At 43.2% G+C, this 144,179-nt stretch overlaps 1 protein-coding gene across 3 annotated transcripts; it reads right to left on the reverse strand.

Moving 5' to 3' along the window:
* Positions 1-37,255: 37,255 nt before the first annotated feature.
* Positions 37,256-121,066, reverse strand: rab6a (RAB6A, member RAS oncogene family). 3 transcript variants are annotated; one of them, XM_070892413.1, is made up of 8 exons: positions 120,752-121,066; positions 83,813-83,871; positions 73,724-73,777; positions 67,851-67,956; positions 55,392-55,503; positions 51,854-51,947; positions 41,417-41,483; positions 37,256-39,499 (listed from the first exon to the last, which is right to left on the reverse strand). In XM_070892413.1, exons 1-8 carry the CDS (start codon positions 120,819-120,821, stop codon positions 39,435-39,437), a joined length of 627 nt encoding a protein of 208 aa, XP_070748514.1. In that variant the 5' UTR covers positions 120,822-121,066; the 3' UTR covers positions 37,256-39,434. The 3 variants fall into 3 exon arrangements, with proteins under 3 accessions (XP_070748514.1, XP_070748515.1, XP_070748516.1); XM_070892414.1 differs by lacking the exon at positions 67,851-67,956 and adding an exon at positions 68,047-68,152; XM_070892415.1 differs by having other exon boundaries at positions 120,999-121,046.
* Between the last annotated feature and the right edge of the window lie 23,113 nt (positions 121,067-144,179).

Here is a 144,179-nt window from a genome sequence, read left to right on the forward strand (position 1 = left end):
CCACCAGTTAGCAGCTTGTATTTCATTTCAAGTCATCCAACAGATTGCATCCTGAACAATGAGAATACTGCTGGTTTTTATTTCATCATATTTTATTTCAAATTTGTCCTTTTTCCGCTTTATAAGGTTCCATGGCAATAAACTGTACCTCCGCTAAGAGGACCGATGTTGTTTCATCATTCTTCTGTTAATGTTGCTTTGTAATCAGCTGACTAGGGCCGATTGTCAATAATTTCCACTCCTCCCTGAGATTTACACTTTTAGCTTCCTCAGCCACACAGCTATGGTCAGGCACTCACGCTGCAGGAAGTTAAAGGTGCAAATGTGCTTCCTTCAACGCTGTACCACAATGAGTTGAAACTCCAACTTTAAAATATTAATGTTAAAAATATCCAGCTGTATACTAGAACGATTAGTTTAAAATAAGGAATATGTTATTGCAATAAAATGTCTCCAGTCAGAAACAAAAAAACGATTTTACCCCCCTCCCCCTCCCAGGTGCCCAATGAGAAGGCGGCGAGCATGGGGTTAAAACAGAGTCAGGGTTCTGCCCTTTGGCTTAGTGCCACACTCATGCAAGCCGCTTTTAACTGCCCAGAGTTGGGACAGCAGGCAGACGAGAGCCTCATTAAAATGCAGACGTTGGGGTCTGTTGACCTAACTCACACCCCCAATGCGATTTTAACACGAGGTCACGCGTTCGGCAACCGCTGCTGGCCTTGCCGGTAACACCAGACGCCAAGGCACAGTAGGCCCAGAGGAGGGCTGATGAGGTTTTCTTGTGGGCCAGGAGAAGCCTTCCTCTCCCTCCGTGAAAGCCTCCTATACTCCGCACCTCCCTCACCCCACCCAGACTTGCCTTTGCCCGGGACTGTTCCTGGGGTCCCAGCAGCGGCGTTCTGTTGATGATGATGATCTGTTGAACCCGCCCACTCCTGCCCACTGATTGACGGCAGGTTCAGGCAGGAGGCTTAACATACTTTAAATGGCCAGGGCCTCACATGGGCCTAACATTCACCCCTCATTTCCAGTTAAAATCAGCACTATTGAAATGATAGAAGTTGGTTTGCAGGCAATTTTGAGGTAGGGGTGCAGAAGCTCTTATTATATTCTCCATCCCCTCTGTTCCAGAACCAGAATCCCTTGTCCTCACCTTTCACCCCACCGGCCTCCACAGTCAATGGATCATCTTCCACAATTTCCGTTCCCTCCAGCGTGATCCCACCACCAAACACTTTAAGCATTCCGAAGGGATCACTCCCTCCACAACACCCTGGTCCACTCTTCTACCACTTTCCACGACACCTTCCCGTGCAAGCGTAGGAGATGCAACATCTGCTCTTACCTCCTCCCTTCCCACTCTCCTGAGATGAAACAGCAATTTATGTGTACGTTGTTCAATTAAGTATACTTTATTTGCTGCTAACGTCGCCTGTACATTGGAGAGACCAAATGCAGATTGGGTGGCCGCTTGGCGGAACACCTCCATTCAGTCCGCAAACATGACCCCACCCTTCCGGGCGCCTGTCACTTTAATTCTCCGCTCCACTCCCACTCTGACCTCAGTCCGCGGCCACTTGCCGAAGCTCAATGTAAGCTCGAGGAACAGTACCTCATCTTTCAATTAGGCACGTTAATCATCCTTTGTGACTGTGACAAAGGTAAACGATCCCTCCTAGACCTGTCTGCAGCCTTTGATGCAGTTGACCACTCCATCCTTCTCCTACGCCTCTCCACCAATGTCCAGCTAGATGGGACGACACTCGCCTGGTTCCATTAAGAACATAAGAAACAGGAGCAGAAGTACCACCTTGCCCCTCGGGCCTGCTCCATCATTTAATAAGATCATGGCTGATCTGATCATGGACTCAGCTCCACTTCCCTGCCTGCTCCCCAGAACCCTTTATTCCCTTATCACTCAAAAATCTGTCCATCTCCACCATAAATATGACCCAGCCACTACAGTTCTCTGTGGCATTCCATAGATTTAAAACTGAGATGAGGAGGAATTTCTTCTCTGAGGGTTGTAAATGGGTGGCCCCTTATTCTGAGACTATGTCTCCTAGTTTTAGTTTCCCTTATGAGTGGAAATATCCTCTCTGCATCCACCTTGTCGAGCCCCCTCATTATCTTATATGTTTCGATAATATCACCTCTCATTCTTCTGAACTCCAATGAGTATAGACCCAACCTACCTTCATAAGTCAACCCCCTCATCTCCAGAATCAACCGAGTGAACCTTCTCTGAACAGCCTCCAATGCAAGTTTATCCTTCCTTAAGTATGGAGACCAAAACTGTTATATATGTAAACTTGTATTTACTCTGTACAGCCACCAGAGGGCTTATCCCCTGGAGCACAGGTATTTAAGGAGGCCTCACAGGTTGGAGAGGCACTCTGGAGACCTGCAATAAAAGACTACGGTCACACTTTACTTTGAGCTCATAGTGTTCAGTCTGACTCTTTCTCCATACTTAACAACTGGTGACGAGATACAGATAAGCGAACCCAAAGATGCAGAGAACATAGAAACATATAAACATTGAAAATAGGTGCAGGAGTAGGCCATTCAGCCCTTCGAGCCTGCACCACCATTCAATAAGATCATGGCTGATCATTCACCTCAGTACCCTTTTCCTGCTTTCTCTCCATACCCCTTGATCCCTTTAGCATTAAGGGCCATATGTAACTCCCTCTTGAATATATCCAATGAACTGGCATTAACAACTCTCCATGGCAGGGAATTACACAGGTTAACAACTCTCTGAGTGAAGAAGTTTCTTCTCATCTCAGTCCTAAATGGCCTACCCCGTATCCTAAGACTGTGACCCCTGTTCCCAACATCGGGAACATTCTTCCCGCATCTAACCTGTCCCGTCCCGTCAGATTCGTATACGTTTCTATGAGATCCCCTTTCATCCTTCTAAACTCCAGTGTATAAAGTCCCAGTTGATCCAGTCTCTCCTCATATGTCAGTCCAGCCATCCATGGAATCAGTCTGGTGAACCTTCGCTGCACTCCCTCAATAGCAAGAACGTCCTTCCTCAGATTAGGAGACCAAAACTGAACACAATATTCCAGGTGAGGCCTCATCAAGGCCCTGTACAATTGCAGTAAGACCTCCCTGCTCCTGTACTCAAATCCCCTAGCTATGAAGGCCAACATGCCATTTGTCTTCTTCACCGCCTGCTGTACCTGCATGCCAACTTTCAATGACTGATGAACCATGACACCCAGGTCCCGTTGCACCTCCCCTTTTCCTAATCTGCCGCCATTCAGATAATATTTTGCCTTTGTGTTTTTGCCACCAAAGTGGATAACCTCACATTTATCCACATTATACTGCATCTGCCATGCATTTGCCCACTCACCTAACCTGTCCAAATCACCCTGCAGACTCTTAGCATCCTCCTCACAGCTCACACCACCACCCAGTTTAGTGTCATCTGCAAACTTGGAGATATTACACTCAATTCCTTCATCCAAATCATTAATGTATATTGTAAAGAGCTGGGGTTCCAGCACTGAGCCCTGCGGCACTCCACTAGTCACTGGCTCCCATTCCGAAAAGGACCCGTTTATCCCGACTCTTTGCTTCCTGTCTGCCTACCAATTCTCTATCCACGCCAGTACATTACCCCCAATACCATGTGCTTTGATTTTGCACACCAATCTCTTATGTGGGACCTTGTCAAAGGCCTTTTCAAAGTCAAAATACACCACATCCACTGGTTCTCCCTTGTCCACTCTACTAGTTACATCCTCAAAACATTCCAGAAGATTTGTCAAGCATGGACATCCTGGAGAAATGCTTGGAGGGAGATGATTGGGAAACTTTTGTGGAGCGACTCGACCAATACTAGATGGGGAAGAGAACGCTGTCAAATGAAGGGCGATCCTCCTCACCGTCTCTAGGGCACCAACGTATGGCCTTATGAAGAATCTGCTCACTCCAGCGAAACCCAGAGAGAGATCATACGATGATTTGTGCACACTGGTCTTTTTATTTATAATAGATGCCCGTTTGGAATTCGATCGGCGGCGGCGATATTCCAGAGAAACATGGAAAGCTTACTGAACTCGGTCCCGCACACCGTGGTTTTCCAGGACAACATCTTGGTCACAGGGCGGAACACAGCCGAGCATCTGGAGGAGGTGCTTAGTCGACTCAACCGCGTGGGGCTCAGGTTAAAATGCACCAAGTGCTTTTTCCTGGCGCCTGAAGTGGAGTTCTTGGGAAGGAGGATTGCGGCGGACGGCATCAGGCCACAGAACGTGACGGAGCTGCGGTCATTTCTGGGACACCTGAACTACTTTGGTAACTTCTTACTGGGTCTCAGCACACGGCTAGAACCACTACACGTCTTACTACAAAAAGGGGACGAATAACTTTGGGGCAAAAGCCAAGAAAATGCCTTTGTAAAAGCGAGAAAATTGTTATGCTCAAACAAATTGCTTGTGTTGTATGATCCATGTAAGCGTTTGGTACTAGCATGTGATGCATCGTCATATGGCGTCGGGTATGTATTGCAACAAGCTAATAATCGGGAAACTGCAACCGGTTGCTTATGCATCCAGGAGTCTGTCTAAGGCTGAGAGAGCCTACAGCATGATTGAGAAAGAACCGTTAGCATGTGTCTATGGGGTAAAGAAAATGCATCAATACCTGTTTGGGCTAAAATTCAAATTGGAAACTGACCATAAACCACTCATATCCTTGTTTTCCGAGAGTAAAGGAATAAATACAAACGCATCGGCCCACTTCCAGAGATGGGCGCTCACGTTGTCCGTTTACAACTACGCCATCCGCCACAGGCCAGGCACAGAAAACTGCGCCGATGCTCTCAGTAGGCTGCCACTGCCCACCATGGGGGTGGAAATGGCGCAGTCCACAGATTTAGCCATGGTTATGGAAGCATTTGAGAGTGAGCAATCACCCATCACTGCCCAGCAGATCAAAACCTGGATGAGCCAGGACCCCTTATTATCTCTAGTTAAAAGCTGTGTGCTTCATGGGAGCTGGTCCAGTGTCCCAGTGGAAATGCAGGAAGAGATAAAGCCGTTCCAGCGGCATAAAGATGAAATGTCCATACAGGCAGACTGCCTTCTGTGGGGCAATCTTGTAATAGTTCCAAAGAAGGGCAGAGACACCTTCATCAATGACCTCCACAGTACCCACCCCGGCATCGTAATGATGAAAGCGATAGCCAGATCTCACGTGTGGTGGCCCACTATCGATGCAGACTTAGAGTCCTGCGTTCACAGATGTAATACGTGCTCGCAGTTAAGCAATGTACCGAGGGAGGCGCGCTAAGTTTATGGTCTTGACTCTCCAAACCATGGTCTAGGGTACACGTCAACAATGCAGACCCGTTCTTGGGTAAAATGTTTCTAGTGGTTGTAGATGCGTACTCCAAGTGGATTGAATGTGAGATAAAGTCACCAAGCACGAACGCTGCCACTACTGAAAGCCTGCGGGCCATGTTTGCCACACATGGCCTACCCGATGTCCTGGTGAGCAACAATGGGCCATGTTATACCAGTGCTGAGTTCAAAGAATTCATGACCCGTAATAGGATCAAACATGTCACATCTGCCCCATTTAAACCAGCGTCCAATGGTCAGGCAGAGAGAGCAGTGCAAACCATCAAGCAAGGCTTGAAGAGGGTAACTAAAGGCTCACTGCAGACTCGCCTATCCCGAGTCCTGCTTAGCTGCCGCACGAGACCCCACTCACTCACTGGGATCCCACCTGCTGAACTGCTCATGAAAAGAGCACTTAAGACAAGGCTCTCGTTAGTTCATCCTGATCTACATGAACAGGTAGAGAGCAGGCGGCTTCAACAAAGTACATACCATGATAGCGCAAATGTGTCACGCGAGATTGAAATCAGTGATCCTGTATTTGTATTGAATTATGGACAAGGTCCCAAGTGGCTTCCCGGCACTGTCATGACCAAAGAGGGGAGCAGGATGTTTCGGGTCAAACTTTTAAATGGACTCATTCACTGGAAACACTTGGACCAAATCAAACTCAGATTCACGGACTATCCTGAGCAACCCACCTTGGACCCTACCTTTTTTGATCCCCCAACAGACACACCAGTGGCAATTGGCATCACGGTTCACTGCGAAGCAGAACCCATCATCCACAGCAGCCCAGCAGGACCCAACACACCAAGCAGCCCAGCAAAGCCAGCTGCACAGCAGCCCAGCGATTCAACAACACCAGCTTTCACACCGAGTCGATCAACCAGGGCAAGAAGGGCCCCAGATCGACTCACATTGTAAATAGTTACACTATTGACTTTGGGGGGGGGGGGGCGGCGGTGGAGAGGGAGGAGTGTTATATATGTAAACTTGTATTTACGCGGTACAGCCACCAGAGGGCTCATCCCTTGGAGCACACGTATTTAAGGAGGCCTCACAGGTTGGAGAGGCACTCTGGAGACCTGCAATAAAAGACTAAGGTCACACTTTACTTTGAGCTCAGTGTTCAGTCTGACTCTTTCTCCATACATAACAAAAACTGTACACAGTACTCCAGATGTGGCCTCACCAATACCCTGTAGAGTTGTAGCAGGACTTCTCTGCTTTTATACTCTATCCCCCTTGTAATAAAGGCCAACATTCCATTTGCCTTCCTGACTACTTGCTGTACCTGTGTACTCACTTTTTATGTTTCATGCACAAGGACCCCCAGGTATCGCTGTACTGCAGCACTTTGCAATTTTTCACCATTTAAATTAGAATTTGCTTTTCTATTTTTTTCTGCCAAAGTGGATAACCTCACATTTTCCCACATTATACTCCATCTGCCAAATTTTTGCCCACTCACTTAGCCTGTCTATATCCCTTTAAAGATTTTTTGTGTCATTCTCACAATTTGCTTTCCCACCCATCTTTGTATCGTTACATCCTCAAAGATCTCCAGCAAATTTGTCAAACATGATTTCCTTTTCATAAAACCATGCTGACTCTGCTTGATTGAATTATGCTTTTCCAAATGTCCCGGTACTGCTTCCTTAATAATGGACTCCAGCATTTTCCAAACGACAGATGTTAGGCTAACTGGTCTATAGTTTCCTGCTTTTTGTCTGCCTCCTTTCTTATCTATCTAATCGTAGCCAAAAAATCTCCTGCAATGGCTTCTCTTCCTAATCCTGCATCGTTACCTCTGATTCCCCAAGTATCAGTCCTTGATCCCCTCTTATTTCTCATCTCTGTGCTGCCCCTTGGTGATATCATCTGAAAACAGGAGTCAGTTTCCACATGTACGCAGACGACACCCAACTCTACCTCTCCACCACTTCTCACGACCCCTGCTTGGTATCTAAATTGTCAGATTGCTTGTCCGACATCCAGTACTGGATGAGCAGAAATTTTCTCCAATTAAATATTGGGAAGTCCGAAGACATCATCTTTGGTCCCCGCCACAAACTGCATTCCCTAACCACTGACTCTATCCTTCTCCCTAGCATCAATCTGAGGGTGAACAACACTGTTCACAATCTAGATGTCATATTTGACGCTGAAATTAGTTTCCAGCCACATATCCGCAGCATAACTAAAACCGCCTTTTTCCACCTTCATAACATTGCCTGCCTCCACCCCTGCCTCAGCTCTTCTGCTGCTGAAACCCTCATTCATGCCTTTTTTACCTCTACACTTGACCACTCCAACTCACTCCTGGCCAGCCTTCCACATTCCACACTACGTAAACTTGAAGTCATCTAAAACTCAGCAGCCTGTGTACTAACCCGCACTAAGTCAAGATCACCCATCATCCCTGTGCTTTCTGACTTACATTTGCTCCCAGTTAAACAACGCCTTGATTTCAAAATTCTCATCCTTGTTTACGCTCTATGGCCTTGTCCCTCCCTATCTCTAATCTTTTTCAGCCTCACAACCCCACAAGATGTCTGTGCTCCTCAAATTCTGGCCTCTTGAACACCCCTCATTATAACTGCTCAACCATTGATGAAAGTGCTTTCAACTGCCTGGGCCCTAAGCTCTGGAACTCCCTCCCTAAACCTCTACGCCTCTCTACCTCTCTTTCCTCCTTTAAGACGTTTCTTAAAGCCTACCTCTTTAAACAAGCTTTTGGTCATCTATATTAATTTCTTCTTCTGTGGCTCAATATCAAATTTATCTGTTTGTCTTCTAACACTGTTGCAAAGTGCCTTAGGACGTTTTACTACGTTAAAGGCGCTATATAAATAAAAGTTATTATTATAGCTTTCTGGATTCAACATGGAGTTCAAAAATTTCAGATCATAACCACTGCCCCATTCTTTTAGATGGCAGCTGTTGCTGATTCTGCCATTCCCATTTACACCTCTTCTGGACCCCATCTTTTGTTTCTTTACTTGTCTGATTACCATCTCCTTTTGCTTTGTACAATCATACCGTTTATCATTTAACCACGCCTGCATTCCACCCTATCACAGCCCTTCCCTTTAGTTCTTTCCTCTTGTTAAGTATGCAATAAAGGTTCAAAGTGAGTACTGTTTAACTAAGCCAGGTACAACCTGGGCTCTGCTTTATTTAGGTCCAAAGTGCCTGATTCTCAAAATGGCTGACCTTTTATACCTAAGCAGCACCATGTGCGTGCTGCTCAGTGGCCTCCAACAAAGATGCCATCTGGTGGCTACAAACAGAATGTACATACATGACAATACCTCCCTCTCAGATCTTATCACAGTCTTTCACAGGTTGAGACGGTCCGGTTTTGCGCTCCCGGGTTGACTGTCTCAGTTCGATTCCAGCCTTGGGGGAGTATGCGGGGGCTGTTGTGGCTTTTGGCTGGGTGACTGACTTGTTGGGGGTGGCAGTGGCCATGTCAGGAATTGCAAGTCCATTTTTATTGAACAGGTCCATGATGGAAATTCCAGAATCACTGATGATCTCGGAGTCCTCTGAAGACTGCTGGTAGGTAGGTTGGTTATCGATGATTTCTTCGTCCGACTGTTCTGGCTCATCTGTGTGTCTCAGTTTTGTTTGATCCATGCGTTTCCTGCAAGTTTGCCCATTCTTGAGCTTAATAACGAATATTCTGTTGCCCTCCTTGGCCATGACCGTACCAGCGATCCATTTGGGGCCCTGACGATAGTACAACACATATACAGGATCATTAACAAAAATCTCACGTGACACAGTTGCACAATCATGGTACCCTTGTTGACTTTGTTTTCTGTATTCAACGTGATAATTTAAATCCGGGTGCACCAGAGATAGCTTGGCCTTAAGACCTCTTTTCATTATGAGTTCAGCAGGCGAGACCCCTGTGAGTGTGTGGGGACTTGTCCTGTAACTCAGCAGTATGCAGGACAAGCAGGTCTGCAGTGACCCTTCGGTTACTCTTCTCATGCTTTGCTTGATCATTTTTACTGCATGTTCAACTTGTCCGTTGACGCAGGCTTGAACAGTGCTGACCTGACATGTTTTATGCTATTAAGTTTCACAAACTCCTGAAACTCCTGACTGGTGAAGCACGACCCATTACCACTAATGACAGGCAGATCATGTGTCATGAACATGACATTGAGATTCTCTATGGTTGCCGTAGATGTGCTGGATGACATGATTATGTGTTCTATCGACTTCGAATAAGCGTCCACCACCACTAAAAACATCTTGCCCAGGAAGGGACCTGCAAAATCTACATGGACCCTGGACCAAGGTCTGGATGGCCACGACCACAAACTCAGCAGCGATTCCGCTGGTGCTTTGCAGAGCTGCATGCAAGTGTTGCACTGATGCATGCATGCTTCCAGCTCAGAATCAATTCCTGGCCACCATACATGGGATCTGGTGATGACCTTCATAATCACTATACCAAGTTGTGTGCTGTGTAACTTACGCAAGTACTTCTCTCTCCCTTTCTTGGGCATTACAACGCAGTTGCCCCACAATATGCAATCTGCTTGAATAGACAGTTCGTCCTTACGATGAATGTATGGTTTGGCCTCCTCGCACATTTGCTTGGGTATGGCAGACTAATCTCCTTTGAGGATGCAACTCTTTGCCACCAATAAAATCGGGTCCTGGCTGGTCCAGGTCTTAACTTGTTGAGCCATGACGGGGTTCCCTCACTCTCAAAAGCACCCATGATTAACATTAGATACGCCGGTTGTGGCATTGCCACCTCCAGTGTGGGCAACGGCAACCGGCTCAAAGCATCAGCACAATTCTCTGTGCCACGTCTATGGCGAATGACATAATCATAGTCAGATAATGTCAGCGCCCACCTTTGAATGCGGGATGAAGCATTGGTATTGATACCTTTGCTCTCGGAAAACAATTAAATGAGCGGTGATCAGTCTCTAATTCGAAACTCCGACCGAACAGGTATTGATGCATCTTTTTAACACCGTACTTCACGCTAAATCTTCTTTTTCTACCATGCTGCAGGCTCTTTCTGCTTTAGACAAACTTTTGGATGCATACGCGACTGGTTGAAGTTTCCCCAACTCATTGGCTTGTTGGAGTATGCAACCAATTCCATATGACGATGCGTCACGGGCCAAAACTAAACATTTACATGGGTCATAATGTACCAGTAGCTTGTTCGAGCAAAGCAGATTGGTGGCTTTCTCAAAAGCCCTGTCTTGCAAAGCGACCCACAACCAGTTGTCGCCTTTTCGCAATAGCATGTGCAGTGGTTCTAGTAAGATGCTCAATTTAGGTAGGAAGTTACCAAAGTAGTTGAGTAGACCCAGGAACGAACGCAGTTCCGTCATCTTCTGTGGCTTGGGTGCATTCTTGATGGTTTGGTTTTCATGTCAGTAGGTCTGATGTCATCAGCGGCGATTTCCTCCCGAGGAATTCAACCTCCGGTGCCATGAAGACACACTTCAAATGTTTCAGTCGGAGTCCCACTTTATCCAAACTCTTCCAGGTTGTTCAGATGTTCCTTGGAGTCATGACCGGTGATCAGGATGTCATCTTGGAGCACGACCGTTCCGGGGACGGACTTCAGTAGACTTTCCATATTCCTCTGGAATACTGCTGCAGCTGAGCAAATTCCAAACGGGCCCCTGTGGTGAATAAACAGTCCTTTGTGCGTGTTAATGCACGTAAGTCTCTTCGACGTCTCGACCTACTCCTGCATATTGGCCGACGTCAAGTCCAGTTTTGTGCACGACTTCCCTCCTGCTAGCATCCAAACAAGTCATCAGCCTTCAGTAACGGGTACTGATCTTGTTTCGAAACCTTGTTGATCGCAGCCTTGTAGTCTCCACAGATTCTGATTGTGCCATCACTTTTCAGCACAGGAACAATGGAGCTGGCCCATTCATTAAATTCAACCGGTGATATGATCCCTTCACGCTGGAGTCTGTCCAGTTCAATTTTGACCTTCTCCCTCATCATATACGGAACTGCCCGAGCTTAAGAAAGCAAATGGCATGTTGGCCTTCATAGCGAGGGGATTTGAGTACAGGGGCAGGGAGGTGTTGCTACAGTTGTATAGGGCCTTGGTGAGGCCATACCTGGAGTATTGTGTACAGTTTTGGTCTCCTAACTTGAGGAAGGACGTTCTTGCTATTGAGGGAGTGCAGCGAAGATTCACCAGACTGATTCCCAGGATGGTGGGACTGACCTATCAAGAAAGACTGGATCAACTGGGCTTGTATTCACTGGAGTTCAGAAGAGTGAGAGGGGACCTCATAGAAACGTTTAAAATTCTGACGGGTTTGGACAGGTTAGATGCAGGAAGAATGTTCCCAATGTTGGGGAAGTCCAGAACCAGGGGTCACAGTCTAAGGATAAGGGGTAAGCCATTTAGGACCGAGATGAGGAGAAACTTCTTCACCCAGAGAGTGGTGAACCTGTGGAATTCTCTACCACAGAAAGTAGTTGAGGCCAATTCACTAAATATATTCAAAAGGGAGTGAGATGAAGTCCTTACTACTCGGGGGATCAAGGGGTATGGCGAGAAAGCAGGAAGGGGGTACTGAAGTTTCATGTTCAGCCATGAACTCATTGAATGGCGGTGCAGGCTGGAGGGGCTGAATGGCCTGCTCCTGCACCTATTTTCTATGTTTCTATGTTTATGATGGACGGGTCTTGCATCTGAGTCCACGTGGATCTGCACCTTGGCTCCCGTGAAGTTGCTGATACCCGGTTCGAACAGCGAGGGGAACTTGCTTAATACTCGGGTACATGTATCTTCCTCCGATGACAATGCCTTTATGTCGTTCCAGTCACATCTGATTTTCTCCAACCAGCTCCTGCCGAGCAGCATTGGGCCATTGCCTGGAACAATCCACAGCGGTAACTCATGAACCGCACCATTATGACACGTTAAAGGTGATTGGCAGTGCACAAATTATCTTTGTTGTAGGTGCGCAGCTTGGCATTAACAGGGCTCAGCCTGAGCCTCACAGTCTTAGTATCCCACAGCTTATTAAATGCCCTCTCATTCATGATCGATTGACTCGCCCCCGTGTCCAGTTCCATCGATATCACATATCCCGTTAAACTTCACATCAAAATTAGTTTACTCTTGGTTATGAAGGAATACAGTCCATATACTTCCTCCTCTGGCATCTCGGATTGCGTATCCGAATCGCGCTAGTCTGACTCTCATCCTCCACGTGATGTGTCGCAACTCGCTTGCTCATCTGCGGACACTTGCGCTGGGGATGCCCCACTCTCAGACAGCCTTTGCAACTATATTGCTTAAATCAGCACTGCTGGTGCCGATAATTTCCCCACAACGCCAACATGGAGAAGTCGGATACATTCCCGCTGGCAGACTTTGGGCAGCCACAGGTTTCGCGAACGCAGCCGGATAGGTCCTGCCATGTGCCACTCTGCCGAACCAATCGCATTTACAGTACTTGCCGAGGTTCGGTTCTTCACCGCTATTTGTTTTAGACTCCTGTCCGTCGTCATACATGATTGAGCGATCTGGATGGCCCTTTTTAAATCCAACTCCTCCACCGCCAGAAGTTTGCGCAGGGTCACCTCGTGGTTGATACCAATAAGAACACTGTCCCGAACTTGTACAGTCCCACTAGACATCTCAGGTCGGCAACAAATTCCACCGCACTCTGGCCCTCCGATCGAACGTGTGTATAAAACCTGGCTTGAGGTGCTCCCGTACCAATTTACAAAACTCCTCGTACGTTTTCTCTGTTGGATCATTAGGCATGAGTAGAATCTTTATCAGACCGTAGATCTTTGAACCGCACACAGTGAGGAACACGGCCCAGCACAGATCTGCATTGTTGACCCCTTTCATTTTGTTGGCTACAAAGTCTGCCCAATCGTTTCCCTCCACGAATCGCTCTAAAAATCCAATCGTGCTCATTTTGTAAAGGTTCTTCTATTCTCGTCACCAAATGTTAAGATGCAGTATAACGTGGATAAATGTGAGGTTATCCACTTTAGTGGCAAAAACACGAAGGCAGAATATTATCGGAATGGCGGCAGATGAGGAGAAGGGAAGGTGCAACGACACCTGGGTGTCTTGGTACATCAGTCATTGAAAGTCCAGCAGCTGGTGAAGAAGGCAAATGGTAAGTTGGCCTTCATAGCTAGGGGATTTGAGTATAGGAGCAGAGAGGTCTTACTGCAGTTGTACAGGGCCTTGGTGAGGCCTCACCTGGAATATTGTATTCAGTTTTGGTCTCCTAATCTGAGGAAGGACGTTTTTGCTATTGAGGGAGTGCAGCGAAGGTTCACCAGACTGATTCCCGGGATGGCAGGACTGACAGATGAGGAGAGACTGTATCAACTGGGCCTGTATTCACTGGAGTTTAGAAGGATGAGAGGGGAATCTCATAGAAACATTACATTCTGACGGGACTGGGCAGGTTAGATGCAGGAAGAATGTTCCCGATGTTGGGGAAGTCCAGAACCAGGGGACATAGTCTAAGGATAAGGGGTAGGCTATTTGGGACTGAGATGAGGAGAAACTTCTTCACTCAGAGAGTTGTTAACCTGTGGAATTCCCTACTGTAGAGAGTTGTTGATGCCATTTCATTGGATATATTCAAGAGGGAGTTAGATATGGCCCTTACGGCTAAAGGGATCAAGGGGAATGGAGAGAAAGCAGGAAAGGGGTACTGAGGTGAATGATCAGCCATGATCTTACTGAATGGTGGTGCAGGCTCGAAGGGCCGAATGGCCTACTCCTGCACCTATTTTCTATGTTTCTATGTATGCAATAAAGGTTCAAACTGAGTACTGTTTTAACTAAGCAAGGTACAACCTTGGTTCTGCTTTATTTAGGCTCAAAGTGCCTGACTCTCAAAATGGCTGGCCTTTTATACCTGAGCAGCACCATGTGCGTGCCGCTCAGTGGCCTCCAACAAAGACACCATCTGGTGGCTACAAACAGAATGTAGTTACATGACACCTCCCCTGCCCCCTTTTCCCTGTCTCTGTACTTGCTTAAAATATGTTATATTTCCAGCCTTTTACGGTTCTGATGAAAGATCATCGACCTGAAACGTTAACTGTTTCTCTCCACAGATGCTGCCTGACCCGGTGAGATTGCCAGCTTTTTCTGTTTTTATTTCAGATTCCAGCATCCGCAGTATTTTGCTTTTGAGAAAGAGGGAATGCTGGAGGGACAGTCAAAGCTTGGGCAAAACCCCAAACTGGCAGGGAGTGGGATCAGTGCCTGGAGTGCAGTCCCGCTTCAGAGTGGGCTATCGGGCCAATGCTGTTCTCTTCAAACATAATGAGGCCACAACAATTTGCTTTTATACAGCGCCGTTAACCTAGGAAAATATCCCAAAGCGCTTGAAAATTAACAGAGCCAAAGAAAGCGATAGTAGGTGGGATGAATAAAAGCTTGGTCAAAGAGATAGACTTTAAGGAGAGTCTTTAAAAAAAGAGGTGGAGGTTTACAGAGGGAATTCCAGAGCTTAGGGCCTAGATGACTGAAGGCACAATGAACAATGGTGGAGTGAAGGGAGTGGGAGATTTGCTAAGCCAGAATTGGAGGAGTGCATTGTTCTCAAAGGGTTGTAGGACTGAAGGAGGTTAGAGAAGGGCAAGGCCATGGATGGACTTTAACACAAGGATGAGAATTTTAATTTTGAGGTGTTGGTGGACCAGGAGCCAATGTAGGTCAGCGAGCAAAGGGATGATAGGTGAGTGAGACTTTGTGGGAGTTTGCCTGTACCTGTACAGACAGATCCTTGGTGTTGGAATGGGTAGCGAAGTCATTGCAGGAGATGGATAGGTAAGAGTGGAATCAGGCAAGGAAAGTCAACTAGACAACAGAGGAGGTGTTTGAGGAGGATGGCATGATCAACCATGTCAGAGGCTGCAGAGAGGTCAAGAGTGACGAGGAGGAATAGTGCACCAGGGTCAAAGTCACATAGGATGTCCCTTGTGATTTTGGTGAGGGCTGTTTCAGTACTGTGGAAGTGGCAGAAACCTAATTGGAGTAGTTCAAACATGGAGTTGCAGGAAAGATAGGAACAGATTTGAGAGACGACAACACATTCAAGGACTTTGGAGAGGAGTGGCAGTCTACAAGGACAAAGGGGTCAAGGATGTGTTTTTTTGGAGAGGGGTCTGATGGCAGCAGATTCGAGAGGCAGTGTGACAGTATCTGAGGAGAATGGTTTACAATGTCGGCTAGCACAGGGGCCAAGAAGGGAATGCAGGTGATCAGTGAGAGTGAGAGAAGGCAGAGGAGGAGTTGGCTCTTTGGGAGCAAATGAGCTCGGAGAGGGAATGAGGAGAGGTAGGAAAGTAAAGATGCACATTCAGGGCTAGGAGGCGGGGGTGGGGGGCAGGTAACTTGGGGGAAGTTTGACTTGGTGGGCAAAGTGAGGGATGAGGCAGCTGAACGGATGGTCTAAATGATAGTGAGAAAGATCAGTAAATCGTTGCTACTAGGTATATATATATATATTTTTTAAATACTCAATTTTACAGCAGCCAAAATGTGTTGGGGAATTTGATTCTGTATCATCTACCCATCAACACTGGATATCTATAGGATACAAGCTCCAATCCATTGAAGGGTTTGCAATTATTGGGAGTAGGATACCTTCTGCAGGTGAAGATTAAGAAGCAACTGGAGATTTACTATGGTTAACAAGACTTTGGCCCCAAGTTTCCACACGTGGCAAAACAGATGCCCCTCCGAGCTGGGCGCCCGTTTTTCACGCCGAAAACGGCACCTGAAAAAAAACGCACTATTCTCAAGCGCTTTGCAGCTCGATGTCTGCTTGGCGCGGCGCCCAGGGGACGTAGGAGGGAGCGGGTACAATTTAAATGAGTTTTTTCGTGCCGGCAACCCTGCGCGGTGCGTTGGAGCGTTCGCGCACGCACAGTGTGAAGGAAACATTGGCACTCGGCCATTTTAAAAAGTGCTGCAGAAAAAGTGAAAATTTGTTTATTGAACCCTTGCAAAGGCTTGCATTTTAATTTTCTTGATATTTCTGTGTGTGAGGGTGTGTATTCTGTAATTAAAGATAGACTGTGATAAACGGGACACATGCACTTGTTTGAGACTATTCAAATTCTTTGTAGCTGTTCAATTTTTAAAATTTTTTAATAAAACCACATTGCCCTTCCATGATCAGCACTGAGGCTTCTTGCAGCTTTCTCCCCCTGTCGTCTGTCGGGCCCAACGGCAAGCGGCTGCCTCAAGTAATGAGGCTTCCTGCAGCCTTCTCCCTGCCTCCCCCCCCCGCCGTCGGGAACGGCTGCCTGCCTGCCCCTCCCGTTGTCGGGACCGACGCCACACCGCTGAGTTGACTGAAATGCCTGCCTGAAGCACTTTCACACAGGTAGGAAGATGGTTTATTTAATCTTTTCTTTGCTTATAAATTTTTATTCAGGTTGGATTTATTTGTATAATATTTGTATAAGTACAACTAAGGATTTATTGTAGAATTTAATGACTTCCCCCCCCTCCCCCTCCCCCCCACACCTCGTTCCCGACGCCTAATTTGTAACCTGCGCCTGATTTTTTAATGTGTAGACAAGGTTTTTTCAAGCCTACAAAAATCTTCACTTGCTCCATTCTAAGTTAGTTTGGAGTACGTTTTCACTGTGGAAACTTTCAAATCAGGCGTCAGTGGCCGGACACGCCCCCTTTTGAAAAAAAAATTCAGTTCCAAAGTGAAACTGTTCTACCTGACTAGAACTGCAGAAAACTAAATGTGGAGAATTCCGATTTCTAAGATACTCCGTTCTACACCAGTTGCTCCTAAAAATCAGGAGCAAATCATGTGGAAACTTGGGGCCATGTTGGGGACATCTGTTTAAAGCTTTAACTGTGTTGCAAAGGCACAAGTGCAGTATAGATGGAATCAAAATCTGCAAATTGTATGCACCAACTAGGATTAACCCCACATACCTTGGAAGCTGATAATGGTACCAGAATTGATCAAATGGAAAATAATAACGACAAGCTTTAGGATTGCTATAAAATAAAAACATAAGCTCTTCATTTCCTCAATGTGTGCAGCATGGTGCCAGAAAACAACACATTTCACCAGCAGAGGGACTAGCACAGAAATGTCCTGGTTAAGTTTATTTGTATTAGACCTGGGATAAATCACAAGTGTCAGCAGTTGAACACCAGGAAATTTGACTGCCACAATGGTGTGACTATTTAAAAGCACTCCGTAGATTCCTGTCTTCAGCACATGACTACCAGGTAAGGTTGCAGCAAGTGTTTTCTCTCAGTTCTGCTCAAATCTCTCCATGTCATCTCTAACCCTCAGATTTATTCGATGTTGACAGCGGGTGGCACCTGTGCCCACTGAGCAACAACACACAAGGTGGGAGAAGGAGAACGGAAATCTCAGTTTTGAACATTTCAATTGACCCAACATTCATTCACAACCTTTTGAGGTTCCAGATAATTCCAGATTTCCATTACCTGTTTGTGCCAAATTGCTTCCTGATTTTACTCCACAACTCTCCTTTGCGGCAATATCTCGGAAGGTTTCTCTTCCTTGCAGGCAACAATGCAGCAAGTCAGATAGATCCCAAAAAACAACAGTATAATCACAGCATTTGCAGATTTCTCTAGGAATCCATGAGAGCATTAATATCATTGCATTCCGTCAATATGTTCCAGGCAATCTGTCACTTCATGTCGTCTAGTTTATGAAATAAAATTAGTTAGACCAGAACAGTTCTTTTAGGGGTGCTGTCAGGAAGAAAGTGTGCATTGTGCTCCTGGAAGAAAATAATTCTGACAAACCTCAGAACACAGTTCAGGGAACTGCTAATGTCTGCACGATTTGAATCTAGAGCAGATCTGCTCATTAGGAATCAGGCACATCTGGAGATTAGGCAACACTGTGGTTGTGGAGGATGGTTCTGATGTTTAGTTAGCTCACGTGCACTCCAGAGTAAGTTTACGGTTATAAATGTGTACTCGTCATCTTTTTCGATTGATTTTCTGTTACTTTACTTGTACTTTGAAAGAGATTTTTTAGGATGTTCTTAGAAGTAAGTATGATTTGTAAATTAAACCAAATTACAAAATGATTTTCTGCACAGCAAAGTATCAATTAGTAATTGGGGGAAATCATCCTAGGAATCATATTGTCAGTGATTAGTTTTTCATTTAATTGACAAATTGACTTAATTTGTGGTCTATTTTCCATTAGCCACCCAATAAGATGGCTTACTAGTGTAGGGCAACAGAAATCAGTTGAAGAAACTGGAATGAGTGAGGTTTGGAGAGTTTGCATTATTTTAATTACACTGCATTTAACTGTAACCATACGTATTTCCAGCCTGTTTCGACCATCACACAACCTGATTCCTCAATGCAGTTTAAAAAAGCTATACAGCATCTGCAATCAAGACGATAACACAGCACCATCTGCTGGCTTTTTATGTATCTTTTGGATAAAATTCATGACCATTTTCTCACTTTTACAGCTGGATTGTGAATTCCATGAAAAGATAATTGTAAAGGACATCAATATCGAGGCCAAAAATGATAGACACGTCATAAATGATACTGGTTAACTTATTGGCAACAGTAATATCTGGTTAATCTTTTTGCAACATTGTGCTGTCCAACCCCATTGTGTAACATTGAGTGGAAAAAGGTATTTGCAAGCTACACCAGAACTTTAAGGATCCAGTTTATGTCAAGGATTCTTTAACACCAGTTTATTTTTAAGTTTTGGCTGTAATTGTTGGTCATTCACTAGAAGCTTCCAAGCAATCGACACTTGCACACGTGTTTGTCCAGTTCTAATGCCAGTAGACTGACCGGCATCTACAATCCAGACTTCCAACCTTTACACTGCTAAATTTGGCTTGCTTCTCTCTGCAGTGGAATTAGAGACTCGCTAAGTTTACTAATGTGCCACTGGGGTTAATGGACACAGATGTAGCAATGCCTTGCAGACATCAATCCCCCACCCGAATCCATTTTAAGCAGTACTACTGTAAAAACACCCAAAGGAAATCTTCACAACACGGTACCACAATGCATCTGGAGACATTTGATTATAATTTAAGTGTCTGCAATTGTGGTCACCTGACCTAGAGAACATCAACGCATTAGAGAAAATTCAAAGACAAAATGGCTAAATTCTGGATCGACAGAGGGAGATTCTCAGAGCTATACTTGTTTTTACTGCAGAAAAGCTCAAGTAGATTCAATCCAAATTGATAAAATAGATGATGTTGACAGGTTATTTAACAGCCTGCTATTATATAGCTATAGAGCCACATGGCAGCCACTCTTTCCCCTCTGAATTCAACCTCTTCTCTCCATCCCTCAGTTCATGCCAACACTTTTCATACCACCCCCTGGCCTAGTTGACGCCGACACTCTTTTCCAATCTTTCCCTTGGCTCACACTGGCATCCTTTGTGTGGGGTACAGTAGTGCATTGATTATGGTAGTGGACTAGCAATGGAAAGTCGTGGGGTCAAATCTCACCATGGTAAGTTGCAAAACTGAATTCAATAAACCTGGAAAGCATCACAAAAATGACCAAAAAAGCTGTCATTTTGTCATAAAAACCCAACTGGCTCCTTGTAAACTAACATCCCTTGGGGAAGAGAACCTGACACCCAGTTTGGGCTACAGGTGACTGTGGTCCACACTCTTTACTTGACTCTTGCCTAGCAAGCCACTCAAGTTATACAATCACTATAGAAGGTAGCCTACCAACACCATCTCACGGCAACTAGGGCACTTTGCAGCTTCGCTTATATCAAATTAAGAATCCCCTCTGCTCTCATCTTCTACCCGATACGGATATGGAGAATGGGATTGAATTGGAAGTGGGAATTCCTGATCTTGCAATAAATTTAAGAATTCCTGCCCAATACATGCAGTAAACTTCCATCTCCTGGAGCAGCGCAGGTAGGAGCCTGGAGTGGTGCTCATCATCAACCACAGACTCCAAAAACACGGATGTTTGGTTTGGAATGGCTCCTCCGTGATTGGAACAATGGATAAATCATCTATGAAGTGTAGTGGATGAACCTCTGCTAGCTTATGGTCAACCCTCCACTCCTCCTTGGCCCTCTGGTATCACTGGACAACTTCTGCCATTGCTACAACAGCCCTCAAATAACCTCTGGATTACTTCTGGTCCAAACCTGGACATTGGTGCAATCTGACGCCATCCCACTACAGGACATCAGACTTGACTTTCATATGGTCTCCTCCCTGTCCTCTGTTTACAATTAGAACACCTCACCCAATCTCTGCCGTGCCTCTGCAACCCCAAATCCTTGTCCATTTGCATATTTGGCTACCACCCCAGACCTGACCTATTAATCCTACTTCCCCAAGCCCCTTTCAGGCTTTTTCCTCATCATCCATCATGTCACTTTCTCCCTCTGATACTTTTTCCTCACCCCCCCCCACCCCCACAATCCCATTACTACTACTCTAATTTTCTACTCTCCTGTCATTTACCAGGTTAGAATGCCCCTTGAATAATCCCATAGCTATTCTTTGTGCCTTTTCTGACATTCACCATAGGACCCCACCAAGGCACCCATCGCCACCTCTTTTATAAGCAGCATCCCCAACTGGTCATCCTTCTCTCATCAATCTTCCCACCCAGCACACCTTCAGGGGGCTAATCTCACCAAACAGTCTCCCATCTTCCTGACGCCACCCACCACTGCTTCCTTGAACTCTGCTAGTGGATAAATAATCACCGTCGCTCTTCACATTTCCCTCCAGAACGTCTGTTCACTCGCAAATGAAACCATTCCCATCAATGATCTTATTGCCTGTGACAGCCTGTCTTTGACTGAAACTTGGGTGACTGGTAGTGACACTATATTCCTTACCAAAGCCTCCCCCTCCACCCCTTCCATTATACTTTTCCAACACATGCCCTGCCTAAACAACCACAGTGAAGGTGTGGCCCTCATCGCCAAGACCCATCTTGCTCTCTTCTATCATCTCCTGACACCTGCTCCTCCTCCTATCCCAGTACTAAGCCACTTGCCTCTTCTTTTAAAATTCTCAGTCTCCATGTCCTCAAACTCCATCCCAAGTTTCTGCTCAAGATATTCTCCCTCCTTTTCTTCAGCCTCTGCACTGAGCAACTCATTAGTGATTTTAACCTCGATATCAACTTCCCTTGCCCTCTTCTTTAAATTTACTGCTTTCCTTTGCCCCCCGCAAACCTCTCCCTCCACATTAACTCTCCTAATCCTTACTCTCAGCCTTGCCAGCTCCCAAGATCTCTCAACTCTCATGGTCTCGATCACTGAAAGCCTTCAACAACTTCCTTCATTACCACAGCCTGCTAACCCCTTCCAATCCCACTTTCTTCTGTGTTTGCCCCTGGGGGTAAAAACTCCGCCACTTACAAGACCTCTTTCAGATACCCAACCATTTTGCCTTTGACTATTTGCCACAATATCTTTGCAGCCGATTTGCTCACCTACACCTTGATGCTTTTGCCCCAAGACCTTGACTGAGGTGGAAGATGGTTATTACCTCTGGTATGACCCTCACTTGGACTCCTTTAAGTCCAAAGGGGTGCAGACTTGAGTATATCAGATATACAACTTGTTATGTATGCAACACCTTGTAACCAGCATCCTACCGCCACCAGAGGGCGTATCTGTTGGAGTCCCAAGGGATCCCAGCATCCCTTGGGAGCACTGCATATCAGCAGGCCTCCCATACTGTGCCAGCACTCTGGAGTCAGAATAAAGAGACTAAGGTCACACTTACTCAAGTCTGCAGTACTCATGTCTCAAATAATGCAATGTGACTAACAACTGGCGACGAGTAATAGATAACGAACCATCACGTGAAAATGCAGAGAACTGTTGGTATCCTGGAGAAATTCTCAGAAGTGACGATTGGGAAGCCTTCGTGGAGCGACTCGACCAATAATTCATGGCCAACGAGCTGGAAGGGAATGAGAACGCTGCCAAACGAAGGGCGATCCTCCTCACCGTCTGCGGGGTAACAACCTATGGCCTCATGAAGAATCTTCTTGCTCCGGTGAAACCAACAACCAAATTGTATGAAGAACTGTGTACGCTGGTCCGGGTGCACCTAAATCCGAAGGAGAGCATTCTGATGGCAAGGTAGCGATTTTTTTACATGTCAACAGTCTGAAGGCCAGGAAGTGGCGAGCTACGTCGCCGAACTAAGGCGCCTTAGAAACATAGAAAATAGGTGCAGGAGTAGGCCATTCGGCCCTTCTAGCCTGCACCGCCATTCAATGAGTTCATGGCTGAACATTCAACTTCAGTACCCCATTCCTGCTTTCTCACCATACCCCTTGATCCCCCTAGTAGTAAGGACCTCATCTAACTCCTTTTTGAATATATTTAGTGAATTGGCCTCAACAACTTTCTGTGGTAGAGAATTCCAAGGTTCACCACTCTCTGGGTGAAGAAGTTCCTCCGCATCTCGGTCCTAAATGGCTTACCCCTTATCCTTAGACTGTGACCTCTGGTTCTGGACTTCCCCAACATTGGGAACATTCTTCCTGCATCTAACCTGTCTAACCCCGTCAGAATTTTAAATGTTTCTATGAGGTCCCCTCTCATTCTTCTGAACTCCAGTGAATACAAGCCCAGTTGATCCAGTCTTTCTTGATAGGTCAGTCCCGCCATCCCGGGAATCAGTCTGGTGAACCTTCGCTGCACTCCCTCAATAGCAAGAATGTCCTTCCTCAGGTTAGGAGACCAAAACTGTACACAATACTCCAGGTGTGGCCTCACCAAGGCCCTGTACAACTGTAGCAACACCTCCCTGCCCCTGTACTCAAATCCCCTTGCTATGAAGGCCAACATGCCATTTGCTTTCTTAACCGCCTGCTGCACCTGCATGCCAACCTTCAATGACTGATGTACCATGACACCCATGTCTCGTTGCACCTCCCCTTTTCCTAATCTGTCACCATTCAGATAATAGTCTGTCTCTCTGTTTTTACCACCAAAGTGGATAACCTCACATTTATCCACATTATACTTCATTGCGAATTCGGTAGATTCCTGGAGCAAATGCTAAGAGACTTCTTTGTGCTTGGCATTGGCCATGAGGTTATCCTTCGCAAACTATTGACTGTTGAAACACCTGAGTAAAGCCATAACGATAGCCCAGGCATTTATGTCCACCAGCGATAACACCAAACGAATTTCGCAGCATAAAGATGCATCGGCAAGTACTGTACACAAAGTAACGTCGTTTTCAGGCAGGAATGCATATGGCAGAACATACACGGCTGCAGCTGCACGACCTCAGATGACTCAGTCCGCCATCAAGTGTGAATGCGAGGCAATTAATTCCTTGTTGATGCTGCAGAGGTGAACATCGAGCCCATCAATGCCGCTTCAAACACTGCGTGCAAAGGCTGTGAAACAATGGGACACCTCCAGCAAATGTGCAGACAAGCTGCAAACCACCACGTTGCAGAGGAAGACCGATCCATGGTGGATCAAACTGAACTAGAGACTTGAACCGAGGAGACAGAAGTGTACGGGGTACACACCTTCATCACAAAATATCCACCGATCATGTTAAAAGTTGAACTGAACGGAATTCCAGTATCCATAGAATTGGAAACGGGTGCGAGTCAGTCTATCATGAGCACAAAGGCCTTTGAGGCGCTGTGATGCAACAAGGCACAAAGGCCCAAGCTAAGCCCTATTCATACCAAGCTGAGAACTTACACTAAAGAGCTGATCCCTGTAAGTGGCAGTGCAGCAGTAAAAGTCTCCTATGATGGAGCGGTGCATGAACTACCACTATGAGTTATATCAGGAGATGGCCCCACACTGTTTGGCAGAAGCTGGCTGGGAAAAATCCGCTGGAACTGGGACGACATCTGAGCGCTTTCGTCCATGGACAACGCTTTTGTGCCCAGGTTTTGAGCAAGTTCCCGTCGTTGTTTGATCCAGGCATCAGAAACTTCTCTGGGACGAAGGTACAAATCCACTTGGGTCCCGGTACACGACCCATCCATCACCACAAGGCATGTGTAGTGCCATAAATGATGCGAGAGAAAATGGAGATAGAGCTGGACAGGCTGCAACGAGCGGGCATCATCATGCCGGTTGAGTTCAAGGAGTAGGCCAGTCCGATTGTTCTGGTTCTCAAGGGCGATGGCACGGTCAGAATTTGTGGGGACTATAAAGAAACGATTTTCGCTGCAGGACCAGTACCGGCTACCCAAGGCAGACGACCTATTTGCGACGCTGGTAGAAGGAAAGGCATTCACTAAGTTGGACCTGACCTCGGCCTACATGACGCAGGAGCTGGCGGAATCTTCGAAAGGCCTCACCTGCATCAACACGCACACAGGTCTGTTCATCTACAATAGATGCCCGTTTGGGATGCGATCAGCCGCGGCTATTTTTCAAAGGAACATGGAGAGCCTGCTCAAGTCGGTTCCGCGCACCGTGGTTTTCCAGGACGACATATTGATCACAGGTCGGGACACCATCGAACACTTGCAGAACCTGGAAGAGGTTCTAAATCGGCTAGATTGTGTGGGACTCAGGTTGAAACGCTCGAAGTGTGTTTTCCTGGCGCCAGAGGTCGCGTTCTTAGGGAGAAGAATCGCGGCAGACAGCATCAGACCCACCGACGCCAAGACGGAGGCCATCAAGAACGCGCCGAGACCACAGAACGTGACGGAGCTGCGGTTGTTCCTGGGACTCCTCAATTATTTTGGTAATTTCCTACCTGGGTTAAGCACCTTGCTAGAACCTCTACATGTGTTGCTACGCAAAGGAGATGACTGGGTATGGGGGAAATCACAAGAGGCTGCTTTTGAGGAAGCCAGAAATCTGTTATGTTCCAACAAACTGCTTGTTCTATATGACCCATGTAAACGTTTAGTGCTAGCTTGCGATGGGTCTTCATACGGGGTCAGGTGTGTGTTACAACAAGCAAACGAATCGGGAACATTACAACCGTCCAGGAGTTTGTCCAAGGCCGAAAGGGCCTACAGCATGATTGAAAAAGCTCTGGCATGCGTTTATGGAATGAAAAAAATGCACCAATATCTATTTGGGCTTAAGTTTGAGTTAGAAACTGACCATAAACCGCTCATATTGATATTCTCAGAGAGCAAAGGTATTAATACCAATGCCTCTGCTCGCATCCAAAGATGGGTGCTCACGCTGTCTGCATATAACTATGTGATCCGCCACAGGCCAGGCACAGAGAACTGTGCTGATGCTCTCAGTTGGCTACCATTGCCCATCACCTGAGTGGAAATGGCACAGCCTGCAGACTTGCTCTTGGTGATGGATGCATTTGAAAACGAAAAGTCACCAATTACGGGCCGCCAGATCAGGGCCTGGACCAACCAGGATCCTTTACTGTCCCTTAAAAAACTGTGTCCTCCATGGGAGCTGGTCCAGTGTCTCAGCGGTGATGCATGAAGAGATCAAGCCGTTCCAGCAGCGCAAAGACGAAATGTCCATACAGGTAGGCGGACTGTCTTTTGTGGGGTAATCGCGTGGTTTTGCCTAAGAAAGGCAAGGAAACGTTCATACGCGACCTACACAGTACCCACCCAGGCATAGTAATGATGAAAGCTATAGCCAGATCCCATGTGCGGTGGCCTGGCATCGACTCAGATTTGGAGTCTTGCGTGCGCCAATGCAATACTTGCTCTCAACTGAGCAATGCACCCAGGGAGGCACCGGTAAGTTTGTGGTCATGGCCCTCCAAACCGTGGTCTAGGATCCACGTTGACTTCGCAGGCCTGTTTCTAGGCAAAATGTTTTTGGTTGTTGTGGATATTTATTCAAAATGGATTGAGTATGTTCTAATGTCTGTAAGCACGTCCACTTTCACCATCGAAAGCCTACGAGCCATGTTTGCCATGCACGGCCTGCCTGAGGTCCTTGTCAGCGACAATGGGCCGTGCTTCACCAGTGCTGAATTCAAGGAATTCATGACCCGCAATGGGATCAAGCACCATTCAGGCCCGCATCTAACGGTCAGTCCAAACCATCAAGCAAAGCTTGAAACGTGTGTCAGAAGGCTCTCTGCAGACCCGCCTGTCCCGAGTCCTGCTCAGCTACTGCATAAGATCCCTCTCGCTCACCGGGGTTCCCCTTGATGAACTGCTCATGAAAAGGGCACTCAAAAAAGGCTCTCTCTCATCCACCCTGACCTCCATGATCATGTCGAGGGCAGGCGGCATCAACAAAGCATGTACCATGATCGCGCAAATTTGTCACGCGATAGTGAAGTCAATGATTACCTGTATTTGTACTCAACTATGGACATGGTCCCAAATGGTTTGCTGGCACTGCCGTAGCCAAAGAAGGGAGGAGGGTGTGCAAGATCAAACTTGCAAATGGACTAACTTGCAGAAAGCATTTGGACCAAACCAAACTGTGATTCACAGACAGCCACGAGCAACCTGAAGAGGACACCGCCAACTTCGACCCTCCGATACACACACAAGTGGCAATCGACATCACGGTTGACCACAAAGCCGAACTCATCATCCCCAGCAGCCCAGCGAAGGCCCAACCAACTCACCTGCAACAGTGTTCATACCGAGACGATCGACTAGGGAGTGGAAAGCCCCAGATCGTCTCACCCTGTAAATAAGTGTACTATTGACTTTTGGGGGGGGGGGGGGGAAGGGAGGGGGCGGGAAGTGATATTATGTATGCAACACCTTGTAACCAGCATTCTACGGCCACCAGAGGGTGCATCTGTTGGAGTCCCAAGGGATCCCAGCATCCCTTGGGAGCACTGCATATAAGCAGGCCTCCCATGCTGTGCCAGCACTCGAGTCAGAATGGACACACTAAGGTCACACTTACTCAAGTCTGCAGTACTCAGTCACATTGCTTTATTTGAGACATAACACAACTGACTTAGCTATCCATCACCAGATCTAGCTGGAGTATATCAAGTTCCTCACACTCCCTGCCAAACCCACCCACTACTTACACATCATCCTGCAGTGCAAAGATAATCGCAGCCTCTTTTCTCCACCAACAATCTCCTTAAAGCCCTCTCTCCTGACTCCTCCCCCCTTACCGCTAATGTGAGAGATGCGCATTGACTTCATTATCTCTAAGAACTATCTATTCAGCTGCCTCTGCTGCTTCTTCCTTTCCTACTTTCCAAAAGTACTTCATTGCCTGTAAAGCTTTGAGACATTCGGTGGTCGTCAATCCAAGTCTTTCTTTCTTGCTCGCTCACCAGACCAAATCTTCCCATCCCAGAACCAAAACTGTGTACATCTCCGCTTTGTCTCCCATCTCTCCCCAAGCCATCTCCGAGCTCATCTTGGCCATGAGACCCACCTTCTGTTCCCTTGACCCCAGTACCACTAAAACGCTGACCACACAGCTTCCCTTTCTAATCCCTATGCTAGCTGACACTATAAATGGGGCTTCTCCCCAGGTACTATCTCCTCCCATTCAAAACTGACATCATAATCCTCTCCTGAAAAAACACCTTCAACCGCTCTCTCTGCACACTACCACACCATTTCCAACCTTGCTTTCTACTCCAAAGTCCTTGAATGCACTGTCACCTCCCAAACCTGTGCCCATCTTTGGAGAAATTCAAATGGAGTTGCAGCAATCCGGCTTCTACCACTCTAATGGAAACTTCACCAAAGTCGTAAACAATTCTGTGTGACCATGCCAAAATGTTACATCATCTCTCCTTTTGACACAGTCGACCACATCATCTTCGTCCAACACCTCTCCTCCACTGTCCAGCTGAGTGGGGCAACAATTATTTGGATAGCCAAGAGTGGATCAAATCATAGCTAGAGGATCTTTGGCAATGGCTTCTTGTCCACACCCTGCAGCGTTAGCTCCGGTGTCCACCCTACCCCCCCACCCACTCCCCAACTACAAGGCCTCATCCGCAGACATGGGCTCAACTTCCACATTAAACCTGATGACGCCCAGCAAAACTTCACCACTTCTGCAGAAACCCTTTCCACTTTTAAGAGATGGTTGGATGGGCACTTAAAGTGCTGTAACCTGCAGGGTTACAGACCTAGAACTGGTAATTGGGATTAGACTGGATGACTGTTTGTTGGTCGGTGCAGATATAATGGTAAGTACTGCAGGGAATCGAATATGGCCAGGGTGATCTCCTAGTTTCGATCGTCTGGATGGGTTGGAGAGGAATTGTCCCAAATTTTTCCCAGAAATTGGCCTGGGTTTTTTAAATCTGGTTTTTGCCTCTCCCAGGAGATCACATGGCTCCGGTTGGGGTGGAGTGTAGAATGTTTCAGTATAAGGGATGTCGCAGTTGTGAGAGGTGGACTGGTTGGCTGGGTGCTCTTTGCCTTTCCGTCACTGTTCATAGGTTTGTATGTAACTTTCAGGGCTGCTGACCAAGGGCCGTGCAGCTCTTTGTCGGCCGGTGTGGACACGATGGGCCGAAATGACCACCTTCTGCGCTGTAAATTTCTGTATTTTTCCTCAGTCCCTTCACTGCCTTTGTGCTGTCAGACTGCTTTGTCCAACATCTCATCCTGGATGAGACATAATGTTCTCCAGTTGAACATTGGGAAGACCAAAGCCAGTGTCTTCAGCCTTATCACAAACTGTGTACCCTTACCAACAATTCCAAACAGTTAGCCAAATGGTATGCTGTGTCTTTAAGTATAATTTAGGTTCAGGCCTGTGTACATTGAAATCAATTACACTTTATTTGTTACTGACTTCAAGTATACCAGCAAAGTAGAAACATTGCTCATTACAGTAAGAGGACATTGCACTATATTTCACAATGAGGTAACCTTGCCAAGCAGAACAGTGCGTTCTGGGAGCTACGCCAACTGAGGTTTCTTTATTTTGTGTTGGATACATCATAGCCGAGCTCCTAGGCATGAACTTTTTTTTATATGCTTGCTTATCACTGTTGTGTGTCAGCGAGCATGCCTTAACTCCCCTTTGTTTCCAAGGATTTACATAAACTTTATTACATTTATCTGAGCAGATGGCACTCTTTGCTGACATAACACTTTGGTGTCCTGACACGCAGTCCCAGTAAATGCAAGTTAAACTTATCACCCAGCATATTCTTTCCATCTCTGATAACTATTCAACCTTGGGAATTTGTTGATTCCCAGCCAGGTCTTCAGACCCTATTAAACCTCACCACTTACAAGGGATCTTGACTACAATGTGCTCAGTAAGCTTATTTGAATAACAACAAATTATTCGCAGTACCATACAAACAAATTTCAGCATATCACTTCAGTTCAGCTGCAGGAATAATAACTTTTATTTATATAACTCCTTTTAACGTAATAAAACGTCCCAAGGCGCTTCACAACAATTTTACATGTTAGATATTGACCATTGAGGGAGAAAGAGAAAAAGCGGGAGAAGGAAGTGTAAAGAGGTTAAAGACTCTGGTCTAATCTACAAAAGGACATAGACAGGCTGAGTGAGTGGGCAAAAATTTGGCAGATGGAGTATAATGTTGGAATGTTGCACTTTGGCGGAAAAAAAAAATCAAAGAGCAAGGTATTATTTAAATGGAGAAAAATTGCAAAGTGCCGCAATACAGCGGGACCTGGGGGTACTTGTGCATGAAACACAAAAGGATAGCATGTAGGTACAGCAAGTCATCAGGAAGGTCAATAGTATCCTGGCCGTTATTGCAAAGGGGATGGAGTATAAAAGCAGGGAAGTCTTGCTACAGCTATATAAAGTATTGGTGAGGCCACACCTGGAATACTGCGTGCAGTTTTGGTTTCCATATTTACGAAAGGATATACTTGCTTTGGAGACAGTTCAGAGAAGGTTCACTAGGTTGATTCTGGGGATGAGGGGATTGACTTATGAGGAAAGGTTGAGTAGGTTGGATCTCTACTCATTGGAATTCAGAAGAATGAGGTGAGCTTATCGAAACGTATAAAATTATGAGGGGGCTTGACAAGGTGGATGCAGAGAGGATGTTTCCACTGATGGGGGAGACTAGAACTAGAGGGTATGATCTTAGAATAAGGGGCCGCCCATTTAAAAGAGATGAGAAGAAATTTCTTCTGATGGTTGTAAATCTGTGGAATTTGCTGCCTCAGAGATAGACAGTTTCTTAAACGATAAGGAGATAAGGGGTTATGGACAGCAGGCGGGGAAGTGGAGCTGAGTCCATGATCAGATCAGCTATGATCTTATTCGAGCCTGCTCTTGTTCCTATTTATGTTATGTAAAGCGGCAGCCAAAACGCGCATGCAATCCTGCGGCTGCATTGATTAACCCTTTCCCTTCCAATCCATTACATTGAACTTTGGGTGAAAGAACAAAACTTTTGGCCATTGTCTCAGGTTCATTCAGACTGTTAGCAAGTTTGGCACCCTATCAGACCCAGAGCTGAACGTCCAACCCCATATTCTCACTGCCAACTTCCACCTCTAACACTGCCCGCCTCCACCCCTAACCTCTGCTTGTACTGGTGCTGAAACCCTCATCCACGCCATTGCCACCTTGACTTAAGCATTCCAATGCTCTCCCGGCCAGCCTACAATCCCCCATAAACAGTTTATCAACACACTTTCCTGTACCAAGTCCTGCTCGCTGATCAGTCAGCCTCATTAACAGAAGCTGAACGCAATGCTTCAAATTTAATATTCTTATGTTTAAATCCCATCATAGCTCTCTCGCTCCATCACCTCCTCCAGCTCTACAACCACGCCCCTCCCACAAACTCACCTTTCCTCCAACCCTGGCCTTTATAAAATAAATTTTTTTAAATGGTTTTTGGAATCTGGGAGTCACCGTCAAGGCCAGCATTTATTGCCCATCCCTATTGCCCTCAAGGTGGTGGTGGTGTGCCACCTTCTTCAACCACTGCAGTCCGTGTGGTGAATGTACTCCCAACGTGCTGTGAGGGAGTTCCTGGCTTTTGATCCAGCGATGAAGGAACAGCGATTAGTTTATGTAACTTGGGAGGGAAACTTGGAGGTGATGGTGTTACATAGAAAATAGGTGCAAGAGTAGGCCATTCGAGCTGCACCACCATTCAATATGATCATGGCTGAGCATGCACTTCAGTACCCCATACACCTGCTGCCCTTGACCTTCTAAGATGGTAGAGGTTGCATCTTATAGATGGTACACACTGTGCCGGTGATGAAGGTGTGAATGTTTAAGGTAGTGGATTGGGTGCCAAACAAGTGGGCTGCTTTGTCCTGGATGATGTCGAGCTTCTTGAATGTTGTTGGAGCTGCACATAATGGAGAGTATTCCATTACACTCCTGACTTGTGCCTGGTAGATGGTGGAAAGGCTTTGGGGAGTTAGGTGAGATACTCACCGCAGAATACCCAGCCTCTCACCTGCTTGTGTAGCTACAGTATTTACTGGTTACGAAAGTAAAAGGCCATGGGATCCAGGGCAAAGCAGCAAGTTGGATCCAAAATTGGCTGAGGCAGGAAGTAAAGGGCAATGGCCGATGGTGTTTTTGTGACTGGAAAATGTTTCCAGTGTAGTTCCGCAGGGATCAATACAGCGTTAGTGTCCTCAATCAGGCCAACCTCCCCAGCATCGAAGCACTGACCACACTCGACCAGCTCCATTGGGCGGGCCACATCGTTCGCATGCCTGACACAAGACTCCCAAAGCAAGTGCTCTACTCGGAACTCCTACGCAGCAAGCGAGCCCCAGGTGGACAGAGGAAACGTTTCAATGACACCCTCAAAGCCGCCTTGATAAAATGCAATATCCCCACCAACACCTGGGAGTCCCTGGCCAAAGACCACCCTAAGTGGAGGAAGAGCATCCGGGAGGGCGCTGAGCACCTCTAGTCTCGTCACCGAGAGCGTGCAGAAAGCAAGCGCAGGCAGCGGAAGGAGTATGCGGCAAACCAGACTCCCCACCCACCCTCCCTTTCCTTCAATGACTGTCCCACCTGTGACAGAGACTGTAATTCCCGTATTGGACAGTTCAGTCACCCAAGAACTCACTTTTAGTCTTCCTCAATTTCAAGAGACTGCTTATGATGATGGTCCCTTGCATTTTGTGGTATATATCAGTAATTTGGACTTGAATGTATGGGGTATGATTAAGAAGTTTGCAGATGATACAAAAATAGGCTGTGTGGTTGATAATGAAGAAGAAAGCTGCAGACTTCAGGAAGATATCAATGAACTGGTTAGGTGGGCAGAACAGTGGCAAATGGAATTCAATCCAGAGAAATGTGAGGTAATGCATTTGGGGAGGGCCAATAAGGCAAGGGAATACACATTAAATGGTAGGACAATGAGAAGAGGAACAAAGAGACCATGGAGTGCAGGTCCATGGATCCCTGAAGGTAGGCCAGGTAGATAAGGTGGTGAAGCTGGCATATGGAAAATTTGTCTTTATTAATCGAGGCAAAGAATACAAGAGCAGGAAGGTTATGCTTCAACCCTCTTAAACACAAGTAAGGCCACAGCTAGAGTACTGCATGCAGTTCTGGTCAGCTCATTACAGGAAAGATGTGATTGCACTGGAGAGGGTACAGGGGAGATTTTTGAGGATGTTGCCTGGTCTGGAAAATTTTAGCTATGAGGAAAGATTGAATAGGTCAGGGTTGTTTTCCGTGCAACAGAGGAGGCTGAGGGGTGACCTTATTAAGATATATACAATTATGAGGGGCCTAGATAGAGTGGATAGGAAACACCTATTTCCCTTGGCAGAGGGGTCAACAACCAGGGGACATTGATTTAAAATAATTGGTAAGAGGTTCAGGAGATGAGTTTCTTCACTCGGAGGGTGGTGAGGGTCTGGAACTCATTGTCTGAAAGGGTGATAGAGGCAGAAACCCTCACCACATTTAAGGGATGCTTGGATGCACACTTGAAGTGCTGTAACCTGCAGAACTACGGTCCAAAAGCTGGAAAGTGGGATTAGGCTGGATAGCTGTTTGTCGGCTGGCACGGACACGATGGGCTGAAATGGCCTTCTTCTGTGCCATAAATTTCTATGATTTATGAGACTGGACCAATTAAGTTTCTGGTCAATGTTCACCCCCAGGATATTGATGGTGGGGGATTTTTGCAACATCCCACCATTGGCAGCCATGCCTTCAACTGCCTAGGCTTCATTCCCTCCAAGTAACTAGGAACAGAAAACTCTAGTTAAGAGATTTGTGATAGTGGGATTATTTCCACCAGAACTGAACAGGCCGAGAGACACTTAGAGTTTTTCCAAAGTTAAAGGTTTTAATGGGGTGAAGAGGTATTTTTTTCTGGTTAGAGTCAACCTAAAAGTTTCTGTAGTTTGAGCAAGAAATGCTTTGCCACAGAGAGCAATTGAGGTAGAGACCATTGCATCTTTTATGGGAAGAGTAGAACAACATTTTGAGTAGAGGAAGATGTTTGGTTAGAGAGAGGGTCAGACAGTAGGATTACTTTAGCAAGAATGCACAGATATGCAGAGCCAAATAGCCTATTTTTAAATCCAATAAAAATTCTATGGTTCAATGGCTGGGGTTACATAGATAAGTGCCAGGATAGGCACGATTCAATTATTTTTCCTAAAAAAGGAATCTACCCTATACTTAACGGTTAGCTCAGATATCTCTACTAGCCCTTTCCAGTGGTATTATACATTATTTCAAGCTTGAAAATACAATTGGCAGTGGTTAATTATGTAAATTGATCCACAGTGCCCCCAGCTGTAAAATAGCAACTTTGTATCGCTGAGGAGTGTTATTTCATTAATCCCCAAAAAGCCCCTTTGTTTTTAAGCACATTTTCCTTTTTCTAAATTAAATCATTGACACTAGCAACAAAGAATAGATTTCTGGGTTTAATTTAAACTAATTTCATTTGATAGAAACTAAGGATAAATATAAAACTGCTTATTTTGCTCTTCCTCCCCATACCTACAGCGTAGTGCACATAATGAGGCATAACCCAGAGATGCGACTGCAAAAAGATCTCAGTTTTTACATTCTTGAAGATTTCTCTTGAACTGCTTTAATTTGTTTCCATTCATTTAGGCAAATAGCTGTTTTACTAAAGATAAAATCTAGGACTTTGTCTTTCTCATTGTATGGCACATTGAGTAGTTATTGGAGAGACAACAATGCTAAAGCTGTATCCCCAGAGTTATAGGTCAGTTGTGGAACCAAAACATAAACCATACATTTTTAATTTCACTTGTGGTGCAAATGAGATATTCCAAAACAAAATTGAAAGATATTTCACTTATCTGTAAGGCGGGTATTCTTTGAAAATATTGTCAGCATTTTCATACTCAGTCAAGTTTGAGGGGAGAGGGATAGCTATCCATTTGCAAAATTGGATACTGAAAACACAACCTTCCTGTTTTTCTGCTGTGGTGCAGTGCTGGTCTTTGTTGCATCATGAAGTTGGACACATGCTGCCAGTGGAGGCAGTCACTATTTAGCCTGGGATCATTCTATGGAATAAATTTTAGATTTAAGTTCTTGAACTTAGTTATATGTTCTGTGATTTTATCTTCCCTATATAATGGGTACAAACTAAATGCTCAATTCAAGATTAAGTAGATCTTAATTACATAATCCAAAAGCCTACATTTATTAAATGAGGCCAAGATAATAACTTGTTAAAAGAAAATATGGCCATGCTACCAATGAACCTGTTTCAACTGAACAATTTATTTAGATTTAATTTCAAAGTGAGTTTTTTGTGGGGGGAGGGGATTTAAAGAACAATAATCAGAGAAGATTTTACTGTGTCAGTCATAGCTTATTTACTTTCACATCTTGACACCATCAACCATCCAGGGAAGCAAGCAGGGAAAGTTCTACCAGACCTTACACCAGGTCATTTTGCAACCATTTTGCTTGGAGGTGCTTCAGAATGGCCAACATTGGCTAACTCAAATTTTCTTTGCTTGCCTGTGGGAACCACTTTCCAGGTTTATTGTATATCACAGCAGTTCAGATTGGCCTGGCCAAGGCTAGGAATGTACCAGATGTAGAACTATGGACACGAGTCTATACTCCAACACTCCACCATACCTCAAGATTAAGAACTGCAAATGCTGGAAAAAAAATAGAAACAGAAAACATGGGTTAACAGTTCATTTTGTCGTCAACTCCAGTGTTCTCTTCACAGATGCTGATGGTACTTCAAGCATTTTCTTGTACCGTACTGTTAATCTTTCAAAGTCATAGTGAATTATATTTTGATTCATAAAGCTGATTTGTGGGGCTGGTACACTATTCTCAGTCATAGGCACATACACACATGGTGCTAATTAGTCTCCCCAGGTATCTTATTTCTCATTTTCACCACTGTAGTTCTGTATGACATTAAGGATGCCATTCTTTCATCAATTTTTAATCAAGAATGCTGAGAGTATTGCACCCCAAAGTAAGACCATGACAACTGACAATACTGTTCTAAGTCTGTCTGCCTTCCTGTCCCTCCAGGATAAGGGGCAATGCATAGCTGTCATACCTACTGGAGATAAAATTCCTAAAAGGGTCAAAATATTTAGTTCTACTAATGATATTTATTTTGAATTGTTATTGCTCACGGACTTGCCTCAAATGCATTACTCTCTACCATTAAAGCAAGTTTCAGATAATTAAGCATGAATACACGCAATTCAGATAATTAGAAGTTCTGAAAGGAGGGCATTTTAATTGAGATTATTTTTAATAAAGTATTTCAGTTGTATCAGAAAATCAACACTGCTAGAGTCAAACTCACTACAAAAATTCTGCAGACCTCCATTTCACAAATCACCCAGGCAGAATACTTCAAACTTTGAATGTGTGTTTAATTCTGGGACAGTTGCAAATCGCTAACATTTAAATTTTTACTGTTTAACCTTGATATTACAAATAAATAATGTTTGTTAACATGAGATCTGTACCAATATTTTCCTCTGGCTTCACCTGAAGCTCAGCAAAGTTAGTTCCTGTGGACATTGGTCAATAAATGTTATTTGGCTATGCTGAAGTGACGATGCAAAGGTGTTCTGCATTTCATGAAGACTTCAACAGCGAGCATGTTAATCAACCTCAAGTCAATTCCATTCCACAGTGAAATCATAATCTGAAAAGAACTGAGTAACATGCCTGTGCCTGGACATTTTCCCACAATACTGAATACACGTGCAAATATTCCACCACTGAGACATAACCAACCACTAAATGAAAGGTAGTCTCATCCAACCCTGTATCTTGGCGTGCTACACAATGAAAGAAATTGACACAAGCTTGGAATTAGAATAAAGTTGATTGAAAGAAAATCACATCAAAGGGCTGAATATGTGGAATGCACTGCCCAAAAAGCATACATGCAGATTCAATTGGTGCTTAATAAGATTTAAAAAAGTACTTAATTAATGGTGTTCAGGGATTTGAAGGTGGGACAGGAGTTGAGATTAAAAGACAGATGGCATAACAAAATGGTACAGCAGACTCAAATGGGCCAAATGGCCTATTCCTATGTGACTTAATCAAATCATAAATCAGTCCTATGCAGCACTACAAAATGTGAGAAACATGGTAAGATGGTGGCCTCCGTGTCAATTTGAAGCTGAAAGGAAGTTTGGTCAGTAAACTAAATGCTTTAGTTCTCACTTTTGTGAAAAAGATCAAAATGTTCAGAGAGAATATGTAACTTCCAGCTTCAGGAATGTGCAAAGATATGTGTCGAACACATTGCAAATGCCTCACCTCCGTTATATGATCCACTTAAAATGTATGCTCATTTCTCATCACTCTCTTCCCTTTCCCCTCAACCCACGGTAAAGTACAAACCTACTAATGAGCACAAATCTCAAATGATATTTCAACCATAAGATTAGACAACATTCGAGACTGCAGTATAGACCATAAGAAATAGAAGGCAAAAAAACACACTTTCAATAGGCAGGTGTTTATTTTGTTCAGGCTTTGGGTTTTTTTTACATTATCAAACAGAGCTGAGGTACTAGTGATATTCCAGGACAAAATTTTCCTTTTTTTTGTAACTTCAAGGGTTATCATAGTAACAAGACATACGTAAAAGTAGTAATGAATATACAGTCGCATGGGTACAACAGTCAAGCCAAGTAAGCCATATTCTGTTAAAAAACCAGTACTACTGAAACTGCACACTACTGCACCACAGAAGCCTTGAGAGCTTAGCTTGTGAAAGAATTTTCATTCATACTTAAAAGAAAAATGCTGCTCTCGAAACAGTGTTCACAAGCTTGTTAGTTTTGTCAGTGTATAAAGAAGTTCTGATAAAAATCAGCATGCTTTTGCTTGGTCAAAGAACTTCCCCAGTTGAGCTTGAATAATTGTTTAAATATTTCGGCGAAAAGAAAATTGCATGGCCAATCCATTTAGTGTTATTTTCTTGTACTCCCAAGAAAAATATTACATAAAAAAAACAAATGGTAAAAACACAAAAAAGAACCCAAGCCACACCATCTTAACAGTATTTTCAGTAGCAAAATTATGAAAAAAATTAGTAATCTAACAATGGATAAGCAAAAATCTGCAATACATTACAGCTCTGGCATGCAGGGGTAAAAGTAGCCATTTCCAGGCAACATCGTGAAGTTTGATAGACAGGGTCAAGTTTCGTGAAGACCAGGAAATCTCTATGCCTGTGTATGCCACACCAAAAGTAAGGCAGAATTATGATTCTTAGCAACAGTGAGACCAACTATACCTGCAGCCCTACTTTAACAACGCATGGGGTGTAGGCACTTAAAGGATGCAAAAAATCCTATCTGGAGGGCATGACACAGTTTCATATGGTTTTACTTTCTCCAATAGGAAATACAGAATAAGCGGTGTACAGCATTAGCTGGAAACAGTTTCTCTACCCCACAACCAGTTAGTCTAAACATACTTCAATACTTGGATCAGAAAGAAAGTCACAAGTAAAATAAAGCTATAGTGTTCTATGGAGAAAAACCCAACATGACAAAAAAGACGAATCAAATTGGACACACTTATCTAATATACTTAAAAACTGGAGTACAGGAATAAATTAGAGAGGAGATAAACAATCCAGTTAAATAAAAATGCTAAATCATATTATTCCAGGTAGGTTAATCAAACTACACAGAATTACAAAATCCTAACCAATATGGAAGCCCTAGAACAAAAAGGCATAAAAGATGCATAATTTTACAAGTCCTGCATGTGAAAGATTTCCTTCCTTTGAATGCACAATTGAAGTGATCTCTGTATGCTAGATGACATTTTTTTTTAAATATAAATGTGTGCAAGTGAGCAAAGAGAACTTTCCACCCTCCACAGCACAACAAAGATTTGTTTTTGATCATTTTCAGCCCATTCAAATGCAAATTCCTTTAGCTGGAAATTGTGCACAATTATTTGAAAATGCACATCTGAGTGGCCATCACCATCTTAGTACACAACTAAACAATTCGAAAGAACCTTATAAAAGATGTTGGGCTCAGAAGGTGCTGAAACAGAAAAATTAAAAAACATTGACATTATAGATGAATCATGCACATGATCGATTTGGGCATTATATCTCATACTGGAACTGCTGTTAAAACTAACAGGTTTTTGTAAAGTTGCAAGTGATGTTTGGTGTAATTTTTTTTAGTTCTCTTTGCACCCTTGAGAAATTTAGTTAACAGATCACAAGAAACCTCAATTTAAAACAATTCAAAAGGTCTAATTCACTGGTGTCTCATTGTTCAGATAATGTAGTCACTGTCATAAAGCCACTTAGCATTCAGATGTTATCTGCATAAACTGTCCTTTACACTAAACAGTTACAGAGTTCCATCATTAAAAGTGCAATATTATACAACGCAAAGAACAAAATGTGTCTTCCGATTAAAAGTAAACTGATGCAAGTTGAGTTTTGGCAATTACATTTTTTTGTATTTATTTCCAATGAAGACACTGACATTTTCTCCACGTTTGTGCTTGTGAAGCTAATAGATCAATTACAAGACAGCCAGCAATGATGAATTGCAATACTTTACCAACAGGGTAAGATTACTAGCCAATATTCACACTGTGGTGGATGGTAATGACAAATAAGCAGTGGCCTGTAGAGCCAGTATTAGCAGGAGCAGCCTCCCTCACTGACTGGTTGCTCTTGGGTCTTTTCCAGTTTTATATCGATCACTGGAAGTCAGCTGTGTTAAGGAAACTTTTATCATCCTCTACCGACCTTTACATTTAAAGCTTTTCCTCTTCAAATATCTAGCAATTACCAAATAAGCAACTTAAATTAAATGTTGTTTGAACATTTTTCCCCCTGAAATATACTTGCAAAGTATGTGCCAATTTTTTTTATACCAAGCTTTGAAGTGACAGAGTTTGTCAAAGAAAATTCAAATCTAAGAACCAAACTCCTGCATCAGTACTGAAACAATTTAAGAAGCTTGTGCTAACAGATGCCATATTTGGCACACACTTGCTGTCTACATCAAATCCCACCATTCAACTTCCATTTCATAACATAAGAAATAGGAGCAGGAGTAGGCCATTTGGCTCCTTAAGCCTACTCCGCCATTCAATATCATGGCTGATCTGATCCTGGCCTCAACTCCACTTCCCCGCCCGCTCCCCATTACTCCTTTGCCCTTTCTGCAGTACTCTTCACTCCACTCTGGTTTCTGGGTATTTTCTGGCAATCTCCAGCTATCATTGGAGATCCACTGCTCCACTGTGATTACTAACCAAACATTTTCCTCCTGCCTTATTGCTTTCTCAGAGAATTTCACTAGGCTGGATAAATATCTTTCACCTTGATAAAGATCTCAAATTTAAAATTCATGAATGGTGATTAGAAAATGCAGTACAAGAGGCAACAAATAGTCTTTTCTTTATTTAGCTGATGAATGTGCAGGACTACCCAGTTTGCATTTTTTTTTAAAATCAGTTTGTTTTGTCCTGATTTCCATGTAATTAATTTTATTTGTATTCAGCAAATTTATGACAGTTTGATGTCCTCATTCACTGCCCCGATGACCTATTTAAAACTTACCATTCATTGCTTTCATAGAAACATAGAAAATAGGTGCAGGAGTAGGCCATTCAGCCCTTCTAGCCTGCACTGCCATTCAATGAGTTCATGGCTGAACATGCAACTTCAGTACCCCCTTCCTGCTTTCTCACCATACCCCTTGATCCCCCAAGTAGTAAGGACTTCATCTAACTCCCTTTTGAATATATTTAGTGCATTGGCCTCAACTACTTTCTGTGGTAGAGAATTCCACAGGTTCACCACTCTCTGGGTGAAGAAGTTTCTCCTTATCTCGGTCCTAAATGGCTTACCCCTTATCCTTAGACTGTGACCCCTGGCTCTGGACTTCCCCAACATTGGGAACATTCTTCCTGCATCTAACCTGTCTAAACCAGTCAGAATTTTAAACGTTTCTATGAGGTCCCCTCTCATTCTTCTGAACTCCAGTGAATACAAGCCCAGTTGATCCAGTCTTTCTTGATAGGTCAGTCCCACCATCCCGGGAATCAGTCTGGTGAATCTTCGCTGCATCCCTCAATAGCAAGAATGTCCTTCCTCAAGTTAGGAGACCAAAACTGTACACAATACTCCAGGTGTGGTCTCACCAAGGCCCTGTACAACTGTCCTTTCTGGTATGCATTACTTCATGCTGGTCACCTGTGCACGCATTTTAAAAAATCGTCAGATTTGTAACTTAACTGCACACGAAAGTTTGATGTAATTGCTCTGTCAGTTTTCAATTCCTTGCGGTCTAATTAGTTGGTTCCTTCTGAACCTATCACTCACATCCTGCTAATATTTTTGAATTTCCTTCAATGTTATAACTATATGACTTGCTAAGGATGATATAAACTACATTCCATTTTCCCTTCATGGAAATTCCAGCATTATCTTGAGAACATAAGGAAATTAAAAATATCTGACATCCTGCAAAATTCAAACTTAAATGCAGAAGACGACAAATGCCTTGCCACAATTGTCTAGCTTTTGTCACAATTCTGCTACATTGAACAGATAAAATTCAGTAAGAAAACCCAGCAAAATTTTACTAGTACAAGCCAAGAAAAGGATACTGTCTTCTCTGCTCTTATCCTGTGTGCTTTCCATTCCAGGCAAGGCAGCAGCTACACGCCGGAAAAGCTGAGGAAAGAGATAAACACATAAATTGACTTTTGATTTTATTACCCATTTGATTTATAGAAATCTGTGGATAAAAAGGACTAAAAATTAAGGGGGGGGGGGGGAAGGCTTAGATATAATTAGGTACAAAAACATAGGAACAGCAGTAGGCCTTTCAGTCCTTTGAGCTTGTTCCTTTCTGCATCTTTAAGCTAATTTGAAGATTCACAATCAAAACTCCAAGGAGTTCAGCAAGCCACAAAGGTCAATTAAGTAACAGATACATTCTGCAACTTCCTTTTATCATCACAAATACTATTAGTTTTTTTTAAATGCAGAAACGATGTAGCATAATTGAGCCTATCCACAACAATCTGCCAAATATGGTATCCATTTCCTAGTAACTACTGGTACTTCCCTTTACAAGCAACATGCAAAAAATACTCAATTAAGTTACAGGTTTGAATGAGTAAATCTTACCTTTTGTCAACCGGTTTTAAAGGCATCAATAGCCAAACAATTTTTTTACCAAAAAATTGTGGGTCCAAGGATTCCTCCACACACAGATTTAGGTTTACCCCACAAATTAGATATTTTGTAATTAAATGAGTAAAACTACTCAGAATATACTCCAGCTGACAAACAGTTTTGCAAAAGCCAAGCTTCACCAGGAGGCAAAAAAAATATATATATATATAATACACACACAAAGCATACCCTACTAAGGACATGCTACAAGAAAGGTTCATATACGAGTGTAACAATGTAGTCACTTTTGAGATATCAAGTCTCTAAAGCAGTTGAATGCTAAGATCCAGAAAGACCAGGAGAATTGGGTTACACAATTTCTCAGTATGGCCAAAGCAATTGTGAAATAGAACAGGTAAACGAAAGAAAGTGAAAATGTACACTTTCTAAGTTCAGTGAGGTAAGCAGGCTGCCTGACCATCAAGCAGAGTTTACATTTCTTCAGAGATTTCACAAAGTCGATAGAATAGCATTACTTATGTCTGATACTGCAAAGTATTTGTAGAAGTTAGCTTCGCCGTAGTATTAAGGAACTACTTTTCTAACATGACTGCAAATTTGAAGTCTGTCCTATTTACAAGTGCTCAGAGTTCTAGCGAATAGACTGTAAGTGACCCCAGTATCCATCCAAGTGATACCATCTTTTCCTCCAGAAGCTGAGTGATACGTCCTTACTACACAGTATAAATGCACACGAGGCCCATGCTTGAGAGGTCAGTCTGTGACTTGTCCTTTATTCCTTAGCACTCAAGTGATGAAGGTGGGTGGAGCTTCCCCTTTTATACCTGACGGTCCAGATTAGGAGTGTCTCCCACCTAGTGGTCAGTGTTCTCACGGTGTACAACTTAGGTCAGTTTATACATGGGTGACAATGCTGGTTGAAAACATGACACTGAGCAAATCCAATAGAAGATACTAGTAACGAGGCTTTAAGGATGGGCTGCAGAGACTACCCCTTCTACCCACTCCTCAACAGCTTGACCCTTTAACCCTACTCATGTGAGATTGTATACAGCCAGCTTTACCTGCAGAAATAACCAAACTGACTCAAAGAAGGAAACTTGAATTTTCCTGATCAAAAAAAAAGATACAGAGATGAGAAGGATTTTTTTTTTTAAATACAGAAGACTACTGTTGAAGCACTGCTGATTTCAAACTGTAATATGAAGTATTCATCACCAGCATACTTGCTATGTGAATTGAAGAAATCATCTACCTACATTCAGCAGACTATTTCAGCATGCAACAGTGGATGGAACCAATACTGAAGCATAAAGCACTGACTGAGGCATTGAACTCTGACATTAAGAAACAGCACCACCAAATATTTTGTCAGCCTTGGGGGTTCAGTATTTAGCACACTTGTTACCAGAGCATAATGCAAAATTGGAAGTGGGAACTCTAATAACCTAAATGTTGAGGATAAATTGTGTACAGCCACTAAGCATCCGTCTTGATCCATTAGATCATTAGCATTTTAGCAAAATCACTTGTTACTCTATGTAGCTAAGCAGAGGAAAAACCCTCCACATACTGATGACAGTAAAATAGCTATTTTTTTCTGCTGGTTCTTGACTAATGAATGAGAGCATAAAGAGATGCATTAAAACCCAATTCACTCTTGTCTGCTCAATAATGGGTTTAGTAAATTCCTTTTCCTTGACACTGCTGGACATTGAATTGAATTTCCTGTCTGAGGCAGGTAATAGAATTGTGTTCAAAAGTCTGATGCATTCAAGAGACAGGCCATAAAATGGAGGCACTGAGGTTCACTGCATAATATCTAGCCCTCCAAATGTGTGCGCTGTTCTGCTCAAGTAACCGTTAGCTCTGAAAGGTTCTCGAGATCCATTTCTGGGTATCTACACTTGAAGAGTTGGCACTCTACAGCAAGACTACTTACAAGGTTAGATCTTGCTGCCAAATTCACAGTAACATTCTGTATTGCTTCCATGCTTGTCTGTATAGGAACTAAAAGGGTGCTGCAACGCTCACAATGAGGTAGCTTAAAAAACAAGTTTTCAAAGAGATCAGCAAAATGGCTACACATCAATCTTTGACCCTCGGTGTAAGAAACTGAGGGACGTTGTAGGAAAACGTCCCATTTCAGGAACATAAGAATTAGGAGCAGGAGTAGGCCATTCAGCCCCTAAAGCCTGCTCAGCCATTCAATAAGATCATGGCTGATCTTCTACCTCAACTCCACTTCCCTGCACTGTCCCCAATATCACTTGATTCCCTTAATATTCAAAATCTATCGCTCTCTGTCTTGAATATACTCAAGGGTAGAGAATTCCAAAGATTCATCACCCTCAGTGAAGAATTTTTTCATAATCTCAGTCCTAAATGGCCAACCCCTTATTCAGGAGATCAACAATCTGCTGAAAACTACCTTTCAGCTGACCCGGTTCAGCAATGTTTAGTTTTGAAAGGTTAATCTATTTCTGGATCTTGTCTACTTGAAGAAAATTCGAATTGACTTTCTGCTGAAAGACTATTTTTAAGGCTGGACCATGTCCCTGCTCAGGTCTTGCACTGCCACATGCTGCATTATGTACTTCACGATGGTGCCAAGATATGTCCAAATCTTCACAAATTTGCCCTGGCCTTATTCTTTGAAAAGCACAAGAGCTAAGCACACAACATGCTGTTTGAGCTGATTTATGTGCTAGGAAGTGTTTTAACGAAGTTCACTCTCTAAATCTCTGCCCTTATAAATGTGCACTCTATCCTGTGAGTGAAGGGAATACCATGGAAAGCAATTGTACACATCTTGACTGCCATTTTATGTAATTCAGCACCTATTTGCAATGGTCATCGGAACACCAGGGACATTCTTGCTCTTGAGGGAGTGCAGCGAAGGTTCACCAGACTGATTCTCGGAATTCAGGTACAGCAAGTGATCAGGAAGACCAATGGTATCTTGGCCTTTATTGCAAAGGGGATGGAGGATAAAAGCAGGGAAGTCTTGCTACAGCTATATGCGGTATTGGTGAGGCCACACCGAGAATACTCTGTGCAGTTTTGGTTTCCATATTTACGAAAGGATATAATTGCTTTGGAGGCAGTTTAGCGAAGGTTCACTAGGTTGATTCCGGGGATGAGGGGGTTGACTTATGAGGAAAGGTTGAGTAGGTTGGGCCTCTACTTATTGGAATTCAGAAGAATGAGGGGTGATCTTATCGAAACGTATAAGATTATGAGGGGGCTTGACAAGGTGGATGCAGAGAGGATGTTTCCACTGATAGGGGAGACTAGAACTAGAGGGCATGATTTTAGAATAAGGGGCTGCCCATTTAAGAGAGATGAGGAGAAATTTCTTCTGAGGTTTGTAAATCTGTGGAATTCACTGCCTCAGAGAGCTGTGGAAGCTGGGACATTGAATAAATTTAAGACAGAAATAGACAATTTCTTAAATGATAAGGGGATATGGGGAGCGGGCGGGGAAGTGGAGCTGAGTCCATGATCAGATCTTATTGAATGGCGGAGCAGGCTCGAGGGGCCGTATGGCCTAACTCCTGTTCCTATTTCTTATGTTTAACTCCATCCTAGAATGCAGGGCCAATTCTGAATCCTGTTTGGTAATGGTAGCAATTGATCTGCATTGCCCAATTGTAGTAAGAATATGCAGTGTTGTCTGAAAGTGGGTGCTATGAAGACTGAGTGCTGTAGTGGAAATTTTGATTCACAATGAAGCACATTCTACCTTGTAAACTCAAGGTCTGTTGATAGTTGGCTCAGAGAAACAGGAGAGAGCTGAAGAGCCAGGTATTGAAAAGTAAACATGTAACTTCTGTAGACTAAGGAATAATCAAATAGTGATTCAAGGCAAGCCAGCAAATTTCATTGATGAAAAACGCCATGTACATTTCAAATTCCAATGCAGAAGTATCCCAGTTCCCTCAAATGCAGTAGCAGTACCATCTTGAACTTTTCCTTCACAATAAAAAATTACATTATTCTTGCAAAAAAGTAAAGATTCAGCCATGCATAATTACAAATTTTACATATTATGCTTTAGTGTCCCTGCACAGCTGTACTATAATTCCTTCCATTATAGTACAGTATATTTGTACTTCAAATACAGCACTAATTCAGAATCTACTTCTGCCAACTGTTACAGCATATTTTTCAAAGTCAGTGCAGTGTCAAAATTGTAAACCTTTTCATAAATCTTTCCCAATTCAGATTGACTTAAATGCAAGTAAAATTATATTTACCAGAAGCAAGAACCTTTAGTAAATGAACTATCTGAACACCACGTATCTAAACTGAAATACAAACAAAATGCACAGCAGACTGATCAGAATCTGAAAGAAAATAATGGATTACACCCAAATATTAATCCCTCTGTCTTTTTAATTATCAATTTACTATGCAGTTCCAGCATTCTGTTTCTATTTCAAATGTTAGCACTCAGGTTATTTATCAGAACTGTGTGAATATGCCAGGTTTACCTTGCACGCATAAGGTAATTGGACTGCACATTAATTTGTGCTGAAGTATTTAATTCAGAACAATGGAAATGCAGCTATGCAAATTATTCACTTCCACCATGGCTTTAAATTCATGCAATAAAGGGAAACAACATTTTTAAAAATATCAATTTAAATCCAATATGGACATTAATTGATTTTAATATACTCAATATAGGTTCTTTGAAAAAAAATTATTAGGACAGCATATTTGAAAATCAGCTACATGGGTTCCTTTAGAAAATGCACAAGGAAAAGGCTGATGCAGTCATTTGGTTATGTTCCACATAAAAGAAAGAACAGGTTAACATCTACAATTCCTTACACGATGAACTATAATCTGTCAGCCTGTCCTGGGGGAAAGGAAAGGGACAGCACAGCAGTCACCCACTCTCTAGCAGCCAGTTATGTCAGTGGTTTTGTCAAAAGATAGGAGCAGCATTCTATCAAACTAGCCTCTTGGGTGCTATAGAGCTGCTAATGGATCCAAAAAAAACACATGCTGCACAATTTCTCCATTTCGATTTTCAGTCCTTTTGCACCAGGGTCTAGATCTCCACATACTTAAAGTATGGCATCACAAGTCTGTGTGCATACAGAATAGGTAGAACCCTCAGCTTGCTAAATGATTTGTACCAGAGTCTTCATTCTTTGAAATGCAAACTTCACAAATCAAGTAATAACTTCCCTCCCTCCCATGGGGGGGGAAATGCAAAAAATGCGGACAGCAAGGAGAAAGAAATCACCATTTGAGATATGGGCCCCAAGTTTCCACATGATTTGCTCCTGATTTTTTAGGAGCAACTGGTGTACAACGGAGTATCTTTGAAATCGGAATTCTCGTCATTTAGTTTGCTCCAGTTCTAGTCAGTTACAACAGTTTCACTTTGGAACAGAATTTTTTTCCAAAAGGGGGCATGTCCAGCCACTTACGCCTGTTTTGACAGTTTCATCAGTGAAAACTTACTCCAAACTAACTTAGAATGGAGTAAGTGAAGATTTTTGTACGCTCGGAAAAAAACCTTGTCTACACTTTAGAAAATCAGGCGTAGGTTACAAATCAGGGCGTAGGGAATGGGGGGTTTAAAGGGACGTTTACAAACATTAGACACTTCAGTTTTACAAATAAAGAGCCATCATCAATAATAAATGATAAATACATCAATAAATCAACCAAAATCATTCAAAAAAAATTAATAATTTTTTAAAAAATTAATAAAACATTTTCTACTTACTGACTGCAGTAAGCGCGCTGGGAGGCCCCCCCCCAGTGTGTCTCTGTCAGTGTCTCTATGTGTGTCTCATTCTCTGTCTGTCAGTGTCTATGTTTCTGACAGCGAGGGGAGGGGAGGGGGGAGGAGGGGGGGTATGGGGGAGAAAGGAGATCGGGGGGGGGGAAAAGGAGATCGGGGGGGGGAAAGGAGATCGGGGGGGGGAAAGGAGATCGGGGGGGGGAAAGGAGATCGGGGGGGGGAAAGGAGATCGGGGGGGGGAAAGGAGATGGGGGGGGGAAAGGAGATCGGGGGGGGGAAAGGAGATCGGGGGGGGGAAAGGAGATCGGGGGGGGGAAAGGAGATCGGGGGGGGGAAAGGAGATCGGGGGGGGGAAAAGGAGATCGGGGGGGGGAAAAGGAGATCGGGGGGGGGAAAAGGAGATCGGGGGGGGGGGAAAAGGAGATCGGGGGGGGGGAAAAGGAGATCGGGGGGGGGAAAAGGAGATCGGGGGGGGGGGGGGGAAAGGAGATCGGGGGGGGGGGGGGGAAAGGAGATCGGGGGGGGGGGAAAGGAGATCGGGGGGGGGGGAAAGGAGATCGGGGGGGGGGGGGAAAGGAGATCGGGGGGGGGGGGGAAAGGAGATCGGGGGGGGAAAAGGAGATCGGGGGGGGGAAAAGGAGATCGGGGGGGGGAAAAGGAGATCGGGGGGGGGAAAAGGAGATCGGGGGGGGAAAAGGAGATCGGGGGGGGGGGAAAGGAGATCGGGGGGGGGGAAAAGGAGATCGGGGGGGGGGAAAAGGAGATCGGGGGGGGGAAAAGGAGATCGGGGGGGGGGGAAAAGGAGATCGGGGGGGGGGAAAAGGAGATCGGGGGGGGGAAAAGGAGATCGGGGGGGGGGGAAAGGAGATCGGGGGGGGGGAAAAGGAGATCGGGGGGGGGGAAAAGGAGATCGGGGGGGGGGAAAAGGAGATCGGGGGGGGGGAAAAGGAGATCGGGGGGGGGGAAAAGGAGATCGGGGGGGGGAAAAGGAGATCGGGGGGGGGAAAAGGAGATCGGGGGGGGGGGAAAGGAGATCGGGGGGGGGGGAAAGGAGATCGGGGGGGGGGGAAAGGAGATCGGGGGGGGGAAAGGAGATCGGGGGGGGGGGAAAGGAGATCGGGGGGGGGGGAAAGGAGATCGGGGGGGGGGGAAAGGAGATCGGGGGGGGGGGAAAGGAGATCGGGGGGGGGAAAAGGAGATCGGGGGGGGGAAAAGGAGATCGGGGGGGGGAAAAGGAGATCGGGGGGGGGAAAAGGAGATCGGGGGGGGAAAAGGAGATCGGGGGGGGAAAAGGAGATCGGGGGGGGGAAAAGGAGATCGGGGGGGGGGAAAAGGAGATCGGGGGGGGGAAAAGGAGATCGGGGGGGGGAAAAGGAGATCGGGGGGGGGAAAAGGAGATCGGGGGGGGGAAAAGGAGATCGGGGGGGGGAAAAGGAGATCGGGGGGGGGAAAAGGAGATCGGGGGGGGGAAAAGGAGATCGGGGGGGGGAAAAGGAGATCGGGGGGGGGAAAAGGAGATCGGGGGGGGGAAAAGGAGATCGGGGGGGGGAAAAGGAGATCGGGGGGGGGAAAAGGAGATCGGGGGGGGGAAAAGGAGATCGGGGGGGGGAAAGGAGATCGGGTTGGGGGGGGGGGGTGGAGAAGGAGATTGTGGGGGGGGGGGGTGGAGAAGGAGATTGTGGGGGGGGGGGGGGGAGGAAAGAGAGAAGGGGGAGGGAGGCTGAACGGGCCGGGCCCGTCCCCAGCACCAGATTTACAGGTAGGTGGCGTTGGGTCGGTTCGGCTCTGCTCGGGGGGAGGGAGGGAGAGTCAGGTCGGTGTCGAGTCGGTGTCGGGAATCGAGTCGAGTCGGGAGGAAGCAGGAGCTGGCCGTGGGAGGAGCCTTATTCACGCAGCCCCAGTGAGGCCATTCGGCCAGGGCTAGGAGCTGCGTGCTTTGGCCCCTCCCACAAAATTTTGGGCGCCTGGAGCTACTGCACATGCGCGCCCACGTGCAGAGGTCCCGGCACTGTTTTCAGCGTAGGGACCTGGCTCCAGCCCCTACAGCTCCTGCTGCGCTGCGCCGAGAGCCAGAGGTCCTGCAGGGAGCTGGAGAATCTGGAGGTTTTTTTTAGGCGCACTTTGTGGCGTGAAAAACAGGCGTCCAGGTCGGGACTGCGCCATTCTAGGCGCGGCTCGAAACTTGGGCCCATGGTTTCCAAACTTTCGAGCATCCAGGTATTCTCTTCCCTGCTGTACTTACCCACGCTGAAAGCTTCTCATTTTAGCTTTGTTAAGCATCAGGCAAGGATTCTCAAGCCCAGTGAAAGCTTCAAAAATTCCCAATTAATGTACAGTAGTAATCAAATTAACAATCATAAGTTCCGACTTCATACATTACAGAAACCCCAATACGAGAAGCAATTGCAGCAGTGAGCGCCACCCAATGTTTTAACAAAATAACTCAAAAAAGGAATATTAGATAACCAAAGCAAGTTCAGGTTATACCAAGATCCACCCTAAGATTTCTACAGTACAAAATTAGTACCTTTCTCTTGATTGGCAGTGCACAGGTAAATAGGCTGCATGTTTTAGGACAAGAAAAAGAACTGAATGCTAAGAATTCCTGAATAGAAATGGATTTTCAAAGCAATTTTTCAGTGGCCCTGGCAAGAAGTGATAAATATCATGAACTAAGATTCAATAAAATTGCAAATACTGCACCAAGAAAAAAAAATTGCAACTTAAAGAAAAGATACATTCCACAAATAACCCTCATGAGGGCGAGTTTTTAATGCGTTAGTCCAGCAAAGTGAGAAAGAATCTAAAAGTGGAATTCCCATCAACTGCAGGGTTGTTTAATTGGTTCAGATCTGTAAAGCTCAAGTTTAATCAGTAAACAAGCATCAAGTGCAATATACAAGAAGCACAAGTCCTGAAATTTAGTTACACCAGTGTCTGACAGCAAAGAATTTGTAATTTATTGAAAATATGCTGCAAAATGAATGACTGTCAAACATTTAAACAAAGTAATCCCAAAGTGAAATTCGCAAATAGCTACAAAAAGCAGCTAATTTGAACAGGTCAGCAGTGCTTAGGGCCAAAATGTGTGAGGATAATTTGAATTTTAAGCAAATCAGCTGAACAACAATCTCAATGATATTATGCAAGCCCCTGAAATTCTAGCAGGTTTCCAAAAAGTGCACAAGGCATCGGTCTCAACAATTGAATTATTATTTTTGAACTTAAATCCTAACTAAATAGATACAATGTTTTTATTTCTTAACATTGGAACCAAGCAATAATTTAGCAGAAGGCAGGTTGACCAAACACCACCACAACTGGCACACCATGAATACAGCAAGCTCTAAGCTGCTTGACATTGTAATCTATCTTTGCACTGGTTTCAATTAGCAGAACATTCAGGTCTTTGGCTCTCTTTTCACCTTCTTCGGTTGTTATTTGTCTGGGCAGATGGCAAGACAGAACAGAAACAAAACTTTAAAACAAAGCACACATACATTTGAACACCCCAGTCTTTGCTTGGTAGATGGGCTACATTTAAGAGGACCAGACCACCAAAATTTAAATTTAAAAATTCTGCAGTGCAGCAAAAGGAAAAACTCCATCTGGATGTTCATTGTTGCTTGTGCATGAAATATTCACTATGAAGTACTATTCGGAGACATGGTTGAGGAACAAAACAAACAGGATTGGTCCTTGTTTGCTGTATAAAAGTGGGCGGGGACCTCAAAATGCTTTTTTGTAAATGTTACAAGTAATACGATCTGATCATAAGATTGTATAAAAAAAAACCACCACCAGTCTTCAGCTGCTTTTGTATTAGTGTCAATGGGGTGTTTTGCAGTGCCGGGTCACAAAGTGCTGATTTTGTGCAGTTAGCAAAAACCCCATTTGTCAAATTTATTACAGCCAGAAACCATAAAGATTTTTTTTAAAAAGCTGGTCTTTCTCAATGCTATTGTTAGCGAATTTCAGTCTCACAATGGGTGTGCCTTTGGCTGCATAAAGCTCGCACTTCAGGAACCCCTGATCCAAACAATCCACCAACACCAAAATAAAGAGCAGCTTTGGTGTTCTACTGTAGCCACAGAAAGCAGCAAATCCTGCAGCATGACTCCTATTGCTCACTCACCTGTTTTACATTGTAGCCTGCTTTAGCACTAGTTTCAATAAACATTACATTCAGTTCTTTGGCTTTTCTTTCTCCTTCCTCGATTGCAACTTGCCTGCAGCAGATAAAATAACAATTTACAATGAATGTTAAAGTATAGAGGGTAGGAGTGGGGGAGATTAAATAAAATATTGTAGGTGAACTACAGGAACAGGAACTTGTGTATATATATATAGAGCCTGTTGTGATGTCAAGTAATGCATGTGTAATAAAGTGATGCCCCAAACAAAATACAGACTTATTATAAATGATCCTTGCCTAATATTGTAGCTTCAAATTAAATTAACAGGCACATAGAAAGCTACATTGAAAAATAAATGTTTTCTGGTAAAAAAAACATTTTAATTCTAGTGGTACATGCCAGAGAATGTTACTGTATCCAATTTTATTTAAATAGCGCAGAGTAACATTTTTTTGGCCCAGATCAAAATTCCCCCTGTAAGGAATAAAAGATCTTTAACAAAGGGATGAGTCTAATATTTCTAGAACTGATAATATGCAGATGTACGATGTTAGAGCACAGTTATGGATGTTTGTTATTAAATTAGGTCAGTAGATTTTTTTTGCCAATGTTTTAAGACAAAAGGATGAATAGACAATTCGAGAATATTTGCAGACAAGGACTACACATCCTTCATCTATTTTACTCTGTCGCCTGTAATGAACTCAACAAATTGTTACATTTATGAAATAATTATAAATTATAATAGTTATAAAATATTAATATCCATGCAGGACTCTGATGTACCTTTCCAGTATGCAATACTATCCATTTTCTCCTCAATGTTAAGTAATTTAAGACAACTTCCTGCATGTTAAGAGCACTACAGAATTGCAAGTAGCATTGTACTTTTCTAATGCAAAGGTAACTAATAACAAAAGCTGCTAATAGCCACGTTGTTATATGTACAACAAACATTTACAAGCACAATCACAAGAAAATGTGAGCATCAATGGTGGCCATTTCGACTTCAATCATATTAACTTCCAACAGTAATGGAATTCAGACTGTAAAAAGTTGCATTAAAATTACATAGAACCATTTCAAAAGATATTGTGGATACACACCAACAGGCATCTTGGGGTTTCAGATCATGGCAAGTTTTTAAAATGCCATAACATTGTGACAGCCAATGCAATGGCAACTTGTTACTCATGATTATCAAATTAATAAGATTAATGCTGCTGGCAATTGTGAATGTTTAAATCATATATTGCATCTTTTAGGAAAATAATGTTAAGTTTCAAAATTGCTGAAACAAATTTTAGTGCTGGCCTTTGCCAGTCAGTATGTATTTCATTCTATTTAGAAGTTGACAGTACGCAATTATAAAATCCAGTAAAGATTTAAAAGGTAGTCATTGCAAGTGCAACTAGCAACCAATGTTCCCTGTAATTTTTTGGGTTCCTTTAACGGGCTGCACAGCCCATCCAGAATTCTGCGCACGTGTTTTTTTCCCAATTGATAAGCCAGCTCATCTGCTGCGTGGGACCCCTGGAGTGCTGCCCAGTCACGTTTAAAGGGAACATTGCTAGCAACCTCCTCTACTTTTCTTTCGAGTGATTGTATTAGGACAGGTAAGTGGACCGACAAGAGCAGCAATACATTAGGAAGGCATAGAATGGAATGGCCAACACTGTTGAAAGCAGTACAGAGCTTAAGGAGGACAAGGAAAGATGTTGAACTCGGACGAATGACGCACAATATGTTACTACTTTGACTGACACTGTCTTGGTGCGATAGACTAACTGGAAATGAGATTGGAAGCAGTGATAGAATTGTGTGTGGTGGGTCTGGAAGGAGTCAAGGAAGCAACACACCAAGTGCTTAATTAGAATCTAATTGTACAATGCTTCATGCATCTCTCAAATTAACTTCAGGGACTCACGCACGTTCCTACTTCACAAAATATTTACATAATCTCTAAAAACATGCTTCAGATAGTCAGTTTCAAATGTTCTTCATATACTATGGGCTAATTTATCATTTACATTATTAAACAGATATGCAACATTGATCATACCATGAATTTATCAAATTTCAACATTCATAGTAGTGCAATGGTCCATCAATATTTTTAGTCCACAAAAAGGAAACTTCTGATGAATTAGTCAAAAAAAATATTTAAACCCCAGTAACAAAAATCAGGCTTAGTAATCAGCAATATTCATGTACCCAACTGCCCCAGCACAATCATTCACAGCACAGAGCCCATCTACCCCTCCAACTTGGTAGTCCATCTACCCCTCCAACTTGGTAGTCCATCTACCCCTCCAACTTGGTAGTCCATCCCCTGCTGCAAAGTCAACATCTTTGAGGACAGCAAAGATTTGGCCTCTATGAACCAGCCAGAAAAAGTTGCCCTCCTGTGAGATCCTGAACAAGGATTGATGTCCACAATCCAAATATGGCTTAAAAAAAAAATCTAGTATCCCTACAGTATCTGGAATTTTGGGTATATTCCCAAGAGGTATAGCATATAAAAGCCACGAGGTAATGATGATCCTATATAAAACCTTAATATGATTGTCAGAGTACTATGTGCAGTATTGAGTTCCACACTATAGGAAGGACATTGAGGCTTTCAAAGGATTTGTAAAACTTTAGTTTCACAAGGATGCTGCCTGGTATGAGAAACTATAAATAAGACAGACTTAAACAATATATAGTTAGCAAAATGCAGATTATGGGGCAATATGACAAGTGTTTAAAATTTTGAAAAGGTATGGACAGATAGGCAGACTGTTTCCAGCAGTGAAGAGAATTATATATGCAAGAGATTCTAGGCCTATAACAACATTCAATATTAGATTGAAAGAAAGGGGTTTGAAGGGGATATGGAAATAGGGGTGGGAAAATGTGATTAGAACTAATAGGGTAAACACAGACACAAGTGGTCAGGTAAAATGACCAGATTGCATTGTTGTAACTTCTATGACAGTTGACTTAGCAAATTTAATAGGAAACGTTGGCTACAATTTACACTGGTAACTGTTGACACAAAAGTGTCCCCAAAATGGTAACAGGAAATGCATACGCAAGATTTTTAATGAGACGCAGATAGTGGAGTATACAGGTTTTCTTCAGTTAGGATTGTGTGGCAATTTAGATGAGGAGCTTTCTATTAAAGTACAGTACTGCAACTTATAAATGCAGATTGCCACCCTGTTAATGGTAACATTTAGAAATTAATATCTGCAGTGATTAATTCATCATTATGAATTCACTGCATTACTCTGGCTCTATAAACAAATTATCGAGAAATCCTTCACTTACAAATGATAGACAATAGATCACTAATCAAGAATGGAGATGAAGCTGCCTGGGTTTAGACACTTATGGGTAATTACCAGCATAGTAATTTTCATACAAATAAGTGCATGAAAATAATGAAAACTTTTGAAGTGGGGGATGATATGTAGAAAATTACAAAATGATTACTTTCTAGTGGTAGAGGCTTCACATTTGGCATTACTGAGTTAACGAAAAATATCTTACCTTTTATCTGCGAGGTCTGTCTTATTTCCCACTAACATAATGATAACATCACTTCCCCTCTCTGTTCGGACATCATCAATCCATTTTGTCGTTTGTTGAAAGGAGTTTACATCTTTTGTTTTAAAAAAAGAATAAATATTAGATGCAAATTGGCCCCAGCATTACAAACACAAAATAAGTTACAAGTTTTAAAAAATGCAACAAACCTAGACTTACAGAACAGGAAACTCATTGAAAGAAATTCAAACTTGTGACTATAATTAGTTAGTCCTGTGCGCCACTTTAACATTGCTACGTCTTGCACCTGAACATTGTAATCAACTGAACAAGTGACCAAGGAAAATCCCAGTTATCCCTTTTCTGTAAAAGCAGCTGGGCCAAAAGACCAAACATCGATGAACTTGCTTGAAGAATTACTGGCGCAAACTTGCATATTGTTGCATGAAAACTTGTCGCATTAACCTGCTGCACCAATAAACTGATGCTAACATAGGCAGGAGGAGAAAGGAACCTATAATTGAACAGTGATAACACTACACCCCCTCCCAAACACTGTCAGAGCAACATAAAATAAGTGCTTCATTTTGTAGGAGGCACAAACTCTTCATCAACATCAAAAGTGAACCATTATTAAATGAAATAAACATCTCCCTGCAAGAAAAATGGTCAGGCCCAGAAGAGTCTAAATAGGATTGTGGATACTTTCAATTAAGAATGTTTCAGTAGCAGTGCAGCCCATTTGGACTGGTCACAGCAGTCATATATATGTAGGTGGCAGGTATAAAGGAAAGCTCCATTTCAGGTCACACTGCTAGGAAGTAGCATCCTCCAAATGGTCTTACTAAATTGACACCTCCGAGGAACAGAATCCAATCCTTTTCGCAAACACCAGGATTAACTCCAGTTCTGCTAGACATTTTTTTAAATCATGAATTGTTCAAAACATGCTTCCAGTTTCCTTCTCTTTTATTCTTATATATTTGAATCCTTTCAATAATGACTAAACCTTAAGGATATCTTAAATCACTCACCTGCATCCTCCTCCTTTGATTGCATTTCAATCTCCACATACAAAATAGAATGTTGCTCATTATACCGCAAGGGAAAATATTTGGGCATATTATCTTAAGATATAACAGCAACTTTTTTTTTGAAGGTCAAACGTGATTGACAGATGTTCAAAATCATGAGGCATTTTGATAAGACACGAATGAGGAAAGAGCTATTTCTATCGATCGGCAAGTCTCTGTTCAGAGGGCATAATTTTAAGATCACCCAAAGAACAATGGGCAAGATTACAAGAAATGTTATTTTTTTTCTCCCCAATTCAGCTTCAGTATGTGGAATGGCCTACCAGAAATAACGCTGGAGACAAAATCTATTACAGATTTTAAAAAGGAAGGGAATAAACATTTGAAAAGAAAAATGAGGGGGCATGGGAAAGGGACCAAGTGGATGGCTTGTATTGTGAGCCAGCCAAATAGCCTCCTCCTGTCCTGTAAAATTCTATGATTTGGGGATTAGCATTCCACGAGGCAGATTTTCTCATCCTTGCTTAATAATGGGTTTAACTAAAGCTTTGTTTCTAAAAGAACACAAACTATCCATATTGAGCACTCCCGACTGGGAAAATAGATTGAAGTGCAGGACGGTTGATGAACAGTGGTGTACAGTTCAGGAGATATTTCACAACTCTCAAAGAAAAATATATTCCAGTGAGAAGGAAAGTGTGTGAGAAAAGACAGCCATCTGTGGCTAATTAAATAAAGGACAGTATCCAATTAAAAACAAGGGCATACAATGTGGCCAAAACTAGTGGGAGGACAGAAGATTGGGAAGCGTATAAAAGCCAACAAAGAATGACTAAAAAATGATTAAGGGAAGATAAACTATGAAAGTAAACTAGCACTAAATATAAAAACAGATAGCAAGAGTTTCTATAGATATATAAAAAGGAAAAGAGTAGTTAAGAGTAAATGTTGGTCCCTTAGAGGACGAGACCAGGGAAAATTAGTAATGGGGAACATGGAGATGGCAGAAACTCTAAACAAATATTTTGTATCAGTCTTTACGATAGAGGACACTAACAATATCCCAAATGTGGATAGTCAAGGGGCTATGGGGGTAGACGGGGGGGGGGGGGGGGGGGGGGGGGATGAACTTAACACAATCATTAAAGAGGTGGTACCTCAGTAAGATAATGGGACTCAAGGCGGATAAATCCCCTGGACCTGATGGCTTGCATCCTAGGGTTTTACATAAGAACATAATTAGGAACAAGAGTAGGCCATCTAGCCTCTCAAGCCTGCTCCGCCATTCAACAAGATCATGGCTGAACTGGCCGTGGACTCAGCTCCACTTACCCGCCCGCTTCCCGTAACCCTTAAATTCACTTATTGGTTAAAAATCTGTCTATCTGTGACTTGAATACATTCAATGAGCTAGCCTCAACTGCTTCCTTGGGCAGAGAATTCCACAGATTCACAACCCTCAGAGAAGAAATTCCTTCTCAACTCGGTCTTAAGAGAAGTAGCGGCAGGGATAGTGGATGCATTTGGTTGTAATTTACCAAAATTCCCTGGTATCTGGGGAGATTCCAGCAGATTGGAAAACTGCAAATGTAACGCCCCTATTTAAAAAAGGAGGTAGACAAAAAGGCAGGAAACTATAGACCAATTAGCCTAATATCTGTGGTTGGGAAGATGTTGGAGTCCATTATTAAAGAAGCAGTAGCAGGTCATTTGGAAAAGCAAAATTCGGTCAGGCAGAGTCAGCATGGTTTTATGAAGGGGAAGTCATGTTTGACAAATTTGCTAGAATTCTTTGAGGATGTAACGAACATGGTATATAAAGGGGAACCAGTGGATGTGGTGTATTTGGACTTCCAGAAGGCATTTGACAAGGTGCCACACAAAAGGTTACTGCACAAGATAAAACTGGGTTGGGGGCAATATATTAGCATGGATAGAGGATTGGCTAACGAACAGAAAACAGAGAGCAGGGATAAATGGTTCATTCTCGGGTTGGCAATCAGTAACCAGTGGGGTGCCGCAGGGATCAGTGCTGGGACCCCAACTATTTACAATCTATATTAATGACTTGGAGGAAGGGACAGAGTGTAATATAGCCAAGTTTGCCGACGATACAAAGCTGGGAGCAAAAGCAATGTGTGAGGTGGACACACACAATCTGCAAAAGGATATAGACAGGCTAAGTGAGTGGGCAAAAAAATTGGCAGATGGAGTATAATGTTGGAAAGTGTGAGGTCATGCACTTTGGCAGAAAAAAAATCAAAGAGCAAGTTATTATTTAAATGGAGAAATATTGCAAAGTGCTGCACTACAGCAGGACCTGGGGGTACTTGTGCATGAAACACAAAAGGATAGTATGCAGGTACAGCAAGTGATCAGGAAGGCCAATGGAATCTTGGCCTTTATTGCAAAGGGGATGGAGTATAAAAGCAGGGAAGTCTTGCTACAGTTGTACAGGGTATTGGTGAGGCCAGACCTAGAATACAGTGTGCAGTTTTGGTTTCCATATTTACGAAAATATATACTTGCCTTGGAGGCAGTTCAGAGAAGGTTCACAAGGTTGATTCCAGAGAAGAGGGGGTTGACTTATGAGGAACGGTTGAGTAGGTTGGCCCTCTACTCATTGGAATTCAGAAGAGTAAGAGGTGATCTTATCGAAACGTATAAGATTATGAGGGGGTTTGACAAGGTGGATGCAGAGAAGATGTTTCCACTGATAAGGGTGACTAGAACTAGAGGACATAATCTTAGAATAAGGGGTCGCCCAATTAAAATTATGAGGAGAAACTTCTTCTGAGGGTTGGGGATTTGTGGAATTCACTGCCTCAGAGAGCTGTGGAAGCTGGGACATTGAATAAATTTAAGACAGAAATAGACAGTTTCTTAAACAATAAGGGAATAAGAGGTTATGGAGAGCAGGCAGGGAAGTGGACCAGAGTCCATGATTGGATCAGCTATGATCGTATTAAATGGCGGAGCAGGCTCGAGTTGCTGTATGGCCTACTCCTATTTCTTATGTTATGTTATGTTATGTTGTTTTACCTCATCAACACAACAGGTTGGTGCCCTACATCCATGAATTAAACAATATTTCCTTTCAATGGAAGAATTTGAAACAGTTGGAATTACAACCTAGTGATTTCAAATAAACAAAACAATTTTAAGCGCGAGAAGGACTCAACCAGTGAACTACCCACACCCGATAAAGTGCGTCCATCAGTAATATATTGTACATTTGCCAAGTTGACGACAAATCAATGAAGTCAATCCCACAACAAAGCCATAAACAGTCAAGGGGTGTGAAGAGGTTATTTGTCCCATTAAAGCACATCCCAAATTTTCCCAACTCTCCAGTCCTGGATATACCACCCCTATATATCTATCAGATTTCAAACATTTGTCACACTGAGGGAAGAAATTGTAATATTGCTTTTAAATTACTTTTCACCAATTTGTGGCCTTTGGCCTACTAGCCCGATTTACTTTGAAGTAATATTCTAGTTTCAACTTATCTATATATTTGATCTTTTACATAATTTGATGAGGGCACAACTTAACTGCCTTTCTCTGGTGTGTAGACCTAGAGTTTCTCTAATCTGACGAACACACTATAAAGCCTTAGCCTAATCTCCAGAGACACATATTTTACTCTTCTGGCCACAAATAAAAAAATCAATTTATTTGTTCTTTTATTTTTGAATTGCTTTGCCAATTTCTCTGTTTTCAAAATAACTATTCCTTCCAAAACCCTCACTAAATCTCTCTATAGCAATCCTATTCTACCCTTTGCATTGTTGCATCAGACATTTTATATACCCAATATGCAATACCTTACTTTGGCAGTATTAGGCTTCATTTGTTATTTGCCTATCTGCCCCTACTGCTCTCCAAGTGTTGTTTCATCTCCAAATTAACAGACATACCAGTGTCAACAGGCAGGTAATTTATGCAAGTTAGAAACAGGGGGGTTGAAAGCACCAACTTCTGTGTTGATGCATTCAGCAGCTCTTCCCAGATCTGGCACTACAAAACGGTTATTGTGCAAGCAGTTCTACAGCATCTGCAGTAACATTACAATTTAGAAAATGTATTTCAAAAGGAAGGCGTTCATGAAGTAGAAACCAGAGGTTCTTACAATGCTGGGATCAGCTATAAATCATTGCTGGGGTGTAAGAGGTGGAGCCATAAGCAGCAACAGGACAATTTCCCACTGACCACCCAATCTGTTACATTTGAATTGTATGGTGAAACTTTCTTAAGCCCAAAGTTGAAGGCATTTGATTCTAGTGTCAAGTGGCACCACACCACTGAAGAGCTCAGTCAAGCAACCCTGTGACTAGAACTGGAGTGTTACACAAATCCTGGAAGATCCAGAAGCTTTCCATGATGAGGCATCTGGAAGACTCAAGCTTGGATATTTTCATCAGAACAGCCTTTCAGCAAACAAGGCTACACATTTTGAAAGTCATATGACATTAAAAAAGGTAATGGGTGTGTTGCAGGTATTGATCCCAATGTTAACTGCAGATCTGGTGACGAGCCTTGGCGTCAATAGAGACCAGTGAAGATTTAAAGCCCAACTACCCAAGGCTAGATAAACACGGAGGTGCAAAGATATAACATTGGTAACTTTTGAAATCCAAAATTTATTGAAAAACTCAAAACGGTGTCAAATTTTCAAACACATTTACAAGATCAAGAATTACTGCAACAAATATGTAATAGAATTTTAAAAAGCATCAAAACTTGATTTGCATGTATCCCCAGTTCTTTTGTCCAGGAACAGTTTGAGGAAATATAAACTGACCAAATTGGCAAAACAAGACTATTAATTTCTTAAATGGTACAGAGACAACATACTATTGTATATGGAGATTGATATGGAGTCAGATCAAAACAAATAAGGAAGAGTACTAACTGGAACAGGGTTAAAAGACAGTCCCAAGCAAAATTCAAATCTAATAAACTCTACTGAAAGATTTATAAAGATACCATACAAATGACAAGATAATTTGACCCAGTCCTGTACTTATTTTTAGTACTTATAATAAAAACGGCTCTTTTTTTGGGTACTTACATTTTTGAGAGAATTATACCAGGATAAGACCCCACAATAGCTTTAACCTCAAGAATTTGCAGGGGAAATTTTCTAATCTCATTTTAAAACATTATATACAATGCAGTTAACCTGTGGACTGGGCCACCATCCTCACAGCAATTCCAAGTTTGTGTACAGAAGCAATGTTTTCCAGCACCCTGATTAATTTTTGCTTCAAGTGGAGCAAGAATGCCGAGATGAAACTAAGTGAGCAAACTTCAAGTTTCCATATGTAGCTTTAAGAATGTTGATCTTTATCACGAACCTAACCACAAATGTGGCAAGTTTAAATAAGCAGAACAATATAGCCCCAGTATACTGCACCACAAAGTATTGTGCAAATGGTCCTCATTTCAACTGCATTGCTCTGCAGAGATAGTGGATGCATTGGTTGTAATCTACCAACATTCCCTGGATTCTGGGGAGGTCATAGCAGATTGGAAAACCACAAATGTAACACCCCTATTTAAAAAAGGAGGCAGACGGAAAGCAGGAAACTATAGACCAGTTCGCCTAACATCTGTTGTTGGGAAAATGCTGGAGTCCATTATTAAGGAAGCAGTAGCAGGACATTTGGAAAAGTATAATTCGATCAAGCAGAGTCAGCATGGTTTTATGAAAGGGAAATCATGTTTGACAAATTTGCTGGAGTTCTTCGAGGATGTAACGAACAGGGTGGATAAGGGGGAACTAGTGGATGTGGTATATTTGGATTTCCAGAAGGCATTCAATAAGGTGCCACATAAAAGATTACCGCATAAGATAAAAGTTCACGGGGTTGGGGGTAATATATTAGCATGGATAGAGGATTTGCTAACTAACAGAAAACAGAGAGTCAGGATAAATGGGTTATTTTCCAGTTGGCAAACAGTAACTCGCAGGGTGCTGCAGGGATCGGTGCTGGAGCCTCAACTATTTAAAACTGCAAAGGGATATAGACAGGCTAAATAAGTGGGCAAAAATTTGGCAGATGGAGTATAATGTGGGAAAATGTGAGGTTATCCACTTTGGCAGAAAAAAAATAGAAAAGCAAATTATAATTTAAATGGAGAAAAATTGGTAAGTGCTGCAGTAGAGGGACCTGGGGGTCCTTGTGCATAAAACACAGTTAGTATGTAGGTACAGCAAGTAATTAGGAAGGCAAATGGAATGTTGGCCTTTATTGCAAGGGGGATGGAGTATAAAAGCAAAGAAGTCCTGCTACAACTTTACAGGGTATTGGTGAGGCCAGTTTTAGTCACCGTATTTAAGGAAGGATATACTTGCATTGGAGACTATTCAGAGATGGTTCACTAGGTTGATTCCGAAGATGAGGGGGTTGACTTATGAAGATAGGTTGAGCCTATACTCATTGGAGTTCAGAAGAATGAGGGGTGATCTTATCAAAACATATAAGGTAATGAGGGGGCTCGACAAGGTGGATGCAGAGAGGATATTTCCACTCATAGGGGAAACTAAAACTAGGGGACATAGTCTCAGAATAAGGAGTCACTCTTTTAAAACTGAGGAGGAGGAGGAATTTCTTCTCAGAGGGCTGTAAATCTATGGTATTCTCTGCCCCACAGAGCTGTGGAGGCTTGGTTATTGAATATATTTAAGGTGGAGATAGTCAGATTTTTGAGCAATAAGGGAATAAAGGGGTTATGGGGAGCATGCAGGGAAGTGGAGCCGAGTTCATGATCAGATCAGCCATGATCTTATTAAATGGTAGAGCAGGCTCAAGAAGCCAAATGGCCTGCTCCTATTTCTTATGTTCTTATGAGTTGCTACCAAAAGCTAGTTATTTTGCAAATTTTCAAAAGGGGGAGAAGAGAGTGATAATGGCAGTGATGAGTTACACCAGGCTATTTTGGTCTTTACAGAGATGGTGCACAACACCATGAAATCCAAGAAAGGGATTAAAAGGAGAGAAAGTTAGTATGCATATTTTTCTCATTTACAATCTCTGGAACAAGTTCATTGAACCTTATCCAGGAGTATTCCTTTAAAAACAGTATGGTGATAATTCCAAAGAACTGCTAACATACTACAGGACCATTTCTTCCTGGTCTCAGTACAGTACATTTACTCAAATCAAGTTCAATTTTGAAACCAACATTTACATGCACACATGCTTAGTACAATTGCAACACATCTATGTATGAGGCAACATGCAGAATTCACATTTGCATGGCTCTCAGCCTTAAATGAAAATGGTTGTGTTTCATGTTGACAGTGTAAATAATTCCATCCCACTTGGACTTCCTCATGGAGGACTGCGTGAGTCACCTCTTTGGTTCCCGAGTTGAAGTGCAATCTTAGACTGATGGGGCTCCGCTACTGATAAAATCCCAAATTCGACACAAAATGAATGCGTAGCCTTAACTCAGTAATTTGTTAGTGCAGTACACCTGCGCACAATTCAGCACAAAATTGGCAGTCTGAACATCCATGACAATGGCAGCACAAGAAATAGAATTGTTCATACTGGTGCAATGGGGGTGCTCCAGGGCTGGTTTTACAGCAACTTGTTGGAGTAGGGGTTTTATTGTACATCTGACTCTGCAACATCGGACTTGAGAGTAATTGATGACAATAATGGATTTTCAAAATGGAAAAAAAGTTCTTACAATTGACATGCCTTATCTTGACCCCAAAATCTGCAGTCAGGTATAAAAATGACAGAAGCTCTGTAGGCAGTGTGACTACAATCACAGCTACTTCCACCACTCCCAAGTTCTAAATCCACATACAAATGAGATTGTGAAAGTATCCTGGAAGGAGGCAAGAAATTATCTGAGGGTACTGTTCCTTGAAGAAATTTGCATCCAGTGCCCCAAGTAAAAGCATCACATAACATAGGGGTGCCAGGTTCATTTCCCAATCTATAGTGCATTAGCTGGTCATAGCCAGGACCATGATTGGGGTGTAGTAATTGGCTTCAGCACACACGTGGAAGTGAGTGATCTGGGAAGGGTTTGGAGGCGGAAAAAAAAAAACAGGGCTCCGGCTTCTGATTTCTATCCAGTGATCCTGCTGAAAAGTGCATGTGTGTGGACTTGAGCATATTCCTTCCCACACTCATGTAGCCCAGTGACACATCTAGGCCCATTTACAAAGAATGGTCACTTGGGTGGGATACTAGAGGGCTTCTGGTGACCATGTAACAGCGTGCTAGAATCAAAGAATGGGAAGCAGCTGGAGGATAACCTCCACATAAAAGAATAAGGAAGGAGGAATATTAATTTTATGGCCTCAGAAGAATTCTGATTTACTTTTTATTCTCAACAAGGAGCAACCTCATTCATCCCAAGGGGCTCCACAGAAAACTTCAGTCACAACTTCAAGCTGATCTTAGTGTTGCACCAGAACAGAGAAACCAAGCTAAAAATCTATAAAATATGTATTCTCATTCAGTTGCATTAGCCTCCGAGGTCAGATAACTCAAGACCATTCTGAAGTCACAACCCATATGGAATTCTCTCCATCGGCGATATCACCAGATTAGTTCAGCAAGAAAGGAATGTTTTCTTCAGCATTTCCATGCTAGCAAGAATACTGATATTTAAAACAATAATCAAATTCTCTTCAAGTAAATATAAATTGGAGAAGTTTGAAATATGTATTCTTCCTAGACTTTCCTTCTTTAAGCCAAGTAACCACCTTCCTCATTCAACCTATATAAACAAATAGAAGCATACCAAAATAGTACAAACTCTAGTAATGGGACTTAGAACCTACATTTTCAGGCCATCCTGGAACTTGCAATGTTAATCCAATACAGTGATGCTTAGAAAATGCATGCAAGATGTTCCAAGCCTTTCAGAGGGCCTCGAGAAACCTGGTGCATGGGTTTTTCTAAAGTCAGAATTCTAAAGGACTTAAAGAAACCTTTTATCCTATATATATATATAAAAAATATGCCTACTGCGCTGTACACACCCAAGTGATATATTAAAAAGGGGAAAACCTGGATGCAGAAATAAACAGTCAGCGTGATTACAAGGGAAAGTCAGATACTTTAACAAAAAAAAAGAATAAAGCTATCTTTGGATATATTTTCCTCCCATCGCTGATATCAGTGCACTGACTTTTTCCACTCATTAGCAACTGGAGGAAAATATACCCACTTGAGTGAGCAACTGGATAGTGTCCAGCTCACTGTACTGCATCACAATTAAGACTTCCAAATTAATTGTTTTGCAGTGTAAACACAATCACACCAAAACTATGGGTTCAAAAGGCCCGATATCAATTCCTTGAGAATGAAATTTAAATCCTAACCGAAAAAAACTAAGGAATGAAAGACCATACTTTCATCAAATGGGACATCATAAGATATTGATGCAAAAAAATTGCTAGATCACTGCAAAAAATTGAAGATGTGGCCTTGGCCAATGAATAAAACAAGTATTGGATATAGATGGGCCAGCCAATGCCAATGACCAAAAGTGGGAATCTGGAAACCTCTCAAAGGCTGTGGATGCTGGGTCGATTGAAATTTTCAAGACCGAGATCGACAGATTTTTCAGGTAAGGGTGTCAAGGGATATGGATCAAAGGTGGGTAAATGGAGTTAAGATACAGATCAGCCATGATCTTAATGGCAGAACAGGCTAGAGAGGCTGAATGGCCTAGTCTTGTTCTTCTGTTCCTATGTTCCAGTATGACCTGTTTAGTTTGAGAGTCAGAATGTCAACATTGTTAAGTTGAGTAATGTCTACCTGTGCATCTTATAAGAACCTAACATTTTTGCTCATGTTTGTTACAATTATATAGCAGGATGCATCAACAGATTGTCTTTGTATGGAAAGTGGAACAAGGAAATGTCTGTTGACAAGTAATCAAAGCAAGGCACAGATATCCTGTGGTCAGTATTGAACAAAGGACAGCCAATAAAGTGATAAACAAGTCACTACTTGGTCCAAACATGCTGAATTCCTGAGATGATTGATTGCCCTTGACATTAAGGCAGCATTCGACTGAGCGCGGCGCCAAGTAGCCCTCATAAAACTGAAGTCAAAGTGGATCGGGGGAAAACTGTCCAATGGCTGGAGTCGTATCTAGCACAAAGGAAGATGGTCAACGGTTGTTGGAGGTCAATCACCTCAGCCCTAGGACATTGCTGTAGGAATTCTTCAGGGCAGTGTCCTAGGCCCAGCTATCTTCAGTTGCTTCAATGACCTTCCTTCATAAGGTCAGAAGTGGAACTGTTCGTTGATCACTGCAGTGTTCAGCTCTATTTGCAATTCCGCAAATAATGAAGCAGTCCTTGCTCACATACAGCAAGACTAGGACAACATCCAAGCTTGGGCTGATAAGTGGCAGCTAACATTCGTGCCATACAAATGCCAGGCAATGACCATCTCTAACAAGTGAGGCTAACCACTTCCACTAGGCATTCAATCCCTTTACCATTGCCGAATCACCCATCAATATCCTGAGGATCGCCATCGACTAGAAACTCAACTGGATCAGCCACATAAATGCCAGTCAGGGGCTGTGTATTCTGAGATGAGTGGCTCACCTCCTGACTCCCCAAAGTCTTTCCACCATCTACAAGGCACAAGTAAGGAGTATGATGGAATACTCTCCACTTGCCTGGATGAGTGCAGCTCCAACAACACTCAAGAAGCTCGACATCACGCAGAACATAACAGTCCAACTTGATCGGCAGCCCATCCACTGCTTAAACATCCTTTTCCTTCACCACCATTGCACCATGACTGCAGTGTGCACTATCCACGGGATGCACTACAACTCGCCAACTTTGATAGCACCTCCCAAAGCCACAACCTCCACCACTTGAAGAGCAAGGACAATAGGTGCTTGGGACCATCCTGACTTAGACATACATCACCATCCCTTAATCATCGTTGTGTCAAAGTCCTAGAGCTGTGGGAGTACCTTCAGCACATGGACTGCAGCAGTTCAAGGCGACAATAAATGCTGACCGTGCCAACGATATTCATATCCAGAGAATGAATTTTTAAAAATGTATAAAAAAACCTTAGCATAGCCAGAGCTTGATAGGACAAACTAGAGAATTTTTTCACTTGTAAAATACTCACATGCAGCTTGGAAAATTGAAGCGTTTTTTTAAAAAAGCAATACGAGAAAGTTATATATGCAATTTAAAGAGTTTTTGCTGCACAATTAGAAAATTTTAAAAACACTTTCCTAACATTCAAGTATGAATGGGTTTAACCCAAGATAAGACAAATAACTATGGTCACCAGAAACACAACCAGATTTTCTTCACATTGAGGAGGTTATGCTATAATGCAAGTGACAAAGGGGATGCACATGCCAATTAGAAGCCAATGTTAGAATAGCAAAAGGCCCCACTCACTTGTGATATCATAGACAACAACTGCAACAGTAGAGTCACGAATGTAGCTAGGAATCAAGCTCCTGAACCGCTCCTGACCTGCTGTGTCCCATAACTGCAACCGGACCTAGTCATCAGGCAAACAACAGCAAGAAAAGGGAGGAATAAGAACATCAAGGGCTGTTCCCTTTTGAACATCAAAACTTCAAATACCTACTTGTGATATCGTAAACTACTACAGCTGCGGCTGAATCACGGATGTAACTGGGAATAAGGCTACGGAAACGCTCTTGGCCTGCAGTATCCCAGAGCTGAAGCCGTATCTGTAGGATGGGAAAAAAAGTCAAAGAGAACAAAACCAACGGCAAGCACTAAAATACACAAAGTAATGGAAAAAGAAAAAAAAGCTAACTCAGGGACTAAAAAACACAATGGCCAGAGACTGGAAAACCATTATGTGGAATCAGTGTTCAACTCATATCTAGCAAGATTGTATGGTGTCACACAATCAAGGTCTGGAATAAGTGTAGAATCGTCTCCATTACATAGTTTTGCCATCTTCAAATGCAAATAATATAATCTGGACCAATTTAAGCTGCTTTTGATTGGTGTCAGTAGAGAGTTTGCACCATCAGCTCCCAAACTGTGAGCCTCACAGAGCTGGCAGTACATGCTAGACTCACATTTCAGCACTCTGTTGTGCATACAACATATAAAAGCAGCTTTATAATAATGTATAAAAATGACAAAACAAAACGGTCTTCCCACAAGAGTGTTCAGATTTCCCATCCACAACTACTCGGGGTTGGGAGCAGATTCAGCACAGCTTTCTACATTGTTCAAACAGGAGTCATTGCTAATAAGCAGTGCCAATTCTGCAGTGTATATGATAATTATCAGGTGTTTCAGAATTCTGTGAATATCAAGTTTATTATCTGGGAATGCAATTTCTGTTCCCAAAGAACAAAATACTGACCGAATAGTCATACAGACCATTAGATAAGCATCATTAACATCCACTTGTGACTGCAGGAATATGTAAAGCAGAGATTTGTCCAAGTGCTTCATTATGGTGGTATGTGTGAATGCTTCTACTGTACATATTATAGCAACATTTGCAGAGAAAAGGCTGTAGAACAAAAAGGATTTCTGCAGTGTTCAAAAGGTGGTAAGTTTTGTGCACTCAAATTTAACTGCAAAATACTTTTTAGCAGCAGACTGTTGCAATTCCTGGATCATCATATCATGGACAGTCCCTTCGAGTCGAGGATCACTTGCTTCCACACTAAAAATGAGTTCTCAGGTGACTGAAGAGTCCCATGCAGGACCTACAGTCTCTGTCACAGGTGGGGTAGACGGTGGTTAAAGGAACGGGTAGGAGGGGTGCCTCGGTGCCGAGCGCTCCTTCCGCTGTCGACGCTTGGCTTCAGCTTGCTCTCGACGAAGAGACTCGAGGTGTAGTGTACTATGCTCAGCAGTATAACTCGTAATATCCAGTGACCTATTTTGATATTGCCACCACCAAAAATACACTACTGTCCTTGAAACACTATTGGAATTGAAGACAAAATTCTGAACATCAATTCTTCACTTGCCCATTTCTTTTTAAAAAAAACTTCATTTCTACTCAACCTAACCTATCCTATCTAACTTTCTTTCCTCAGCCCCCAACTCCAAAAATGAAAACTTACAACTTTTTTGACCCACTGGAAGTGTAGATTTCTGAAAATGGTCTCCAAATTTAAATATTTCCAGCTTTATACTTCATGTAAAAACTGTTATATTACCTCTCAGCCATTTTCTTTCTCTTGCTTTCAAAATTCCCATAAATAATTGCAGTCATCTGGTGGGAAGTGAAGTGGGAAGTGATTGAAGAAAAATCACCCGGCAATATTGCCCTTTAACAATGTGTCATTATACCCAATGCATTTCATAGGAGCTACTTTTCATTCTTTGAGTGGAGACCATAAGGAACTCTGGTTTAAATTTGAGAGTGGGTTACCACTATTCACCACGAGATCAGACAGAACCAATGGGTGGACTGAAAGTTGTTCAATCGCCACCCAAAACTTCAGCTGAAGAATAATGAAGACAGCAGCTGAAGCAGAGACACTCAAATTTTTCTTGCTCATTGGACTACCACGTACAAATACTGACCTAAATTTGGAGCACTGTAGTTCCAAAATGTCAAGCAGCACATGTAGAAAGCATGCAAGTTTTCTAGATAGCTAGCTTGGAGACAAGAGAAAAACTCTCCACGTTGGTTGACAAAATTGGCACAAGGAAAATGAGTTCTTACTTGCCATGATGGGCCCAGTCCTGCGAAGGAATGATGGAAGGAGATAGTCTATTTAACAATGGGTTGATGCAAGATAGAGTTGCCTGACTTGCAAATTTTGTTGGTTATAATTAGAAAGCTAAAGGCCAGCAAAAAAGTGAAATATTCCTTTCAAGGATAACTCAGGACTACCATTTCCTGCGACAAGCAAAGGATACAATGACCCAAAAATGGCAGCTGTGGTCCAGTAAGTGCCCTATTGAAGTGGCAAGCATGAAGTCTGCCACCAAAACTTAAATGTTCACATGCGCTGCAAATTAAGGCTTGCAAAGTAAGCATCAGAGATTCAGGATCAGGTTCAATACCTGGTCTGCGCCTGGGCAATGAGTAATGCTACAACTGAAATCAGTACTCCTAGGTTAGCAAGGAAACTGGCTGCCTCCACTTCAGTCCAGTTACTCTTGGAAGTATGCATATGCATGTAGTGAGAAAAGAATCTGGCTCCGCTGTGATAGCTCCCATAGTTGAATAGCTAACATTCACCACCAAGGTTCACACAATAATGGTCACTTGAGTAAGGTACTGGAGAGTACTTGGCTAATCCCAGTCCTAGCTGCATGGACATGTTAGAATGAGTCATTAAAACAAGAGGCAGTGCAGCAGAGCACATCGGGAGAGTGGAGCATTTAAATCCGGCACGGGAACCCGATGGCAGCAGCAGTGCAGCAGGGTACATCAGGAGAGCAGATACAAAAACAAGGAATGACGTCACAGGACAGCAGGTAGGTGATTGGTTCATGAGTATTAACAGTTTTTTTTCCCTCTAAGCTAGGACAGTGGTTTAAACCGAGAGCAGGAAACTAACATTTTATTAAATTAAACACTAAACTAGATAAACAAATTAATATCATTTGTAAAAGATTTTAACTAATTAAATAAATAAAACAAGGTTAGCCTAAGAAATGGCAGAGCAGGTTGTCTGTCTGGACTGCAGTATGTGGGAGTTTGTGGACAGCGAGACTGTCCCGAGCAAACATTTCTGCAGGAGACATCTCCATTTCGAATCTCTCCAGCTCAGAATCATTGAACTGGAGTGCGAGTTGAAAACACGCCGATACACAAGGGAAGGGGAGGAATTTCTGGACAATTTTATCCAGAATACAGTCACACCAGAGGAATACACAGGAGCAGGAAAGGGAGGGCGTGACTATTAGGGAGCAGAGTAGCGGGGATTTAGGAGAGGTTGAGAAAGTTGTCCCGCAGACATTGGTCTGGCTAACACAGGTACGATGTACTCGCTACCCGTGAAGACAAGGAGAAAGACTGCAGGGAGAACAGCCTCAATGCAGACCAAGGCACCGTGGCTCAGAAGACTGTCTAAGGGCAGGGGGGGGGGGGGGCAGAATAGAAATGTGGTAGCGATAGGGGACTTTATAATTAGGGAGATAGTGTCCTCTGCAGCCAAGAACGAGTATCCCCAAGGGTGTGTTGCCTACCCGGTGCCAGGGTAAGGGATGTCTTACGGCGCCTGGAACTTGGAAAGGAAGGGGGTAAATCAAGGTGTCGTGGTCTATGTTGGAACAAATGACATAGGTAGGAACAGGGAGGAGATCCTGCTGAAAGAGTATCAGGAGTTGGGCTCTAAATTAAAAAACAAGACTTCGAGAGTAATAATCTCTGGATTATTGCCCAAGCCACATGTAAATTGGCCGAGAAGAAAACAGATCAGTAGAATTAACACGTAGCTAAAGGACTGGTGTGGGAAAGAGGGGTTCCTTTTCATGGGTCACTGGCACCAGTTCTGGGCCAGGAAGTAGCTGTAACCGATGGGACGGGCTCCACCTGAACCAGGATGGGGCCCGTGTCCTAGCAGAAAGGGTAAATAGGGAGGTGGCAAAGGCTTTAAACTAATAAGATGGGGGGAGGGATCCACAAGAAACGTAACCAACCTGAATAGAAACAAAACAGGAAAAGAGCATAGAGTGTAATTGGGCAGTCAGTTTATGGAGAACAGCAGTTTATTGGGAATTGCGTCGAGAGTAGGAAGTAGGTCTCAAGGACAAGATGTGCTTGGAGAGGGCATAGGGGAAGATGGGAGAGAAGCTAGGTAGAGATATGGGTTCAGAGCTAGACAAGGAAAAGCCTGGGGAGAGGAAGCAACAGAACTAATCGTCTCAACCTTGGTGATAAAGTCGTCCATGAAATTTAAGGAGACCTGTACCGAGACTGTGTAAGCCTAGGCCACCGACACCGTCTCCCAGGCCACTGGAGAGAGTGTGGAATGTTGCTAGACTGTGCTTCTTTTTCTGATTTGCTGCTGTACGTCTTAAAAGAATGCAAGCTCGAACTCACTTTGCATTTGGAAGAGAGCTTGGACAATGCCAGCAGGATAACCTTTAGCAAAGATTATAACAGATTGGAAGTTTCACATTTTTGAAAGTCAGGTGGTGCAGATATCAGAGGAGAAAACACCATAGCATTTGCCGATCTCAATCAACTGGAGGCTGAAGATCATGATCACCGTAAACAATCCACCTGAGATGTGCACCAGGAACAAAATGCATCAATCAACAACGTAAGATCATGAACTGCTAAACATCTTAAAAATATCTTTACACAACTATAGGAACTATATACTAGAAATTTATAAAATACATAGAAATGATACATTTTGTTTTTGACATAGAAAGCCTTTCTGTGCATGGATAATAATTGACAGGACATAGGCGACAGTGATCCATTTTAGTAGAAAACATTCTATGGAAGGAGGAAGATTTGACCAAAATTATCAATTCAAAAGGTATGAATTTTTTTAAGGCCCAGTGTCCCAGATGACAAAGTCTTTTGTATCCATTCCCCACGAGAGGATAATAGCAAAACCAAACTGTGCAGGGGAAAAATCTAATTTTATATCTGAAGGTATCACAGAGGCAGGAAGATTTACTCTCCTCTCTTGCCAACAAACCTCAAAATAGCTTATAAAATTTTAAAGAACTCGTAAAAGGAGGTCTAATTATTCATTGCAGTATAAAAGCAGGCTCTAGGGAGGCCTGGCATGGCAGGACTCCTGGCTTAAAGACTCACTCTGTCAAAGCACCCACCTGGTCTGTATGGTGCCTGACCGTCATTAAAATGAGAGAGAATTAACAACATTCCCACATCCAAATGCTGAACACAACTGAAAAGCTTGGTACAAAGTGCCCCAGCCTCTCCCTCGAGTGCCATTACCCTTCAGAAGAAACTACAGTAATGGCAGTTTCCAGCAGTTGTTGGTTACTACACACTTCACAGGGGACCAAAGGTTCTGGAAAGAAAAACTGGATTCCAAAATGGTTTGTTATAATACAGCTAAAATGAATTCTGTTAGCTTTTAATAGGATTCATTAAAGATAGGATAATCGCCTTGATGAGACATTAGGACATTTCAGATATGTAAAAGTTATGTAAAACCTCTGGATATTACTCCAGCACTACTATCCCCAACGTCTTAATAACTAGAGTTTGGAAATACTATTTCGATCAGTGTCTTCACTTTCCAGAATATTTGATCAGAATACGGAACCAAGTTTCAAAATTAATCAAATTTGAACAAAAATAATGCTTTTAAGTTACTTACTGTTCGATCTTCCAAATACATAGTTTTTGACAAAAAGTCTATTCCAATGGTTGCCTGGAGTGGGGGAGGGGGAAGGAACAAAAACATGATTTATTGATAGCAAAATACACAGACTATAAGTTACAGAATCACAAAGGCTTGCAATATCCTTTGCTTTAACATGCTAAATAGTGGTATATTGATTATTTCCTGGCTGCTCAGATTATTTTTCCTTTAAATAGAAGTACACGCTGTACAAAGTAGCCTAATTCTTCCCAAGTAACACCTATAACAAAGTATCAGGAGTCTCTTACAACCACAGATTTTGCAATATGTATATTAATAGCTGCAGGTATAAGAGGCAACTTTAACGTTATATAGAAATTCACACAATTAATTTCCTTCATGGGGGGGGGGGGGGGGTCAATGCATCAGCACTCTCACCACGCTCCATGAATAATCGATTTAATTAATTAATTGTAACTAATCATGAAACCAACAGACCGCAATCAGAGAATCTTCAGATCCCAGTCTATCAACTTTACAGTAACAACATATCTGCCAGCCAGACAGGTGGCTTTTAGGTCATTGGCCCAGCACCGCAAGTCCTACAACTTAATGTTGAGTGTCCTCAGCAGCAAAGCGTTCAGCCATGAGAACTATCTCTACCCACGACAAGGTTGACATAATTTGCCTGGAAGAAACTCACATGGCAACAGATAAAGCTAGTTGCTATTCTATTGATGGATTCAACTTTGTATGTTGTACACTTCACACAAAGCATGGTCGAGCTACCAATGTCTGCAACATCTTAGATGCAATTCATGCTTGATCTGCTGAGCACTGATGTTATACAGATTGGTGGTTTCAACATTGCGAACACTTATAAGCCAGCAAGGTGAAACCTTGGGAACTAACATAAGGCCATACAGCTCCTCGAGCCTGCTTCGCCATTTAATATCATGGCTGATCCGATCATGGACTCAGATCTACTTCCCTGCCCGCTCTCCATAACCCCTTATTGTTCAAGAAACTGTATTTTGGTCTTAAATTTATTCAATGTCCCAGTTTCCACATCTCTCTGAGGCAGCGAATTCCATAGGTCCACAACCCTCAGAAGAAATTTCTCCTCATCTCAGTTTTAAATGGGCGGCTTCTTATTCTAAGATTATGCCCTTTAGTTCTAATCTCCCCCATCAGTGGGAACATCCTCTCTGCATCCACCTTGTCAAGCCCCCTCAATCTTATACGTTTCGATAAGATCACCTCTCATTCTTCTGAATTCCAATGAGTACAGGCCCAACCTACTTAACTTTTCTTCAAAGTCAACCCCCTCATCTCTGGAATCAACTTTGTGAAACCTTCTCTGAACTGCCTCCAAAGCAAGTATATCCTTTCGTAAATATGGAAACCAAAACTGCACGCAGTATTCCAGGTGTGGCCTCAACAATACCCTGTACAACTGTAGCAAGACTTCCCTGCTTTTACACTCCACCCCCTTTGTAATAAAGGCCAAGATTCCATTGGCCTTCCTGATCACTTGCTGTACCTGCATATTAAACTTGTGTTTCATGCACAAATACCCCCAGGTCCCGCTGTTGTGCAGCACTTTGCAATCTTTCTCCATTTAAATAATAACTTGCTGTTTGATTTTTTTTTCTGCAAAAGTGCATGACCTCACACTTTCCAACATTATACTCCATCTGCCAAATTTTTTGCCCACTCACTTAGCCTGTCTATGGCCTTTTGCAGATTTTGTGTGCCCTCCTCAGACATTGCTTTTCCTCCCATCTTTATATCGTCAGCAAACTTGACTACCTTACACTCAGTCCCTCCTTCTAAGTCGTTAATATAGATTGTAAATAGTTGGGGTCCCAACACTGATCCCTGCGGCACTCCACTGGTTACTGATTGCCATCCCGTGAATGAACCATTTATCCCGATTCTGTTTCTGTTCGTTAGCCAATCCTCTATCCATGCTAATATACTACCCCCAACCCCATTAACTTTTATCTTGTGCAATAACCTTTTATGTGGCACCTTGTCAAATGCTTTCTGGAAGTCCAAATACACCACATCCAGTGGTTCCCCTTTATCCACCCTGTTCGTTACATCCTCAAAGAATTCTTGCAAGTTTGTCAAACATGACTTCCCCGTCATAAATCCATGCTGACTGCCTGACCGAATTATGCTTTTCCAAATGTCCTGCTGCTGCTTCTTTAATAATGGACTCCAACATCTTCCCAACCACAGATGTTAGGCTAACTAGCCTATAGTTGCCTGCTTTTTATCTGCCTCCTTTTTTTAAAAAAAATAGGGGCGTTACATTTGCAGTTTTCCAATCTGCTGGGACCTCTCCAGAATCTAGAACATATTCTTATCTCTTTCTTACCCAGTTATCTACATTAGTAACTTTCATAACCACCGTACAGACGGGTTACTCACAATCCAACTAAAAATGTGATTGGTTACAAAAGTGTGTCCTTGTTCTGATCGACAATCCTTAAACAGCACAGGACCCATCATTCAGAGATGGGGTCAAGACTACTTCCCTAACATCTGCAGGGTCACATCAATCAACAGTCATCCATATTCAGCATTATGTACTGTTCGACAATTTTCCACAGTTAACACCAGCCTCCAGTGCGCCAGTGCAGCCTTCGGCTGCCTGAGGAAAAGAGTGTTTGAAGACCAGGCCCTCAAAACTGTCACCAAGCTCATGATCTACAGGGCTCTAGTAATACTTGCCCTCCTGCATAGCTCAGACGTGGACCATGTACAGTAGACACCTCAAGTCGCTGGAGAAATACCACCAGCGATGTCTCCGCAAGATCCTACAAATCCCCTGGGAGGACAGACACACAAACATTAGCATCCTCGTCCAGGCGAACATCCCCAGCATTGAAGCACTGACCACACTTGATCAGCTCCGCTGAGCAGGCCACATAGTTCGCATGCCAGACACGAGACTCCCAAAGCAAGCGCTCTCCACGGCAAACGAGCCAAAGGCGGGCAGAGGAAACATTACAAGGACACCCTCAAAGCCTCCCACATAAAGTGCAACATCCCCACTAACACCTTAGAGTCCCTGGCCAAAGACCATCCTAAGTGGAGGAAGTGCATGCAAGAGGGCGCTGAGCTCCTCGAGTATCGTTGTCGAGAGCATGCAGAAATCAAGTGCAGGCAGCAGAAGGAGCATGTGGCAAACCAGGCTCCCCGTCCATGCTTCCCCTTGTGGTTCTCGTATTGGACTGTATAGCCACCCAAGAGCTCATGCTAAGAGTGGAAGCAAGTCTTCCTCGATTCAGAGGGACTGCTGATGATGACGACTTATCCATGTTGGCATGTGACTACCATTCATCAAAAGTACAAGAACACCCTGAAGAAACTTCAGGAAAGCTAAGTGGACTTTGTTTACAGAGATTGTTAAATGAATCATTTTTGCTATCTCACGGCATAACATTCCAATCAAGGAAGCTTACAAATACTTTTGCCTCTTGTACACACCGTGTTTGTATACAGTGTGCTTTGCCATATCGTCTTTCAGATGAGATGTTAAACCGAGGCCCCGTCTGCTCTCTCAAGTGGATGTAAAAGATCTCATGACACTATTTCGAAGAGCAGGGAAGTTATCCCTAGTGTCCTGGGCAATTATTTATGGACGTAGTTATTTGCACTGGAAAAATGCTCTGATTGGGTCTCCATGATCACATGACCTGATTGCTGGTTGGTCCCCATGGAGAATAAGACATACCCAGCAGATTCTCTGGAATGTGTAATTAGAACCGCTCAGCCCAAGTTCTCAGTGACTTTGCAAAGTGTAATTCGAACCATTCTGACTGCCGATTCCAAACAGGAGAGCTCCCTCCTCCCCACCCAAGTTCCTGCCCGCCGCCCCCAGCCCAAGTTCCTGACCCCCTTTCCCCAGCCCAAACTCCTGACCCCACAGCCCAAGTTCCTGCTCCACTCCAGCCCAAGTTCCTGACACCAACCCCCCACACCCCCAGCCCAAGTTCTTGCTCCATCCCAGCTCCACTGCCCCCAGCTGAAGTCCCTGACCTATCCCCCAGCCCAAGTTCATGCCGCTCCCAGTCCAAGTTCCTGCTCATCTCAGCTCAAGTCACTGACCGCCCCCCCCCCCACCCCCAGCCCAAGTTCCTGCTCCATCTTAGCCCAAGTCTCTGACAGCCCCCTCCCCCCCCCCAAAGCCCAATTCCCTGCCCCATCCCAGCCAAGTCCCTGACCAGGCCCCTCTAGCCTGAGTTCCTGACCACCCTCTCCTCCCCCAACCCGAGTTCCTGACCTGCCCCTCGCTCTCCCCCACCAACCCCCAGATCTTCTCCCTGCCTCTCCCCCCCACCCCAACCCCCAGCCCTTCTCCCTGCCTTTTCCCCCCCCCCCCCAACCCCTTCTCCCTGCCTCTCCGCACCCCCCCCTCCCCCAGCCCTCCTTCCTGCCTCTCTCCCCCCCCCCCCCCCCCCCCGAGCCCTCCTTCCTGCCTCTCTCCCCCCCCCCCCCCCCGAGCCCTCCTTCCTGCCTCTCTTTTCCCCCCCCCGAGCCCAAGTCCCTGACCTCCCTCCCCCCGCCGCCCTGAATCTGTGTCCCTGACCCGCCTCTCCCTCCCAGCCAGAGTCCAGGTGGCAGTGGTGTGTTAGCGTTGGCATCGGGGGCACAGTCCAGAGCGTTCAGGTGCAAAAGGACACTCAAAATTAGTGCAAATAATCACACTGAATATTTATCTCGCAATCAACACAACAACAAAAAAAACTGATTATCTGGTCATTATCACATTGCTGATAGAGCGAATTTGCTTGTGCACAAATTGGCTGTCGCATTTCCCACGTTACAACAGTGAATACACTCAAGTACTTCATTGGCTGTAAAGTGCTTTGAGACGTCCGGTGGTCATGAAAGGCAAGTGTAAATCCACGTCTTTCTTTCTATATATTAAAACTGTTCAAGGAATCCAGGGGTGCTGAAGTCACTTGATGTTGCTTGACGAGCCTTTTGAGTAGAGTCAACTTCACAGACGGACTTTACTTGCTTGAGATGGAAAAGCTGGGGCCTCGTTTGTTGCCTGGGTGATGCGCACGTCCATGATCATATACCATTGCTGTTACCAGTAATCTACTAAAAGTGACAAGGACCTCCGCAACAAAGTCTCTGAATGGAAAATACATGAAGAATGGCATAATTTTCTCAAAAATGCACCGAACCAGGAGCCCACCCCTTCACGATGACAACCTATACTCTGAATTTCTGAAGAACCTTGGTGCACAAGTTTGAAAGTATTATCACTTTTTTTCTACACTCGTGTCATCCTTGAAAGTCAAAATTCAGTAGTATGGCAATGAGCAAAGATCACTGGTCTACTTAATCCAGGCAAGGGACCCACAGTTAGTAGTATATACCAACCAATCTCCCTCCTGAGTATGTGTTACAAGATACTCAAGCGGCTAGTCCTCCAGCATACATTTCCATTGTGGCTAAGTTCCTACTTGCTGTAACTAACTCCATTGAAAATGGCATTCAGAAAATCCATCTTATTGTGTTGTCTTCTTCGAACACAGCCTATGGCACTGTCTGACATATTGGTCTTCTGCTGAAAACCTCAAGACCTGCCATATTGGGTCACCTACTTTATAAAATTTCTGCTATGGGATGAACATTTCAAAGTACACATAGCAACATACACAGTTGAATCCATCAATGGAATAGCAACCAGCATTATTTGTTGCCATGCGAGTTTCTTCAAGGCAGCTACAAGCGCTATTTGGTATCTTCACAATGCTCACCCAGTCTACTTCCTCATCCTCAACTGGTCACTAACCAACAAAAATAATCTGCTGAAGACTGCTGGGAAAGTCAATACCCAAAAATGGTCAAATGCTAGCTCTACCTGGGGAATAAATGTCTCCACTTTATGCTCATCTGCTCTTGCACACTTTCTTCTCTCTCTTTCTCCTCTCTTTCCTCCTCTCCCCCCCCCCCCCCCCCCCCACCACCCCTACACATGATTAGCAGTCTTCTGCAACATAACTATTCCACATCAACACTTGGTAGCAAAGTTGTGAATATAGACAAAATCCTGTTGCCAGTTCACTCTGATTTGTTCTCTTAACCAAGCGTGGCCCTCTTCGAGACACACAATATGGTCAACTTTTCCTGATTCCTTTGACTTTTCCTCACAAACTTGTGTGAAGTGGCGAGCAGATGCTCCTATAAATCACCATATCATCTCTGACCTTATCAGGATTCAAATGGCCTAGACATAGTTGGGCACTTCTCAATTGTATTCAACATAAACAAGGACAGTGTCTTTGTGGCAATGACAAATGTTCTTCTGGACAAATAAAAACCATGACCAATTCACTGAATCAATATCACTAACTAAATTGTTTGGTGGTCTACATGATGACAATGCTCTAAGATGGCTGGAATTATATGCCAAGTCTGCATATAGTAAATAATTAGATAACCAATTTAACAAAGTAAATGACATCTCACATTGCTAATCCTTCCAATTTATGTATTTAGGCTACATTCTCAACAAGAAGTAAATCAGAAGTGAAATATACCTCAGCAAAAGCTAAAGTTAAACACAAATGAAACATTCACTTTTTCATTGTGCACAGTTTTTCTAGGAGTTAATTACATTACATAAGGTGCTACCTTACACTTCTACTGGAACATCACCTCAGTGATGTGATCGCTCAACCCTTTTGTTCTCCAAATGAACTTCAAGGTTTTTTTTGTGCACAAATCGGGTATTTTCTCTTCTGCTTTCAAAGTTGAAACTAAAAATGGATACAAACTTGCTCTGGGCAAATTAATGATTATAGTAAAAGACCAAAAAAAAACTAACCAAGATCAGCTGCTACAATCAAACTTACTTTCATTTTCATACATGCCTTATTATTGTGTCATTACTGTGTGCCAGATGGCAGTTTTTATATTGGCAGAAAATGCATTTACTTGCCTTTAAAGTCTTCCCAAGTAATGCTCTAAAAAGACCTACATCGGAAACTAAAATTACAAACACAAAGCAATGTAATTGAACCTGGCCAATGGATTTGGTAATAACGTCTGGTCCCCAGTTTTTTCATTTCAACCTTGCACCATTTTCTTTCCTGTTCTCAAACACTCATTTCATACTAAACTACTTCGCCCCTCTCCGACAATATGTGCATCAGCTGTGGCCAGTGACTAAATAGTTTTTAGTGGGAGGGCTACAATAGCAGGCTATGGCAAAATATTGGTAATCTAAAAAGGTTGAGTGTTTTCAGGAGGCACTAGGAAAAATGGTCAGCCTTTAAATATAGTACATTTGTTTGCAACATTTTAATCCAGTCCACTTTCTTTTTAATTAAATATAATTGCATACTTTAAGGGCAGGTAGACACTTATTTTTGCAAGGCTATCAAGATAAACTAGTGACATCAGTTACAAAATACATGTACCAAAATGAAATATTTGATGGGGCAATCAGAACGAGACACCAATCATTAATACATTGCACAATAACAGATTCAGCCTTAAACAAAACTAGCTCGAATGTATCAGTAATCATAGTATAGAGCATTAAGCTTTGAAAGTTGAGTATTAAGACTGCTAGCCTTTACCATATTAAAGCCTACACTCTCAACTGCAAGATTCAATACTTTAGGACTTAGAAAGCTCTTTTGCTGAAGCACATCATGAAGAATGCTAAATGTAAAAAAATGTTTAACTCCACACTGGGAAGAAATCTTTCCCTTGTGGTGCTGAATGGGCTGTCTCAAGGGTAGGGTGCAGTAGTGTAGGGGCAATGTTACTGGACTAACAATATAGAGGTTTAGAGTTCAAATTCCACCATGGCAACTGTGAAATTGAATTCATTAAAAATTATCAATATTGTCGGATTGACGTACAAAACCCAACTGATCCACTAATGCCTTTCAGGGAAGGAAACCTGCCTATCTGGTCTGGTCTGCGCCTTATGATGTGGCTGACTCTTGATGTCCTCAGAGCAACTAATATGCCAACTTCACACACATCCCAAGAATAGAAAATGGTTCATTTTAAGTGGGATTTACTGTACTTCCAAGAGACTCGTTTTCTAACTATGTTCCCACACAGATTACGGTCACATTCACAAATCCTAAATCCAAACAATAGGTTGCTGAAGCTATTAGGTAGAGACACACACATTAATGCGTGGTTTAAGCCACCGGTTCGATCACACAACTGGCACATCTCAATTCTTCTAATAGTCAGAGCATTCCACCAGCTTTCATGCAGAAAGTCTGAATCCATGACTGGTTAAGGGTTTCATTAGCTACCTGCTGTGCAGCATAAGCCATCATGAAACGTTCACAGCCATCCTTAGCATCCATCAGAGAGATGTTATGATGTCACTGCACTATTCGAAGAGCAGGAAATTCTGCTGGTGTCCTAGCCAACATCCTACTCTCAACTCCCCTAAAAAATTAATTGATCATGCATGTTTAGGGATTCCGGCTGTGTGGAAAAACAAAAACAACCCAAAGCAATTAATATGAAACATCTCAGTCTTCAGACACAAGATGTTACATAAATGCAAGTCTATATCATATAGTTGAATGAATACTGTTAAACAAGAACATTTCCAATAGATCAGGGCTTAATACAAGCTGTCACTAACAGCTAAAGAAATCAGTTTCACTGCAGTATATTTCAATGTTTTTCAAAAATTCAAGATTACTTCCATCTCTTTGCAACAAAAACACCAGTGATGAGACACACACTAGTTAGATTATAATGTCCAATTATATAGAGCTGTAAACATATGAAACTGGGGTGAGGAGAAAAAGGGTACTTATCTTATTCAAGTTGAAAGAATGCCAGAAGAAAGATTACAATGCAGGATACATGGTTTACTTTTAATGGGAAATGAAGTACAGGTCTGCATGTATTTTTTTTTCCATTTGGGTTAATTAATAGTAGTGGCCTTGTGGATAAAGGCACTGCTTGGTGTAGCATCAAACCAGAAGATTGTAATTTCAATCCCAGGTCCATGGTGAGTTAGCTGATCAGCGCTGCAGTAGCAGTCAGAGCACTACAATTGGTTTCAGCTACAAAACATATGGGTGGATATGGTTGGATTAATTAATTAATTTTTTTATTTAAAGTGCATCAATAACTCTCCACCGTACAGCTCAAACACTGTGCATATGAAACTAAGTCTAATTTTGAAAACTGCAGAAAATCTGCATGCAAGTACATGTCTGTTAGGAAAGGTTCATCTTTGTAGTGTTGACAATGCACTTTAGGAAAAATTACATAAATCAATATTCTGTAATGTGAGATATTCTTAAATCATCGCAAATTGCTACTATTGCCAAGGACATACCCGCAAGCACGTCTCCCGAGTGTTACACAATTCAAAATGCTCTCTGTAAACACTAACCAAGTTTGGCATCTCTAATTGTATTGCTTGGTGTTTCACAGTTCAAGTGGATATAGTATAAATTATACTTAACTGTACCAATAGATTTTTTTTTAAACAAAAAGAAATTGACAAAGTAGAGTCAATGGACTAGAACAACACTGGAGCCAAGGGCAGCTCAAATTCTTCTTTAGTCAATGAAGTACATTTTTGAAGTGTAGTCACTGTTTTAATGTAGGAAACTAATGGAATACTAACCACCTTTAGGGCACCTGCTAACCATAAAGCCAAGAAACCTACAACCTTGAAGTGCATCCGATGCATTTTCAGTCAGTCATGCGGGTGGTTAGCAGACAACACTAATATTTTCATACTTGCCCAAAAGCACCATCTCCTCCTCTCATGTCAGTTTAAACAAGACTGAAAAGCTACTTAGTAAAGGACCCAAAAAGCGTTTGGGGGGAAACATGGTTCAGTCCCAGCTAATCAGAGTAAGGTGAAAACTACAGAAACATCAGACAGAGAGATTATCCCCTTCATATTTCTTTGGTCATTTTTAGTCTCGTGTCAGTAAATTATGGCAGAAATAATTTTGCTTCAGAGGGAATAAAATCATTGTAATAAAACAAAATGTTTTAATCAAAAAGCTGAGATGTCATTTTATGGCAGGTGCAATAAAAGCATTTTACCAATTAAACCGTTACCTGGTAAGTGTTGTCAAAGCTGTCATACATGAACCTAGTTATCAATGATGTCTTCCCAACTGAAAAAGAAAACAAAAAGCACAAATTTGTAAATTACTTGGATCACCAATACTAAACATGCATAGCAAGGCACTAAATAGAAATGCACAAGTAATTCCTTAACCTATACGTTCATAGCAATGGATCCTCAGTAAGTGAATGTTCAATGCAGCAGTAAAAATATTTAGAAAACATTGAGATGTGCAGGTGTTCTGATTTATTTAAAGAGTATTGGAAACCCAAGATTGAAAGTCAACGATTTTCACAAAATCAAATTATTCCCAATTTAAATTTCAGGCACCATATTCAGTTTTATTTCTTGGTCCATAAAAATAAACAGCTCATCTGTTCGTTCATTGAAAACAAAATGTATACTTCCAGAAAGTTCTCTCTCATAAGCTGATAAACAAGTAGTAATTCCCAACTGAAAATGTGTGTAATTCACTGACTGGGGCCAAGAACCATTCTTAGGGCAAAGTAAAATAAACTTTACTTGAAAATGCTATATCTTACCCAGGAGTTCTCATCACAGACAGCCGGCAACAAAACTCACCTTCAGCAAAAAGTTCACCCAAAATTAAAAAGAAACTTTGCCATGATGCATTATAATGGCAAAGAGTCTTGGAGGCTTAGTTGTATGTTCCATCACTACAATGCTGGGTTATAATACTGACATTTTTCCAATTTTAATATACTTCACTGACTCAGTCAAGGCGACCAAGTTTGAATCCTTATTTGCTATTAGCCAATTTATTTTTAAACCCTTTGCTTTGCTTGCTGAGAAATGGTTTAAAATAAATAAAAAAATTAATTCTGAAATTGTAAAGGCATTTTCATTATTTAGAGTGAAAAAAACACAATGCCCATGTTCATTGTAGACTTAAAAATACTGGAAAACACCAGCGTCAATAAATACTTTTTTGGGAGAGGGAGCATGCCTTCAGAATGCACCACCACCCCCGCCCCCCTCCCACCCCTTCAGAAGTAAACTTTATGCCTCAAATGGTTATATCCTCCTTTAAGCCTTCATGCTTATTTTCCTCTAATACTTGTGAAGGAATGTTGGGTAAACCTGCAGCTTAATCTACAAACCAATGTCCTGCTGCACTTGTTTGAATTGTCAGCTTTTTGCAGCTGTCGGCCAAATGTTGCTGGTTTTCTATGTTGGTATGTGTGCTGCTTGGTGCAAGGCAGGTGTTTACATAAGTAACCGCATGACAGCATTCCACTTCACATAACAAAGGATAGACTAGAGCTAAAGGCCTCCGACTGCAACAAAGAAGCTTCCTCACTGAAAAGACCCACCAGCTGGATTAATGTCTAGACAAGTTGCGGTTTAGGAGGTTTGAGCCAAGGATCTATGTGCATATCTAGATCAATTGCATTTCTAGATCAAACCAAAAATTATAAAATGCCAGTACAGGATGGTAATGGCGTCAAACACTTGCTAATGCTGATTAAAGGAATCCAGTGGAAAATTCTTTATTCCTGGAAGAGCCTTGCTTGTATGTGTAATCCAGACCATAAGGTAACTAGTTTTGGTGGATATGCTCTCAGCAATGAAGACTGCCTACCGTAGATGGGATAGCCCCATTGGTGTAATTTCCTCATCTACATAGTGAAAATGCCACGAAGAAATGAGGAGATTATAAAGAGAGCTGTAGAAAGGCTAGGTTTGATTAGCAAATCTAATAAATTTGATGTATTGAGGGAAAAAATGGAAATATACCCTAAAAGTTAAAATTCTCAGGGGTGTCAAGGAACAGTGGTGAATGTAAAAGATTGCAGATTGATGCATCATAAAATATTAAAATATTAAATGGTGTGGAGAAAGAGCAAGGGAAGTGGTATTGACATGGATAGGATGTGCAGCAGCTACTTGAGTAAGAGGTTGCTGAAATTTCTAAGATTCTGACATGGAGTTAATATATATTCCTTAGTAATCAAGTAAAGCAGACCCATCTTACAATGGTCTTTGAACCCATACAACAGAATGGGAAAATAAAAAAATGCATTCAGAGGCAGTAGCATACTGAGAAGCTACTGTATTGCAAATTAGTGAGATGTCTGGTACAGCGTGTTCCTTTCTAATGAACAATTTCTCAAATGTTTCATTCATTACCATCACAACAGGAATTTAGTGAAATTATTGTTACTCAATTCACAAAAGCTATAAATGGAAACGATTTTTTTTAAACTGGATGATGGCTGAAGCATTCAGATTGCACAAAAGGGATCTGGTTTGGACTATAAGTCAAACAGTAATTAAAGTAAAAATGCATATGTGTGAGAAAAAACACTCATCTAATACAAATACATTGAAACATGCAATTCAAAGGCCATTGCTAATTTCTATTGAACAGCTGCGTTGTGTTTATCTACACGTGAAGCAAATTTAAAGTAGGGAAAAACAAAGTATAAAATCTGTAATTAAAATTCCATTCTTGGTAAGCATTTACAATCAGTCTTCCTCAGTCAGTAATTTATATACAGGTACAGTACAGCGTCGAAAATCTAGTTCCGAAATTCGGAATGTTCCGGAATCTGGATCGATCCGTGGCAGGGTCGTCTGGAAACTGGAAAATGTTCCAAAATCCAGATTCCCCACCTGGTCCCCCCAATCCCCTTCCCTCAAACCATAAGCTACATTCAGAAAAAAAATACAAACATAAATCACCACCTGCTCCATTTTAGGAGAGAAAAAAAAGCTTACTCACCTGTAATTTTGCCAGAATGGGGATTATCGAAAAAGGACATTTGGTAAAGAGTCTGAAATAATGAGCTACTTGTTTGGGAATTTAATAAAGTTTTGGGCTAGTTTTTAGTAAGAATATGAAAGAATGGAAGTCGAAGTTTCCATACATCTATTACCGTACTCTCAGAAATAGCTTGACCGCTTGACCCTCCCCCCCACCCCCACACCCCACCTTAGTTCAGGCGTTTCTGGACTCGGGATGTCGGAAAGACGTTCCGAAGTCTGGAAATATGCAGAATCTGGAACAGCCTCGGTCCCGAGGCTTCGGGATTTGAGACACTACCTGTATTAAGACAGATTTTCTGCCATCGGACTAAAAGCATCAATAGTGGTTGCCATCCCATGACACATGTAGTCAGTATAAAATAGAATGGTCAGATACTTGGGATTCAGATACTTGGAGAACACTGGTAGATGGAGAAATGCAAGAGTGGGCAATGTTGCAGAGGTAGAAAAAAAGCTGCCTTAATTTTGGATGGTATTTAAAATGTGTTTAAAATGTGTTAAAATTGTGTACAGGGTAGTTTAAAAAAGAAGCAAAACAACCTTGGGCCATGCTTTTTAAAATCTGTAACTTAACCTTGTACTTGATAGAAAGACAAATCGCTAATCAATCTGCTCACTAGTATAGATATTATGATACAGACATACAATACTCTCCAGTTATGTTACACTGGAGATCAGGTCTGGCAATGCATGTGTAATTAGTGCAGAGTCTTGTCCAGACCTTCCTCAATGTCAAGATGGCCCGCAGAGGGATTAACTTCTCAAGGCAGATACAAAATAGTAACTGGACCAAAGTACTGCAATTGGCAGCAGTTTGTATTTTCTGGCACCTTGGGAAACCCCATTTTTTGTTGGTTTGTTTACAGCTACTTGACAGCATGTTTGCATCAGAGGTAACACTTAAAATAAATGGGGTATGTGTTGCGCTGTGCCATAAAGTCATAGATTAGCAATTGCAACCTTAGCTGGACTTTGAGGTTATTTCGATCCGTGTCATGACTCATCTTATAGCAGTTAACTCAGCAGCCAAAAGGTTGAACAGTTAATTATGCTTGTGTGCTACTAAAACTGTTTTATCACAATTTGTACACAACTGGAAATCTCTCAGCCCTCTCCAATTCTTCCTCTCAACCACCCTATCACACCCTCCCCAAAAATAAACAGGGTTTGAAGGGAAGGAACACTTCCAACATTCATGAAAACTGGTAGTCGCTATGATATTGTATTGATGCAGGTCATAATAAAATAATTTGCTACAGATAGGTGGTGCTGTGCAGTATTCAAGTTATAGAACTCTAGGAAAACCAGTGCATTGTAGTCAGGCAGATTTAACAGTAAAATTAGTGTACTACAGGTCTCAAACTAGCACTTGATTATCCAAATTGCCCAGGCCTCAGTAGTTTGATTAAATAATGTGTTGCAAAGCAATTTGTTCTCATTTCATACAGCATTGTTCTACAGTAATAGTGTTATGTGCTAAGCTCCTAGAGTCTCGTCGCCGAGAGCATGCAGAAATCAAGTGCAGGCAGCGGAAGGAGCGTGCGGCAAACCAGACTCCCTGCCCACCCTTTCCTTCAACCACTGTCTGTCCCACCTGTGACAGAGACTGTGGTTCTCATATTGGACTGTACAGCCACCTAAGAACTCATGCTAAGAGTGGAAGCAAGTCTTCCTCGATTCCGAGGGACTGCTTATGATGATGGATATTAAAAACTATGCAGGTCAGGAATCAGGACCAACTACTTGTAACCCATAATGGTTTAACGATGTTGGCTAAAACGTACATGATCTTCTAAGACAACGGAATATTGATTAATCTTTAAAATGCTAGTTGCAGTGTTAGTGCTGCATTACATTTCTGCTGAATCAGGACAAACTTAATTTGCTAAATGTTATACTTTCCCATAATTATATTTGGTTGTGATGACATCAAATTTTTATAAATTTTATTTCATAAAAACCATTTTGTACCACAGCCCATTCACAAACCAATTTAGTCTGAAAGATAAGAAAGGCCCTAGTTGCTTTTCTGTCCTTCAAATATTCCACAAGAGAGTCTCATCACAACTAAGAACACCACAACTGAGATCAGATCAGGTAGGTAGCAACAGGTATCCCAGAATCCTACTATGGGACAACTTACTGCAATCATTTAATACACACAAAAAAACATTTGAAGCATAGCAAATTAGTACACTGCACCTAGGAGTGGTAGGTCACAAGTTTCATGCAGAACTTCCCACATATTGAATAGCAATCCCAATCACAACTGGAAAGCACCGAGTGGAGTACAGGCATTACCTGACAGGGAGACTGGAAATATTTAGCTGTTACCCCAGGTCACTCTTACCACTAGGGAGGTGTGCAAGTTTCATTGACAGGGGCCTGGCAACATCCAAGGGGAAAAGGGGAGGGGACCTTAAAAATGAAGCAATCTTAAGCACACAATTTATATTATGTATTTTAACAGTGGTACACTTAGGAGTGAATCAATGTGGTGTGCTGGATATTTAAAACTTATTCGGGGGGGGTTGGGCATCATCATAGGCAGTTCCTCGAATCGAGGATGACTTGCTCCCACGTCAAAAAGTTCACAGATGTTTCAATGATGGACCTAAAATTCCAGGTCCGAACTAAACCTTGAAGGGTGGAAGATGCCAGTGCTTGGATTTTTTTTAAAAAAACGTGTGGTGACCATTGCACACCAGCCACCACACGGGCTTGACAGAGCTAGGTCTTGGTCCAGTAGCAAGGGTTATCCAAGACGACTGGAGACCTGCTCTGCTGCACGGACCTAGTGTGCACACATATCGCAATGTGGGCTGGCCCGTGCTGCCCCAGGCCTTCGCCTCTTCTGGGCCCCGAACTCACACCTCTCCTGGGCCCTGATCACGTCCCTTTACAATCTCTCACCACTCCTTCGCCCCGATTGCGCTACTCCTGCAGTACCTGCCCATGCTCCAATCACCGACCTGGACCTTGATGATGTCACTCTTCACTGCCGTTGCTTTCCTACTCCAGCACGTGCTGCTCCCTGGAGTGGTATGCCGCCATGGTGCTCCTTCCGCTTCCCGGCCTGCTCCGATGGTGCTCGCAGGCCAGGGGCCGCTCAACCTGCTGGGCTAGGCCGCCACGCTGCTCCTTCTGCTCCCCGGCCTGCTCCGATGGTGCTCGCAGGCCGGGGGCCATGCAGACTGCTGGGCTAGTCTGCCACACTGCTCATTCCGCCCCCCAGAAGGAGCGGCACACAACAAGCTCCTACAAACAATGTGATGACTATCCTCATAAGTCAACCCCCTTATCTCCAGAATCAACCTAGTGAATCTTCTCTGAACAGCCTCTAATATCCTTCCTTAAATACAGAGGGGGCTAGGAAGAGAACAAAAAGAGAAATGAGATGCAGTGCCTGGATGAGGAATTCAATAAAAATAATGGACAAGAAGCAATTCACCGCCTTCAATATTTTGCCTGGATCAGGCACTTTTATCTGGAATCCATTCTACAATATAAAACATCTTGTGGATCCAATCTACAAACAAGATGCTTTGCAGTTCTAGAAAGTTGATCTCTACACTAATTTGTATCAACTGCAACTATCCATTTACTACCTCCTACCCACCCCTCAAAATCAAGCATTAACCAGTCATCACAGCATCTCTTCATAAACAGAATGTGAAATGGTAACTCAGTATATTGAAAAACTTGAAAGCACCAACACCACACTAGAAAGATGTATACCCATTACCTCAAAATGCACAAATCAGGAGTAGAAAAGGTTGTTCATAGTACTATATTGTGATTGTGTTGCATACATCAACCAAGTAAAAAAAGACTAGCAGGCTGAAAGGAGTTCATAAATATTTATTGTTTCTTGAAAGCAGTCTGTTGCAAGAGAAAAAAAATACAGAACAGTACTGCAGTGCACAAAATGGCAGAAAATAGTGCTCTGCAATATAAATCAATCAACTCCAATCACGGTGAGATATGCAAGAATCCATTTACCATCATATTAGATTTAAATTCATGGTGGACAGCTATTTTTTCAAACTCTTGTTTGATATAGCAGAAACCAAGAATGCAGCAAGGCTGTTATACCAGTTTTAATATTAATGAAAAGAAAACTACATTCAAATGTAGAAAATAAGGCAAGGCATTGCCAGCATATTACCAACTCTTTTTACATGCAAAGGTTTCTATTTCCTTCCTATGTTACTAAATCTCTATTTTGACCAGGGAGGCACACAAGTGCTCCTTATCTGCACTTCTTAGAAAATTTTAGTTTATGGCCATTGCTGCAACATGAATGCTCTGGATGTGAAGTAAACATGAACAGAGGCAATTTTTCACTATGAGCAGTCTATTTTATACCTGATTACGAGTCACTTCAAGATGTTCAAGGGTGACAATTTCAATGTGTTAAAGGACTGAATTATATTAAGTGAAAAGGAAAATTACATTCAAATGTAGAAATAGGCATTTCTGGTATGTTTCCAGCTCTTTAAATGCAAAGGATTCTATTCCCTTCCAATGTTTCTTAATCTTTATTTTCACTATAGTGAGACATACAAGCTCTACCGCGTAGCTGCTCTTTCAAGTCCTCATTTTTCAATATTTTCTTTTCTACAGGACCATTTATGTAATGCGCCCAACAACAATGACTTGCATTTATATAGCGTAGAGAAAAGGTGCTTCACAGCAGCATAATCAGTCAGAAATGGACACTGAGCCAAATCAGCAAAGGTGACCAAAATCTTGGTACGAGGTAGTTTTAAAGAAGTGAGGTGCAGAGAGAGAGAGAAAAAAAGAGGAGAGAGACCAGAGAGGGGGAGGGGGAGGGGGGGGGGGGGGGAGAGACCAGAGAGGCGGGGGGGGGGAGAGAAAAGAGAAACCAGAGAGGGGGGGGGGGGGGGGGGGACCAGAGGGAGGAGGGGGGGGGAGGGAGACCAGAGAGAGAGGGGGGGGGGGGGGGGGGCGACCAAAGAGGGGGGCACGGGGGGGGGGGGGGGGGGGGGAAGAGACCAGAGAGGGGGGGTGGCGGAGAAAAGAGACCAGAGAGGGGGGCGGGGAAGACCAGAGATGAGGGAGGGGGAGACCAGAGAGGGGGGAATTCCATAGTGTAGGGTCTAGGTAGCTGATGGCCTGGCTGGAGACGGGCGATATTAAGGAGGTGAAATAAGGCAGTCTTGGTGAAGATGATGATGCGCGGTCAGAACCTCAGCTCGGTGTCAAATAGGACGCTGAGGCTGCAAACAGTCTGATTCAGCCTGTAACACTAGCAAGAGAGGGAGAATGGAATTGGCGGCTCGGGAATGGATTTGGAGACGATTTGATGTTAATTTTTTTATAATCTGTTTTTTTGCCTGTCCCAGGAGATCACATGGTTTTGGGTGGGATGGAGTGTATTTGTTGCGATAGGCTCGATGGACCAGACGGTCTTTACCTGTCCATCATTGTTTGTAGAATACAGATGGGTCGAGAGAGGTGATGGCAAGGTAAAGCTGGTCGCCGGCATATATGTGAAACCGGATGTGTTTTTGAATGATGTCACCACGGGACAGCAAGTCAGAGAAGAAATAGGAGGTGATGAAGGTTAGAATCTTGGAGGGCACCAGAGTTAATGTCGTGGGTGCGATGAGAAGCCATTGCAGCAAATGGCATTATCATTGTCGAATCCCCTACCATCAACATCCTGGAGGGTCACCATTGACCAGAAATGTAACTGGACCAGCCACATAAATACTGTGGTTACTAGAGCAGGTCAGAGGCTGGGTATTCTTCAGAGTGGCTTATCTTCTGACTCCCCAAAGCCTTTCCACCAGCTACAAAGCACAAGTCAGAGGAGCGTGATGGAATACTCTCCATTTGCCTGGATGAGTGCAGCTGTAACACTAAAGAAGCTCAATTCCACCTCGGACAAAGCAGACCACTTGAGCGGCACTCCATCTACCACATTAAATATTCACTCCCTCCACCACCGGCGCAACGTTGCTGCATTGTGTACCATCTACAAGATGCAATGCAACAACTCACCAAATCTTCGGCAGCACCTCCCAAACCTGCAACCTCTACCACCGAGAAGGACAAGGGCAGCAGATGCATGGGAACACCACGACCACCTCCAAATTCCCCTCCAAGTCACAGACCATCCTGACTTGGACATACATCACCATTCCTTCATAGTCGCTGGGTCAAAATCATGGAACTTCCTGCCCAACAGTACTTTGGGAATACTCTCACCACACAGACTACAGCAGTTTAAGGTGACAGCTCACGGCCACATTCTCAAGGGCAATTAGGGATAGGCAATAAATGCTGGCATTGCCAACACCCACATTCTGCGAATGAATGAATAATTAAAAAATTGATATGGGAAACGACGTCAAAGACTGCAGAAAGGTAGAGAATCAGAAATCTTCAGCACGGAAGGAGGCCATTCAGCTCATCGTGTCTGTGCTCTTTGTAAGAGCAATTCAATTTGGCTCATAGCCGTACAATGTTTTCCCTTCAATTATTTATCCACTTCCCTTTTGAAAGTAACTCATAAATCTGCTTCCACCAACTTGTAATGCATTCCAGATAATTACATGGGATATACAACACAGAAACAGTCCAACCAGTCCATGCCGGCATTTATGCTCCACTTGAGCCTCCTCCCGTCTTTCCCCATCTATAAGCATAACCCTCTATTCTCTTCTCCCACATACGCATAGCTACCCTCCCCTTAAATGCAACTACAGGTGCAGCAACAAAAATCCGGAGTTCCGGAATCCGGACCGATCAGTGGCAGGGTCGTTTGGAATCCGTAAAATGTTCCGGAATCTGGACCCGCCAACCCTGCCAACCTCAGGGCCCCGCCGCTGCCCGATCTCAGGCCTTACCTCACTGCCACTCGCCTCGCACCATTTGCCGCTGCCCTTACCTCGCCGGCCCCGCCCGAACAGCTCCTTGGCGACGGGGCTCCGCCTGAATACCTCACCAACGGGCCCGAACAGCTCCTCGGCACGGACACCCCCTCCCCTTTTTGGCATTCCGAAAACACCTGAACATGGGCTCAGATGTTTCCGGATTAGTGATGTCAGAAAGACGATTGAAAGTCCGGAAAAACCTCGGTCCAACGGTTCGGGATTCTCGACGCTGCACCTGTATAGTATTCGCTTCAACCACTCCCTGCGGTAGCAAGTTTCACACACACCACTCTGTGGGTAAAAAAGTTTCTTCTGAATTCCGTATTTGATTTCTATATTGATGACCTCTGGTTTTGCTCTTCCCCACAAGTGGAAGCAATCTCTGTATCCACTATCATAACCGTTCATAAATTTTAAGATCTCTATTGGATCACCCCCTCAGTTTTCAAGAGAAAAAGACCCACCCAGTCTGTTCATACTTTCCTGATAGGTATACCCTCATATTTCTGGTATCATCCTTGTAAATCTTTTTTGCACCCGTTCTCGTGATTCTATGTCCTTTTTATAATATGGCAATAGTATGCAGTAAGTGTGGTCTAACCAAGGTTCGATACAAGTTTACCATAACTTCACTACTTTTCAATTCCATCCCTCTAGAAATAACCTAGTGCTTGGTTTGCCTTTCTTTTAATAAATGGCCTTGTTAACCTGTGTTGCTACTTTTAGTGATGTGTGTATTTGTACTCCAACATCCCTTTGCTCTTCCACCCCATTTAGATTTATATTTTCCAAATAATGTGTGACCTTCCTATTTTCTTAGCACAATGCAGTACCTCACATTTATAAGAACTAAGAAATAGGAACAGGAGTAGGCCATAAGGCCCCTCGAGCCAGCTCCGCCATTCAATATCATGGCTGATCTGATCATGGACTCAGCTCCACTTCCCCACCCGTTCCCCATAACCCCTCATCCCCCTACCGCTCAAGAAAGTGTCTATTTTGGTCTTAAATTTATTTAATGTCCCAACTTCCACAGCTCTGAGGCAGCGAATTCCAGATTTACAACCCTGAAAGAAGAAATTCCTCCTCATCTGTTTTAAATGGACAGCCCCTTATTCTAAGATCATGCCCCTAGTTCTAGTCTCCCCACCAGTGGAAACATCCTCACTGTATCCACCTTGTCAAGCCCCCTCAATCATATACGTTTCTATAAGATCACCTCTCATTCTTCTGAATTCCAATGAGTAGAGGCCCAACCTACTCAACCTTTCCTCATAAGTCAACCCCCTCATCCCCAGAATCAACCTAGTGAACTGTGTTGAACTTCATTTGCCAATGATGTGCCCATTCTGCAAGTTTATTAATGTCTTATTGTAATTTGTTGCAGTTCTGTGTTAACTATCCCCTACTTGGTGTCATCTGCAAATTTAGAAATTGTGTTTGTTTCCAAAGTCTAAATCGTTGCTATAAATTGTGAACAATAGTTGTCCCAGCAATGATCCTTGTGGAACACCAATATCCACCTTCCGCCAGTGTGAATAGCTAAACCAGCCTTTACCCCTACTCCCAGTCTTGAAGCCACCTAGCTATCCATTCAGTACTTGTCCCCTGACTCCGCAGTCTCTGACCTTATTCTTAAACCTGTTGTTGGTCTTTTACAAAATCTAGATAAATTACATCGACTGCATCACCCTCGTCTACTCTCGATGTTACCTCTTCAAAAAAATTCAATGAGATTGGTCAAGCAAGACTTTTCCTTTTGAAATCCATGCTGACTATTGATTATATTATTGGTTTCTAGATATTCTTCCATTTTCTCCTTTTGTAAGGATTCCATTATTTTACCTACCACCGATGTTAAGCGAACTGGTCTATAATTTCCTGGACATGGTCTATCTACATTCTTAATTTATCATAGGTAGTCCTTTGAATCGAGGATGACTTGCTTCCACGCCAAAAAAGGATGAGTTCACAGGTGTTTCAATGAAGGACTTAATATTCCAGGTCCAGAACTACATCTTGAAGGGTGGAAGATACCTGTGCGTGGATTAATTTTTTTTTTTTTTTTTTTAAATACATGCTGGCCGTTGCACACCAGCCACCACACGGGCTTGACAGAGCTAGGTCTTGGTCCAGTGGCAAGGATTAACCAAGACAATTGGAGGTCAACTCTGCTGCACAGACCTAGTGCGCACACATATCGCAGTGTGGGCTGACACTTGCTGCCCCTGGGCCCTCGCCTCTCCTGGGCCCCGATCACGTCACTCTACGAACTCACGCTGCTCCTTTGCCCCGACCTCACCGCTCCTTCTGTCCGCGCCCCAATCAGCGACCTAGATTTGGGCGACATCAAATCCAGTTGCCCTCTTCACAGCCGTCGCCCTCCTGTAGCAGCACGCACTGTATCTTGTAGTGGCATGCCACCACGCTCTTTTTAAGGCCCCGACCTGCCTCTGGTGTTCCTCACCGCACTGGGTCCGCTGCCACAGGTATTACGTTAGCTATCCGCCAATCCTCTGGCACTACACCTTTTTCTAACGAATTATTAAAAATGTGTAGTAATGCCTCTGCACTCTCTCTCCTCGATTATTTTAAAATATATGTATGTAATCCATCTGAACCAGTGGTTTTATGCTGAGTGTGATCAGTTTATTTAATATTTCTCTTTATTTTAAATGTAGTTCTCTCATTTCATCCAATGCCATGTCCACATGTTCTGCTTCCTGGTAAATACTGAAGCAAAATAATTAATATCAGAATAGTACAGCACAGGAGGAGGCCATTCAGACCATCGGTCTGTGCTGGCTTTTTCGACGAGCAATCCAATCAGTCCCATTCCCTGGCTCTTTTCCCATAATCCCCACATTTTTTTTCTCCTGTAAGTATTTATCCAGTTCCCTTTTAAAAAGCTACTATATTTCTGCCATCTCTTGATCACTACCTGTGGCATTATCCGGTCCATCCCTTAGTGGCCCCATTCCCATCCCAACCTTCATTAAAAAAAATCTGCATCTCCCATCTGATTCTTTTGCCAATTACATTAAATGGTGTCCTTTGGTTACCGACCCTCCCTCCAGTGGAAACAGTTCCTCCCTATTTACTCTACCAAAACCCCTCAGAGGTAAGAGGAGTGATAGTGAACCACAGTCACAGACACGAGGAGGTCATTTGTGACTTTGATTAGAATCATTTCAGTGCTGTGGCAGGGGCATGAACCTTTGGAGAAGTTCAAAAAGAGAGTTACGGTGAGATGGGCATGACTTAAAACCTAAATTGGTGGTAGGTGTAACTGGACAGCTTTGTGACACACCTTTGGAGCAACCACAGGTTTTGTTCTAGAAGTGGATAGAACATACCCACTGAGAGTAGATAACAAATCAATTAAGGATGGGATTCAAAACTCATACTAGCAGCCCAATGGCCCGCTACATCTCAAAAGAATGTGTTTGTTGCCCTTTGGGCCATCCACAAGGTTATCAGGAGTATATATGAATAATTCTACCAGATTCTGAGCAAAAACAGAAATGCTTGAAGTCTACATATACCTTATATTAAAAAAAAAAGGACTATTCCCCAAAAAAACCCTCAAGCCAAAACATTCTATATGGTTTTGAACCAATAGCTTTCTTCAGAATTGAAGTCTCCGGATACAATCAAATTACGACAGATAAATTCTGAATGAATTTCAGACCAAAGCAGTATTTGTTGGCAATAACATTACTAATCTAGTTTTGGCAAAACCAATTGAGACTTTCCCTCTTAATATTGACATTTACTTATTTTCTTAATAAACTTTAATTAAATCTTGAATAGCGAGTTGAATTTCATTGACATGAGCAACATGCACCAATCCCAAAATTGGTTAAGTACAATTTATACAGTATTAAAGCAAATGGACCTTTAGAGAAGAGTATTTCAGTCTACTTTAGTCTTGCATCTAGCATGCATTTTGTCACACTTCAGTATCAAATTGTAATTCAAGCAAATTTTAGTGTTACACTTGCACTTAAATTTCAAATTCATAAAACAGGAACAAATTGCAACTAAACTCCTAAGGGACTTAACGAACATGTAGCAAACAGGCAGAAAAATTACAAATCATCAATTTCAACAGGCTCCCAATCAAAAGTTGGCAGCTAGCAAATACCTATTAACAAGAAGTTAAACCTGTGAAATTGCGTCGTGTATTTTGAAAATCTTCGATCAGCACCTTATCTAGTTTGTCTTCTAAACTGAGGATTTGAAACACCACATACTGCAACACAGTAGATAAAATGCCAGAAAATGAAGCTCATTTGCACAAAAGGCACCAAGGATAATATTTTATAAATCGGTGACCTGTGCCTCCCAGAAGCATGTATGCGGCTTTTCAGAGCCATCAGTTGTCAAAGACAACAGCTGAGAGCAGTCAACACCACCCAGAATATTAAAACGAAAGCAAGACTGGACATTCACAAGGCATGCCAGTATTTGCTGTTAGGGCCCCACCACGAACCTCTTGTGGATCAATGGAAAATTATTGAGAGCAAAAACCTCCTGGGAAACTATTTGTCGGAAAAGTGAGTGTAACTGGATTTTTTTGTATAAAACATCAAACCAAAAATAGACTGCAGTCTCGCAGAATTCTTCAGCTGATTACAGGTGATGGCTCTGGAAAACCCCACAAATTAATCTTTAGGCTTTTTGGAGGCAAAGGCCTCTGATACAGAACATTGGCATTTGTAGTGTTAACTAATATTTTTTTCTGAGGTAACTATTTCAGGGTCAGAATATAAAATTAAAATCCTAGCATCCATTCATTTAAATGCAATCAGCAACTATTCAGCATATTGCTAGTTTTCATTCATGCTGCCAGGTAGATCACTGCTTAGCAAAACTTCCATATGGTAAGACCAGTTTAGCTCAACAAAAGTGTAATACAGACAGTCTAGTAGTAGGCATTGATCAGTCAGAAGCCTACAGTATTCCATTTCAAGGTTGAAAAAAAACAAGTGCAGTGACGGGTTATGGCACTGGTAAGCCTGGACAAGGAAAATTAGTTCAGACACATTGTTACAGAGTGCAGTTTCAATCCGCTTAATGGACTTCACCACACTGTGTGCCAATATACTTTGAAACTCAATTCGAATATTCTACAGTTTTAAGAAAGCTGCTACATGTTTTGATAATGCTTTAGATGGCATTCATTCAAAAGATTAAAGATTCAGTTAAGAAACAATCATTGAGACAATTGTTCTCAAGTTTAAGCAGTTGACTATCAATGTTGCTTATTCCTTTGCTGCATTATTAGTTATATCAACGGGTGATAGGTTGCCTATTAAGAGTGAAGGTCAATTTTCTTTTTACAAATTGCTTTACTTTATTAGCTGCAATAGAAAAAATTAATCCATCTCTAGAAATAAATTAAATAAACGTTTTCGATGGAAAACTGATGTCAATATTCGAGCCCAGTGAACAGGAAGAAGAGCAGGGCACATATTCTTTATTAGAAAATAAACTTTACAATAAATAATTTATATATTTATATATTAAGTGAAACACCAAATTGCAATAACATATAGTAGTTGGTCAGACCAAACACATCTTTAGATTGATCGAGCACTCTTCCTCATATCCTCACCCCACCCCGCCACCCCAAAAAACAACAACTGATTAATGTTGGTGTTTAGCATTTAACTGATTTTGAATGCTTATATGCAAAAGGTGCATCAGGATATAGCTGTAAAAAGGAAAATAATTTCCTGCATTTAATTTTGCCTGGAGCACAGATTTGGAATAATCATAGATTCTCAGTCTAAAACATGCTTCAGAAACTCTGGTTCAGCAAGTTATACCAGAAAGGATGAACAAGCTGGGTCTCTTTGCTTGAAAAAGGCTGAGAGGGTCTTTAAAATCATGAAAGGTTTTGATAGAGTAGATAAAGAGATTGTTTCCACTTGTGGGGAAGAACATAACTAGAGGCTATCAATATAAGATAGTCACCAAGAATACCAATAAGGAATTCAGAAGAAACTTCTTTACCCAGAAAATGTGGAACTCGTTACCACAGGGAGTAGTTGAGGCAAATAGTAATAATGCATTTAAGGGGAGGATAGATAAGCATAAGGGAGAAGGGTATAGAGGGTTATGGTGAGAGTCAGATGAGGAAAGAAGGGTGGAAGCTCGAGTGGAGCATAAATGCCGGCATGGACTGGTTGGACCAAATGACCTGTTTCTATGCCATATTTCCTATGTAAGTTAATCTTACAAAGAATAAGTTCAAGTCTTATTGGTCAGGAGTCAGATCCAGAGAGCAGAAACTAAGTGCAGCTTCAGTTCCTGAAATGAAGATGGGAGACCTAATTAAAGCACTAAAGCTGGAGAGTTAACCACTCAAGATGCAAACAGTAAGATTGTATCACAAGTTGACCAATTTGTCCAAAGCTAACTGGCTGTAATTGCTGAAAGTCATGTCCCCAACATAATCATCTTTACTATGGTTCATCTTAGCTTTTGCATTACTAGTAACAGGTACATTCATTTACACAAGAGGCCCGACATCATTAGTTAAGAGGAACATTCTAAAAGATGAACCAGGAACAAATTATTTCCTTGGAAATGGTTTTGAGAATCTGAGCCTCAGGATCAAGCAGCTTTTTCAAGATTAGGCTTTTTGTAGAGATTTAGAACTTTTATACACTTGATCCACCATCTGACTTCAAAAGAAATGTGTTCAATAATTCAATGCATCCAAAATGTGGCTTTAACTTAGAGAAAGGATAAACAGTATTATATCAAACAAATTTAATTGAAAACAAATGTAACCAACTACTACTGATCTTTGGAACCTGTTCCAAGACCCAGCTTGGAAAGCCGTTGGCATGTTCTTTTTCTATTGTAAACCAATGCAGAATTAGGCTTCCTTTTTAGAATCAAATAATTTTACAGCGAAGAAGATAGCCACAGACCATCGCATCTATGCTAGCTCCAAAGAGTTAGCACATCGTCCCATTCTCCTGTCCTATTTTGAATAAAAATGAGCCAACAACACAAGGCTGAATGCTTGCTAAACAACAAAACCAGCGTCGATAGCCAAGTGATCCTATAACCAACCACCAGTTAAGGTTAAAGTTCTGAATGATGGTAGACTCTTAAACAACTAAAGCAAGGAAAATTGCTTCCTGAACATCCTCATTTTCAACAATGGCAGAGCCCAGCACGGGAGTGCAAAACACGAGGAACATCCTGCAATCATCTTCAACCAGAAGTGCTGTGTGGATGATGCTTTATGGCCTCTTCCCGAGGTCCCCACCATTACAGATGCCAGTTCAGCCAATTCAATTCACTTCACCTGACATTAACAGTTGAACCCATTGAACGCAGCGACGGGTCTCAACATCCCAGTAGTGCTGAAGATTCAAGAGGTTCAGCACCATCCGGGACAAAGCAGTCCACCTCATCCACTAGTCTAAATGTCCACACCCACCAACACCCACATATTGTGGCTGTATCTGCAGGATGTATTGCAGCAACCTGCTACAGCATCTTCGGCAGCACCTCCCTAACCCAGGACCTTCATCACCTTGATGGACAAAGGAAGCAGGTGCTTTCGAACACCACAAACTATTCTGACTTAGACATATGTTGGTGTTACATTCATCATCCCTGGGCCAAAATACTGGAGTTCCCTATCTAACAGAATTGTGGGAACACCTTCCCCACACTGGGCTCAAAATTGGATAGGAGTTGCTCCGTTTTTTTGGGAGCAACTTGATTTTTCTGGTGTATTTTAAAAATCTCCATTTTGCACATTCAATTTGCGCCAGTGTAAGTGAGTTAGTTAGGATTTTTTTCAATTTAGTTTTTTTTTCCCAAAAAGGGGCATTACCAGCCACCTACGCCAGTTTTGGCCATTTAAGCCACTTTGGACAGCTAATAGTTGCTCCAAACTAACTTAGGCCAGCCTATGTGGCCACTTGTGGCCGCACAGAAAACCCTTGGAGAGTTAAGAAATCAACACAGGTAGGTACATTCTAAAGCACCATTTACAAAGCACTAAACAAAGCACAAAAATAAGCATTCAATAATAATAGAAGGAAGCGGAGTGGACCTGCACCAAGAATTACAAAGCACTAAACAAAGCATAAAAAGTAATAAGCAATCAAAAACAAATTAAAAAAATAGAAGTCCTACCTTCATCTGACCACTCAGCCAGGGATAGGGGCGGGACAACCCGAGACCACTCGGCCAGGGATAGGGGCGGCAACTGCGAGCATCGGGTCCCTCGCAGGCTGCAGGATGCGCTGGGGGCGAGGAGCTACTGCACATTCACACACTAACGCGTATGTGCAGACGTCCCGGCACTGTTTTCAGCGCCGGGATGCTGGCTCCGCCCCCAATCCACTGGCCACGCCACGACCGAGAAGCCGGACAGCGGCCAAAGTCGGAAGGAAGATTTTCGGCGCACTTGGAGACGGACAAAAGCGGTCAATTTTGAGCACACAGACTCCAATGGTTCTAGAAAGCATTCCATCACCACCTTCTATGGGCAACTAGGGATGGGCAATAAATGCCAGTCTTGCCAGAAACACCCATGTCTCGCCAATGAATTTAAAAAAGGTTCTCTATATAACTCATTAAAACCTCTCAATTTTGAACATCTCTAACTAGCCTCTGCTTAACTTGTACTCCATTTTTTAAAGATTTGTATATCTGAACCCCCAAATGTCTCTACCTATACAGAAACTAAAGCCCATGAACAGACCTGAAGGTTTGAAGGCTAATCCAGAAAGGCAAAAAAGACAGATGAAATAAAAACCAAGGAATATGGCAAAGGAAACTAAAATAGGAAGCAAAAGAAATGTTGTGCATTGCAAACCAAATTCTAATCTCACTCCTTTCTTCTACCCACCTCGTCAACTTTATAGCATCAGAAGCTTATAAAAAAAATGTAGCAAGCAGAGTTTTCAGACCATATGGTCAACTATTGCCTTCAACTGTAGTAGGTAACTGGCTCCACAGATCATGCATCTCGGCTAGTTTTTCTGGGCAGCAATACAGTCTACCAGAATCAAATGTTTTAAATGTTTAAACTTTTCTTAAATAAACTTATTGTACATGTATTGTAAATGAAATCTGTAGAATCAGCATTGGTGTCAGTTTTATTCCATGAATTGGAAGCATTAATGTTCTATTAATCAAAATGTTCTCTAAACTGCTGATACATCAGACATTATAAAACCGATAACTGCAGTAGGCAATTGCCAATGGTTACTTTACTGGAAATGTTAGATTAACAACTAGCAATCAACAATTTGTTTTAAACAAGTTATTTCATTCTGCTGACACATCAGACCATTTTTTTTTTTTAAATCTGAAATTTTACAACCAAGACTTTTACTGCAACAATTTAAATATATACTGCATTTCTGATGAGGTGATTATCATCCTAAGGCACCTGCATACATTTTCTGAATGTAAATTTGATGCACCCTCACAAATATATTTCCACAAAAGGTTTTCAAATAGGGATAGATCAGCCAATTGCATCGCCTTTCAAAGTCAGCTAGCGAGACAATGTGCCTCTGCAACTGTCACTGAACCACATGCTAACTGCAAACTGGAACAGCCTGCAGGTGGGAAGGAATATATTTATAGTGTGCTCAGCCTGCCAACATGTAAAATGTCAGTCTTGGCAGGCAGCATGAATGCTATAATGCCTCAAATTAATTTTACACACAATTTCCACTCTGTCAATCAAATTAGATCCCCTGCAATAGGCGTGGTCTTCCTCACTGAGCATATTTCCCCTCCACATACAAAGAATTGCAGTTACCTTATGAGGATGCACACCAGGAGGAACAGTCTTCTTAAAAGACTTTCCATAACATTAGGTGCTTTCCCCATGTTTGCACATGAAGCCTTATTTGTCCTTGAAGCATAAATAAATTGACAGCTCTAAGCAACACCATGTCTGAAAGAGAATTGAGGGAATAGTTGAGGTCTCATGGAGTTAACAGAAAAGGGAAATAATCCAACATTGCTCCTCATTCCTTTAGTCATCCTTGGCTCAGTGGTAACACTCTCATCTGAGTCAGAAGATGGAAGTTTCAAGCCCCACTTCAAGATTTGAGCATATAATTTAGGTTGGCACTTTAGCACAGTACGGAGGAAGTGCTTCATTGTCTGAAACGTTAGCTACCCCATCGGCCCTCAGGTGGACGTTAAAGATCCCATGGCACTATTCGAAATACAGGAGAGTTTTCTCTCAGTCCTGGCCAACATTTCTCTCTCAATCACTAAAAAAAAACCAGATGATCTAGTCATTTAATTCATTGCTGTTTGTGGGACCTTACTGTTTTCAAATCAGCTGCCACATTTCCGACAACCATGACTACATTTCAAAAGTGCTTAATTGGAACGTCCTGAGGTCATGAAAGACAGTATATAAATGCATGTTTCTTAACACTACATGTAATTAGGATTACATTGGCCAAGGCATAGAATGCAAGAGCAGGGAGGTTATGCTTAAATTGTATAATGCTTTGGTTAGGCCACAGCTGGTGTACTGCGTGCAGTTCTGGTCGCCGTATTGTAGGAAGATGTGAGTGCACTAGAGGGTGCAGAGGAGATTTACTAGGACGCTGCATGGAATGGAGAATCTTAGTTATGAGGAGATTTTAGATAGGCTGGGTTTGTTCTCACACCTCATCGAGGTGTACAAAATATTGAGGGGCCTGGACATAGTGGATAGAAAGGGTCGATTTCCATTGGTGGAGGGGTCTATTACGAGGGGGCATAGTTTTAAGGTGGTTGGTGGAAGGTTTCGAGGGGATTTGAAGTGGGGGGGGGTGGGTGGGCTTCTTTACGCAAAGGATTGTGGGGATCTGGAACTCGTTGCCTGGAAGAGTGGTGGATGCAGAAACCCTCACCACTTTTAAGAGATGGTTGGATGGGCACTTGAAGTGCCATAATCTGCAGGGTTACGGACCTAGAGCTAGTAATTGGGATTAGACTGGGTGACCTTTTGTTGGACGGCGCAGATATAATGGTAAGTACGGCAGGGAATAGAATACGGCCAGAATGATCTCCTGGACGGGTCGGAGAAGAATTTTCCCAGATTTTTTTCTCCCTAAATTGGCCCGGGTTTTTAATCTGGTTTTTGCCTCTCCCAGGAGATCACATGGCTCCGGTTAGGGTGGAGTGTAGAATGTGTCAGTATAAGGGGTGTCACAGTTGTGTGAGGTGGACTTGTTGTGCTGGGTGCTCTTTGCCTTTCCATCAATGTTCATAGGTTTGTGTGTAACTTTTAGGGCTGCTGACCAAGAGCCGTGCAGCTCTTTGTCAGCCGGCGCGGACACGATGGGCGAAATGGCCTCCTCCTGCGCTGTAAATTTCTGTTTGTACGTCGAAGTATGGTAGAATCTGGACACAGGTTTGAGAGTACCTAAACGTGCAAACCAATTTAATGCATAGAAACCTGCATCAGCATGAACTTTGACCTCAACTCCACTCCCCCGTATTCCTAGATTCCTCTAAAGTCCAAAAATCTAGCTATCTCAGCCTTGACTTAACGACTCAGCATCCACAGCCCTTTCAGGTAGAGAATTCCAAAGATTCACAACCCTGTGAAGAAATTCCTCGTCTCAGTCTTAAATGGCCGACCCCTTATCCTGAGACTATGCCCCCTAGTTCTAAACTCTTCAACCAGGGGAAACAACCTCAACATCCACCCTGTCAAACCCTTCACAATCTTGTGTTTTAATAAGATCATCTCGCATTCTTCTGAACTCGAGAGTATAGGCCCAATCTACTCGATCTCTCAATCTAGTGAACCTTTGTTGCACGCCTCCAAGGCAAGTATACCCTTCCTCAGATAAGGAGACCAAAACTGCCCAGTATTCTCGGGTGTGGTCTCACCAAGGACCTGTACAATTGTAGCAAGACTTCTTTACTCTTATATTCCAACCTCCTTGCAATAAAAGCTAACATGCAATTTGCCTTATTGCTTGCTGTACCTGCATGCCAACTTTGTGGTTCCTGTACGTGGTCACCTAAATCTCTCTGAACACCAACATTTAACGGTTTCTCACCATTTAAAAAATATTCTGTTTTTCTATTCCTCCTACCAAAGTGAATAACCTCACATTTCCCCACTTACATGCCATCTGCCACTTTACTGCCCACTCACTTAACCTTTTCCATATCCCTTTGCAGCCTCTGTCCTCCTCACAGCTTACTTTACCACCTAGCTTTGCATCGTCAGCAAACTTAGATACATTAGACTTCATCCAAGCAATGAATAGATTATAAATAGCTGAGACCCAAGCACTGATCCTTGCGGCACCCCACTAGTTGCAGCCTGCCAAATGGAAAATGACCCATTTATTCCTACTCTCTTTTCTGTCAGTTAACCAATCCTCTATCCATGCTAATATATTACCCCGAATCCCATATCTTTCGTAGCAACCTTTTATGTGGCACCTTGAGTGCCTTTTGGAAATCCAAATATACTAAATCCACTGGTTTCCCTTTATCTACCCTGCTAGTTATATCCTTTACATAAAATCATGTTAACTCTGCCCAATCATATGATTTTCTAAGTGCCCTCTTACAACTTCCTAAATAATGGATTCCAGCATTTTCCCGACGACTGATGTCAGGTTAACAGGCCTGTAGTTCCCGGTTTTCTCTCTCACTTCTTCCATGAAGAGCAGGGTTACACTTGCTACGTTCAAATCCGCTGGGACCCTTCTAGAATCAAGAGAATTTTGAAAAATCACAACCCAATGCATCCACTATCTCTGCAGCCACCTCTTTAGAACCCTAGGATGTAGATCCTAGGTATTTTTCAGCTTTCAGTCCCATTAGCTTCTCAAGTAATTTTTCTCTACTGATATTAATTGCTTTAAGTCCCTCACTCTTATTAGCTCTTTGGTTCCCCACTAAAGCATGCAAGGTCAATTCTGCACAGGCAATTAGCCAAATTAAATGAAAGATATTGCATATTGGTAACTGTGGCTTAACCTTTTCCTGGACAACCAAAAACATCATATGGTAATACATTCGACTACAAAGTTTACTTCTGAACTCAAAACAAAACAAGCCAAAGAAAAAACAGGTTCAAAAGAAATTTGCTGGGAAACCAAAATCACAAATTTATCCAAACTTTGCCTTGCTGTCCTCAGAAAATCACACAAGATACTTTAGGGAAGGAGTGAGTACAACCGTGTCACTATCTTCCATGGTTTAAAATTTCCCCTCTCACCAACACACCCACGTCTGCTCATTACTAAAGTACAGGTATTCTGAGCACTTTTCATCACCGAGTCAATCCAAGATAAAAGACCAGGTATTTCTAACGGTGTCAACACTGATAGACAAACTAACAGCATAAGTATTACTGTGCATTAAATCAAACAGGTTTAAACAGAAAACATTACATACAAGAAATTTCCTCGATTTGACAATTTCCTGTTATGTTTGCGATAGGAAGACTTCCAAGAGTGGGTTCCTGAGCAAGGGTTGGATCATCCTGTCATACAGTAAATACCAGATGGTAACTGAAGCCAAAGCAGTGACAACTGACTCCATCAATACAATCACACCTACTGAGCAAAATCTAATATTTTAGTCATTTTGAGGAATTAGCATCACACAACGTGCAGGGCCTGGAGCTCGAGCTTGGCGTAAGAGAGTCCATAATGTTCAATGCAGATATTGAAGCGGAGCATTAATACAAGAGCCACCAAGGGGTTCCATTCAAGTGAAGGGGGGGGGGGGGGGGGGTAAGAACTGGAAGAGGTTGAGAAAGTCCATGGGAAAATTTAAAATACAGGATTGAGAATTTTAAACAGGGCGTTGGGGAACTGAGAATGAATGTAGATCAATGAGGACGGGTGCGAAGGGCCAGCAGGACTTAGTGCAGGATATGATACGATAACACAGCAAGAAAGTATAATGGGTGATGAAGTCAAGGGAACAGGAGACAAGTCATACAGTAAAAAATATTTGCGTATAAAGATAATAGAAGTGGGGAGTGGGCATGGGAAGAAGAAACCCAAGAGACATGGGTTCAGGGTTACGGTGAGGACAGGACAGGGGGGCATGTAGATTTGACATGGCGGGCAAGGGAAAGATGAGGAAACAGCAGAGGTAGCTGAATGGGCTATCGCTATCGTGGAGACAAAAAAATTCCTCCTTGTCGCTAGAGATAAGAGAGAAGGATTTAACGGATAGCATACAAAAGGAGCTTAGGTTTATCTATGCCCTCCAGGATGATCTTGGAATAGTGGGCTGTTTTGGCAGAAGAGAGCGAGTCCCATTAGAGCGTGAAGTGGACACGCCAAATTTGGCAATGAATGTCCAAGACTGCTGTTCACCTCATATGCTCAATTTGCACCCCTTGAACGTGAGAACAGAGATGGAAAGATAAAAATGCCAAGTTAAGGGATGCGGCTCCCTTAAAAATTAAAAAAAGAGTAAAGTCAGGTACTCAGAACTCTGTACTTTGAATAAATATTCTGCTGGAACATTAGGGCTATGGGGAAAGACCAGGCGAGTGAGACTAAGTGGATAGCTTTTTCAAAGATCCGGCACAGGCTATTATACAATTAATGTCTATTATTAATTGCTTCTTAGAATATTAGAATAGTAAAACAAAACAGCAGCGCATTTGCTTCATCATCTTGCTTGGGTTTCTATCGCAAGGCACATAAATTTGTGTAAACATTTTCTTAAAAAATTAACTGTGCAATTGTCCACTTTTTTCAAATTCTTTCTAACCACAATGACTTCTTAAGTTATGCAATTTTAGATAACTTCCCACTGGAACGTACACTTGTAAATACACATCCTACTCGAGTTGCACCATATTTTAATAAAAAGCACAGTGGTAGCGCCCTAATTAAAAGCCTGCTCCATCTGCATTACTCACCTGGAAGTAACCAAATGTAATATAGCTAATGATCTTATCGCAAGAGCTACAATTTAGTTTTGGTTGCCCTTTAAAAATAGCCCCAAGGACGTGAAAGGATACATTATCTGTTTCCTGGACCTTACTTGCAACAGCCCATTAAAAAGGAAAGAAGATCCCAGATAAATTAAACGAAAAATGTTTGATGTGCTTTCAGCGTGATAGATTGCAGAGATCACTCGTTATGTATACTGCATACTTTATTGGCTGTGAAGCACTTTGGCTGGTCCTGAGGCCACGAGAAGCGTTATATAAATGCAAAGTCTTTCTTTACACAGCCCCATACTTATACAAACACCCTGACATTTTCACCATGCAGGCACGATCGTAGTGTCACTCCTGCTCATGAACTACCTTCAGCATCAAATCTAAGTGAAATGTACTAATAAAGGTTTGTGCACTATTTTCTCTTGTATGTCATGGCTCCGCAGTGCTGGAGAGGGGAAAATGGCAGACAGTAAAACCACTTGCAGATGTTAGATACATAGGAAGTGAATGTTTTACATGACAACACTTCCACTGAGGTGTTTTGATGATGCCAAAACAGAACAAAGCTGACAGTTTATTAATTTCAAACATCTGAATTACTCCTGGAATTAACGCTGTAAAACTAAATTATCCATGTTTAATGTTTTTGTAGAATGCTGTATTCTGTGACACTTTCAGTGTTTGTGTTTAGCTTTGAGGAAATTCAGCCTGAACTGCAAATATAACAAGTTCAGTAAAGCAAACTACTGGGGAATAAAACAGTTATGGCCAACTTCCCAATCAGTCTTAAAAGGTTACATGTATGTGAATAGTCAGGGTTCTTGCATCAACCCACTCCTGGTACCCATGTAGACCTTCCTATTTGAAATCATAATGTTAACCAGGTCTTTAAGGCACCCATGGGTATTTCTCCACAAACTGGACAATAAATTTCCAAGTATGCTGATTATTAATATTTAACTATCAAACAATGCAAGGATTGGGTATGAACAGATCTGAATGACTTTTTGTTGATGTTCACATTTATCCCAGATAAGTGAGTGACAAAATTGCCTATCTTTACATTTTTTAACCTTTGCCAGACAAGTGAAATTATGTGCCAGTGGTGCCCTCCTTTGAATGAGACATTAAACAAAGGTCTCACCTGCTTGTTCAAGTGGACGTTAAAGATCCTTATGGCACTATTCAAAGGAGGAAGCACGGCATTCTCCCAGTGTTCCAGCTAACACTGCTCCCTGCACCATAAAATATTAACCAACCATTCCTCTTACTGCTGTTGGCAGGACGTTACAGACATAGAATGACTGCCGCTACGGCTCCAAAAGTAATTTATTGTCTGGAGAACTTGGAGACATTTCAATTATAGAGTAGGGTGCTATATACGTCTGCATGCAGCATGTGCAAAAGGCTGGGGCGGGGGAGGGGGGGGGGGGGAAGAGGAGGAGGGGGAAGAGAGAAAGGAAAGAGCAAGGTAAAGCTTAAAAATTATTTAAAACTTTTGTATTTTTGTTGTTGCGATATGGTTATGGCTGGCATTCCTAGTTGCCACAAGAAGGTGGTGGGGCCATACTATATGTATTTTAAAAAGACTAAGTGAACCAAATGCTACCACAGCCAGAATTCAATAAGATTATTAACTATAGTGATATGCTTTACCTTGTGTAGCTTTAGCAGTTATATTATAATTTTATAGAAGAGGCTCAGGAAAAAACACTAATCTCTTTCACCATGCCATCTCATAATCTCATCAAAATTTTAACACTAAACTGATGATTGCAACCACACCACATCATTTTAGATCGGTGTGTGAAGTCAGCTAAAGCTTGACCACTGTTAATCTTACGAACAGGCTAGAAGTTTATATAATTTTAAACACCATGTTGGTTTTAAATAGATTTGATAGTTCTGCAGAAGTACAAGATATTATCAGGAAATCTTTGCAGTATGAAGATAAAATTGCTCAAGTTCTCTCCCGAGCTCTTATTAAAATAGAAATGACCCAAGATATTTCAATTTTCTTTAAGAAATTTAAAAACTCCTTCACAAAAAAATTGTACCAAATATATTACATTTACTGAGGTTTTGGGGCTAAATTGAAACATTCAAAATTAATCTTAAAGAATACCATTTCTAGAGTAATTGTTGTGTAATTACATATAGTATGGCCCCACCACCTTCTCTTGGCAATTAGGAATGCCAGCCATAACCCTATCCCCACAATTATTGTGTAAAAATGATTAAGGGAAGATAGACTATGAAAGTAAACTAGCACAAAATATAAAAAGATAAGAGTTTCTATAGGTATATAAAAAGGAAAAAAGTGTTGCTAAAGTAAATGTTGGTCCCTTAGAGGACACTGGGGAATTAGTAATGGGGAACATGGAGATGCAGAAACTCTGAACAAATATTTTGTATCAATCTTTACAGTAGAGGATACTAACACTATCCCAACAGTGGATAGTCAAGGGGCTATTGTGGGGGGGGGGGGGGGGGGGGGGGGGGTGGTACTCCGTAAGATAATGAGACTAAAGGCAGATAAATCCCCTGGACCTGATTGCTTGCATCCTAGGGTCTTGAGAAGTAGCGGTAGGGATAGTGGATGTATTGGTTGTAATTTACCAAAATTCCCTGAATTCTGGGGAGGTCCCAGCAGATTGGAAAACTGCAAATGTAATGCTCCTATTTAAAAAAGGAGGCAGACAAAAGGCAGGAAACTATAGACCAGTTAGCCTAACATAACTGTGGTTGGGAAAATGTTGGAGTCCATTATTAAAGAAGTAGTAGCAGGACATTTGGAAAAGCATAATTCGGTCAGGCAGAGTCAACATGGATTTATGAAGGGAATGTCATGTTTGACAAATTTGCTGGAGTACTTTGAGGATGTAATGAGCAGGGTGGGTAAAGGGGAACTAGTGGATGCGGTATATTTGGACTTCCAGAAGGCATGTGGCAAGGTGCCACATAAAAAGTTACTGCACAAGATAAAAGTTCACGGGGTTGGGAGTAAATATATTAGCATGGATAGAGGATTGGCTAACATAGAAACATAGATAGAAACATAGAAAATAGGTGCAGGAGTAGGCCATTCGGTCCTTCTAGCCTGCACCGCCATTCAATGAGTTCATGGCTGAACATGCAACTTCAGTACCCCATTCCTACTTTCTCGCCATACCCCTTGATCACCCTAGTAGTAAGGACTTCATCTAACTCCTTTTTGAATATATTTAGTGAATTGGCCTCAACAACTTTCTGTGGTAGAGAATTCCACAGGTTCACCACTCTCTGGGTGAAGAAGTTTCTCCTCATCTCGGTCCTAAATGGCTTACCCCTTATCCTTAGACTGTGACCTCTGGTTCTGGACTTCCCCAACATTGGGAACATTCTTCCTGCATCTAACCTGTCTAAACCCATCAGAATTTTAAACGTTTCTATGAGGTCCCCTCTCATTCTTCTGAACTCGTGAATACAAGCCCAGTTGATCCAGTCTTTCTTGATAGGTCAGTCCTGCCATCCCGGGAATCAGTCTGGTGAACCTTCGCTGCACTCCCTCAATAGCAAGAATGTCCTTCCTCAGGTTAGGAGACCAAAACGGTACACAATACTCCAGGTGTGGCCTCACCAAGGCCCTGTACAACTGTAGCAACACCTCCCTGCCCCTGTACTCAAATCCCCTTGCCATGAAGGCCAACATGCCATTTGCTTTCTTAACCACCTGCTGTACCTGCATGCCAACCTTCAATGACTGATGTACCATGACACCCAGGTCTCGTTGCACCTCCCCTTTTCCTAATCTGTCACCATTCAGATAATAGTCTGTCTCTGTTTTTACCACCAAAGTGGATAACCTCACATTTATCCACATTATACTTCATCTGCCATGCATTTGCCCACTCACCTAACCTACCCAAGTCACTCTGCAGCCTCATAGCATCCTCCTCGCAGCTCACACTGCCACCCAACTTAGTGTCATCCGCAAATTTGGAGATACTACATTTAATCCCCTCGTCTAAATCATTAATGTACAGTGTAAACAGCTGGGGCCCCAGCACAGAACCTAACGAACAGAAAACAGAGAGTCGGGATAAATGGTTCATTCTCAGGTTGGCAATCAGTAACTAGTGGGGTGCCGCAGGGATCAGTGCTGGGACCCCAACTATTTACAATCTATATTAATGACTTGGAAGAAGGGACCGAGTGTAATGTAGCCAAGTTTGCTGACGATACAAAGATGGGAGGAAAAGCAATGTATGAGGACGACACAAAAAATCTGCAAAAGGACAGACAGGCTAAGTGAGTGGGAAAAAATTTGGCAGATGGAGTATAATGTTGGAAAGTGTGAGGACATGCACATCGGCAGAAAAAAAATCAAAGAGCAAGTTATTATTTAAATGGAGAAAGATTGCGAAGTGCTGCAGTACAGCAGGACCTGGGGGTACTTGTGCATGAAACACAAAAGATTAGTATGCAGGTACAGCAAGTGATCAGGAAGGCCAATGGAATCTTGGCCTTTATTGCAAAGGGGATGGAGTATAAAAGCAGGGAAGTCTTGCTGTACAGGGTATTGGTGAGACCACACCTGGAATATAGCTTTGGTTTCCATATTTACAAAAGGATATACTTGCTTTGGAGGCAGTTCAGAGAAGGCTCACTAGGTTGATTCCAGAAATGAGGGGGTTGACCTGAGGAAAGGTTGCGTAGGTTGCGCCTCTACTCATTGGAATTAAGATTGAGAGGTGATCTTATCAAAAGTAATAAAATTATGAGGGGTGTTGACAGAGTAGATGCAGAGAACATGTTTCCATTGATGGGGAAGACTGGAACTAGGGGGCATAATCTTAGAATAAGGGGCCGCCCATTTAAAACTGAGATAAGGAGAAATTTCTTCTCTCTAGAGGGTTGTAAATCTGTGAAATTCGCTACCTCAGAGAGCTGTGGAAGCTGGGACACGGAATAAATTTAAGACAGAGATAGACAGTTTCTTAACCAATAAGGGAATAAGGGGCAGGGAAGTGGACTTGAGTCCATGATCGGATCAGCCACGATTGTATTAAATCGTGGAGCAGGCTTGAAGGGCCGTATGGCCTACTCCTGCTCCTCTTATGTTCTTATGTAAGACAAGAAACAAATACATTTTCATTTCTACACTTTTGACATTTATGCTGCAGTTCTTTTTACTTTCTCCAAATACCCTCCATCACCAAGTCTTTAATTAATAACATTGCAGTTTAAAGCGAGTCTGAGCAAGAAAGAAATATCAGCTAAATATTTCCTCAAATTCATGTCCGCTTGGCTCATTGTTAGCACTCTTGCCCCAGTCAGAAGGACTGGAGCACACAATCTAGGCTGATACTGGAGTTCAGTATAAGAATGCTAAACTGTCACAGGAGCCATCTTTAAAATGAAACATTAAAGAGAGACCTGCTCTGCCTGTTTAGATGGACATAAAAGATCACAGGGAACTCACCTGGTGTCCCATCAAACATTCGTCCTTCAATCACCACCACCAAAAATATTAATTGGCAATTCATCTTATTTGCCGATTGTGGGACATCTGTGCAAACTCATCTATATTTGACTACGTAATAGTGACTGGACTTTATAAGTAATTAATTTGCTGAACATAGCTTGATGTATTGAGATGTGAAAGGCAAGTTTGTGTTTGTGTGGATAGTAGATTTGACTCCAGACCATAAATCCAGAGAGTTTCTTGCATTTTTCCAGGAAAAAGGTTATCTTCAACCTAACATTCCAATTATTAATTTAAAATACTGGCCTTCCCTACTATTTCCTTTCTAATTTTTCTCTCATTCTCCAATTTATAACTGTTTCTGCAATTAGATACTGCGGTTGCTCTAGAATTCACCTCCTTTGCACTACAGCATTGCATTAAAGCACCAGTGTGAACACAAACAACTGGGTGCATGCACTAATTTAAAAGTCACAATTGCAACTATATTTCTGGTTAGAGCCCTTCATCAGTGTTGGGGGGGGGGGGTGGGGGGTGGGGGGAAGCAAAGGCTGTAAGGGAGGTCCATACAAGTGTTAAATGTAAAAAGCCTCAGAGCACTGGGGGAAAATCATTTCTTGAGGCAGTAGCTAGCAATCCTCAGAACTCTACTGGAGCAGAGCATTCCTCCTTTGGGAAAACTAATATAATTAAAGCTAACATTTTTCTTGTCCCAATGGTACAATTTACTCACTGTCTTCTGTGAATCATCGGAATTTCAAACAAATTATTGACTGTCGGTTTATGATCATATTCAAATTTCAGTGTTCAAGCACCAGGTTCTGGGAGAGTCCAAGCAAATTTAAAGTTTACAAGATAAAATTTGTATAAACAGAATTTTCATACAGGAGGTAGCCATTCTGTTTCTGTATCTCTACACTTTAGACATTTATCTAATCCCATTCCACTGCTCTTTCCTCAGACCATTTTGTATTTTCCTGTGTGATAATCTAGTTCCCTCAAACATTGCAATCAACTCTGCTTCAACAGCCACTCGTAGTACTGCATTCCACATTTTAAATCTTTTATGTGAAAACATTTCTTCTAATCTTCCTCTTATGCTTATGTCCCTTTATTACAAAATCATAGACCAGTTGTTTACCCTCAAGCCCTTTCAAATTTAAATCCCCCCGACCATTCTCGGATCCACCAAATACAACCCAGTTTTTCCAAGGCTTAAATCATAACGATATTCTCATCTCTGGTATCATCAGAGTGATTCTGAGCTACATCTTTTATGTGGCTCCATTATCCTTTCTATAATGGAGTCCCCAAAACTATACACAGTACTCCAACTGTGGCCTAGCCAATGTTTCTTACACCCTCATTCCCACCCCGCCCCAATGTACTATACATTCATCCAAGCTCAGCTACATTTGTTCAAATATCAGCCTACTCCCTAACCCATGTACATCCTGTGTGTCCTGCATTCATGTTTGCCATGTCCTTATTTTTGTACAACATGCAAATTTTGATATTTCCACCATACCCAATCATTTCTTTCCACAAAGAACAAGCCAACATAAATTCCAGGTCCACAGCACAAATTATATCCTACCAATTCCAAGAACCATCAATTTACTGCTATTCTTTTCACCTTTCGTCTATTCTATCTCTTTGCCTGAATACCATTGACTTTAATGTTAACAAGTCTCTTAAGTCCAGACATACCACATCTACAGAATTCTCTTTGTCTATGCACGTTAATTTCCTTGAAGAATTCATCTGAATTAGTCAAGCATGATGAATCCATTTTGACTGTCCCTATTATAACCCATACCTTTCTTTAAAATGTTCACAATTTACTATTTTATGGTTTCGAGCAGTTTTCTTACCATTTAAGTGACACTAACTGATCTGGTGTTACGTGGTTTATCCCTTCCTTTTTTTTTTGAACAGCATTCACCACATTCCAGTCCTTTGGTACAATCTAAATTTCCAGTTTGTTAGCCTCATGTGATGAGATCAACACTGCAGCATCCAAAAGATCCAGAATTCCTTTATCTATAAATGTGTAACTAGAGGTAACTAGAAATGGGAACTAATGTCTTACTAAATTGACTGATTAAAAATATATACTGTGGCAATAATGGTAAAGACCACACCCATGGGAGCTCCAAACATGGTTTAGAAAGTAATTATCTGTACACCTCAGCATCAAATCCAAGAGAGCAAATACAATTTTAGGATGTAACTAAAATAATCCAAATGCATCACGATTTAGAATCTTCCAAGGTGGCTGGAATATTGCCCATCTATGCATTAAAAAAATAAATTATATCCCATTGCAAAAGCAAGTCCTAAAATAGCTTTAGAAACACGTCAGAAAAATGGCCCAAAACAAAATCTGAAAATGCTGGAAATCAAACGAAAAAAGAGAAAATACTGGAGCTACACAGTAAGTAGGTCAGCATCTGTAAAGAAGACAGGTTAGCATTTTGGGAGCAAGACCTTCCTCAGAATGGTCTCTCCATTGTGAAATTGTTTATCTACACAGCACCCAAGAGGATGGTCAAGTGAACAGTGTCAAGGCCTTGACCAATGCAGCATTGAGCTAGTTGTTAGCTTCTGGCAGCTAGGCCTGTGATTTATTTGTTTTCAGGGGATGTCACAACCCTTAATTCAGCATCTCTTGCTACTTAAAAAGACGATTCCAAGCTTCAGACAAGCCCGCATCTTGCCATTCTTCAATACTGTCTATTAAAATTTAAAAGGTTTCAGAACTAACAAGTGGTGTTATTGAGTTGATTTTAGCGGGATCAAATAAATGACTCCTGCAGCGAAATCACATTGCTTCTTTGAATTACTGCAATTATCAACATTTACAGATCACAATTCTGCTAACATTTCAAGGCAGTCTTTACATGTCCAAAAATAGAAGTCATTTTAAGTTTTGCACAGTCAAGCTATAGTAGGCTTTATTCTACAAATGCTCAAGTTAAAAATTCATGGCAACAGCTCCAAAGAGGTCCAGATTCAACTATGAAAGGAAAGTTTGAATCCCAGTATTGATCAATGCTGATTGAAAACATCTAAGAAAGTGCTTTCCACTCAGTCAGGTTGACAGGGAAGAAAGCTGCACCAAGAAACATCTCTTGTTCAAGTCTATGCCTTGCTACAAAGCTTAAGAAACATTAATATAAGTTATTGGCGAGGTCACTGTGGTTTAGCTGGGCCACACTTAGCAAAAAGGTCACCCTGGTTTTGTCATGAATGTTTTTCTTTTCAAATTTGTCAGGCGTGTACATTTATTTGCATATGTATTGTAAAGTCACTACACATTTTGATGATATGGTCTTGCAGGAAGAGCACGTTAAAATATTTGTTTCTTAGAATGGCTGTACTTTAAATAATGCAGTTTAAGGGCAGAAACAGATTGTTCTTGGGATTGAGGAAACTAAGAGGTCCTGCCCACTTATGGTTCTTTTGGTTGGGATTGCTGCCGTGCTCATCTGTGGGTCAGTCGCTATTGCAGATTTGCTTTCTCCTCCTGCGATGTGACTTGGTGTGTAGGAAAGGTTTGTTCAAAGCCGGTTTGCAGGTTCTCCAGTTCTAGGTGAAGCCCAAACATAATTTGTTTGGATTAGGATGTGTCTGACATGTATTTCATCCATTCTTGCTGTTTGGAGGTCCACACCAGAAGTATCCAACCTGCAGCCCCCAAGCTCTTCCAATGCAGTCTCCAAAGCCCAGGCAACGCAATCTTACTTGCACGTCTATTTACTTCTTGGTCTGTATTGGTTGAACGTTATGGGCCTGGAGGTTTGAAAGGACTGCTTTTAGAGTTGCTGCTTTACTGGCAAATAATTCTTTATCAGTTGCCGAGATATGGGAATAATCAGTTAAACTTTAAATGTGGTTCTTGGGGCTCCATGGTACGCACACGTGGCCCATAGAGATAAAAACCGGGATACGCCGAGTCTGCATTATAGCAGGGTTGGGGCGGCGATGTTCGAGGGGAAACAGGCAGACCGCCGCCATCGTCCCGCCCGGAGACAGCAGCGGCCGTGCCCGCCGCCCCAGGACCCCCAGCTCTGAACTCCGGGCACTGCTCATTGTTTGATTGAAATATGGCTCAAAGCAACAGGGCGAAGAAATGCTGTTAAAAACCAGAAGGAGAAAGCAACCTGTGATTCACGGTATGAGTTCAAAGAAGGAAATGAGAAAAAGTTGGGGCAACAAGTAATGGGCTGTTTTATATGGAATTGAGGAGGCCATCATAATTCTTGGATTATCCCTGACCACCATCCAGAACGGCTAAATGGTGAATAACCACAACATTCTGCAGTTTCTCATGCACTCATCTGATAAGAGGGTTGACATTTATGGAACTTGTGTGGAGCATATGATTTTCTCCTTTAAATTCTAAACTTTGGACAAGAGTGATCTTGGGTTGGGGGGTTATTTTCTCAGGAGAAATGCAATGGTGCACTTACTTGCACAAAATGGCTTCAATATAAAAATAAATTATTTTTTGGCTCATTGAAACATCTAGAGTTTAGACATTACAGCTTAGCATTGCATGCTAGACATCTTTGTTGTGTGTCAACCTATAGCTTCATAGCAGGTTCAGTGTTGATATTTCATGGTGTGTGTGTGTATGGCAACCTAAACAGAAACGATAAAAGCAGTAAATTTGATCAACACAAATCAAATGGAGCTCCCATCAGATGAGCACTCAAGCTCGAAATGAGTTGATAATGGTTATGAGGCAGAGGGGCCCTAACTACTAGTCTGTCTGGCTTTTCCCCCTTTCCCTTCACAAATGATTTCACCATCTATGTGGAGAGCAAAAATTGGGAAAAGATTACAGTAGTAAGCTCTTTACCCAAATACCATTTATCTAAAATGGTAGGTTAACCCAATTGTCTGGAACTCCAAGCATTTCTTACAGTACAATGTTGAAATTAACAGATCAGTTATTTTAATTATTCACTTGACTAAACAGGGCTATTTCCACAAATTGTCCAGATAAACAGCACAATTATTGCAAAGCATCAATGTGCACAAAAATAACCTGTGCTGTTTTTTTATATAGAAGGTAATAGCTTTAAAAGGTTCTCACCGACGGGAAACACTTCAGTCTACTGATATAATACACAAAATCGAGGGCACATTGGTGTACAATGTTGTGGTTAGTTTTAGCGTCTCGAAACAATAAAATATCGACCTGCGCTACTGTATTCTGTGTTGTGAATGATGCAGACAGACTCACCACACCCAGTTCGAGTTATCTGAGTTCGTTTAATCAAAGTAAAGAGTGAACGTTTTGTTTTCATTATTGTTCTTCCAGAAGCCTTTAATGCTTCTATAATACAATTTCCATTAACTTAACGGTCAACATTTTAGATTAGGATTGGCACCTCTGGGTACACATTACCACACAAAAATCTATAAGAAACACACTTCAACGGGAATATATAAGCAATTTTATATCGGCACTCAAGACGACTAATGTACTGAATGACTGTCGGAAAAGTGATTCATGAAAAAGGCCATGCCTTAATTGTACAAAATTGTTCCTACTCAACTTCATCTGACGGCAACATATGTCTGCATCGTTAACACATAAAACCCAGGACACCGTTTAATCAAAATTAAAACGTGGCGATCTCTACTCGCAAATCAATAGGCCATTTCCATTACATATCAGCTTTATCGAAATCAAATGATATGCTAATATATATTTTACGAGCGGCACTCATATTTCGGAACCCGATACATTGAGCAAACGCAATATTTACTTCCTAGTTAATCTGCCTATTTAATATGGGGTTACGTTACTGCATAATCGAGATTCGCAATGAAGATGTGGACTCAAATCAGTGGCAGCCTCGTCCGTTTCATGCGCTGATAAAATGCGAATTATCTGTGCTGAATCTGATTGAGGCAAATTTCAATGAAACCATTACACAATGTTTGCAGGACTCAATCGCTTTAATATCGTTTACAGAAAAATGATGGGATTACTTATCCTAGGACTAGACACAAAACCGATTCAAGGTGCGGTTGTTTGGATCTCAAGATAACGCTACACTCGTTAGTAGGCCAGATTTCAATTAACTAGCAGTTCAGTTCTGAAAAAGATAAACATTTCTTCTAGTATATTTCACCCTCCAGAGCAGAATCAGTTGCACAAAGATATTACCAAAATCTACGTTTTAATTTGCGGTAATTACGATCAAGACAATTACCATTTTTTTTAAACGCCCTTATTGTGTAAACAGGGTTAGTCAATAATAAATTGGTGCACAGCAAGACACAGCAGCGAAATGCGGATGAATGGGAGCAGCTGCTAGTCCTGAAATATGTGCAAAAGACGTATAGATTAAATATTTGCATCCCGGCTACAATAACGACGTTCTCGCCTGACAAAAAGAAAAAGTAATTTGAAACTTTAATATAAATCTTCGAATAAATGTACAAGTCAAAACCCCCATCATGTGCACAACCGCAAAATGATTGAATCAGGAAAAAAAACTGCGGGTGTGTGTATATGTGTGTGTGGGTTTTTTTTTTGTTGCAATCAAGCCTTCTATGCATAAAAAAAAGATAATGCATTTATTAAAACATGCTCGATTTCCTTTCCTCTCTCCATTCCTCCCGGGCCTCAGGTCGAAGGTGTGTTGACAGGGAGGGGGGGGGGGGGGGAGGAAAGAGAGGGAGAGGGTTGGGGTGTGGGTGGGTGGGTGGGTTCAGTGCAGCCTTTCATCTGCCATCCGAATGAAGAGCGAGAGAAACCAGCCCCCTTTGGCCCATGTATTGCAAGCCCGGCGCTGCTACTCACCGCTTTGCTCGCCCAGGAAAACCAGCTTGAATTTCCGCAGCGGATTCCCGAAATCGCCTCCCGAAGTCATCGCGCGGTACAAGAAAAATGTCTCTTTTCTTTTATAAAAAAAATTTTTTTAAAGCAAAACGTCTTTTTTTTTCCTCACGCGCACAGCCGAAATGTATAACTAACCGTTAACTCGGAATGATTCTACCGGCTTTTATATAGATAGCTTTTTTTTAAATTATTATCCACTGACACTCACAGAACTAGGGGAGGGAATTTTTTTCACTTCGCTCTCCACGGTTACTATACTGAACCGCCGCTTGACGACCTGACCGGAAATGACTTCCAGTTCCCGTGGAGAGGGGTCGATTGACAGCCCGGCTGGCCAATGGGCGGGCGAGGAGCTGGACGGTCCGCGCGGCGTCTAGACGTCATCCGCCCAATCGCCGGCGAGGGAGGGAGAGAGGGCGGGGCTGCTCGCCGAGCGACCTGCGCACACGCACAGCGCCACGTTACCATCCCGCCCACCCGGGTGACGTCACCCGTCACGCAGGGATCTTTGCCCAGCTCGGTGGAGTGATGGCTGGGTTGTGCTTTTGCAATAGTTAGCCTAATAAGACATCTTTTCCATTGTTTTTTTCCCCCCTCTTTATATCTCGACATTTGTTTATTCTCTGCTTTCTGACCTAGGTGTTAAAGGTAACAGAGGGAACAGATTTTAGATCCATTAATGGTGCCTTTTCTTTGGTGTCAGGCTCAGGTAGAGCAAGTTCAGCAAAATGGAAAGAAAGGAGAGAAGAACAAAAATGAAATCTTCAGACACAAATACAAAATCAAAATAATGCGGATGCTGGAATCTGAAATAAAAACTGAAAATGCTGGAAATCTCAGCGGGTCAGGCAGCATCTGTGGAAAGAAACAGTTAATGTTTCAGGTTGATGACCCTTTATCAGAAAATCTTCAGAGCCAAGAGTGTAACTGATCAGGGAAGGGAATCTACACCGTACATGTGTCAGATCAGAGTACATGTGTCAGATCAGATAATGCACGTTAGATAGGAACAGGAATAGGCCATTCAATGAGATCATGGCTGATCTGTGACCTAACTCCATATACCCGCATTTGGCCGATGTCCCTTAATACCATTGGTTAACAAAAATCTTATCAATCCCAAATTTAAAATAAACACAGGACACCAACACAAACAACAGGAGTAGGCCATTCAGCCCCACAAACCTCTTCCACCATTCAATGAGATCGTAGTTGATCTGTATCCTAATTCCATCCACTTGCCTTGGCTCCAATCCTTTATACACTTGGCAAGCAAAAATCTATCATTGAAACATAGAAACATAGAAAATAGGTACAGGAGTAGGCCATTCGGCCTGCACCACTATTCAATAAGATCATGGCTGATCATTCCCTCAGTACCCCTTTCCTGCTTTCCATACCCCTTGATCCTCTTAGCCGTAAGGGCCCTATCTAATTCCCTCTTGAATAAATCCAATGAACTGGCATCAACAACTCTCTGTGGCAGGGAATTCCACAGGTTAACAACTCTCTGAGTGAAGAAGTTTCTCCTCATCTCAGTCCTAAATGGCCTACCCCTTATCCTAAGACTATGTCCCCTGGTTCTGGACTTCCCCAACATCGGGAACATTCTTCCCGCATCTAACCTGTCCAGTCTCGTCAGAATCTTATACGTTTCGATGAGATCCCCTCTCATCCTTCTAAACTCCAGTGAATAAAGGCCCAGTTGATCCAGTCTCTCTTCATAGGACAGTCCAGCCATCCCTGGAATCAGTCTGGTGAACCTTCGCTGCACTCCCTCAATAGCAAGAACGTCCTTCTGCAGATTAAGAGACCAAAACTGAACTCAATATTCCAGGTGAGGCCTCACTAAGGCCCTGTACAACTGCAGTAAGACCTCCCTGCTCCTATACTCAAATCCGCTAGCTATGAAGGCCAACATACCATTTACATTCTTCACCGCCTGCTGTACCTGCATGCCCACTTTCAGTGACTGATGAACCATGACACCCAGGTCTCATTGCACCTCCCCTTTGCCTAGTCTGCCACCATTCAGATAATATTCTGCCTTCGTGTTTTTGCCCCCAAAATGGATAACCTCATATTTATCCACATCATACTGCATCTGCCATGCATTTGCCCACTCACCTAACCTGTCTAAGTCATCCTGCAGCCTCTTAGCATCCTCCTCACAGCTCACACCGTCACCCAGTTTAGTGGCATCCGCAAACTTGGAAATATTACACTTAATGCCTTCATCTAAATCGTTAATGTATATTATAAAGAGCTGGGGTCCCCACACTGAGCCCTGCGGCACTCCACTAGTAACTGCCGTCCATTCTGAAAAGGACCCGTTTATCCCGACTCTCTGCTTCCTGTCTGCCAACCAGTTCTCTATCCACGTCAGTACATTACCCCCAATACCATGCGCTTTAATTTTACACACCAATCTCTTGTGTGGGACCTTGTCAAAAGCCTTTTGAAAGTCCAAATACACCACATCCACTGGTTCTCCCTTGTCCACTCTGCTAATTACATCCTCAAAAAATTCCAGAAGATTCTTCAAGCATGATTTCCCTTTCATAAATCCATGCTGACTTGGTCCGATCCTGTCACTGCTTTCCAAATGCGCTGGTATTTCATCCTTAATGATTGATTCCAACATTTTCCCCACTACTGATGTCAGGCTAACCGGTCGACAATTACCCGTTTTCTCTCTTCCTCCTTTTTTAAAAAGTGGTGTTACATTAGCTACCCTCCAGTCCATAGGAACTGATCCAGAGTCGATAGACTGTTGGAAAATGATCACCAATGCATCCATTATTTCTAGGGCCACTTCCCTAAGTACTCTGGGATGCAGACTATCAGGCCCCAGGGATTTATCGGCCTTCAATCCCATCAATTTCCCTAACACAATTTCCTTCCTAATAAGGGTATCCTTCAGTTCCTCCTTCTCACTAGACCCTCTGTCCCCTAGTACATCTGGAAGGTTATTTGTGTCTTCCTTCGTGAAGATAGAACCAAAGTATTTGTTCAATTGGTTTGCCATTTCTTTGTTCCCCATTATAATTTCACCTGAATCCAACTGCAAGGGACCTACGTTTGTCTTCACTAATCTTTTTCTCTTCACAAATCTATAGAAGCTTTTGCAGTCAGTTTTTATGTTCCCTGCAAGCTTCCTCTTGTACTCTATTTTCCCCTCTTAATTAAACCCTTTGTCCTCCTCTGTTGAATTCTAAATTTCTCCCAGTCCTCAGGTTTGTTGCTTTTTCTAGCCAATTTATATGCCTCTTCCTCGGCTTTAACACTATCCTTAATTTCCCTTGTTAGCCATGGTTGAGCCACCTTCCCCGTTTAATTTTTACTCCAGACAGGGATGTACAATTGCTGAAATGTTTGCCATTGCTTATCCACCGTCAACCCTTTAAGTATCCTTTGCCAGTCTATTCTAGCTAATTCACGCCTCATACCGTCGAAGTTACCTTTCCTGAAGTTCAGGACCCTAGTTTCCGAATTAACTGTGTCACTCTCCATCTTAATAATGAATTCTATCATATTATGGTCACTCTTCCCCAAGGGGCCTCGCACAACAAGATTGCTAATTAGTCCCGAATTGCTAATCGATCTAAGATTTAAAATTAATGACCCTGGATTCGAAATCGGCAGCGTAGCTAAAGAGTACGCCACTCACATCCGAACTAAATCTGCTTTTACCTCATGTGAACCCACCTGCGAAAAGTTGCTTTCAAACGCTGCAGAATAGTGACCCATGGATCCTAGGGCTGCACCATTGTGCATTTGCGAACCTGGGATCACATGGTGCAGTCCTCCTTTCACTTCCTCACTCTTTAGCCAATCAGGAAATAGAGATTTTCTCACAACTCATTTTAAATAATTTAGCAGCCATAAATATTAGTTTATTAATAAATTATAATCATTGCAATAGTATTTAATACACAAACCAAGATTACAATACACAAACCTATAATTACAGTCATCAGGCTGGATTTTCGGTTCTGCTTATTTCGAGGCGGTAATGGCGGCGAAGCGGTAAAGTTTGCGCCCGTGAACAGTTTGCGTCTCAGTCAGCAAAATTCATCAGCTGGGCCCTGAGTGTGGGGCAGAGCGCTAAGGGAGGTGTCACACCTCTCTTAGGCCGGCTGAGCAAGCGAAAATCCCAAGCTAAGCAGCCGGCCTAGGAGCGCTTTAAGAGAGGCCGAGCGGGAGAAAAAAAACCTGAAAAAAAAACTACTAAAACATTCTCAATAAATAACTCACACCACCACAAAATAAATCGCAAATAGAAAAAAACCAATCACACTTACCTGAGGTTGACATTACTTACCTCATTGCAGTTCGCTACAGCTCGCCCGCCAGTTTTAACAGGCGGTCCCAGAAGGGTGCTCTACGGAGCGTTACGGATCGGGCAGCAGCAGCCAAAAATCGAGCTAGTGTCGCAACCAGGGGCGTTGCACACTGGCTTGCCTCTTCCGGGCGATAATGCTCACTGCCCTGTCGAAACTGGCACCGAATGTCCCAGAGAGGCACTGGAAGCTGGCTGCCCACACAGAAATGCTTACCACCGCCATTGTCGCCCCTCCGGAGTGCCAACAGGGGCAGCAGAACATCAAAAATCCAGCCCATCTATCAAATTTGTTTCTCCTCTATTAGACTAACTTTTGATTAATTTAAATCATCTAAAATCAAGAGTTTAAATGTCTGATAATTTGAGGAAATTATTCAAGTGCATTAATTCCTATTTAAATAGAAGTTGGGAATTAAACCGAAACTACAAAAGTCTTTTGGACAGCAAAGGTGGTGACACAAAAAGGTCCAATTCAAAATCAAACAAATGAAAGTTTTGTTCAAAGTTTGTATCCAATCAGACACGAACCAGTGCCTCATTGTTATGGGCTGTAACATAAACTAATGCAATTGTCTCATCCCCCCCGCCCCCCTCTCCTTACGCTGTGCAACAGGCTCCTACATTTGTTTGCACCAATGTAAACTTTTTCAGGGTAATTAATGCGCAGTAGGTGGGCAATTAGCCCAACTTTTCACCAGCACATTGATTTAAATGGGTAAGCTGATGTCCAGTTGGAAATTGACAGATCACAAGTTCGGGATTTAGCACATGCTCCCGAACTTACAGTCAATTTCAAAGGCGGTATGACGACCTGAGAGTACGCCGTTATACCGACCACGAATTCAGGGCCATCAACTGTTTTTCGTGGAAGAGAGTTCCACACTTCTACCATCCTTTGCATGAAGAGGTGTTTCCGAACTTCTCTCCTGAATGGCATGGCTCTTATTTTATGGTTAGGTGCCCTTGTTCCAGACTCCCCCAGCAGCAGAAAAGGTTTCTCTCTATCTACCTTGTCAATTCCTTTCAAAATCCTAAAAACTTCAAATAAATAGTTGAGATGTTGTATATATGGTCTTTTAAAAGGCATTGGATAAAGTACCACATAACATTCTTAATCAGGAAGTAGAAGCACATGGTATTAAAGGGACAATTGGTAACTTGGCTACAGAATTTCCTATGGGATAGGAGGTAGAGAGTAGCTTATTTTTTTTTATTCGTTCATGAAATGTGGGCATCGCTGGCAAGGCCAGCATTTATTGCCCATTGCTAATTGCCCCTGAGAAGGTGGTGATGAGCCACCTTCTTGAACTGCTGCAGTCCGTGTGTTAAAGCTACTCCCATCATGCAGTTAGAGCGGGAGTTCCAAGATTTTGACCCAGCGACAATGAAGGAGCAGTGATCTATTTCCAAGTCAGGATGGTGTGTGACTTAGAGGGGAACTTGGATGGTGTTCCCATGCATCTGCTGCCCTTCTCCTTCTAGGTGGTAGACAAAGGTTCTTTACCAGCCTGTCATCGCCACACAGCACTGATCTCCAATCATCAAGATCCACGGCGCGGCCCTGGACAACGTGGATCATTTCCCATATCTCGGGAGCCTCTTATCAACAAATGCAGATATTGATGCAAAGATTCAGCATCGCCTCCAATGCGCCGGCACAGCCTTCGGTCGCCTGCGGAAAAGAGTGTTTGAAGACCAGGCCCTCAAATCTACCACCAAACTCATGGTCGACAGGGCTATAGTAATACCCACCCTCCTGTATGGGTCTGAGACATGGACGATGTACAGAAGGCACCTCAAATCGCTGGAGATATATCACCAACGATGTCTCTGCAAGATCCTGCAAATGCCCTGGGGCAGGTGCACCAACATCAGTGTCCTCAACCAGGCTAACATCCCCAGTATTGAAGCACTGACCACACTCGATCGGCTTCGCTGGGCAGGCCACATAGTTCACATGCCAGATACGAGACTCACTAAGCAAATGCTTTATGCGGAACTCCTTCATGGTAAACAAGCCAAAGGAGGACAGTGGAAACGTTATAAAGGCACCCTCAAAGCCTCCCTGGTAACGTGCAACATCACCACTGACACCTGGGAGACCCTGGCCGCAGACCGCCCGAGATGGAGAAAGTGCATCCGGGAGGGCGTTGAGCTCTTTGAGTCTCGACGCAAGGAGCATGAAGAGGTCAGGCGCAGGCAGCGGAAGGAGCACGCGGCAAACCAGCCCTACCGACCCCTTCCCTCGACGAATGTCTGTCCCACCTGTAACAGGGTCTGTGGCTCTCGTATCGGACTGTTCAGCCATCAAAGAACTCACTTTGGGAGCGGAAGCAAGTCCTCCTCGATTCCGAGGGACTGCCTATAATATGATGGTAGAGGATGCAGGTTTGAGAGGTGCTATCGAAGAAGCCTTGGCGAGTTGTTGCAGTACATCTTGTAAATGGTACACACTGCAGCCACGATGCGCCAGTGGTGGAGGGAGTGAATGTTTAAGGTGGTGGAAAGGATACCTATCAATTGGGCTGCTTTGTCTTGGATGGTGTCGAGATTCTTAAGTGTTGTTGGAGTTGCACTCATCCAGGCAAGTGGAGCGTATTCCATCACACTCCTGACTTGTGTCTTGTAGATGGTGGAAAGGCTTTGGGGAGTCAGAAGATGAGTCACAGAATACCCAGCCTCTAACCTGCTCTAGTAGCCATGGTAGCATGTAGATGAGAAATACAAGGGGGCCAAGGATAGATCCTTGGGGGACACCAGAGATAATGGTGTGGGAGCGGGACGAGAAGCCGCCTATCCCATAGGAAATTTTGTAGCCAAGTTACCAATTGTCCCTTTAATACCATGTGCTTCTACCTTCCGGGAGCAATTAAGTTTCTGGTCAATTGTGATCCCCAGGATGTTGATGGTGGGGGATTCGGCAATGGTAATGTCAAGGGGCGGTGGTTAGACTCTCTCTTGTAGGAGATGGTCATTGCCTGGCACTTATGTGCCTTGAATGTTACTTGCCATTTATCAGCCCAAGCTTGAGTGTTGTTTAGGTCTTGCTGTCTCCGGGCACAGACGGCTTCATTATGTGAGGAACTGCGAATGTGTTATCATCTCCTAAATCAGTGACCATCTTTCCCGGAACTTCATGTTTGAATCCCTCCAATCAGGTTTCCGCCCTTGAAATGACTTTTATCAAAGTCACAAATTACATCCTACGTGACTGTGACCATGGTAAACTATCTCTTTTCTTCCTTCTTGACCTGTGTCCAACCTGTGACATGGTTGACCACACCATCTTCCTCCAACGCCTCTCCACTGTCATCCAACTGGGTAGGACGGCCTTCGCCTGCTTCCATTCTTATCTATCTAATCTCTTCCCACTCCCACACCATTACCTCTGGTGTCCCCCAAGGATCTATCCTTGGCCCCTCCTATTTCTCATCTACATGCTACCCTTCGATGACATCATCTAGAAACACATGTAAGCATGACGACACCCAGCTATACCTCACCACCACCTCTCTCGACCACTCTAAATTGTCTGACTGCTTATCTGACATCCAGTACTGGATGTGCAGAAATTTCCTCCAATTAAATATTGGGGAGACTGTTGCCATTGTCTTCGATCGCTGCCACAAATGATGTTCCCTAGCCACCAACTCCATCCCTCTCCCTGGCAACTCTCTGAGGCTGAACTAGACTGTTCGCAACCTTGGTGTCACATTTGAATCCGAGATGAGCATCCGACCACATATCCGTGCCATCATTAAAACCAGCTATTTCCACCTCAAAGAACATTGCCCAACTCTGCCCTTGCCTCAGCTCATCTACTGCTGAAACACTCATCCATGCCTTTGTTACCTCCAGACTTGACTATTCCTGGCCGGCCTCCCATGTTCTACACTCCGTAAACTCTGCTACCCATCTCCTAACTCACACCAAGTTCCAGTCACCTATCACTCCTGTGCTCGCTGACCTACATTGGCTCCCAGTAAACGACACCTCGATTTTAAGATTTGAGACTGTTATATATGTGGACATGTATTTACTCTGTACAGCCACCAGAGGGCTCATCCCTTGGAGTCCCAAGGGATCCCATAATCCCTTGGGAGCACAGGTATTTAAGGAGGCGTCACAGGTTGGAGAGGCACTCTGGAAACTGCAATAAAAGACTAAGGTCACACTTCACTTTGAGCTCACAGTGTTCAGTCAGACTCTTTCTCCATACACAACAACTGGAGACAAGATACAGATAGCGAACCCAAAGATGCAGAGAACAGTGGGCATTCTGGAGAAATTTTCGGAGGGAGACGATTGGGAAACTTTTGTGGAGCGACTCGACCAATATTTTCTGGCCAATGAACAAGATGGGGAAGAGAGCGCTGCGAAACGAAGGGTGATCCTCCTCACCAATGTGGGGCACCAATGTATGGCCACATGAAGAATCTGCTCACTCCAGCGAAACCCACGGGGAAATCATACAACGATTTGTGCACACTGGTCTGAGAGCATTTGAACCCGAAGGAAAGCATTCTGATGGCGAGGTACCGGTCCTACACCTACAAAAGGTCTGAAGGCCAGGAAGTGGCGAGTTATGTCGCCAAGCTAAGCCGCCTTGCAGGACATTGCGAATTTGAAGGACATTTGGAGCATATGCTCAGAGACTTTTTCATACTTGGCATTGGCCACAAAACCATACTTCGCAAGCTTTTGGCTGTAGAGACCCCAACCTTGAGTAAGACCATAGCGATAGCCCAGACTTTCATTGCCACCAATGACAATACGAAGCAAATCTCTCAGCACACAAGTGCTGCTACAAGTCCTGTGAACAAAGTGACGTTGTTTTCGAATCATAACATACAGGGCAGGTCCATAATACCTGCAGCTGCACGTCCGAAGATGACTCAGAGCCACCATCAAGGGTGATGAATGCAAGGCCATTAACACCTTGATGGCGCTGCAGGGGTGATCATCATTTCCATTCATGCCGATTCAAAGAGTACGTTTGCAAGGGCTGTGGAACAATGGGACACCTCCAACGAGTGTGCAGGCGAGCTGCTGTGCCTGTTAAACCTGCAAAGGGGCTAGATGGCCTACTCCTGTTCCTAATTCTTATGTTCTTCTTAAACCACCATGGTGCAGAGGAGGACAGATCCACGGAGGATCATGATGAACCAGAACCTCAGATAGAGGAGGCAGAGGTACATGGGGTGCACACATTCACCACGAATTGTCCCCCGATAATGCTGAATGTTGAACTAAGTGGACTCCCGGTGTCAATGGAGTTGGACACGGGCGCGAGTCAGTCCATCATGGGCAAAAAGACTTTAGAAAGATTGTGGTGCAACAAGGCCTCAAGGTCAGTTTTAACTCCAGTTCGCACGAAACTAAGAACTTACATGAAAGAACTGATTCCTGTAATCGGCAGTGCTACCGTAAAGGTCTCCTACGATGGAGCGGTGCACAAGTTACCACTCTGGGTGGTACCGGGCGATGGCCCCAGGCTGCTCGGCAGGAGCTGACTGGGAAATATACTGGGACGACGTCCAAGCGCTATTGCCCGCTGACGAGACTTCATGTGCCCAGGTCTTAAACAAATTTTCTTCGCTGTTCGAACCAGGCATCGGGAAATTCCAAGGAGCAAAAGTGCAGATCCACCTAATTCCGGGGGCGCGACCCATCCATCACAAGGCGAGAGCATGATGAGAGAAAGGGTAGAGATCGAGCTAGACCGGCTGCAAAGAGAGGGCATCATTTCACTGATCGAGTTCAGGGAGTGGACCAGACCTATTGTCCCAGTCCTCAAGGGAGACGGCACCGTCAGAATCTGTGGCGATTACCAAGTAACTATCAATTGTTTCTCCCTGCAGGACCAATACCCACTACCAAAAGCCGACGACCTCTTTGCAACGCTGGCGGGAGGAAAGACGTTCACGAAGCTGGATCTGACTTCAGCCTACATGTGCAGGAACTGGAGGAATCATCGAAGGCTCTCACCTGCATCAACACGCACAAGGGTCTTTTTGTTTATAACAGATGCTCGTTTGGAATCCGATCACCAGCAGCGATATTCCAGAGAAACATGGAAAGTTTACTGAAGTCGGTCCCACACACCTGGTCTTCCAGGACGACATCTTGGTTACAGGTCAGAACACAGTCGAGCACCTGCAGAACTTGGAGGAGGTTCTTAGTCGACTCAACCGCGTGGGGCTCAGGTTAAAATGCTCGAAGTGCATTTTCCTGGCGCCTGAAGTGGAGCTCTTGGGAAGGAGGATTGCGGCAGACGGCATCAGGCCCACCACCGCGAAGACGGAGGCAATCGAGAACGCATCGAGGCCACAGAACGTGACAGAGCTGCGGTCGTTTCTGGGACTCTTGAACTACTTTGGTAACTTCTTACCGGGTCTCAGCACACTGCTAGAACCACTACATGTCTTACTATGAAAAGGGGGCGAACGGGTTTGGGGCAAAAGCAAAGAAAATGCCTTTGTAAAAGCGAGAAAATTGTTATGCTCAAACAAATTGCTTGTGTTGTATGATCCATGTAAGTGTTTGGTACTAGTATATGATGCTTCGTCATATGGCGTCGGGTGTATTGCAACAAGCTAATGATTTCGGGAAACTGCAACCAGTTGCTTATATATCCAGGAGTCTGTCTAAGGCTAAGAGAGCCTCCAGCATGATTGAAAAAGAAGCGTTAGCGTGTGTCTATGGGGTAAAGAAAATGCATCAATACCTGTTTGGGCTAAAATTCGAATTGGAAACTGACCATAAGCCACTTATATCCCTGTTTTCTGAGAGTAAAGGGATAAATACCAATGCATCGGCCCACATCCAGAGATGGGCGCTCACGTTGTCCGCATACAACTACGCCATCCATCACAGGCCAGGCACAGAAAACTGCGCCGATGCTCTCAGTAGGCTGCCATTGCCCACCACGGGGGTGGAAATGGCGCAGCCCACAGATCTAGCCATGGTTATGGAGCATTTGAGAGTGAGCAATCACCCTTCACTGCCCGGCAGATCAAAACCTGGACAAGCCAGGACCCCTTATTATCTCTAGTCAAAAGTTATGTGCTTCACGGGAGCTGGTCCAGTGTCCCAGTGGAAATGCAGGAAGAGATAAAGCCGTTCCAGCGGCGCAAAGATGAAATGTCTATACAGGCAGACTACTTCTGTGGGGCAATCGAGTAGTGGTCCCCAAGAAGGGCAGAGACATCTTCATCTATGATCTCTACAGTACCCACCCAGGCATCGTAATGATGAAGGCGATAGCTAGATCCCACGTTTGGTGGCCCGGCATCAATGCGGACTTAGAGTCCTGCGTTCACAGATGTAATACATGCTCGTAGTTAAGCAATGTACCCAGGGAGGAGCCGCTAAGTTTATGGTCTTGGCCCTCCAAACCGTGGTCTAGGGTATATGTCGACTATGCAGGGCCGTTCTTGATAAAAAATGTTCCTTGTGGTTGTAGACGCGTACTCCAAGTAGATTGAATGTGAGATAATGACGGCTAGCCACTACTGAAAGCCTGCGGGCCATGTTTGCCACACACGGCTTACCTGATGTCCTGGTGAGCGACAACGGGCCATGTTATACCAGTGCTGAGTTCAAAGAATTCATGACCCGTAACGGGATCAAACATGTCACATCTGCCCCGTTTAAACCAGCATCCAAAGGTCAGGCAGAGAGAGCAGTGCAAACCATCAAGCAAGACTTGAAGATGGTAACTGAAGGCTTACTGCAGACTCGCCTATCCTGAGTCCTGCTTTGCTACCGCACGAGACCACACTCACTCACTGGGATCCCACCTGCTGAACTGCTCATGAAAAGAGCACTTAAGACAAGGCTCTCGTTAGTTCACTCTGATCTACATGAACAGGTAGAGAGCAGGCGGCTTCAACAAAGTGCATACCATGATAGCGCAAATGTGTCACGTGAGATTGAAATCAATGATCCTGCATTTGTATTAAATTATGGACAAGGTCCCAAGTGGCTTCCCGGCACTGTCGTGGCCAAAGAGGGGAGCAGGGTGTTTCAGGTCAAACTTTCAAATGGACTCATTCACCGGAAACACTTGGACCAAATCAAACTCAGATTCACGGACTATCCTGAGAACCCACCTTGGACCCTACTTTTTTTGATCCCCCAACATACACACCAGTGGCAACTGGCACCACAGTTGACCACGAAGTAGAACCCATCATCCACAGCAGCCCTGCAGGGCCCAACACACCGGACAGCCCAGCAAGGTCAGCTGCACAGCAGCCCAGCGAGGGCCCAACAAATGATTCGGTGTGAAAGCTGCTGTTGTTGAAACGATCAACCAGGGCAAGAGGGGCCCCAGATCGACTCACATTGTAAATAGTTGCACTATTGACTTTGTGGGAGAGTGTTGTTATATATGTGAACTTGTACTTACACTGTACAGCCACCAGAGGGCTCATCCCCTGGAGTCCCAAGGGATCCCATAATCTCTTGGGAGCACAGGTATTTAAGGAGGCTTCACAGGCTGGAGAGGCACTCTGGAGACCTGCAATAAAAGACTACGGTCACACTTTACTTTGAGCTCACAGTGTTCAGTCTGACTCTTTCTCCATACACAACAGAGACAGACTAGTGTCTGCTCATTTCACTAGTTTATATTCTTGACAAACTAGTGAAATGAGCAGACACGTGACAAAAGATATTTAATGTGGATAACTGTGAATTGTTGAACTTTGGGAGGAACAACATGGAGAAACAGTATAATTTAAATGGTATTATTTTGAGGGGGTGCATGAGCAGAGGGACCTGGGGGTGCATATTCACAAATTTTTGAAGGTGGCAGCGCAAGTTGAGAAGGCAGTTGAGCAAGCATATGGGTTCCTTGGATTTTTAAATAGGAACATTGAATACAAAAACAAGGAAGTTATGCTAAACCTTTCCAAAGCACTGGTTAGGCTTCAGCTGGAACATTGTTTACAATTCTGGGCACCACACTTTCGGAAGGATGCCAAGGCCTTGGAGAGACTACAGATGAGGTTTATCAGGATGATAACAAGGATGAGGGACTTCAATTTTATGGAGAAATTGGTGAAACTGGGATTGTTCTCCATACAGCAGAGAAGGCTAAGGGGAGACTGAATCGAGGTATTCAAAATTGTGAGGGGTTTTGATAGAGCAATAGGGAAAAACTGTTTCCTCTGGCAAGTGGGTCGGTAACCAGAAGTCATAGATTTCAAATAATTGTCAAAGGAATTAGAGGAGAAATTTTTCACACAGATTCCATCGGAACTTTCAAAAGGCAATAGGACATGTACTTGAAAAGGACTAATTTGCAGGATTATGGAGAAAAAGCTGGAGTGAGGGACTAGATTGGATAGCACTTTCAAACAACCGGCACAGACACCATGGGCCGAATAGCTTCCTTCTGTGCTATAAATTTCTATGATTCTATGAAATCACCCCTTAACCTTTTATACTCCAGGGAATAGAGGCCTAGTTAGTATATGTAATCTCGCCTCATAATCTAACCTTAGGGGCCCTGGTAAAATTCTGGTGAATCTGCACTGCACTCCTTCCAAGGCCAATATATTCTTTCTGAGGTGAGGTCAGAACAGTACATAGTGCTCCAGGTGTTAGTCAAACCAGGGCTTTGTATAGCTGCAGCAAAACTTCCCACCCTTTGTATTCTAGTCCTCTAGTTATAAAAGCGATCATTCCATTCGACTTTTTGATTCATTTTTGTACCTGACGACTCCATTTTAGTAAGCTGTGTACATGGACCCCTGAATCTCTTTGGATGTTCACTGTTCCTAGCTTTCCACCATTTAAAGAATACTCAGATCTATCATTCTTTGGATGACCTCACACTTATCTGCGTTAAAATCCATCTGCCACAATCTATCAATGTCTCTTTGTAATTTGTAAAACGCAGTAAACCAGAGACAAAGCACAGCTAGCAGGCTAACAAAAGAAAAGTAAAGATGTATATAACATCTGTAAAAAGCATCTGTAATATGATAAATAATCTTGTGGAATCTCAGAAACATGGCTGATGGGCTAACTCCCCAAAATAGACACAAGTACAATATACGGGCTTTAGAAAGAAAGAACTTGCATTTATAGAGCGCCTTTCTTGTCCTCAGCATGTCCCAAACTGCTTTATGGTGAATGAATTGAAGTGTAGTCACTAGCCATGTAAGCAAAAATGGCAGCCAATTTGCAAAAAGCAAGACTCCACAAACCAGTTAATCTGTTTGGTGGTGATGGTTAAGAGATTAATTTTGGACATGTCAGCAGAGCTCCCTGCTCTTCAAATAGTGCCAAGGGATGTTTTTCATCCACCTAAACAGGCACAACCTTGCTTTAAAAATCTCATCCAAAGGCAACACCTCCAAAGGCAGCATTCCCTCTGAAGTGCATTGAAGAATCAGACGAGATGGTATACTCCAGTCCTAGAAAGCAGCTTGAACCTATAATTTTCATGACTCAGATGAGAATGCTACCATTGAACAAAACTGACTTTAATATGCAGCAAAGGCATATTACATAGCAAAGGAAAAGACGTTGTTTTTCTTTATGCCTATGCAAGGTGTATAGAGATGTTTTTCTATAGTAAAAGTACTAAATAAATTCAAGTTGGTGTCAATGTAGTTGTAGTAATAGTGGAAATAGTTCCATATCAGCGACACCCAGGGCATAAAGAAAGATGACACTATGGTGCAGAGTAAGCTTTCCAACAAGCTGCTCTGGCTCAAAATACATAATTTATAGGGAGAAAAAATAACGAAGGGGTTGATAGAGACTACCACACCAAAAGAAAAAGGACAGGCCATTCTATGAAGAGATAAGGAAGGAATGCGAAAGCTAAAAAAAATCACAGTAATAGGGGAGTTAAACCAGCTAATATAAATTGAGAATACCCAAGTGGTCTAGAATCTGAGCTCGTAAATATGATGCATGGCTTCTTTCTGACCCCAGCGTTGTCAAGGATGCCATGAGAGGCAACTCACATTTCAATTTGATAATGGTAAGTGACCCAGATTCTGGGAATAGAATTAATGCCTCGCTTGGCAACAGCGAATAGAGCATGATTAAATGTGACAACATCCGGGATAAACCAATGCTCAGATATGCAACTTTAAAAGAGCCAACTTCAAGAAAATGAGGATAAAGTTTAAACAAGCTAATTGAGGGGCAATGTTCAAGAAAGCTTCATTTGAGAACAAATATAATATGCAAGTTAAATACATACCAAAACTAATAAGCATGGACTAAGCAAACATGACTTCAAACAGATTAAGACAGTGGCCCAATTTTCCCCGTTCATTTCTGCCGTTTTTTTGGCGTGCGCTTTTTTTTTGGCGTATTTATTTTTTTCAAAGTTTCCCCCTGCAATCTGTGCCGGTGTAACTGACTTAGTTACGATTTTTCTAGACCAGTTTTTTTTAAGTCACAGGGGGCGTTCCTTCATGTCTGCGCCATTTTTTTTCAATTGTTCACAGTTTGGCCAACATTTTTTTCTCTTCGGTCGGCATATCTGGTCACTCCCGAAAAATCTTCTGGTGAGTTAAGAAAACCAGCGCACATTCACAAATCTGCACTGAAAGACACCATTGTTTTTAAATCGAAGATTTTGGAGGGAGTCAAGAACACTGTCCAAATCAATAATAAAGTTCAACTTTTCTTTACCTGTCAACATAGAAGTGTAAATTTGTTGGATTTCAGAAGTTTTCTCATTTTTTTTACTCACTCACATGCCACCAGCGAACGTATTGAAGCAGGGCTGGAGGGTCGTAGCGTTGGCCGGCAGAATCGGCCTCGCGCCTGGACATAGCGGCTCGGAGCTCGGCTGCAAAACAAGCCGTGGTGGGGGGGGGAACAGAGAGAGAGAGAGTGAGGTGCTAATCAGAAGGCTTGGAGCCCGGGGAGTGAGGTGCTTTCTGCACTGAAGACTCCAATGAGTGAGGGGGGGGGAAGGGAGAAAGAGAAGGGGAGAAGTCATAAGACTCCAATTAGTAATGGGGGGGGGGGGTGTGTTATGTATGCAACCCTGTGTAACCAGTATTATACCGCCACCAGAGGGCACACCTGTTGGAGTCCCAAGGGATCTCAGCATCCCTTGGGAGCACTGTATTCAAGCAGGCCTCCTATGCTGTACATGCACTCTGGAGTTAGAATAAAGGAGCTAAGGTCACACTTACTCATGTCTACAGTACTCAGTTACATTACTTTATTATGAATATAACAACTGGCGACGAGATAACGAACCATCTCGTGAAAATGCAGAGAACTGTTGGTATCCTGGAGAAATTCTCTGAAGGGGATGATTGGGAAGCCTTCGTGGAGCGACTTGACCAATACTTCGTGGCCAATGAGCTGGAAGGGAATGAGAATGCTGCCAAACGATGGGCGATCCTCCTCACCGTCTGTGGAGCAAAAACCTATGGCCTCATGAAGTATCTTCTTGCTCTGGTGAAACCAACAACCAAATTATATGAAGAATTGTGTACGCTGGTCTGGGAGCACCTTAATCTGAAGGAGAGCATTCTGATGGCAAGGTATCGATTTTACATTTGTCAATGGTCTGAAGGCCAGGAAGTGGCGAGCTACGTCGCCAAACTAAGGCGCCTTGCAGGACATTGCGAATTCGATGGATTCCTTGAGCAAATGCTAAGAGACTTCTTTGTGCTTGGCATTGGCCATGAGGTTATCCTTTGCAAACACCAAATCTGAGCAAAGCCATTAAGATAGCCCAGGCATTTATGTCCACCAGCGATAACACCAAACAAATTTCACAGCATAAAGAGGTAGTGGCAAGTACTGTACACAAAGTAACGTTGTTTTCAGGCAGGAATGCATATGGCAGAACGTACACGCCTGCAGCTGCATGACCTCAGATGACCCAGAGTCCGCCATCAAACATTAATGCGAGGCAGTTAACATCTTGTTGGCGCTGCCCATCAATGCTGCTTCAAACACTATGTGTGCAAAGGTTGTGGAACAATGGGACACCTCCAGCGAATGTGCAGGCGAGCTGCAAACCCTGCAAACCACCACGTTGCAGAGAAAGATCAATGTATGGTGGATCAGACTGAACTAGAGACTCGAACCGAGGAGGCAGAAGTGTACAGGGTACACACCTTCACCACAAAATGTCCACCAATCTTGTTAAAAGTTGAACTGGACGGAATTCCAGTATCCATGGAACTGGACACGGGTGCAAGTCAGTCTATCATGAGCAAAAAGACCTTCAACAGGCTGTGGTGCAACAAGGCACACAGGCCCAAGTTTAGCCCCATTTATACCAAGCTGAGAACTTACACTAAAGAGCTGATCCCTGTAATTGGCAGCACAGCAGTAAAAGTCTCCTATGATGGTGCAGTGTACGAACTACCACTATGGATTGTACCAGGAGATGGCCCCACACTGTTCGGCAGTAGCTGGCTGGGAAAAATCCACTGGAACTGGGTCGACATCCGAGCGCTCTCATCCGTCGACGACGCCTCATGTGCCCAGGCTCTGAGCACGTTTCCGTCGTTGTTTGAGCCAGGCATCGGAAGTTTCTCGTGGGCGAAGGTGCAGATCCACTTGGTTCCCGGTACACGACCCATCCATCACAAGGCACGGGCGGTGCTATATATGATGCAAGAGAAAGTGGAGATTGAGCTGGACAGGCTGCAGTGAGAAGGCATCATCGCGCTGGTGGAATTCAACGAGTGAGCCAGTCCGATTGTTCCGGTCCTCAAGGGCGATGGCACGGTCAGAAATTATGGGGATTATAAAGTAATAATTAACTGTTTTTCGCTACAGGACCAGTACCCGCTACCCAAGGCAGACGACCTATTTGCGACCCTGGCAGGAGGGAAGACGTTCACCAAGTTGGACCTGACCTCGGCCCACATGACACAAGAGTTGGCGGAATCTTCGAAAGGCCTCATTGCATCAACACGCACAAAAGTCTGTGCATCTACAATAGATGCCCGTTTGGGATTCGATCGGCCGCGGCTATTTTTCAAAGGAACATGGAGAGCCTGCTAAAGTCGGTTCCGCGCACCGTGGTTTCCCAGGACAACCTATTGATCACAGGTCGGGACACTATCGAACACTTGAAGAACCTGGAAGAGGTTCTAAGTCGGCTAGATCGCGTAGGACTCAAGTTGATACGCTTGAAGTGTATTTTCCTGGCACCAGAGGTCGAGTTCTTAGGCAGAAAAATCGCGGCAGACGGCATCAGACCGACCGACGCCAAGACAGAGGCCATCATGAACGTGCTGAGATCACAGAACGCGACAGAGCTGCGGTCGTTCCTGGGACTCCTCAACTATTTTGGTGATTTCCTACCCAGGTTAAGCACCTTGCTAGAACCCCTGTGCTACTACGCAAGGGAGATGACTGGGTATGGGGGAAATCACAAGAGGCTGCTTTTGAGAAAGCAAGAAATCTGTTATGTTCTAACAAACTGCTTGTTCTGTATAACCCATGTAAACGTTTAATGCTAGCTTGCGATGAGTCTTCGTACGGGGTCGGGTGCATGTTACAACAAGCAAACGAATCGGGAACATTGCAACCGGTCGCCTATGCGTCCAGGAGTTTGTCCAAGGCCGAAATGGCTGACAGCATGATTGAAAAAGAAGCTCTGGCATGCGTTTATGGGATGAAAGAAATGGCACAGCCTGCAGACTTGCTCTTGGTGATGGATGCATTTGAAAACGAAAAGTCACCCGTTACGGCCCGCCAGATCAGGACCTGGACCAACCAGGATCCTTTACCGTTTGGTCTTAAGTTTGAGTTAGAAACTGACCATAAGCTGCTCATATCGCTATTCTCAGAGAGCAAAGGGATTAATACCAATGCCTCTGCCCGCATCCAAAGATGGGCACTTACGCTGTTTGCATATAACTAGGTAATCCGCCACAGACCTGGCACAGAGAACTGTGCTGTTGCTCTCAGTCGACTACCATTGCCCACCACTGAGGTGGAAATGGCACAGCCTGCAGACTTGCTCTTGGTGATGGATGCATTTGAAAACGAAAAGTCACCCATTACGGCCCGCCAGATCAGGACCTGGACCAACCAGGATCCTTTACCGTCCCTTGTAAAAAACTGTGTCCTCCATGGGAGCTGGTCCAGCGTCCCATCGGAGATGCATGAAGAGATCAAGCCGTACCAGAGGTGCAAAGACGAAATGTCCATACAGGCGGACTGTCTTTTGTGGGGCAATCGCGTGGTTTTGCCTAAGAAAGGCAGGGAAATGTTCATACGTGACCTACACAGTACCCACCCAGGCATAGTAATGATGAAAGCTATAGCCAGATCCCATGTGTGGTGGCCCGGCATCGACTCAGATTTGGAGTCATGCATGCGCCAATGCAACACTTGCTCTCAACTGAGCAATGCACCCAGGGAGGCACCGCTAAGTTTGTGGTTATGGCCCTCCAAATCATGGTCTAGGATCCACGTTGACTTTGCTGGTCCGTTTCTAGGCAAAATGTTTTTGGTTGTTGTGGATGCTTATTCAAAATGGATTGAGTGTGTAATAATGTCTGTAAGCATGTCCACTGCCACCATCGAAAGCCAACAAGCCATGTTTGCCATGCATGGCCTGCCTGATGTCCTTGTCAGTGACAATGGGCCGTGCTTCACCAGTGCTGAATTCAAGGAATTCATGATCCACAATGAGATCAAGCATGTCACATCTGCCCCGTTCAAGCCTGCATCCAATGGCCAGGCAGAACGGGCAGTCCAAACCATCAAGCAAAGCTTGAAACGCATGTCGGAAGGCTCTCTGCAGACCCACCTGTTCCGAGTCCTGCTCAGCTACCGCACCAGACCCCACTCGCTCACCGGGGTTCCCCCAGCCGAGCTGCTCATGAAAAGGGCGCTCAAAATAAGGCTCTCTCTTGTCCACCCTGATCTCCATGATCACGCTGAGGACAGGCTGCATCAACAAAGCATGTACCATGATCGCGCAAACTTGTCACGCGATATTGAAGTCAATGACCCTGTATTTGTACTCAATTATGGACATGGTCCCAATTGACTTGCTGGCACTGTCATAGCCAAAGAAGGGAGTAGGGTGTTTCAGGTCAAACTTGCTAATGGACTAACTTTCAGAAAGCATTTGGACCAAATCAAACTGCGATTCACAGACAGCCACGAGCAACCCGAAGAGGACACCACCAACTTCGACCCTCCAACACACACACAAGTTGCAACCGACATTACGGTTGACCACGAAGCTGAACTCACCATCCCCAGCAGCCCAGCAAGGCCAGCTGCCCAGCAGCCCAGCGAAGAACCAACCAACTCACGCACAACTGCATTTGTACTGAGACGATCGACAAGGGAGCGAAATGCCCCAGATCGTCTCACCCTGTAAATAAGTGTACTATTGACTTTGGGAGGGAGTGAGGTTATGTATGCAACCCTATGTAACCAGTATCATATAGCCACCACAGGGCGTTCCTGTTGGAGTCCCAAGGGATCTTAGCATCCCTTGGGAGCACTGTATCTAACCAGGCCACCCACGCTGTACCTGCACTCTGGAGTTAGAATAAAGGAGCTAAGGTCACACTTACTCATGTCCACAGTACTCAGTTACATTACTTTATTATGAACATAACACGGGGGAGAGAGGAGAAGTCACAAGATTCCAATTAGTTAAGGGGGGGCAGAGAGGATAAGTCACAAGACCTTTGGGTGTGGTCCATCCATACAGACCTTGGGGAGAGAGAGAATTGCGAACCTGTCCTGCCTGCCTGTTTTTCTGCCGTTTTGAGCTTCTTTCAAAGGTTAAATTTAAGCAAAGGGCAATACTGACAATGCCATAACTTGTGCAAGCCTTCTGCTACGTAGGAGACAATTGATTCGACTTCATCGCATCAGGAACATCAGAGCCCGTAGGGTGCTGGGCAGGAGGCCTTACCTCGGGTATGTCGAGACAGGTGTTCATACCTCCACCTGAGTGATGCAGACTGTGTCAGAAGGTTGCGTTTCCTCAAAGAAGTTGTAACTGAGATCTGTGAGTTGGTCAAAGCAGACCTACAACCTAGAAGCATCAGGAGGACTGCTTTGTCAGTTAAACTGAAGGTTACAGCTGCACTTTCATTCTATGCCTCTGGATCATTTCAAGCTAAACTGGGGATGTATGAGCCATCTCTCAACATGCAACACATGTCTTCATTCGCCAGGTCATGGCTGCACTGTATGTGCGGAGGAATGACTTCATAAAGTTCCCCATGACCACCCAAGCAATCCATGACAGGGCTGTGGGCTCTCCAGGATTGCTGGCTTGCCAAAGGTACAGAGCTGCGTTGATTGTACCCACATCGCCTTGCGAGCACCTTTGGAGGATTCCGAGATGTACAGGAACAGAAAAGGCTTCCACTCCATTAATGTGCAGCTCGTGTGTGACGACATGCATTATATCATGTCAGTCAATGCAAGATACCCTGGCAGCACTCATGATGCGTTCATCCTACTCGACAGCATTATATCTGCCATGTTTCAGCAGCAGCCAGAAGGGCAGAGCTGGCTACTGGGAGACAAAGGGTACGGCCTCGCCATCTGGCTCATGATGCCCCTACACGTAACCCGGACGGAAACTGACCGTCAATACAACATGTCGCACATTGGGACACGCAGCATCATAGAGAGGACCATTGGCATATTGAAATAGCATTTCCGATGCCTGGACCATTCCAGAGGCTACTTGCTGTACTCCCCTGAGATTGTCAGTCAGTTCACTGCTGTGTGCTGCAGGCTGCATAACTTAGCCATCATGAGGCAGCAGCAGCTGGTAATAGAAGACCCATTTGAGGTGAGAGTGGCTGATGATAGAAACATAGAAACATAGAAAATAGGTGCAGGAGTAGGCCATTCGGCCCTTCTAGCCTGCACCGCCATTCAATGAGTTCATGGCTGAACATTCAACTTCAGTACCCCATTCCTGCTTTCTCGCCATACCCCTTGATCCCCCTAGCAGTAAGGACCTCATCTAACTCCTTTTTGAATATATTTAGTGAATTGGCCTCAACAACTTTCTGTGGTAGAGAATTCCACAGGTTCACCACTCTCTGGGTGAAGAAGTTCCTCCGCATCTCGGTCCTAAATGGCTTACCCCTTATCCTTAGACTGTGACCCCTGGTTCTGGACTTCCCCAACATTGGGAACATTCTTCCTGCATCTAACCTGTCTAACCCCGTCAGAATTTTATATGTTTCTATGAGGTCCCCTCTCATTCTTCTGAACTCCAGTGAATACAAGCCCAGTTGATCCAGTCTTTCTTGATAGGTCAGTCCCGCCATCCCGGGAATCAGTCTGGTGAACCTTCGCTGCACTCCCTCAATAGCAAGAATGTCCTTCCTCAGGTTAGGAGACCAAAACTGTACACAATACTCCAGGTGTGGCCTCACCAATGCCCTGTACAACTGTAGCAACACCTCCCTGCCCCTGTACTCAAATCCCCTTGCTATGAAGGCCAACATGCCATTTGCTTTCTTAACCGCCTGCTGCACCTGCATGCCAACCTTCAATGACTGATGTACCATGACACCCAGGTCTCTTTGCACCTCCCCTTTTCCTAATCTGTCACCATTCAGATAATAGTCTGTCTCTCTGTTTTTACCACCAAAGTGGATAACCTCACATTTATCCACATTATACTTCATCTGCCATGCATTTGCCCACTCACCTAACCTATCCAAGTCGCTCTGCAGCCTCACAGCATCCTCCTCGCAGCTCACACTGCCACCCAACTTAGTGTCATCCGCAAATTTGGAGATACTACATTTAATCCCCTCATCTAAATCATTAATGTACAGTGTAAACAGCTGGGGCCCCAGCACAGAACCTTGCGGTACCCCACTAGTCACTGCCTGCCATTCTGAAAAGTACCCATTTACTCCTACTCTTTGCTTCCTGTCTGACAACCAGTTCTCAATCCATGTCAGTACACTACCCCCAATCCCATGTGCTCTAACTTTGCACATCAATCTCTTGTGTGGGACCTTGTCGAACGCCTTCTGAAAGTCCAAATATACCACATCAACTGGTTCTCCCTTATCC

This window comes from Pristiophorus japonicus, chromosome 10 (genome assembly GCF_044704955.1).
Source record: "Pristiophorus japonicus isolate sPriJap1 chromosome 10, sPriJap1.hap1, whole genome shotgun sequence".
Classification (NCBI taxonomy): domain Eukaryota; kingdom Metazoa; phylum Chordata; class Chondrichthyes; family Pristiophoridae; genus Pristiophorus; species Pristiophorus japonicus.

Bases quoted from the DNA above. Each gene is read 5' to 3' on its own strand.
- rab6a (XM_070892413.1), bottom strand. From the start codon at position 120,821: ATGACTTCGGGAGGCGATTTCGGGAATCCGCTGCGGAAATTCAAGCTG. The intron at 73,778-83,812 runs GTAACGGTTTAA...CCCCCACTCCAG, and splicing joins GCTTTGACAACACTTACCAG to GCAACCATTGGAATAGACTT. The intron at 41,484-51,853 runs GTGAGTGAGCAA...CTCTTTCCTCAG, and splicing joins CAGGCTACAATGTAAAACAG to CTTTTCCGGCGTGTAGCTGC.